Raw genomic sequence first — 144,179 nt, forward strand, 5'->3', positions numbered from 1 at the left:
ATTACAAATTTGGCTAAAAAAATGTAGTATGCCAACCAATAAAAATTATGGAGTCTTGCATTTATAACATTGATAAGCTAACTAGTGAATCTTCTTCAAGTTCAGAGAGAAAAAAAAATATATAGAAAGGATAATGTAAGAAATTTCAGACATTGTTGAAAATAAGAGTGTAAGTAAGAAAATAATGAGATGCTTTTTGAAATAAAATTTAATAATCCTCTCCATGGACTTTTTTTTCATAAAATAACAGTAATTTTAGTAGAGCATGAGACCAATCAAAGAGCAGACACCAATTTTAGAAAATCTATTTCATACGACTACCAATCATTTTCAAATATTTTCAAATATGTCTTTCAAATATGTCTACAATATTTTCAAAATATGTCTTAAAAATGTTCTAGTGGTGAGTTGTTTCATCATGATTGATTCATTTATTAGAAAGAATAGTGTATATTTTATTCTCCAGGTCTCCTTTTTAACAAAACAACTTCAAATGTTTTCAATTCAAAATAAATTTTCAAAGACTGGATGGAAATAACCAGAATTTGAAACCAACAAACAAAACAACAACAACAACAACAACAACAACAACAACAACAAAACAATTCTCATTATATTGCTCTTCTAAAGTGGGAATGTTCTTTTTTAAAATGTTTAAATATATATTAATATATGTTGTCTTGCACAAGATGATAACATAAGAGAAATAAAATGGCAGAATATCTTAAGAGTGAATTTAGGTGTTGCTGTACAAAACTATACAAAAAGTAATTTGCATCTTAGAAGATCAGAAGAATTTATTTAAGTCCAAATATTGGAAATTTCTAAATTTAGTGGAACTTATGGGCCATTATCATGTTGATATAGCTAATCATAATATATATATATATATATATATATATATATACTATTTATGTAAAAAATGAAAAAAAAAAAAAAAAAGAAGGATCTATAATGCTTGTAGAACATCATGCTGCTGCTGCTGCTGCTAAGTCGCTTCAGTCGTGTCCGACTCTGTGCGACCCCAAAGATGGCAGCCCACCAGGGTCCTCCGTCCCTGGGATTCTCCAGGCGAGAATACTGGAGTGGGTCACCTTTTCCTTCTCCAATGCATGCATGCATGCATGCATAAGTTGTTTCAGTCGTGTCCGACTCTGTTCGACCCCATGGACAGCAACCCACCAGGCTCTGTGGTCCACGTGATTCTCCAGGCAAGAACTCTGGAGTGGGTTACTATTTCCTTCTCCAGTAGAACATCATGTTAGAGATGAAATAATACTAAAATAATCAAAATAACTTTCTTCACTATTAAAAGTAAGGCAACACTGAGTTGATTAACTGAAATGTTACAGTTTATTTGGCCATATTTTTTAAATATTTAAATTGAAATAAATGGTACTATTTTATCATAAAGTTGGATTCAAATCATACTTACATGTTGTTCTGAGCGTATTAAGTTATACCCAATTATGCAAATGTATATGCATTTCCACAGTTTATCAGTGATGTTGGGCTGGATAACCTAGTCACCTGATACAATTCCACAATCCAGTGTCCTAAGGTAGCAAGTTTTATTTTCTGCTCAATTTACCTGTTCAATGCTTGCCAAAGGAAACAATTTCAAATGCTAAGGGAACAGATATAAGGAAACAAGGAAGTCCTAGAATCATGCAAAAGATAGAGCTATGGAAAACCACATAAACTGTTTAATGTTTCTAACTAGAATCAGTATGAATTCTTATTTTATTGATTAGAATAAATAGCCTAATATTACCTTATTCTAGAGTGATTATGGCAGTGAAATGAGACACTCCCTTATTTTCAGAAAAGAAGATTTTTATGCTAGGGAAAAGTTACAGTACTGTCCCAGTCCCAAGCAAACACACACACACAGTAGCAGTTGTTTTTCAGTCTATAGGTAGTTTCGGACTCTGTGATCCATGAACTTCAAGCACATTAGGTTCTTCTGTATTCCACTATCTCCTGGAGCATGTTCAAATTCATGTCCATTGAGTTGGTGATGTTATCTAACAGTTTCTTCCTCTGCTACCCCCTTCTCCTGGAGCCTCAGCTTCAGCATCAGAACTTCCAATGACTATTCAGGGTTGATTTCCTTTAGGATTGACTGATTTGGATTTCTTGCAGTCCAAAGGACTCTCAAGAGTCTTCTCCAGCATCACAGTTCAAAAGCATCCATTCTTTAGCGCTCAGTAATTTTTATGGTCCAGCTCTCACATCCGTACATGATTACGGGAAAAACCATAGCACTGACTGTATGGATATTTGTTGGCAAAGTGATGTCTCTGCTTTTTAGTATTCTGTCTAGATTTGTAATCGCTTTCCTTTCAAGAAACAAGTATCTTTTAATTTCATGACTACATATCCACAGTGATTTTGGAGCCCAAGAAAATAAAAAAAGCCCAAGAAAATAAAATCTGTCACTCCTTCCAGTTTTTTTTTTCTATTTTCCATGAAGTGATGAGACCAGATGCCGCGATCTCAGTTTTTTGAACGCTGAGTTTCAAGTCAGCTTTTTTACTCACCTCTTTCACTGAAATAAAGAGACTCTTTAATTCCTTTTCACTTTTTGCCATTAGGGTGGTATCATCTTCATATTTGAAGTTATTGATATTTCTCCTGGCAATCATGAGTCCAGCTTGTAGTTCCTCCAGACCCTGGCATTTTGCATGATGCACTCTGTGTATAAGTTAAATAGGCAGGGTGATAAAACACAGCCTTGACATACTCCTTTCCCAATTTTGAACCAGTCCGTTATTCCATGTCCAGTTCTAACTATTGCTTCCTGACCTTCAAACACGTTTCTCAAGAGACAATGAAGAAGGTTTGGTGCTCCCATCTCTTTAAGAATTTTCCACAGTCTGTTGTGAGCCACACAGTCAAAAGCTTTAGCGTAGTCAATGTAGTAAAAGTAAATGTTTTACTGAAACTCCCTTTCTTTCTTCATGATTCAACAAATATTGGCAATTTGATATCTGGTTTCTCTGCCTTTTCCAATCCTAGCTTGTATATTGGGAAGTTCTCAGTTCATGTACTGCTGAAGCCTAGTTTGAAGGATTTTGAGCATAACCTTGCTAGAATGTGAAATGAGCACAGTTGTTTGGTGGTTTGAATATTCTTCAACATTGCCTTTCTTTGGGATTGGAATGAAAACTGACTTTTTCCAGTTCTGTAGCTACTGCTGAGTTTTCCAAATTTGCTGACATATTTAGTATAACACTTTAACAGCATTAACTTTTAAGATTTTGAATAGCTCAGCCGCAATTCTGTCATTTCCTCTAGCTTAGTTCCTAGTAATACTTCCTAAGGCCCACTTGACTTCACACTCCAGAATGTCTGGCTCTAGGTGAGTGACCATATCATCATGGTTATCTGTGTCATTAAGACTTTTTTGGTATAATTATTCTGTGTATTCCTTAAATGTATGTATATGTATTTACATATCTATATATCTCTATGTCTTTACTTTATCTTCTCTATGAGATAATTTAAGAACTTCTTCTAAATATGTATTTCATGTATTATTTCAGTGATTAACATTAACTGAAAAAATACATGTCAGTCATATTCAAATATTTATAACCTAGTGGCTCAAACTGTAAAGGATCTGCCTGCAGTGCAGGAGACCCAGGTTTGATCCTTGGGTTAGGCAGATCTGCTGGAGAAGAGAATGGCAACCCACTCCAGTATTCATGCCTGGAGATCCCATCCCAGTCCATGGGGTTGCAAAGAGTCAGGCACGACTGAATGACTAGCACATACAAGACACACACTAGTGTTATAATGCAAGTTTCAGGTTTTGCATCTTCTATTCTTTCTTGCATAGAAAGTTTACAATATAACTTTAATAAAGTCAGAAATATTATTTCAGATATCTACTCATAACACTGAACCAAATAACTGACAATCTCAAATGTATCTAGGAATAGAGAAATAAAAGCAAGAGCTTCTACCTTAATTGAAAATTAGCAAAGCATACAATCTCCCATATTGTATTTTAGTGTCTGTATTTACATCATCTGGCTTTTACTACACAGTTATCTACCTGAAAAGCTTATTGCTTAATACAGTAATGATCTGATTCTTTCCTCCTCTTGATTCTGAGTTGGCCATATTGTTCATGTACTACTTTCTCAGGCTTCAATCATGTGATTGCATTTATCCAAATGATCAGCTGTCCAAGAGGGCCTCACTCCTGTCTGGTACATAGTGTTGGTTTTTAACTTGGTTACTTCACTTCTCCTTCACATTGCTTTCTTACTGTAGAGAGTAGCAATATGAGACTCTTCAAACTGCAGTGCAAAGCAACTTTCTAAGCAGTTGAAGATAGATGTATCAAAACTTCTTGTGGCCAAGACTCATAGCTCACTTATCACTTCTATCAAATTCCTTTGGTCAAAGCACAAGCAGAGCCCAAACTCAAGTGATCAGTATAGTCCCACTGTGAGTGAGCAAAGATACAGAAAAAAACAAACAAACAAAAAAATGGCCCTATTTATGACAGAGTAGAAGGATGTGTGCTCATCTTCTCCTGTGAGAACTCCAAAATTACAACTCGCTGCTGAACAATCATTGACAGGAGAATGTTGGATCCCACAAAAAAAGATATCCCATGTTTAAGGGCAAAGGAGAAGCCCCAGAAAGATGGTAGGAGGGGAGAAATCACACTTAGAATCAAACACCATACCTGCCAGAGATTCTCAGAGTGCTCAAACAAAACCTTACATGCATCAGGGGGCCCTGCAGAGACTGAACCAGACCTGTGTTGGAGTGCCTCCCGCAGAGCTAAGGGTCAGCAGTGGCCTGTCAGAGGGGCAGGGGCTCTGGGTGCAGCAGTTCATGCATGGGACCTTTTGAAGGATGATGTCATTATCTTCATTACCTCCACCATAGTTTGATGTCAGGTCAAACAACAGGGAGGGAACACAGCCCTGCCCATCAATAGAAAATTGGATTAAAGATTTACTGAGCATGGCCCTTCCCATAAAAACAAGACCCAGTTTCCTCCTCAGTCAGTCTCTCCCATCAGGAAGCTTCCATAAGCCTCTTATCCTTATCCATCAGAGGTCAGACAGAATGAAAACCACAGTCACAGAAAGCTAACCAATCTGATCACATGGACCACAGCCTTGTCTAACTCAATGAAAACATGAACCATGCAGTGTAGGGCCACCCATGATGAATGGGTCATGGTGGAGAGTTCTGGCAAAACGTGGTGCACTGGAGAAGGGAGTGGTAAAACACTTCAGCATTCTTGCCTTGAGGACCCCATGAACAGTATGAAAGGGCAAAAATATAGGACACTGAAAGATGAACTCCCCAGGTTGGTAGGTGCCCGATAAGCTACTGGAGAAGAGTGGAGAAATAACTCCAGAGAGAATGAAGAGATGGAGTCAAAGCAAAAACATTACCAAATTGTGGATATGACTAATGATGGAAGTAAAGTCTGATGCTTTAAAAAACTATATTGCATAGGACCTGGAATGTTAGGTCTATGAATCAAAGTAAACTGGAAGTGGGCAAACAGGAGATGGCAAGAGTGAAGATCAACATTTTATGAATCAGTGGACTAAAATGGACCAAAATGGGTGAATCGAATTAAGATGACCATTATATCTACTACTGTGGGCAAGAATCCCTTAGAAGAAATGGAGTAGCCCTCATAGTCAACAAAAGAGTCTGAAATGTACTATTTGGGTGCAATCTCAAAAAATGGCAGAATAATCTCTGTTTGTTTCCAAGGCAAACCATTCAATATCACAGTATTCCAAGTCTATGTCCCAACCAGTAATGCTGAAGAAGCCGATGTTGAACGGTAGAAATAACACCCCCAAAAAGTTGTCCTTTTCATTGTAGGGAACTGGAATGCAAAGTAGGAAGTCAAGAGATAACTGAAGTAACAGGCAAACTTGGCCTTGGTGTACAAAATGAAGCAGGTCAAAGGCAAACAAAGTTTTGCCAAGAGAACGCACTGGTCATAATAAACACCTTCTACCAACAACACAAGAGAAGACTCTACACATGGACATCAACAGATGGTCAATACCAAAATCAGACTGATTATGTTCATTGCAGCCAAAGATGGAAAAGCTTTATAAAGTCATCAAAAGCAAAATCAGGAGCTGACTGTGGATCAGATCATGAACTCCTTATTGTCAAATTCAGACATAAATTGAAGAAAGTAGGGAAAACCACTAGACCATTCAGGTATGACCTAAATCAGATCGCTTATGATTATACAGAGAAGACAAATAGATTCAAGGGATTAGATCTGATAGACAGAGTTCCTGAAGAACTATGGATGGAGCTTCATGTATTGTATAAGAGGCAGTATTCAAGACCATGCCTAAGAAAAACAAATGCAAAAAGGGAAAATATTTGTCTAAGGAGGCCTTATAAATAGTTGAGAAAAGTAGGAAGGCTAAAGGCAAATGAGAAAAGGGAAGATATACCTATTTGAATTCAGAGTTCCAAAGAATAGAAAGGAGAGATAAGAAAGCCTTCCTCAGTGGTCAATACAATGAAATAGAAGAAAACAATAGAATGGGAAAGACTAGAGATCTCTTCAAGAAAATTAGAGATACCAAGGAAACATTTCATGCAAATATGAGCACGATAAAGGACAGATATAGTATGGACCTAACAAAAGCAGAAGATATTAAGGAGCGGTAGCAAGAATACACAGAAGAACTATACTAAAAAAAAAAAAAAAAAAAAAAAAAATCTTCATGACCCAGATATCCATGATGATGTGATCACTCACCTAGAGTCAGACAGACTGGAATGTGAAGTTAAGTGGGCCTTAGGATGCAACACTACAAACAACTAGTGGGGGTGATGGAATTGCAGTTGAGCTATTTCAAATCCTAAAAGATGATGCTGTGACAGCGATGCACTCAATATGCCAGCAAATTTGGAAAAGTCAGCAGTGGCTACAGGACTGGAAAATGTCAGTTTTCATTCCATTCCCAAGGAAAAGCAATGCCAAGGAAAGTTCAAACTACTGCATAATTGCACTTATCTCACATGTTAGCAAAGTAATGCTCAAAATTCTCCCAGCCAGGCTTCAACAGTATGTGAACCATGAACTTCCAGATGTTCAAGCTGGCTTTCTGAAATTCAGTGGAACCAGAGATCAACTTGCAAACATCCTCTGGATCATCAACAAAGCAAAAGATTTCCAGAAAAAAAAAAAAAAAAAACCTACTTTTCTTTATTGACTACACCAAAGCCTTTGACTGTGTGGACCACAACAAACTGCGGAAAATTCTTAAAGAGAATGGAATACCAGGCCATCTTACCTGCCTCCTGAGAAATCTGTATGCAGGTGAAGCAGCAACATTTAGAACTGGACATGGAACAACAGATGGGTTCCAAATTGTGAAAGGAGTACATCAAGGCTGTATATTTTTACTTTCTTATTTAACTTATATGCACTGTACATCATGAGAAATGCCGGGCTGATTGAAGCACAAACTGGAATGAAGATTGCCGGGAGAGATATCAGTCACTTCAGATGTGCAGATGACACCATTGCAAAGAAAACTAAAGAGCCCCTTGATGAAAGTGAAAGGAGAGCATGATAAAGTAGGCTTAAAACTCAGCATTCAGAAAACTAAGATCATGGCATCCTGTCTCATCACTTCATGGCAGATAGATGGGGAAACAATGGAAACAGTGATAGACTTTATACTTTTTGGCTCCAAAATAACTGTAGATGGTGACTGCAGCCATGAAATTAAAATACGCTTGCTCTTTGGATGAAAAGCTATGATGAATCTAGACATCATATTAAAAAACAGAGACATTACTCTGCCAACAAAGGTCCGTATAAACAAGATATGGTTTTCCAGTAGTCGTGTATGAATGTGAGCGTTGGACCATAAAGAAAACTGAACGCTGAAGAATTCATGCTTTTGAACTGTGGTGTTGGAGAAGACTCTTGAGAGTCCCTTGGACTTCAAGGAGATCAAACGAGTCCATCCTAAAGGAAATCAGTCCTGAATATTCATTTGAAGGACTGATGCTGAAGCTGAAACTCCAATAATTTGGCCACCTGATGTGAAGAAGTGACTCATTTGAAAAGACCCTGATGTTGGGAAAGATTGAAGGCAGAAGGTGAGGGGGATGACAGAGGACGACATGTTTGGATGACATCACCAACTCAATGGACATGAATTTTAGCAGTTCTGGGAGTTGGTGATGGACAGGGAATCCTGGCATGTTGCAGTCTATGAGGTGGTAAAGAGTCAGACTCGACTGAGTGACTGAACTGAACTGAAACTGCTGGAGAATTTTTTATTCTGATTTTTAGAGATATATAACTAGATGAGCTATCTAGACTAATACATATAGCAAACATTTTTAAACATTGGTAAGTAAAGCACATTAAAAGAACATACAAATTATAAAGCGTGAGGCTAGAAAAATGCTAGGGTTTAATGTCTCTGTGTGTGTACGTGTGTATGCGTGCATGTATGTGTGAAAGTGAGAGAGAGGAGATTCCCTGATGTTTCAGGTCATTTCTTCATTCTTTTTTTTTTTTTTTTTTTTTTTTAAATAAGTGTAGATCAATAAAATATATTTTGAAATCGAATGTCCTTTCATGATTACAATATTTGGAGTGAGGGAGGGAGTACTTGCTTGCAATTGGATCATTTAACAGAGCCACACAATGGTTATTTGAGTATACTATTGTCTTTCCTGAAATTCAGAAAGTTCCCTACACATGAACCTTTAAGTTGTAAACTTTCAAACGTGTGATTGCTCATTTACATATCTAGTCATGGAACTTAATTCATGTCTCTGGCATATGTGGCCACGTGTGTGCTTCCTCTGCAAGGGGTTGGCTTTTGTGTACTTTGCAATACAATATTGTACAGAGTACAGTAATACAGTATAGCGGTCATTTTTTTCAAGAGGGTAGATAGAATTCAATCTGTCAAGGAACAAGAGCCTTTGCCATCAATGTCAGGCATGAGCTTGACCTCTGACTCCTGTTGCTGACAATCCTTCAGCTCTACCGTCTCCCACCACTCTCCCTCCTCCAGTCAGTAACACTTCTTGCCTGGTCACTTGATGCCAGCCCCTGCATAACAGCTACTGTACTATATTACTGTACTGCCCCAGGTACTGTACTGTAAGATTAATGTTTTCTTTATTTCTTGTGCTTGTTTTTATGTATTATTTGTGTGGAGGTATTATAAACCTATTACAGTACAGTATTAGGTAGTCAAATGCATTAGTTGAGTAGCCAGGTTTACTTTGTTGGGCTTAGGAACAAATTGGATTCATAAATGGGCTCTCAGAATGGAACTCATATGTATGTAGGGAACTTATTGTATAAGATTTTAAGGCCAAATGATATGTATAGCTATAAAGCTTGCAAGTGTCAGTGCATTTAGGATGCATTTAAGCTGAATGATCTTAAATATATTAGGGGTCTTTCAGAAAGCATCGATATTTAATTTTTAGGACAATGGCCACAGGTAAAGGAATTTACAATAAGGGACAGACAAAATGAATGAATATGAGTAGATAAGAATCACAAATTGCTTGCATTCGAGTGTCCTAGCAGATGATTTTGACTGACAGGTATCTTGCAGAGTTGCTAAGATGGAACCATATGTCTGATAATTTCAGGATGTGACAGTTGAGAGAAGTGAGCCTTGCCTTGACTGGGTTATACAACTTGTGAATATCAGAATCTCTGTCAGAAACTTGAGAGGCACAGACACATACTCCTCCACACCAGCCAGAGGCAGAACACAACACTCAGCCGAGCAGCTCACATGAAAACTCCGTGACACCCTCAGCCTTTCTCATGGCTTTTTGTTTTTTGACTAGACAGAATCACCCACGCCACCATCTGATCATGAGGAATGAAATGTTCCTTTCTTATCACTTTGGATTGACATGCCTAAAATCAGAATTTTAAAAATGCAATTGGAAAATAGGGGAAGCAATTTTGCAATTTTTTCAAAGCTCTAAGTTCTATTTACTGCCAAATAGCTCTAACTAAGACATGGTTATAAAAATAATTTCAATGAATATTTTTAAAAGTTTATGAAATATTACAAATGTGGGAAAACAAACTAAAGATGTCAGATCCCTTATCAGCTTGCTATACATTAATAGAAACAAACCTAAAAAGTTAAATCTCAAACTAAATTTATCTCCAATAAAGTTTTAATTACTTATAAATAAATCTTTAATGCAATATTCTTATGAACAACATATTAGAAATAATTAAGTAGACATTTTCTACTTAGTCAGTGTAAAGAGAGTTCATTTTCTCCTGTTAGTTAAACCTAGGAGCTACTAAAGTTTTGAATCTTGCCTCAAGAAAAATGTTAATAATATTATCCTCAATAAGTAGCATAAGATGAAGATCACGTTTGAAGTCAGATGAGATTTATTTAGACATACTTAAGCTATCTGTATGGTCTTTAAAAAAAAAGTGAAAACATGAACTTAGGCTAAAATGCAGAATGAAAAACAGTTTGGTAGAGAGAAAGAGAGAGACTTCTAGAGCAGAGATACATCTCTCACACTTGCCCATCTGTAAAGAGGAGCCTCTGTCCCTGGATGTTAACAGAGGCCAACTGAGGAATTTGGACATCTACTCTCATGTGTAGTCATGTATGGGTGAGAGAGCTGGACTATAAAGAAAGTTGAGCACCGAAGAATTGATGCTTTTGAACTGTGGTGTTGGAGAAGAGTCTTGAGAGTCCCTTGGACTGCAAGGAGATCCAACTAGTCCATCCTAAAGGAAATCAGTCCTGAATATTCATTGGAAGGACTGATGCTAAAGCTGAAACTTGACCACCTGATGCAAAGAGCTGACTCATTGGAAAAATCCCTATGCTGGGAAAGATTGAAGGCAGGAGGAGAAGGGGATGACAGTGGATGAGATGGTTGGATCGCATCAGTGATGCGAAAGACTTGAGTTTAAGAAGGCTCCAGGAGTTGATGATGGACAGGGAAGCCTGGTGTGCTGCAGACCATGGGGTCACAAAGAGTCAGACATGACTGAGCAACTGAACTGAACTGAACTCTCACATGGCAATAAATAAGTGTCCCAACACCCTTCCCTGCTGCCATACCACAATGAAATTCAACTGAAACAGAACTTTTAATAAATATTCAGTCTCATACCATAGTGTCCAAAACATACACACTTCAATTAAAACTCATTCTTTATACAAAGAATCAGGAAAACAACACTTTTGAAGTGGTAAAATTAAGGAAATGGAGAACAAATTAGTGGCTTCTTAAAGTGAGGGATGGAGAGATGGGTGAGTCTATAAAAGGGCCATATGAGGCATTCTTGAAATGACAGGTATGGTCTTGATGTATCATTTTCAACATATTGGTTTTGATATTAAACTGTATTCCTGCTAGATTTCCCACTGGAGGAAAGTAGGTAAAGTGTACAAAGTTCTCTATAATTTCTTACAAATGCATATACATGTATAATTGACCTCAAAATAAAAAGATAAATGAAAATATGTAATGGTAACAAATTAATATGAAAGAAAACTCTTATCAGCAAATTTTTAATTTGTTGATAAGAGGCCCTCTCCATAAGAAATTGAGAAGATATTTTTTCAATTATTCAAACATGCACTCCAATCTAAACACATCAAGGCCACATTTGCATTGTCACACACACGGACACAGGTGAAGATTTTCAAGCTCTTACTTGCTACACGGCAGTCTAGGGTTCTCGATGAACTGCTGGGCAGCCAGCCTCACATGGAAAGGTAAAGCCACGTAAGACAGAGGAAGAAGCAAAGTGAAACAAGGTAGTTCTCAATGCTTTTGTGACTGGATAACCTAACCAAAATGAGAGGACTCATTATTTACATAAATACTCTTCTCATCCTACAATCCATAAAGTGTTTTTTTTAAATATATTTACTGTTACTATTTATAGAAGTGATTAATTGCAACTGTGCACTATGTAGGTGGGCCATGGGGCTTTATTTTTTTATTTGAGTTTTATCATCTGAAATAGAGAAACTATATAAACTATCTCAGTATTTTATTTTGAAAACAGAAAAATATTAAATATGTTTAATAACATAAATAATATATATGTGTACATGTATATTATACATATAAAAACATTTCTGAAATGTCAAAGTTCTAGAAATGGGGGACACCTGAATGGTTACCAGTGGTTATGAATGGATGATGGCAGTATGAGGTTTTCATTTTACATATGTATTTACATTTACATATACATTACTTTGCATATTTGTGTGTACACACATACACATCAAAGGACTTAGCCTAGCTTCTGACATGCATTAGCTGGTTAATATGTAGCAATCATTATTTTCAATAACTATTACTATTCCCAATAACATTATCTTTTAAATGAATGATGTTAATATTACTTAGACTAACACTAAGAGATTAAAAAGTAGTAATAGAAAGTAACTGTAACACAGACATGCCTTGAAGAATAAGCATCATTTTCTGAAGCAGAGGAAAGAGCGAAAAATAATTTCAATCCAGAACAATTTATTGTCATTGAGTGTAGATCTATAAACATTAGCAATATCCAAGAAACAGAACAAAGGGATCAGTGATCTTACAGAGGCACCCAGAGTACTGCTACCTCACAGTTGCAGCATGACACCAACGCATAGCTCTATTTTACCAAGTATTGAATTTGCTTCATATTGAAAAAGTCATCCATGACATCCTCAATCACATTGATTCAAAAATGATAGTAAACAGGCTTTTAACTAAGATAACTTATTATCCTAAATTGTCAGCCTTGAAAATCACTAGAACAGAGAGAAACAGAAAGGAAATGAGATGTGTTAAGAGATATGAGCAAATAATATAGTGTGAATCATTTTTAAAATAAAGAGGCTATTAAGCACAGTGACAGAATATCTATGACAGATATATTTAATATACGGGAGAGTCTTCAAAGCAAAGCCTAAAAACATGCTGAAACTCCAAAGTTCTACAAATCAGATTTAAAGTTATCGTTCAGTAATGAAAGGTTAAAGGGTCAGCACAATATCAGTGTGAAAATCCAAAATCACATATTGAGAGAGCCAGGCAATATTTTTTCTGGTGCAATTGAGCCTAAACAGGAAGTGTTCATATTCCAAAAAGAGATGTCATTGTGCTCCAAATCTTTAATTAATTGAAGAAAAAGATTTTTATTATAAGCTAGTATTTATTTTACTGTGTAATATCTACTCTTTATTATATAATCCATGCATTCTATATCTACATTATGTCTGTATAAAGTCCAAAATGTTATACCTATTACAATCCACTGTACCTCACCTGTCTCTAAGGCATTATTTTGGGTTTTTTTACATTTATAAAACAGTCTCATCTCAACCTTCCACTTTCTGTATTCCCATCTCCATTTCTAAACAGGAAGGTCTGTAAGAGGGGCTAATTCTCCTGCCCTGAGTTGAGGTAGCTGCTTTTTTTTCCCCAATAGGAGGAGATTGATTAATTTAAAAAGCATGTTATATACTTTAAGGAGATAAATGTGTAGCAATGCAAGTTTAAGCAAGTTTATCCTTAAAATGCAAATTTCTTTATATCCATACATCATTCTTCCATAAAATCATCTTCTGAATAATTGTCATTTGCCAGATAGCATACTGATAGCCAGGTACACATACTCTGGATACAAAAGAGTTTTCCTAAGATTAACGTTATTAACTACTTTGTGTTTCATTTATTGATTAAATAGAGGCAGCAATAGAAATCAATATAAATATTGCTTTGGTTATCAGAAAGATAATGTGAGAAAAGTACCTAGCACATTAAATACTTAGCAAATACATGTCTACTTTGTAAAATATCATTATAATAGAAAATGCATGTAAGAATTTCAAGCCTGAAAATCCTTGAATGATATTAAAGGAAAATATTAGTCTCTTTTCCCATCCTGTATACTATTTCCATTTCTCAAGGGTAGCTTTTCTTATTGCATCAGTGCTTAGTTCTTAGTATATTGTAACACTGCCCTTTTCAACACAGTAGCCACTAGCTACATATGGATATTTAAATTCACATTAATGAAAATAAAATATATTTCATTAAAAGACAGCTTCTCAGTAATGAAATTTCAAGTGCTCAGTAGTCATGTGTGGAGTCATATGTCTATTCAATTGGTCAGTCAAAAATAAAACATTTCCATCACTGAAGAGCGCCTTAAGCAATATGCTTAGACATTGGTATTGTTATCTTTAAGAAGGTGTCAAAGTATCTTGATAAAATGTTCATATGGCCACAATTATTCTTGCAAAATTCTAGAGTAATTAACATCTAGGAGGCCATAGTTAAAATTCTTAGATGTTTCATAATGGCTTTTGTGTCCCCCTATGCTTTGGAAAAGACTGGCTTCCATGCTTCAAACTCTACAAAGTAGGTGTCTTGGGTCTGAATTCCATTTATTTTAACTAAAACTGCATCCTCTATGAACACTGGACCCACAAACGGAAGAAAAATACTCTCAGAAAGTCACAAGGAAATTGACACTGGTTGAAAAAAGAGAAGCAGTTTCTGTCTTCCTTAGAATTTTCACATGGGCAAATGCCCAGTGCATTATGCACTATTTATGGATTTATAGTAAATTATCTCAACCCTTTCCTTCTTGTCCTTCTCCCTCTCTCTTTCTTCTAATGACTTAAACTAAATTCCATTAAGTTAAATGCATTTCTGTGGTGATTCCACCTCTAATTCTTGATTTTGACATTATAGATAAACTCTCTAGAAAAGAGATTTGGAAGCTTTGACTATAACTCACTGACAGACATTCCTGCTGGTTTCTTAGCCCCACCATCTTTTCAGACTCAGCCATTCTAAGACAAATTATTCCATCTATTCAGATTTTTTTTTCCCTTTTCATTTCTCCTTTCCTCCCTTTCCCTTCCTTTCTTTCTTTTCTGTTCTTTTTTTTTTTTTCCCATTTTACCTAAATTCAAATAGCCTTGCCTTTTCCTGAGGGCAGGGGAACCAACTGGGCTTGAGGCTAATTTTAATCACATTTCTCAGTAAGTGTCCTTCATGAATGATTCCTTTAAAACTTGCTTACGAAATCTAAGCTTAAAGAATTCCCACACTTTTACCTGGCAGAATAAATCACACATTTTTGTTGTCTTCTTCAGTACACGTTTGAAGTTCAGCTCAGCTGTATACTTCATAACATATGTATCAGCTTGCTATATTTCAAAAAATTATAAAAAAAATTTACTTAATTGATGAACCTTCCTCTTAACCTTCATGCCATTGTTTTAGGTTGTAGGCATTCATTTATGGTCATACCAATAGAATTTTAATAGGGAAAATATAAATATGTATAGTCAGTCTGCTAATGGCTGAATGTGGAAGCTGAATGCAAATCTGGAATATTTTTTATATGGAGTCATATTATATAAAATGACACCTGGGGCAGCAGTTTGTATGCAGCGCTAGGTTGCCATTTAATCTCAGAATAAGAAGTAAAAGTGCTAGGAGGAGATTAACCTCCTCCACTGGACAGCAAAGTACAAAGTCCAGCTTTTGTCTGGATGTAAGAAGTGAAATTTATTCTCCAGGACTCACTGCAGAATCGGGGCGAGTTTGGTACCCAGCTGAAATTACAGTCTTGTTTAGCTCTCTTTCTTTCCCTCTTCTGGTTCCTCCAGCCTCCAGTGATTTCTCCTGGGAAATTTCCTTACTGTGGCATTTGCTCCTGAATCTTGGCTCAGTGTCTGCTCTACGAGAGCCAAGACTAGGAGGTTCTGATGCTCTGAAATGGTGGGTGGTGGTTGTATCACTTGTCGATCACTTGCTGTTCAGATCACCAGGCATTGTCATGAGGATCCATCTCTGGTACTAGGTGAAGTGATAAAAATCCTGGTGTGTTATAGAATTGCAATTGCTGAGAATTTTACTGATGTTAAACTTCTATTGTTGTTTAGTCAATAAGTCATGTCCTCTTTTGCAAACCCATGGACTGTAGCCCACCAGGCTCCTCTGTCCATCAGATTTGGAGGAATATGGAAGTGGGTAGTCATTTCCTTCTCCAGGGGATCTTCCCGACCCAGGGATAAAACCCACATTTCCTGCATTGCAGGCATATTCTTTACTATTGAGCCACCAGGGAAGTCCATGTTAAACTAACAAGATAATAATAGGAAGGATGCATTTTGAATGAATTATATACATATATATGACATTTGAGGAGTGGGCTGGGAATAGTGATTACAGGAACTTTGGATGTGAGTGTTTATTTCTGAATGACATTGATGCATTGAAAAGAGAAAATAACCACTTAGGTAAGTCAATTGCCAACTTAAGGAAACTGTTAGAGTGTGTATCTGAGTCGTGTATTAATAAAAAGAAGAATTTTCAGGCTTCTGATGAAGAACCTAATACTGATTAAATGCAAGGATACTGCCTGTGATATACACATACTACAGTTTGTAATAGATTGCTCTGAACCTTCTGGGAGTGGATTTTGGGAAAGGGAAGTGAAAATATAAACAAAGCTGGATAATGGAAAAGTTTTTGATTTGGAAATGCTCTCCTATGCCTTAAGATTTTGTATCCTGGCAAGAACTCTTGATGCTAAGTATGATGTACTAGAGGATGCCTTTTGGGAATTCAGGAAAAAGCACATTAAATGAAATCCAGATGCCAAAACTGCTGTGAAAGAGTGTGAGTTTGGGAGAGATGAAGTGAGCAGGGGTATGATGGTTTTTTACTCAAACATAGGTTGATTTCTCCTTTCCCCCTTGAAATCAAATGGGACTCAGGTATTTAAGTATTTATATGAAAATAAGGACCCTAATGTTTGTTGTGCTGTGCTAAGTCACTTCCATCACATGCAAATCTTTGTGATCCCTGCCAGGCTCCTCTGTCCATGGGATTCTCCAGGCAAGAATACTGAAGTGGGTTGCCTCTTCCAGGGGATCTTCCTGATCCAGAGATTGAATCTGTGTCTCTTACATCTCCTGCATTGGTAGATGGGTTCCTTAAGATAAATGTAATCTAGTATTCTATCTTGTGATGGTCCATCATGTCCAAAGACATCTTCTCAAATTTGTCCTATAGAAAAAAAATTCAGTATTCAGAACAGCTTGTTACTAATTCAGGCTGTGTCCTGAAGTTGAGGTTGCTGTAAATTCTTTGGGAGAAGATATGAGTGTATTTTTAGTTTGTTTTATTAATGAGTCAAAAAAATTGTCTCTCTCATTCAAATAATTTTAATTTTCAAATCAATGCAGGCTACTATGCAACTTTTCCAAAATACTTTAAATGGATGGATTTTTTCTTATATTGTAAACCATATGGTCAGATACAGTGTATTATACAATTTTCTTATTATACATTCACTTCTGAAAGATACTCCCACTATGTAATCTCAATTAATATAGATTAAGATATAATATGTATATGTATACATATGTAATACATAATAATATGTAATATGCAATACATATATGCAATGCATAATGTAGTATATGTAATACATAATAACAATATGCTTGGTTGAAAAAATTATGAAATTCAACATATATTCCCATTTGCAGGACAAATATTTTTCTTGAAAAAGGAAAATTTTGTAAGGAATTATCCAGCTTAACTTTACTCTTGACATAATCTTTACCTTACTGTTTCTTTCTGTTTGTAAAAAAAATAAATAAATAAACTGATCCATTAGCCATAATTCTTCAGATATAAAGAGAGAGAGGAATAAATATCATAAAGTCTAAAAATAAATGCTATTGGACAAATTCCACACATGTGCCCACTTCTGCCTGCCTTCAGTCCAAGGTGGCTTTGAGGGGATTTTTCACTGTAGTTACCATTTTAGTTATACATCATCACACTAATAAATATTAAAATTCACTTTCTTCTTACTCTCATTTCTTTCTTAACTCTATTTTTCTTAAACTACTGACCATTAAAGAGTCTTCAGTCGTGAGACACAACTGAGTAAATGGAAGTTTTGCTATACTTTTTATGATTTAAAAAAAATATAAAGAATTAGGATTCCTGATATGTAAACATATGTCTCTTCACTTACCATATGTCTCTTATTTTAATGTTAAATGAATTATCCTTCCTTTTTATCCAGAGAAGTACACATGTCATTCTAGTCTACTGGTCTGATATTAACAATCTTCAAAATGTCATCTCTATGCATTTCTGAGAGCTATCTGTAGAATCATCTCAAGTGAGTTTAAGAATAGTTTTCCTCTGGTCTGTCTTCTCAAGGTTTCTCCCTCTCCTCAATAATATAATGCAATTCCTGAAACTGAAGACCTCATGGATTAGCTGTTCACTGGACACAGGTTTTATTTTCACTGAGAAGATTACAGAACGACTCAACCTTGTTTCAAAATTGAGAAAATCGCTCTCACTAATTCCACAACACATTTAACTAATCCACTAAAATACAGCAATTAGCTGGCAATTAACCTTCTTCAAAGAGATTTTCTTTTCTTTCTTTCTTTTTTTTTTTTTTTTCTGTTATCTCTAGTTCTTTAAATACAGGCCACAACTAAAGCTTTCTTCACAATGAAGAAATCCTTTGCCCCGCTAATTTCCTTTTTTTCTTAAAAGAGAGCAGTTAAGAGAGGGGCAGGTAAGAACATTCCTCTTTTCTTTTGCTAGTCTTTTGCTCTCTGATGAACAACTATTTATGAAAGAACACACCTACATCTGCCAAATATCTGTATCTATCTATCTATCCATCTATCTATACACATATATACGTACGTGCATGGTCATTTGCTTAGTCACGTGTCTGACTCCGCTACCCCATGGACTGCAGACTGCCAGGCTACTCTGTCTGTTGGATTATCCCCGCAAGAATATTGGAGTGGGGTGTCATTTCCTCCTCCTGCAGAATCAGGGTTTTCTCCAATGAGTCGGATCTTTACATCAGGTGGCCAAAGTATTGGAGCTTCATCTTCAGCATCAGTCTTTCCAATGAATATTCAGGATGGATTTCCTTTAGGATTGACTGGTTTCATCTCCTCAAAGTCCAAGGGAATCTCAAGTGTCTTCTCCAGCACCACAATTTAAGAGCATCAGTTCTTCAGCCCTCGGACTTCTTTACAGTACCTTTCTCACATCCATACATGACTACTGGAAAAACCAGAGCTCTGACTACATGGACCTTTGTCCGCAAAACGATGTCTCTGCTTTTTAATATGCTGTCTAGGTTGATCATAGCTTTTCTTCTAAGGAGCAAGTGTCTTTTAATTTCATGGCTGCAGTCACTGTCAGCAGTGATTTTGGAGCCCAAGAAAATAAAATCTGTTTCCATTTTCTTCCCATTTATTTGCCATGAAGGGATCGGACCAAATGGCATGATCTTATTTTTTTGAAAGTTGAGTTTTAAGCCAGTTTTTTCACTCTCCTCTTCATCTTTATCAAGAGGCTCTTTAGCTCCTCTTCACTTTCTGCCATGAGTGGTGCCATCTGCATATCTGAAGTTACTGATATTTCTCCCAGCAATCTTAATTTCAGCTTATTATTCATCCAGTCAAGCATTTCACATGATGTACTCTGCATATAAGTTAAATAAGCAAGGTGACAATACACAACCTTGATGTACTCCTTTCCTAATTTTTAACCAGTCCTTTGTTCCATGTTCAGCGATAACTGTTGTTTCTTGACCTGCATACTGGTTTCTCAGAAGGCAGGGAAGGTGGTCTGGTATTCCCATCTCATGAAGAATTTTCCACAATTTGTGTGATCCACACCATCAAAGGCTTTAAATAGTCAATGAAGTAGATGATTTACTGGTTCCCTTGCTTTTTCTTTGATCCAACAAATGTTGGATTTGATCTCTGGTTCAAATTGGTTCAAGCCTTTTCTAAATCCAGTTCATACATCTGGAATTTCTTGGTTCACCTACTGTTGAAACTTAGCTGGAAGACTTTTGAGCAATACCTTGCTAGCATGTGATGTGAGTGGAATTGTACAGTAATTTGAACATTCTTTGGCATTGCCCTTCTTTGGGATTGGAATGAAAACTGAACTTTCCTAGTCCTGTGGCCACTGCTGAGTCTTCCAAATCTGCTTACATATTGTATTTACCAGCAACATCTTGTATGATTTGAAATAGCTCAGCTGGATTTCCATCATTTCCACTAGCTTTGTTACAGTAATGCTTTCTAAGACCCACTTGACATCATACTCCAGAATGTCTGGCTCTAGGTGAGTGATCGCACCCTAGTTGCTGTCCAGGTCATTAAGACATTTTTTGTAGAGTTCTTCTGTGTATTATTGCCACCTCTTTTTAAATATCTTCTACTTCTGTTAGGTCTATATCTTTTTGTCCTTAATTGTGCCCATGTTTACATGAAATGTTCTCTTGGTATCTAATTTTCTTGAAGAGATCTCTAGTGTTTCCCATTCTATTGTTTTCCTGGATTTCTTTGCATTGCTCACTTTCCTATCTCTCCTTGCTATTCTTTGGAACTTTGTATTCAGACGGATATATCTTTCCTTTTCTCCTTTGCCTTTAGCTTCTCTTCTTTTCTCAGCTATTTGTAAAGCCTCCCCAGGCAATCATTTTGCCATGTTGCATTTTTTTTTTTCCCCTTAGGGATGGTTTTCATCTCTGCCTTGTGTGCAGTGTTATGAACCTCCATCCATTGTTCTTTGGGCACTCTGTCTAACAGATCTAATCTGTTGAGACTATTTGCCACTTCCACTGTATACTAATAAGAGATTCAATTTGGGTTATGCCTGAATGGCCTGGTGGTTTTCCCTACTTTCTTCAATATAAGTCTGAATTTTGCAGTAAGGAATTTATGATCTGAGCCACAATCAACTCCCAGACTTGTTTTTGCTGATTGTATAGAGCTTCTCCATCTTTGGCTGCAAATAATATAATCAATCTGATTTTGGTGTTGACTATCTGGTGATGTCCATGTGTGTAGTCTTCTCTTGTGCTGTTGCAAGAGGGTGTTTGCCATGACCCATGTGTTCTCTTGACAAATCTCTGTTAGCCTTTCCCAGCTTCATTTTGTATTCCTAGGCTAAGTGAAAGTGAAAGTGTTAGTTGTTCAGTTGTGTCAGATTCTTTGCAACCGCAGGAACTGTAGCCCACAAGACTCCTGCGACCATGAAAACCTCCAGGCAAGAATCCTGGAGTGGGTAGACTTTTCCTTCTCCAACAGATCTTCCCTACCCAGGGTTATAACACTGTTCTTCTAAACTGTAGGAAGATTCTTTACCATCTGAGTCACCAGGGAAGGCAAACTTGTCTGTTACTCTAGGTATTTCTTGACTTCCTATTTTTGCATTCTGGTCTGCTGTGATGAAAAGGACATCTTTTTTTGTTTGTTTTTGATGTTAGTTCTAGAAGGTCTTGTATGTCATCATAGAACCATTCAGTTTCTTCAGCATTAGTGATCGGGGCATAGAGTAGGATTGCTGTGATAATGGATAGTTTGCTTTCGAAGTATGTATATGTATATGTATGTGTATATATATATATATATATATATATATATACACACACACACACACACATAGAGATATGCATATAATATTATGTAACATTATATATATATATGTATATATATATTAATATAAGATGAATCCAGATTTCAGTGATGAAAACCTCTAGATCTGCATGAATGTATCCAATTTGAAAGATAAAATGTTATTTGACATTTAATCTGAAATACTGGCTAGCTATTTTTCTTTTTTCTGTTGACTAAAAAGCTCACTATTCAAATCTCTCCCAGAACAATGAACAATATAGTTTGGGAACTAATTATGTTTTCCAGTACAGAACATGGAAACTCATCTCATGTCACATTGGCAGAACACCAACTTCAAAAAAGCATGAGATCATACCACCACCAAGCACTTTAATGTGATTTTCTTCCTGATTCCTTTGGTATGACACTTCTGTATCTGGAATGCCATCACCTATGACCTTTTCAGCTTGCAAAAATCTTTTAAAGACAATCATCAATGCCATAGAGACAATGCATGTCTTTAATCTTTTTTACCAAAAAAAAGCTCCCATTTTCTACATACAGTTTTACTGAAAATTCATACTAGAAAGTGCCAAAATCACTTGATCTATCATATCCTGAATAAACAAAATACTACCTATTTCTCCAACCTCCTCTCAAGACAGTCTTCGTTTTTGGATATCCCAACCTCATTGGCCTGCTTTCAGGTTCTTCAATTCCTCTAGCCTGCTTCCTCTCTACTCATCCTCTTTCTTTACTGAGTTAATTCTGGAAACTGGTTTGGGGCTCTGAGACGCCCTTCATTGTTCTTCAGATTACACAAAGTTGCTCTAGTTATACAACCTTGTATTAGGTTCTATTACACTATTTAACATCACTACAATTTAATATTTTTGCATCTGTTTAATAAAAAGAGAAACAGAAGCATCTGTTATAAGCACTGTTGCCATCTGAAAACATAATCTAGTTATTGTGCTATCATATATATTCAATATTTATGGAATAAATGAGGGAATAAATAAATACTTCCTCCAATTTAACATATGCTCTTTTATTGGCATTATAATTGTAATATATCTGTGTGTATTGTGAAACTGAAATGTTTAAATCCTAGGGTAGAAATCTTTTCAAAGTAAAGTTTAATGTTTCAAAATATTCAGCATAGTTAAACCTGTTCAGAACCAAAAGATCCACAATACAGTCTCAAAAATGCCTATGCTGTTGATGACGGTGGTTGGAGAAGAATAGGCTGGGGGGAGAGGTAGAAGGCTCACTGAAATGAGTTGAGGAGTAAATGAGAGGTCAAAGGGAGGATGGAAGCGATTCACTGGGGATGTTACTGAAATCGTGAGGCGCTCTGTGTTACATGTGTTGTTGTTGCTGTTGGGGGTATCCATTTTCACTAGTACAGATGTAAGTGTGTTTCATGTTAGAGAACTAAAACAGTAGGGATTTTTGAGCTAAGAAGGATATGCAAATAATAGATACAAATGTCCTTGAAAGAGAAAAAATCCAGAATCATTTTATTTCTGAGAGGATTAGCCTTCGTTGGTGATAGATTGAACTCCCTTGCTTTCTTCCTGATCCAATAAATGTTGGCCATGATCTTTCTTTCTTCTTCTTCTTTTTCTTTTAATAGTGAGTTTCAAGTCATCTTTCTTACTCTCTTTCACTCTCTTTAAGAGGCTCTTTAGTACCTTTTCACTTTCTGCCATAGAGTGGTATCATCTGCATTTGTGAGGTTGTTTATATTTCGCCCTGAAACCTAGATTCTGGCTTATGGTTCATCCAGCATGGCATGGCATGTGATGTATTCTGAATACAAGTTAAATAAACAGGGTGACGATTTACAGCCTTGTCATACTCCTTCCCAAATTTTGAACCAGTCCATCATTCCAAGTCTAGTTCTAAGTGTTTCTTCCTGACCTCCCTATATGCTTCAGAGGAGACAGATAAGGTGGTCTGGTACTCCCATATCTTTAAGAATTTTTCACAGTTTGTTGTGATCCATGTAATAAAAAATATTAACGTAGTCAATGAAGCAGGTATTTTTCTGGAACTCTCTTGCTTTCTTCCTGATCCAATAAATGTTGTCAATTTGATATCTGCTTCCTTGGACTTTTCTAAACCCAGTTTGTTCACCTGAAAGTTTTCATTTCACTTACTGCTACTGCCTAGTTTGAGGGATTTTGATAATAACCTTGTTAGCATGTGAAATGAGCACTGTTCTATGGTAGTCTGAACATTCTCTGACACTGCCCCTCTTTGGGATTGGACTGAAAGCTGACCTTTTCCAGTCATCACTGGAAACAGTGTGACCACTGCTGAGTTTTCTAACTTTGCTGACATACTGAGTATATCATTTTGAAAGGCAGGAGGGGGGATCAGGATGGGAAACACATGTAAATCCATGGCTGATTCATGTCAATGTATGGCAAAAACCACTACAATATTGTAAAGTAATTAGCCTCCAACTAATAAAAATAAATGAAAAAAAAAAAACAAAAAACAGTATCATCTATTAAGATTTTTAATAGCTCAACTGAAATTCCATCACCTCCACTAGCTTTATTCATACTAATGCCTCCTATGGCCCACTTGACTTTGCACTCCAGGATGTCTGGCTCTGTGTGAGTGATCACACTATCATGGTTATCCTGGTCATTAAAATCTATCTTACATAGTTCTTCTGTTCATTCTTGCCACCTGTTCTTAATCTCTTCTTCTACGTCTGTATTGTTTCTGGCCTATATTGTGTTAATCCTTGCATACAATGTTCTCGTTATCTCCAATTTCTTGAAGACATCTCTATTCCTTCCCATTGTATTGTTTTCCCATTTTTCTTTGCATTGGTAATTTAAGGAGACCTTACTCTCTCTCCTCACTATTCTCTGGAACTCTGCATTCAGTTGGGTATATCTTTCCCTTTCTCCCTTGCTTTTCAGTTTTCTTCTGTCCTCAGCCTCCTCAGATAACCATTTTGTTTTCTAGGATTTTTTATTCTTTGGGATGATTTTGGTAATTGCCCCCTGCCCTATACAATTAATACCCTCCATACATAGCTCTTGAAGTACTCCATCTACAAGCTCTAAACCCTTGAATCTAGTCCTCACTTCCACTGTATAATCATAAGGGATTTGATTTTGGCCATGTGTGAATGGCCTAGTGGGTTTTCCTACTTTCTTTCAATTTAAGCCTGAGTTTTGCAATAAGGAGCTTATGATCCGAGCCCCAGTCAGTTCCAGGTCTTGTTTTTGCTGACTGTATATTGCTTATCCATCTTCTGTTGCAATAAACATAGTCTCATTTCAATAGTGACCATATGTCAATGTCCATTTGCAGATCTGTCTCTTGTGTTGTTTGAAAACAGTGTTGCAGAGACCAACATATTCTCTTGACAAAACTCTGTTAGTCCTGCTTCATTTTATAATCTAAGGTTAAACTTGCCTGTTATTCTGGGTATCTCTTATGTTCCTACTTTGGCATTCCAGTTCCCCATGATGAAAAGGACATCATTTGAATGTTAGTTCTAGAAGGTGTTCTAAGTCTTCATAGAACCAGTCAACTTCAGCTTCTTCAGCATCGGTGATTGGGACATAGACTTGGTGTGATATTGAATAGTTTACTTTGGAAATGAATTGACACCATTCTGTCTTTTGTGAGGCTGTACTCAAGTACTGCATCTCAGACTCTTGTTTTGATCATGAAGGCTACTCTAATTTTTTAAGGCATTCTTGCTCACAGTAGTAGACACAATAGTCATCTTAATTAAATTCACCCATTCCTGTACATTTTTGTTCACTGATTCCTAAGAAGTCAATGTTTAATCTTGCCCTCTCACATTCAATTTACCTTGGTTCATGGACCTAACATTCCAGGTTCATATACATTATTGTTCTTTGCATCACTGGACTTTATTTCCACCATCAGACACATCCACAACTGAGCATCATTTCTGCTTTGGCCCAGATGCTTCATTCTTTCTTCAGCTATTAGTAACGAATGCCTTCTACTCTTCCATGGTAGCCTGTGAAACATCTTCAAGCTCCAATATGACTGGGGGAGGTCATCTTCTGATGTCACATCCTTTGGTCTTTTCATACTGTTCATGGTGTTCTCCTAGAAAGAATAGTGGAGTGGGTTGCTATTTCCTTCTCCAGTGGACTGCATTTTATCAGAACACCTTGCTATGATCCAGCCATCTTGGGTGGGCCTTCAGGGCATGGCTCACAGCTCCTTTGAGTTATACAAGGCCCTTCACCATGACAAGCCTGTGATCCATGAAGGAAATTAGTACAAGATACTGAAGGGTTTTCTTTATGATTTTTTTGTCATAGATAAGGAATCAAGATAGAGGTAGTGAAGAAGAGATGAAGGATATTAGAGAAATACTGAAACCTCTGTTGCACCAAGTCAAAGCATGGACTATGGATGGGCATATAGAATTTCTAGGTAATTTTGATGGCACAGTTATGTTAACAGATCAAAGTTTCTAATGTTTCAACCCCCCATGCTATCTTTTTCTAAATAGTGTTTAGGAGTTCAAGGATATGTTCAGTCAAAATAAGGCAAGAACTTGATACTGAGAAGTGATTAAAGTTGTAAACCATGTAGATGGGATAAAGAAGGACATAAATAATTGGATATTTTAGAATAAGAGAGAAAAATGGGGTAAATGAGTGTTATTGTGTCAGAGTTTCAGTGCTTTCACTAAAATCTCTGAGTGAGTTTAGATCTTAGAGTGGTATTTGTTATGATTTCTCAAGCTGATGTCCATCATTTTGATTGCTGAATAGTTACCTATGTAAGGAATTGATTTTTTATTGTTAATCTTTAGAGATGAAAAATTGAAGTGTGTCAGGAGGATAATTTTTATTTTAATTTTCAAATATTTATGCAAATAGGAAAGGGAAGAGGTAAGTTTCCATTCCATGTAATCAATTTCATCAAATTTTATGTCTGAATTTATCATGGAGGTTACAAGAAGAAATTCTGTGGTAAGACAATTTATTGGCTTGTTTGTTTCTATTTATCTGATGCTATGTGTGCATCAGTGAGTTAAGTTCCTTAAATTGTGTTTCCATCTTGCTGCTGAAGACTGGAAAGGGTCTTTCTGAGGGCAGAGTAATAAAAGAAAGCAGGAATTACCCCTATGGAAATAGGACATTGTCTGGAGAATTCTGAGTAGTGTGTTTACTTTTCTTATTTTGTAGCCCAGATATTTGGATTGTTGCATTCTCAGGTCATGATTAATAATAAAGTTGCTATTAATAATGAAGTAACTAGTATTTACACATAATCCTAATTGTATCTTGGCCATTGTGCTAAGAGTTTCATGGAGATGATCTCAATCGTAACCATAGATTTAGTTGTAAGAAATATATTTATCCAAGATGCTATAGATTAATTCAGAAAATGCTCGAGAACCTAAGTAACTTTCCCAGTGTTACAGTTAGAACAAATCAGAGAGGAATTCCATTTGGGGAAGTTATCTACTCTGCTCTTTACAATATGCTTTCTGAAGTCTCTTAGCAATCACGTCTCTTTTGTACTCGGCCTGACAACTTTGCCAGATGAAGCAAACGTATTTGCTGGTTCCTCTGTGTGAGTGAGAAATGGCTCTCTAAGTGTAGTTTCTAGACTGGTGGCAGTGGCATGAATTTACTAGGGATGCACGTTCTCAAGCTACCACCCCAGACCAACCAGTCAGAAGTACAGATTGTTAATTGGGGCAATCTATCATGATTATGAAACATACCACAGTCTGAGAACAACAGCAGTGGGGTGTAAGGTCATATCTCCTGACGTTATTTGATTTGCTCCACTTAATTGTGCCTGGGAGGCTCCGACATTTGAATGCTGGATCCCGTGCTCAGGCGTTTTTACTTTCCAAGCAGCAACCTCCTATTTCTGTATTATTACACGTGGAGATCAATACTTATCTAGTCCCATTCTCCCCAAACTCTTTAGACATTCTTCAAGTTTTCTGAACTATAGATAACACCATTATTACCGTTATTATCTGTTAGAGGTGGTAAAACTTGCCTGGCTTTTAAAAAAAAAAAAAATGTCTTTTGTCATTTCAAAGGAAGGAGATGTTAAGTGATCATTTTTTTTTCCTTTGGTAACTCAAACGCTCTCTGTTTCTCTCCCTTTTTCATGACACCATAATCATTCTGCAACTTTCCACTGGTGCTCCTCATCTGACCTCTCTTTATAACTAGGATCTTCTATAGAATTTTCTACTCGGTTTTCTCTATACAGAATTTATAGATTGGACTGTACTCTAAGCTTTGTGAACAACTCAAGTCAATATCTAATATGCCAGGATTACTATTTTAAGAGAGTTATGAGAAAGTTTGAATTCTATTAATTTGTGTTTTTCACATTCCTATGGGCTAGTCAAACTGGGTCACTTTGAAGATGTGCTCAGATTTTTAAAGGCTCAGGATTATCTGTGTTTTTGAAGGCTACTAGCTTTAAAGACTAGCAGGTTAAACATTATTTCCTCACTCAGGACCTATTTTTTTCTTAAACATATATTTATTATTTATAAAAAATTATTATTTATAATCAGTTAAAAGAAATTAGAAAGAAATACAATTAAAATACTATTCATGTAATAATGTGTCTATTCTTCTTGTGCTTTTATTCTCATTTTACATGTCCTTTCTTTTCTATTGTTTTCATTCTTTTGTTTAAAAATAAATTGGCAGGCCACATTAGGAAATATGAGCTAATTAAAAATGTTTCAAAACAGTTTCTTCTGGGCTTGATCATGAGTTTATTGTTGCATTTTTATTTGCTTTTTTTCTAAGATGTATATCAGTTACCTTAGGTAGACTGCCATATCTTAATTGGCAAACTGATAGACACCAAATTCATATCTCTGTTCTGCTAACATTATGTCTCAGTACATTTTGCATTGCTCTTGTCCATATTACTTGTCTTTTAAAGCGTTTGAAAGCAATTAGAAGACTATATAATGAATGGTACCTGCATCCTGGTGTCTAAAAATGTTTATAAAAGTGGATATAATGATTCTGGGTGGGGAAATCTTCACTTACTGAGTAAATCACAGACATTAATATCAGACAGTCTCAGCTTTGACGTGCTGAAAAATCTATTCTCAAAACATTCCTCATACTATAAATAACTCACTAATGAATCATTTCAAATAAGTCAGTACTTTCTTCCTTAGTAACATAATTTTTAAGTTAAATGCAGTGTGTACGTTTTTGCTACCACTATGGCTGATGCAGAAGGAATCTGTGTCTTAAGCTTTGATTTCCATAATATTACACAACAACTGAAGGTTTTCACTAGGTATTAATTAAAACTTTGTGTATTGATTGAATAGCATACACCAACTAAGTATTAACTATGTTAGACTGTGATCATTTACTGCAGGTCATTTTCAGTGATCAGGACATGCCTCCTGTTTGAAGTTAGTATCCCATTAAATACATCTTTTGTTCAATATGTTAAAAAACCTGAAGGCTTTCATACAGTTATATTTTCTTCATTTTTATAAATAAAAACAATCAGTTTACTTTATGTTGTTCTGGTCATACACAAAGCTATCTAAATTTAAGCATTTCCATTTATGAATTATTGCAATAAACTGAACTAAGATATAAGAGATACAAGATATAACTGGATATAAGAGATCACAGGAAGACAATCTGGGGCCCAGAAGGCTTAGGATGAGACACAGGTCTGTAACTTGTATGTCATAGACTTTCAGAGAGTCTGTCTACAATCAGCTCTTCCAGCCAGCACCCAGGAGACTTAGAGTAGACCCAGTATAAACACCAATCCATGGTTTCACATATCCCCTCCATGTTCATGTAAAGAATATAGTACCAATGATATTTCTCAACTAGCCCTATTGAATTTAAATCAGCAGAAAAATCCTCATATGAATACAAGCGGTAATTCATGAAAAAAAATACTCCAAAGGTATATTATACTTTTCTATTCTCATTTCTCATTTTTAATTGTATAAATCTATTGCTTGAGATTTTTCGGAGATCTCATTTTGATGTGCAGCGCTTTACCTCTCAATATTTTGAGAGGCATTGTGATGTTTATATAGTGAATTATATTTAGTGTTAGAAATGAAAGCATTTCTAACCAATATTGTAGTCTATAGTCCCCCTTTCTTTATCATTATATAGTTTTCTCCCAAAGCTCTACCACCTGGAGCAAATGTTACTTTTTGATAGCTACATTTACAATTTGACTCAAAGAAATTTTCCTTTTCCTTCAGGTTGGGACATTATGCAATTTTGACAGATGAATAACATGACATAATGCTTTTACATTCATAGTTTCCTAAACTAACATTCTATTCTTCCTCATTTTAAAACTCTATTTGTTAAAAAAAATATTGTAATATTATTTTTGAGAAATTGTTTCTTTGTGGAAAGGAACAGTTCTTGTTCTCCTTTGCTTTTCTACAGTCCACGATAGGCTTGTTCTAACTTTGCAGCAAGATTTTACACACCAGAAATCAGTGAACTACCATCGAGTCAAATGAGAAAGACAGGTGAATGATAAATGGGAAAAGAAAGCTTCAATGTAGCACTCCAGTTACGTACTCATTACTCATTACTTAAAATGTCTTTAAGAAAACCAACATTCCCTTAGTAACCTGGATAAATGTAACATTTACTCACTCCTTGAATCAATTTCATTTCAAAGCGATGATAGATCAAAACCACTTTTCATTGTAATGAAATCATTATGTAGCAAATAGCATATGAAAAACTAGGTTACTAAAATATTTTCTCTACTTTTTTCCCATCCAAACACAAAGAAATCCCCATAGAAAGTGCATAACTGCAGTTTTTGCTTCTCTAATAATGAAGCTTCCTATTTCAAAAATACATAGGCTCATAGATAGTAAGTGATTCATTCAATATTGCTCTTTGTCGGTTTCCAAAAGCAATACAACATCTATCTAATAGCTCAGGATTGGGTCTGATTCCCCTGAGGATTGTTCCTCGCCTTTCTCTGCTTGCTCTGGAACACCAGAGGGCTGATCACTACAGGCAAATTGTCAAGCCCTCCAAGCCAGTTAAGTATTTGGCCAAATAAAGAGGGGCATCGTAAAACCTGGAGGGCAGGAGAGAGAAGGGCGAAGCTTAGTTTTTCATTCTCTCTCTCTCCCTTTCCCTCTCTCTCCTCCCACTTCTTCTGTTTCTCTATTGGGCACATATCCAGCAGTAAATTGAATTTTCTGCCTTAGCCCTTTTTTCTCTGGTCTCAGATAACACTGCTTCCTCCAACCCTAAGAATTTTTTGTTTCTTTTCACTGATATTTTCTAGGCTAATTCATCACATCCAGTTTGAATTTTCAGGTCCTTGATCAATTATGTAACTGATTCCCTGCATGAAATTCTTGAGGCTTAAATGCTTAAGTGTATTTCCTATTTCTTGGTTGTTCCCTGACTGATAGATACAGTACTTAAAAATAAGCTGTTATAAGGAAGATCGCTATTATACCCCATATAGTATTCAGTCAATACATACTTTTTTCATAAAACCTCAAAATCTCAGAGTTGCAATGAGTCTTAAAACTCAGACATTATGCCAGTAATCCTAAATATAGTTCCTAACAAGTTTCTCCAGTCATTTTCAGATATAGACAGGCATTTCACCTATTATCTTAAAAAAAAAAAAAAAAAGAAACAACTTTCTTCGTGTCAAATTGAAATCTGACCTATTTGGCTTGTATACATTACTCTGTGTGGTTAAGAGCCTACATACTGCATTATATAAACCTATTTTCCTTATCTGAAAAACAGAAAATATTGCTTCAGAGTTTTTGCTAAAAAACTTAAGGGAGATGAAGAGTGTTAAAATACCTGATGACTCAGGGAAATATTAATTCTCTTCCTCATTTCTTTCTCTATTTCACATGCTCTACCTTTTAACACCATAGATTATTGGATATTTGAAAGATATCCCTCAAATTTCTATTATCAAGTTTAAGCACCCTAGACTATTCAAACATTCCCCATAGAATGCACAGTCTTTTTCTTACAGATCAATGTTCATTAATTTCTTATATAGCAATTCCTGTTTGCTGCAATAACTCTCACATGGAAACACCTGGAGTTCAGGTAATTTTGTTTATAACGAGAAGAGTCCCCATGGACATGTTGCAGTCCATGGGCTGCAAAGAATTGGACACAACTGAGTGTCTGAACTGAACTGAACTGACCTGACCTGAACCATAATTGAACTGAACATAACCATAACAGAGCAAAGTAAAATGTGCTTATCAATTCACTCATTTCTAGAAATAAATACAACGTACAGTAGCATGCAGGACAATGTGAAGAAAAAATACGTTGTCCTTAACTCGGAGATATCACTGATTATTAGGCATACTTGATTACAGCTGTGCTAAAATGTAAAAAAAAAAAACCAATATTGTTGTAGGATATCATCAAATTTAAGATTCAATCTGACTTCATAGATGGCAAAATATGAAAACAGGACTAATTCTGTCATGACACAGGGTATTTCAAAGTTTAAAACCTATGTTCAAGTAAAGAAAGTATTTAACAGTTATTAATACTTCTCTGCTAACCTAGGTAAAATCACATGGCAGATCTATACCTACATATTTCATATTTTTAGTGTTACTACACATGATATTTTTGAAATTTATATTTCCTGATATTGAAAATATAAAGAAATACTAGACACAAGAGTCGGACATGACTGAACGACTTCACTCTCACTTTTCTTTCTTTTTTTTTTAATTAGTTGGAGGTTAATTACTTTACAATATTGTAATGGTTTTTGCCATAAATTGACATGAATCAGCCATGTATTTACATGTGTTCCCCATCCCAATTCCCCCCCCCGCCTGCCTCCCCATCCCATCCCTCTGGGTCTTCCCAGTGAACCAGCCCTGAGCATTTGTCTCATGCATCCAACCTGGGCTGATGATCTGTTTCACCCTTGATAGTATACTTGTTTCAATGCTATTCTCTCAGAACATCCCACCCTCGCCTTCTCCCTCAGAGTCCAGAAGTCTGTTCTGTACATCTATGTCTCTTTTTTTGTTTTGCATACAGGATTATCGTTACCATTGTTTTAAATTCCATATATATGCATTAGTATACTGTATTGGTGTTTATCTTTCTGGCCTACTTCACTCTGTATAATGGGTTCCAGTTTCATCCATCTCATTAGAACTGATTCAAATGAATTCTTTTTAATGGCTGAGTAATATTCCATGGTGTATATGTACCATAGCTTCCTTATCCATTCGTCTGCTGCCTGGCATCTAGGTTGCTTCCATGTCCTGGCTATTATAAACAGTGCTGCAATGAACAATGAGGTGCATGTGTCTCTTTTAGATCTGGTTTCCTCCGTGTGTATACCCAGGAGTGGGATTGCTGGGTCATATGGCAGTTCTATTTCCAGTTTTTAAAGAAATCTCCACACTGCTCTACATAGCGGCTGTACTAGTTTGCATTCCCACCAACACTGTAAGAGGGTTCCGTTTTCTCCACACCCTCTCCAGCATTTATTGCTTGTAGACTTTTGGATAGCAGCCATCCTGACTGGCGTGTAATGGTACCTCATTGTGGTTTTGATTTGCATTTCTCTGATAATGAGTGATGTTGAGCATCTTTTCATGTGTTTGTTAGCCATCTGTATGTCTTCTTTGCAGAAATGTCTGTTTAGTTCTTTGGCCCATTTTTTGGTTGGGTCATTTATTTTTTCTGGAATTGAGCTGCAGGAGTTGCTTGTATATTTTTGAGATTAATCCTTTGTCTGTTGCTTCGTTTGCTATTATTTTCCTTTCATGCATTAGAGAAGGAAATGGCCACCCACTCCAGTGTTCTTGCCTGGAGAATTTCCAGGATGGGGGAGCCTGGTGGGCTGCCGTCTATGGGGTCGCACAGAGTTGGACACGACTGAAGCAACTTAGCAGCAGCATCAGCAGCAGCAGACACATGTTCACTCTGCTGGATCAGCACAATATCATGGATAGAAAGGATAGTGTTTTGATCAGCATAATAATGTGATAGTGTGGATCACTTCTGACTGTGTTATGACAAAGATTACAGAATTAAAATCTTTTGGGAAATTTTATAAAAAAAAATTTTGACAGCTCAAGTGAACTCAAACTGTATCCAGTCATATTTTTACTGATAAGAATGAAATAAGAATTCTCTCTACCTTCATGGTTTATATCTGAAGCCTTAGTAGTAGTGTTAGTCGCTCAGCTGTTTCTGACCCTTTGTACCCCATGGACTGTAGCCCACCAGGCTCCTCTGTTCATGGGATCCTTCAGGCAAGAATAGTGGAGTGGATGGTCATTCCCTTCTCCAGAGGATCTTCCTGACCCAGGGATCGAACCCAGGTCTCCTGCACTGCAGGCAGATTCTTTACCACTTGAGCTGCAGGAAGACAATCTGAAGCCTTATGCTCTAGTAATGCTATGATCTCTGGTGTCTGCAGGGGCCAGATTAGATATTTATGTATTTATTAGGTTGTGCTGCGTGGCTTATGGAATCATAAATCCCCAACCAGGGACTGAACTTATGCCCTCAGCAGTGAAATCTAGGGGTCCTAACCACCAGACAGGCAGGGAATTCCCCAGAATAGCAATTTAAATTGAGTAATATGGATTACCACCAAGATTTCTTTCCTTCTGATGGTAGAAGTGTCTTGTGTGCAAAACCTTTTAAAGACAGTCATATACTTGTGGATGAAACATGTCACCTGCCATATCACTAAACAACGGGTGTCCTGACCATCGAGCTGTCAGCATCGACAGCCATCCTTGGCAGTGCACCCTCAGAGGATTCAGGATAAAGAAAAACAGCACACTGGTCCTTAGTGATTAAGGCACATATCAAAGGAATAATGTTAATGCATTCAGCTTCTTGTATTTTCAAATACATAGAAAAGTGCTATATTCATTATCTTGAGATATTTGATTTTTGTAATTAGCAGTAATTTGTTAATGGTTGACACCGATTTTTTTTGTTTGTCCATTTGTTTGAACTCGTATATCCTGGCTCCTCCTTACTTCTTTAGATTAGTCCTCAGAGATACTCCCAGATTTAAGTTCTCAGGAAATCCACTGAGTATAATATAATTCTCAACTTTTGAGTCATGTGTTTCTTTTCAGTAGACACTTTGTACATAGGTCTGGCCTTTATTGCATATACATATCAATGATCCTAAATAATGTAAAGACAGAATACCCCTCTTAACTGAGGCAGACCTCTGCCTCACCACTCCCTCCCATTAGAATTCTACTGCTCCGTAGAATACTTTTTAATTTCTATTTTCTAAATTTGTTACTTTTGTGAACTGCCAGGACACAAAAAGTTGGAGATAAGATATCTACTTTACTTGATGACACTTCTTGAGAGAATGATCCCAACTTGTTGCAAAGAACTAATACAGTATTCTTCACACACACACACACACACACACACACACACACACACCATTTGGAATTCTCATGGTATCTATTATCATAGAATTTGCTCTATATTAGAACATATTCTGTGAATGTATTCTTCACTATAAATGTTGAACACCTATTTATGGCTTTGAAATTGCTATTTTTCTCTCACATCCATCTCTTACTCTATCTTTTTGGGAACTAAATATCTGCAACAGGGGCCTTCCTGATGGCTCAGTGGTAAATAATCCACTTGCAATGCAAGGGGCATGGGTTCGATCCCTGGGTCAGGAAGACACCTTGGAGGAGGAAATGGTAACCTATTCCAGTATTCTTGCCTGGAAAATCCCATGGGCAGAAGAGCCTTGTTGGCTATGGGGTCACAAATATCAGACATGACTGAGCACACACACACTGCACTGCTCACTGCTGTCTGCAACAGCTTCAAAGGACACACACCATATATTTATAAGTTACATATTTATTAAAATATACTTTGAAACATTTAAAACTAGAGGAAATAGAAAATTCCCTTGAGGACATAAATATACTTACTGAATCTAGAATGAAAATGTATATTTTGCTACAAAATGCACAATTTTTATAGTTGTGAATTTAAGAAATAGTTGAATATATATTTTGGGTTTAGACTTAATATTAAGCTACTATATATAAGGAAAAATATCTAGCTATTCCATGAATAATTTAAATAACTCATTTAAAATATTTAAAATTTTACAACATTATAATAACTAAAAAGCAAATTTAAATTATTGTTATTACAAGAAAGATAGTGATGCAAGGGATTCTATGAGTGCACACGGAGCCACATTCTACTTTGGTTAAAGGAGACTAGTATCCTTGGTAAGAAAAGAAACAACATCCTATTTATTTATTTAGACTCCATCTCTAGTGTTAAAACATTAGGCAATTATTGTAGGTTAAATAATCCAATATGATATACCAAAGTAACACAAGCAAATATATTACAGCTAAGTAAACACACATTTTCTACATCCAGTGCAATTTTTTGCTTGTGAAATTGCTTACTTATGTAACTTTATTTTTTCAATTTAGAGAGATTAGGAAGACACCATACTGGAAATAAGGTGATTTCATGAGATAATTTGGCCAGAAACCTTGTGACGTTATGTTATATTTAGTTGCTGGTTTATGCTTAACTTTTTGAGTAGGGCTGTCTCTCTTTCTATCTCTGTTTATGTACTTGTTTAGAGGAATCATGCTTCTTAGGGTGTGGGAGCATGGTCTATCAATATATTACAAAGTACAAAAAAGACAGCACAGGGGTTCTAAAGAGACTTTAATCATAAGAAACATATATGAGGCTAGAAAAGTAGTTTAGACCTCACATCAAAGAGCCCTCCTACCTGTGTGTGCTTCCAGTCACTTCAGTCATGTCTGACTCTTTGCAACCCTATGGGCTGTGGACCACCAGGCTCCTCTGTCCATGGAATTCTCTAGGCAAGAATACAGAAATGGGTTGCCATTTCTTTCTCTAGGGACTCCTTCCACCCCAGGGATTGAACCCATATCTCTTGCATTGTCAGGTGGGTTCTTTAGTACCAACTGGGAAACCCCAAAGAGCCCTTGCAACAAAGAAAACCATTCACACTCTAGTAGTTGTAATTTTATGTTTCTCAGGAACCTCCATACTATTTTCCATAGTGGCTCCACCAACTTGTATTCCCAAGAACATTGTGCAAGGGTTATCTATTCTTCACATCATCAACAACTTTTGATATTTGTGGACTTTTTGGTGACAGTCATTCTGACAGGTGTGAGGTTAGATCTCATTGTTGTTTTGATTTTCATTTCTCTGATGATTAATAATGTTGAATATATTTTTATGTGACTGTTGACCATCTTTTTTGAAAAAGTTTCAGGTCTCCTGTCCCTTTTTTAATAGGAGACCGTAGTGAAAGAGGAGAGTGACAAAGTTGGCTTAAAGCTCAACACTCAGAAAACTAAGATCATGGCATCTGGTCTCATCACTTCATGGGAAATAGATGGGGAATCAGTGGAAACAGTGGCTGACTTTATTTTTGGGGGCTCCATAATCACTGCAGATAGTGATTGCAGTCATGAAATTAAAAGACTCTTACTCCTTGGAAGGAAAGTTATGACCAACCTAGATAGCATATGAAAAAGCAGAGACATTACTTTGCCAACAGATGTCCATCAAGTCAAGGCTATGGTTCTTCCAGTGGTCATGTATGGATGTGAGAGTTGGACTGTGAAGAAAGCTGAGTGCTGAAAAATTGATGCTTTTGAACTGTGGTGTTGGAGAAGACTCTAAGAGTTCCTTGGACTGCAAGGAGATTCAACCAGTCCATCCTAAAGGAGATCAGTCCTGGATGTTCATTGGAGGGACTGATGCTGAAGCTGAAACTCCAATACTTTGGCCACCTCATGCGAAGAGTTGACTCATTGGAAAAGACACTGATGCTGGGAGGGATTGGGGGCAGGAGGAGAAGGGAACGACAGAGGATGAGATGGCTGGATGGCATCACCAACTCCATGGACCTGAGTTTGAGTAAACTCTGGAAGTTAGTGATGGACAGGGAGGCCTGGCATGCTGCGATTCATGGGGTCACAAAGAGTCGGACATAACTGAGCGACTGAACTGAACTGAACTGAAATATATATATATATATATATATATATATATATATATATATATATATATATATTTGTTGTTGGTATTGACTTTCATGCCCTGTTTATATATTTGAAATACTAACCTTTTATCCATCCTATAATTTATAAATATTTTCTCCATTTCAGTTGTTTATATTTCCATTTTATCCATGGCATCCTTAGCTGTGCAAAATCTTTCAAGCTCAATTAGATCCAACTTGTTTCTTTTCTCTTTTCTTTCTTTTGCCTAAGGCGGCTGATCTGAAAAGCCATTCCTATAATTTATGTCAAAGAGTGTTCTGCCTATTTCTTTTCTACTTTTATGATTTCAGGTCTTACATTTATATCTGTAATGCATTTTTAGTTTATTTTTGTAGGTTGTGTGAGAAAATATTCTAATCCCATTCTTCAACATGAAGCTGTCCAGAGTTCTCACCAGCACTTATTTAAAAATAATTGGCTTTCATCTACTGTATATTTTTGCCTCCTTAGTTATAGATCAATAGATCATAAGTGTGTTTTATTTCCAAGCTATATTCCATTAATTGATGTGTCTGTTTTCCTGCTGGTGTTACAGTGGATATACATTTGAAGAAATTGAAAACACTAATTTGAAAGATTCATGTACCCCCACGTTCATAGAAGCATTATTTACAGTAGCCGATATATAGAAGCAACCTAAGTGACCATCAATAGATGAATGGATACAGAAGGTGTGTTATATATATTCAATGGAATATTACTTAGCCATAAATAGGAATGGAAACTGCCATTTGCAATAATATGGATGGACCTAGAGAGTACAAAATAGTGAAATAAGACCAAGAGAAAGACAAATACTCTATACTACCACTTTTATGTGGAACCTAAAAAAAAGAAAAACAAAACAAAACAAAAACAATATAAATGAATGCATATTACAAAATGGAAAATGACCTACACAGATATAGAGAACAAACTAGGATTATTGGTTGGGAGAAAGAAAGGAAAAGGGATGAGGTAGGGATGGATATAGGATTAACAGATACAAACTACTATGTGTAAAATAAATAAACAACACAGATATATAGCATAGGATGTAATAGCTACAAATGGAGAATGATGTATAAAAATATTAAATCACTATGCTGTACATGCGAAACTAGTATAATATTACAAATCAACTACATTTAAATTTTGAAAAAATAAATCCACATTATACTATTTGTATATGGAGTTTTCCAAAAGCGCTCACTGAGATAGACTTTATGTTGCCAGGTATTTGTTAGAGAATGTGGTCTATGAAGGGAAAGAGAAAGAGGTAAATTAGACAAGTCGAGAAACTGAACTGATATTCCATGGAACAAAACTTCAGTTGTCCCAGTAAGAAATTTTGGAGGAAATACTTTCCATCAGAATTATACCACATTGAGAAGAAATGAATCTGCTTTTATACCTACCTTGTTCAATCATAGGACATGGGTTCCATCTGGAAGGGTATGACAGGGCATTTGAGGCAAATCCTGAAGCAACATGCAGATGGAGGCTGTCTGCTTGATGGTGCTCCCTGGAAGAGAATGTCAAGTCTTTGCTTGAAGGAGGGTCATGGAAGTTCATCTCTTTTTCTGCCACAATTTGGGACATTTTTTGAGCTTCACTGTTTTTCATTTGAGTTACTTCTTAGCAAGAGATTGACAAAGACTGTATATACCCTAGCATAAACTAAGTAAAATAAAGAAAAAACAAATGTGGTAACCATATTTGTCTTAGAAACCACAAGTAAGGGAAGATTTCACTTTAATATAGCTTTTCTAATGTAGAGTGAAAATATAGGCATGGCTTATTTCCTTGCTGCCATTTATTTATGTTTGTTTGTTTAGAAACTAATGGCATGCACTTAAATTTTATCTTAGGAGATGAGTGAGCTTCATTTATTTTTGCTTGTTAGTTTTGTGTTGTTTTGTTTTTAATTTATTTAAAAAAAACAAGCATCTGTTAATTTCATGCTGCAGTCACCATCTTCAGTAATTTTGGACCTCAAGAAATAAAGTTTATCACTGTTTCCACTTTTCCCCATTTATTTGCCATGAAGTGATGGGACTAGATGCCATATTAGTTTATTGAATGTTGAGTTTTAAGCCAGCTTTTTCACTTTTCCCTTTCACCTTCATCAAGAGGCACTTCAATACATAAGTAAACATGTATCTTATACTACAATTTAAAACATATATTTTTTGCAAAAGAGGTAGATGTATGTACTCTAATAAACAATTTGTTAATTTCTTTTATGTTTTAGTTTTTTACTTAGATTTAAAATATAATGCTTTCTTTGGGTTGTAGAATTCTTTACTATAAAATAGGTATAAAATATCCAATAAGCTTTTTAAAATTATTTCTTTGTTTTGATTTAAATTTTTTTTTTATTTTTTTAAATTGAAGGATAATTGAATTACAGAATTTTGCTGTTTTTTTCATTAAACCTCAACATGATTCAGCCATAGGTATACATATATCCTCTCCCTTTTGAACATCCCTTCCATCTCCCTCCCCATCCCACCTCTCTATGGTGATACAGAGCCCCTGTTTGAGTTCCCTGAGACATACATACAGCAAATTCCCATTGGCTATCTGTGTTACATATGGTAGTGTGAGTTTCCATATTACTCTCACCATACATCTCACCTCTCCTCCCCTCTCCCTGTGTCCATAAGTCTATTCTCTATGTCTGTTCCACCATTGCTGCCCTGCAAATAAATTATTCAGTACCATCTTTCTAGATTCTATATACATGCATTAGTATATGATATTTATCTTTCTCTTTCTGACTTACTTCACTCTGTATAATAGGCTATTGGTTCATCCACCTCATTAGAATTGATTCAAATGCATTCCTTTTTATGGCTGAATAATATCCCATTGCTCATATGTGCCACAACTTCTTTATCCATTCATCTGTCAATGGGCATCTAGGTTGCTTCCATGTTCTTGCTATTATAAGAACAATTGTTATTGCAATGAGCACTGGGGTACATGTGTCGTTTTAAATTTGGTTTCCTTAAGGTATATGCCTAGAAGTGGGATGGCTGGGTCATACAGTGGTTTTATAGCTAGTTTTTTTTTTAAGGAATCTCCATACCATCTTCCATAGTGGCTGTATCAGTTTACATTCCCAAAAACAATGCAAAAGTGTTCTCTTTTCTCCACGCCCTCTCCAGCATTTATTACTTGTAGACTTTTTGATGATGATCATTCTGACCAGCATGAGGTGATATCTCATAATTTTGAATTTGCATTTCTCTAATAATGTGTGATGTTGAGCATCTTTTCATGTGTTTGTTAGCCATCTGTATGTCTTCTTTGGAGAAATGTCTGTTTAGGTCTTTTTCCCACTTTGTGTTTGGGTTGTTTGTTTTTCTGGTATTGAGTTGTATGCATTGCTGGTATATTTTGGAAAATAATACTTTGTCAGGTGTTTCATTTGCTACTATGTTCTCCCACTCTGAGGGTTGTATTTTCACCTTCCCTATAGTTTCCTTTGCTGTGCAAAAGCTTTTAAGTTTAATCAGGTCCCACTTGTTTACTTTTGTTTTTATGTCCATTACTCTAGGAGGTGGGTCATAGAGGATCTTACTTTGATTTGTGGCATCAAGTGTTCTGCCTATGTTTTCCTCTAAGAGCTTTATAGTTTCTGGTCTTACTTTTAGGTCTTTAATCCATTTTGAGTTCATCTTTGTGTATGGTGTTTGGTAATGTTCTAATTTCATTCTCTTACATGAAGCTGTCCAGTTTTCCCAGCACCATTTATTGAAGAGGGTGTCTTTGCCCCATTGTATATTCTTATCTCCTTGGTCAGAAATAAGGTACCCACAAGTGAGTGGGTTTATTTCTGAGCTTTTTATCTTGTTCCATTGGTCTATATTTCTGTTTTTGTGCCAATACCATATTGTCTTGACGATTGTAGCTTTGTAGTATAACCTGAAGTCAAGAAAATTTTTCCTCCAGTTCCATTCTGCTTTCTCAAGACTGCTTTGACTATTCTGGATCTTTGGTGTTTCCATATGAATTGTGAATTTTTTTTTGTTCTAGTTTTGTGAAAAATGCCAATGGCAATTTGATAGAGACTGCATTAAATCTGTAGATTGCATTGGGTAGCATAGTCATTTTCATAATATTGAATCTTCCAACCAGGAACATGGAATATCTCACCATATGTTCATGGCATCTTTAATTTATTTCATCAATGTCTTATAATTTTCTGTGTACAGTTCTTTTTTTCTCCTTAGGTAAGTTTATCCCTAGATATTTTATTCTTTTTGTTGCAATGGTGATAGGATTTGTTCCTTAATTTCTCTTTCTGATTTTTCATTGTTGCTATATATGAATACAAATGACTTCTCTGTGTTGATTTTGTATCCTGTAGCTTTAGCAGGTTCACTCATTAGCTCTAGTAATTTTCTGATAGTATCTTTATGGTTTTCTAAGTATAGTGTCTTGTCATCTGCAAACAGTGAGAGCTTTACTTCTTTTCTGATCAGGATTCCTTTTATTTAGTTTTCTTCTCTAAGCTGTAGATAGAACTTCTAAAACTATGTTGAATAATAGTGGTGAGAGAGGACACCCTTTTCTTATTCCTGATCTTAAAGGGACTTCTTTCAGTTTTTCACCACTGAGAATACTTGCTATGGGCTTATTATATATGGCCTTTACTACATTGAGACAGATTCCTTCTATGCCCATTTTTTGAAGAGTTTTAATCACATATGGTTGCTGAATTTTGTCAAAGGCTTTTTCTGCATCTATTGAGATTACATAATGGTTTTCACCTTTCAGTTTGTTAATATAGTGTATCACTTTGATTGACTTGCCTATATTGAAGAGTCCTTGCATCCCTGAAATAAACCCAACTTGATCATGGTGTATGAGCTTTTCAATGTGCTGTTGAATTCTGTTTGCTAAAATTTTGCTGAGGGTTTTGCATCTATGTTCATCAGTGATATTGGCCTGTAGTTTTCTTTTTTGTATGTTGTTTTTGTCTGGTTTTGGTATTAAGGTGATGGTGGCCTCGAAGAAAGAGTTTGGAAGTGTTCCTTCCTCTGCAATTTTTTAAAAATAATTTTAGAAGGATAGCTAATAGCTCTTCTCTAAATATTTGATAGAATTCACCTGTGAAGCCATCTGGCCCTGGGCTTTTGTTTTATGGGAGATTTTTTAATCACAGTTTCAATTTCAGTGCTTGTAATTGGGTTGCTCATAATTTCTATTTCTTCCTGGCTCAGGTTTGGAAGTTTGAACATTTTTAAGAATCTGATCATTTCTTCCAGATTATCCATTTTATTGCCATATAGTTACTCACAATAGCCTTATAATCCTTTGTATTTCTGCATTGTCTGTTGTAACCTTTCCTTTTTCATTTCTAATTTTATTGATTTGATTCTTCTCTCTTTTGTTCTTGCTGAGTTTGGCTAAAGGTTTGTCAGTTTTGTTTATCTTGTCAAAGAACCAGCTTTTAGTTTTATTAATCATTACTATTGTTTCTTTCATTTCTTTTTAATTTATTTCTTTCTAATCTTTATGATTTCTTTCCTTCTGCTAATTTGTTGTTGCTGTTCTTTTTCCAGTTGTTTTAGGTGTAAAGCTAGGTTGCTTATTTGATTTTTTTTCCCCCTTCTTGAAGTAGGATTGTATTGCTATAAAATTCCTTCTTAGAACTGCTTTTGCTGTGTCGCATAGGTTTTGATTGACATGTTTTCATTGTCATTTGTTTCTAGGATTTTTTTTTATTTCCCTTTTGATTTCTTCAGTAAGTTTTTAATTATTTGGAAAAATATTGTTTAGTCTCCATGTATTTGTTTTTTACAGTTTTTTTTCTTGTAACTGATATTTAGTCTCAATAGTGTTGTCTTCAGAAAATATGCTTGATATGATTTCAGTTTTCTTAAATTTATTGACTTTTAATTTGTAATCCAAGATGTAGTCTATCCTGGAGAATGTTCCATGTTCACTTGAGAAGAAGGTGTATTCTTCTGCATTTGGATGGACTGTCCTCTATCATTTAAGGCTTGTGTTTCTTTATTAATTTTCTGTTTTGATGATCTGTCTGTTGGTGTAAGTGGGGTATTAAAATCTCTTATTATCATTGTGCTGCTGTCAATTTCTCCTTTTATGTTTGTTAGTATTTGTCTTATGTGTTGAGGTGCTCCTTTGATGGGTGCATAGATATTTACAATTGCTATGTGTTCCTTTTGACTTGATCCCTTGATCTTTATGTAGTGTTCTTCCTTACCTCTTGTAATATTCTTTATTTTAAGGTGTATTTAGTCTGATATAAGGATTGCTCCCCAGCTTTTGAATTGATGCTTTTGCACTGTGGTGATGGAGAAAACTCTTGAGAATCCTTTGGACAGCACAAAGATCAAACCAGTCAATGATAAAGAAAATCAACTCTGAATAATAATTGAAAGGACTGATACTCAAGCCAAAGCTCCAATAATTTAGCCATCTGATTTGAAGAGCCAACTCATTGGAAAAGATCATGAAGGAGGGAAAGATTGAGGGTAGGAGGAGAAGGTGGCAACAGAGGATGAGATAGTTGGATGGCATCATTGACTCTCTAGACATGAGTCTGAGCAAACTCTGGGAAGTGTTGATGGACAGGGACACCTGGAGTACTCCATCTGTCAGGTCGCAATGAGTCAGACACGACTGAGTGACTAAACAACATCATCAACACATGATCAGTAGAACTTGGGATCAACTACAAGTTCAGATAGGAATATTTTACTTTAAACAACAGATTTCTCCCCTTTGATCATCTCCAAATACACTATATTCTGATTATTTTATTCAAAAAAAGTATGAGAAGTGTTGTAATCCTCTGTGTTCCTTCTCATCAAGTTCTGATCAGCTGCCCAATACATTTGGCATATTGCTTTAGGGGTTTTTAAGAAGATCTTGATTTAACTCATTTTATTCTTTCAAATAGATTTTTAAATTGACTTCTCTCAATAATGATGCATTATTGTATCATAGCTGAAAATGTATAGTGAATGAAAAAACCAATCAAAACACATTAAATATTAGTTGAATGAGGGAAAGAGGAGACACAGAAGAAAAGATAAACAACAAACATTAAAACAACAGCAATTAAGTTTACTCAATTCTAAGAATAATGCTTATCTTGTTTAGAGAGAAGATAAATTTAGCCATTCCAATAAATAATACATGAAAACATGATAAATAATACACAACTATTATAAGACTAGTGGTCTACATGTTCCTTTCAGATAAAGCACATATTATAAGATATCTTATATTTCTAGATAGTTCTTATATATTCTTTATTGATATTTTTGCGTTCAAATGGATCACTACCTTATGTCTAAGATCACTTTCTTTTCCTCCAGTTGAAATGTGAAAACTGTCACTTTATTACACTCTCTCCCAATAATATTCATATGTCTCTTTGACTTTGTTCTTGATCAGTGACTAGTGGTTGCTACTCTGGGAATACGCCAATAAAGGGAAACTTAGTATTTTGCAGTGAGCAATTCCCCTCAGGAAACATTACTTGTCATCTTGTAAATACAGCTCACCAACTTCATCCTAGCTCCCAGAATATTTTTTTTTAACCTCATAGCAGTTCACATTTTTACTGTGATGTCTGATAGCATTTCCAGAAATTAGTGTGGCTGAAGTTTTGAGTATGGGTTTGTTAATGTGTGCATGTGTAAATTTTGACAGCATACAAATTTTAATGACTTATGAGGTATAAATTTTTAATTACATTTAAATATCCACCAATAATTTATAATCTGTGGAATGGATTGTGATTGTTCTCTGACATTCTTTGTAATACATGATTTTTCTACTTTATCTAGGAACAAATGAGATTTTCTCAAATTTTTTTTCTGCAAGTGACAACCTGTCTGGTTTCTATGTATGTCTATTGATATTTGCTAAAAACATTTTAATTCTTACTATTAAACATACTGGAGCTTCCCAGGTGGTTCTGTGGTAAATAATTCACCTGCCAATACAGAAGGTGCAAGAGACTCAGGTTTGATCCCTTGGTCAGAAATATCCCCTGGATAAAGAAATGGCAACTCATTTCAGTATTCTTTCCTGAGAAATCCCATGGACAGAGGAGCCTCGCAGGCTACAGCCCATGGGGTCACAAGAGTTGGACATCCCTTGCCAACTAAATAACAACAATTAAACACACTTTGGTCATGTATGGATGTAAGAGTTGGGTTGTGAAGAAAGCTGAGCCCCGAAAAATTGATGCTTTTGAACTGTGAGTTGGAGAAGACTCTTGAGAGTCCCTTGGACTGCAAGGAGATCCAACCAGTCCATCCTAAAGGAGATCAGTCCTGGGAGTTCATTGGAAGGACTGATGCTGAAGCTAAAACTCCAATACTTTGGCCACCTCATGCGAAGAGTTGACTCATTGGAAAAGACCCTGATGCTGCGAGGGATTGTGGGCAGGTGAGAAGGCGATGACAGAGGATGAGATGGCTGGATGGCATCAACCGACTCTATGGGCATGAGTTTGAGTAAACTCCAGGAGTTGGTGATGGACAGGGAGGCCTGGCATGCTGCGATTCATGGGGTCACAAAGAGTTGGACACGAATGAGCGACTGAACTGAACTGCACTGAGACATAGAAAGACTTGTTAGACATTTTCTATTTTTTTTTTTTAATTATTGTTCATGTTTCACTCTACTTAAGAAAATAAATTCTGAATTTGCGATCCAGGTTTAACTACTATTATACCATGGATAATGCACTCATCTAGTTCCCCAGTATCCTCCATGTTCTTAAATGCATGGTCAATTTGCAGTCTTTACCTTCCTTGATCTTTTAGCAGCATTTGGCATAGTTGACAATTCCTCCTTTCAGTATATTGTCTACAATGGGTATCTTTTTCTAGTTTTATTTTTATCTCATAGTACCTTCCTCTCAGGACCTGTGACAAGTTCTTTTTCTTATAAATTTATTAATGTAAAAGCAGCTTTAGGGCTTCAACCTTTTTAATGCTTTATTCTCTGTCTTTACTCACTGCTTTGTAATGTTTTCTGGACTATGGCTTTAAATAGAATTTATATACCCATTTCTCTCCTTTGACATCTGTGCAATATGGTATAATGGTATACATGGAGGCAGAAATAAATTTGCCTATATTGTTACAATGTTATAAATTTATTAAGGCTATAAACTGCTGAATAGAATATGCTATAATGGCATAGTTTGATGTATATACCAAAACTGCGGATGACTGAACTTAAGTTTAGAAATTTTATAGTGATTTATTGTAGCAAACCAGAGACTTGGGGCACAGCCCCTAGCTTATAACACACCACCTGTTTTCCCATGACAAGCTCCTTCCCTGCTACACACTCAGTCATGTCTGACTCATTGCAACCCCATGGCCCCCATGAACTTAGCCCTCCAGGCTCCTCTGTCCATAGAATTCTCCAAGCAAGAATACTGGAGTAGGTAGCCATTGCCTTCTCCAGGGGATCTTCCCAACCCAGGGATTGAACCTAAGGCTCCTGCATTGCAGACAAATTCTTTACAATCTGAGTCACCAAGGAAGCCCAAAAAAGGCCTTACAAACATGTATTAGGATATCCCTGAATGAAAGAACAGTCTCTGTCTGTATTTCTTGCAACGAATCTTCACTTAGTTATACCCTGAAGATTGGGCTCAGGAAAAAACCCATACAGGTCTTTGGGACACTTTCACAGAGTATTGTGGCATCCTAGATACTTGAACTGGGGTTTAGAGTGAATGGTCTGTAAGGATTCCAGATGTTCATATGCCATTGACTCCACAAACTGCATGCACTAAGGGTAGCTGAATAGTCAGACAAGGAAAATTAGGGCCTTCTAAATCTTCAAATGAGTTTGAGTAGACTCCAGGAGTTGGTGATGGACAGGGAGGCCTGGCGTGCTGCGATTCATGGGGTCGCAAAGAGTCAGACACGACTGAGCGACTGAAATGAACTGAACTGAACTGAAATCTTCAAACCCAAGACAGAGGCCACTTTTGTATTACCTAAGAACGCTATTGGCTTAAATCCAAATCTTCATATCAGGCCTCTTGCCCACACTTTTGGCTTGCATATTTAACAAATTGCTTTGTGTTTTTACCTGGGTGCCCAACACTCAGCTCAAACCCCGAAGTCTCCAAAGTCTCCCCTCATTTCTGGGATAGGAAGTCAGAGTCCTAAAATGGCCTGCAAAACACTAAATGACCTGGTCCCCATAAATCTCTCTGGTTTATATGGCTTTCCTCTCTCCTAACTTATTCACTTCTGTGCAGACAGTATGTTTTTGTCATCGTGTTCTTGCTCTACATGCTAACTATGCCTGAATATTTTAGTATTCCTTTAAAAAATATGATAAACACACAAAATAAGAAGGAAAAAAAACTCAAAATACTAAAAAGCTGAAAGTAACGAGCAGAATCATATTTTTTAAAAAAATGACCCAAAAGTTGGATTTATCTTATAGGAACTTTAATTCTGATTAGTATATTTAAGGAACTTGTGGACAAGGTAGATAAAATTCAAGAAAATTCCAGCTATTTTAGTAAAATGAAGGGCATATTTTAAACAATCAAGAGTTAGAATTAAAAGAAAAACATAGTATTGAATATTTTAAATAATTTTGGTATAATATAAGAATGGATACAGCTGAGAAAAAAACAATCATTGAACTGAAAGGACCAGAAGAATTGTTCAAACCAAAATGCAGCAGTGAAAAGAGAATGAAAAAACCCTGATGCACACTATACGAGTTGGGCTTCCCAGGTGGCTCAGTGGGTAAAGAATCCACCTGCAGTGCAGGAAACACAGGTGATATGGCTTGGATCCCTGGGTTGGGAAGATACCTTGAAGGAGAGTGTGGTAATCCATTTCAATATTCTTCCTGGGAAATCCAATGGAGAAGAGACTGGCAAGCTAGGCTTGCACTCATGCACACATATTCAAGAGTTATTGTGTGTGTACTAAATCACTTCAGTCATATCTAACTCTGTGACCCCATAGCCTGCAGTCTTCCAGGATTCCCTGTTCATGGGGATTCTCCAGGAAAGAACACTGGAGTGTGTTGTCAGGCCCTCCTCCAGAAAAGAGTTATTGGGTAATGCTAAGTGATCCAGAACATATGTAATTTAAAGTTTGAGAAGGATAAGAGATAGAGAGGATGGGACAAAATTTTATTTTTAAAAATAGAGAAGCATGTTTCAGAATTACTGAAAGAAGAAAAAAGTGCTCACTTCGGCAGCACATATACTGAAAGAAGAAAAAGACGTAGTCAAAAGTTCTGAGATCCCCAAATACAATAAAACATATACTCAGGCATATCCTAATCAAAATTAAGTTTGAAACTCTCAATTATTATTTTAAAGTTTCTCATTTGACTTTGGACTTTCATGAATTAGTTATTTTGAATATCAGAATGTTTTTATTGACCAAGAAAGGTAAAATGAACATGCACATTAAAATTACAACCATTATCTTTCAATTTAATACTAGGCAAAATTTGAATGCAAATTACCAGTGCAATACTTTTGCACACATTCATCTAATAAATTATTTTTTATTATTCATAATTTTAAGAGAATATAAATAAGTTCACAAGAAAGACACAGTCACATTTGTCAAGATATTATTTTTTAGTTATGAAAAAAATTTTGAACCATTTATATGTAGTCCAATTATTTGATGAGAACTTTGGGATGCAATTCTTACAGCCTGTTCTATAAATCTCAGTTATTTTCTGCTATCTTATCAACTACAAAAAAAGAAAACCGCATGCCAGATAAAGTTACTATCAAAACAGAATCTCTGTATTGAATATCTTTCAGAAGAGTATATGTCATTAATTTTGCTTTCAATATGCAGTTATTGGTAGGTGACATAACATTGACACTGAGTGCTTTCGAATTATCTACCATATTTAGGTCTTCTATACCAACACGTGGAGAAGGCAATGGCACCCCACTCCAGTACTCTTGCCTGGAAAATCCCATGGACGGAGGAACCTGGTAGACTGCAGTTCACGGGGTCGCTAAGAGTTGGACATGACTGAGTGACTTCACTTTCACTTTTCACTTTCATGCATTGGAGAAGGAAATGGCAACCCACTCCAGTGCTCTTGCCTGGAGAATCCCAGGGAAGGCAGAGCCTGGTGGGCTGCCATTTATGGGGTCGCACAGAGTTGGACACAACTGATGCGACTTAGCAGCAGCAGCATACTAACATGATGGACAGTAAAATATTAAACACTTTTTCAAAACAAAATTAAACACCAAAGTAGCAGTTTTATGTCAATGCACACTTCTAAATATGACAGTTTTAATCTTTTCAGTGTCTACTGATAATGAATGTTCACAGATCCTGTCACAGAAAATGACCTCCACACCTCAGTTTTTCATAGCAGTAAAGACATTAAAGCAAGAAGTGTGTATCAGGACTAGATAATAAGGAAAATTAAATCATTAGGTCAATCAACTTTATAGTAGAGATATTTTTTCCTCCAGCACTTTCAGTAAAATTATGTCTTGAGAGTGATTATTAATGATGTTTAAATGTTAATTAAAAATATTAAGCTTATCAAATTAAATGTCAATAATTGTAGGCAAGTTTTGAGTAATTTTATTTAAATATTAAACATTTTGAAACAAATAACTTTATATAAAATGGATATACTTAAAATTTCTGATAAAATATTGGTGTTAATTATATAAGTGGATTGCTTATGACAATATTTTAAGCATCCAGATATAAAAGACATATTTGTTTAGTGCTCAAGCCAGATTCTATGTAGTTTTAATTTAGCATTTTATAAAATCTTTATTACTATTTCAATCAAACTTAGTGTTGGTCACTCAGTCATGCCCAACACTTTTTGACCTCACGCACTGTAGCCCACCAGGCTATTCTGTCCATGGAATTCTCCAGGCAAGAATACTGGAGTAGGTTGCCATTTCCTTCCCCAGTTTCCTTCTCAAACTTGATAAGTGATTAAATACTCCTGAACTAGCAAAAAAGTAACTCCTCTGACTAGAGTGTTTAATTTACAATTAAAGGACAGCTTAACTTTATGGAATCATAAAAATCATAGTTTTATTTATAGTTCACATTTTACTCTCAAAGAAATTTTTTTGACAATGAAGAAAGCACATATTAAAAACTACATAATGGACTCATCTGAGGAACATAATTATCACTGAATCCATCTTATTTACTATCTTCATAAGAAAAACAAGAAATGCTCCAGTTTTCATTCAGGATGTTGATATTAATATCAATGTGTACATAAGCCAAATATTCCTCAAGTAATAACATATTTTGCATTTTTAGCACATTCTTTTCTGCTAAAAGGAGCAATATATATCAAAGATATCATGGCTGACATATAGAATTAGATTAATATGAACAGCAAGGCTATGGTTAATTGATAGAGAATCTAGGTATTCAAATTGAAATTATCACACTCAGTTGAATTACTTGTGATATTTTGATCAGAGACATAGTTTTATTATTTGAGTGAGTATATTTCATTTTTGTCCTTGGTCTTAAGGCATGACCCTAATCCTAGAGTGTGTCTGTTATTTTTAAAGTATAAAATATCATCAGACTCAATAGAGTGTTTGAAATGCTCATCAGGGTCTCTAAGCTGGCTGAGCTGAAACACAATGTCTCCCAGGATAGCATATCTCTGGTGTTTCTTTCCACTCTCGGCTCCTTTCCTCAGGAGTCTCAAAGTGGATCTCAGGCTTTAGACGATGATATATTGACATATGGAAAGCTTCACTCACATTTCTGAGCCTCCTTTCTCCTACACAGCCACCCTAATTCCCTGCCCAGAAAATACTAGTCAAGTAAACAGCCTTGAGTACAACCTTGGCCCTCTCACTTAGTGAGAATAACTTCTGCCTCATTCCTGTATTGTCAATGAAAAGTACTCCAGGATTAAAGCTGAGTAAACTGTAAAGGTTAATTAAAGTGCTTTATCTTCTCAAAAACACTTAACCTAATATATATATTTTTTATGCTATAAGGTAAGTGCCAACTTTAATTTATGTGGCAGAAGAGGAATCAAAATTATCTTATCTTCTATATTGGTTTTGAGCAATATCTACTATGTTAGTTTTGCTAAAAATATTAAAATATGTATGATGATTTTTATATGAAGCGTATTGGGTATTTAATATCATCATTAATATGAATATACTCTACAAGGGTTCTTAAGGCAAGTATACTGAAGGGGTTAGTGGTCAAACAGGGGATGGCAAGATTGAACATCCACATTTTGGGAATCAGCAAACTAAAATGGACTGGAATGGGTGAATTTAGCTCAGATGACCATTATAACGATGACTGTGAGCAAGAATCCCTTAGAAGAAATGGTGTAGCCATCATAGGCAACAAAAGAGTCCAAAATGCAGTACTTGAAGGCAATCTCAAAAATGACAGAACGATCTTTGTTTGTTTCCAAGGAAAACCATTCAATATTACAGTAATCCAACTCTATTCCCCTACCAGTAACAGTGAAGAAGTTGAAGTTGAACAGTTCTAGGAATACCTGCAAGACCTTCTAGAACTAATACCTGAAAAAGATGTCCTTTTCATCACAGGGGGCAGGAATGCAAAAGTAGGAAGTCAAGAAACACCTAGAGTAACAGGTGAATTTGGCCTTGGAGTGCTGAATGAATCAGGGCAAAGGCTAATAGAGTTTTGCCAAGAGAACACACTGATCATAGCAAACACCCTCTTCCAACAACACAAGAGAAGACTCTACACATAGACATCACCATATGGTCAATACAGAAATCAGATTGATTATATTCTTTGCAGCCAAACATGGAGAAGCTCTATATGGTCAGCAAAAACAAGACTGGGAGCTAACTGTGGCTCAGATCATGAACTCCTTATTGCCAAATTCAGACTTAAATTGAAGAAAGTAGGGAAAACCACTAGATTGTTCAGGTATGACCTAAATCAAATCCTTTACAATTACACAGTGGAAGTGACAAATAGTTTCAAGGGATTAGATCTGACAGACAGTGCCTGAAGAACTATGGACAGAGGTTCGTAACATTGTACAGGAGGCAATGATCAAGATCATCCCCAAGAAAAAGAAATCCTAAAAGGCAAAATGTTTGTCTGAACAGGCTTTACAAATAGCTGAGGAAAAAAAAAAAAAAAAAGGAAGGTAAAGGCAAAGGACAAAAGGAAAGATATACCCATTTGAATGCAGAGTTCCAAAGAATAACAAGGAGAGATAAGAAAGCCTTCCTCAGTGATCAATACAAAGAAATATAGGAAAACAATAGAATGGGAAAGACTACAGATTTCTTCAAGAAAATTAGAGATACCAAGTGAATATTTCATACAAATTGGGCTCAATAAAGGACAGAAACGGTATGAAACTAACAGAAACAAAAAATATTAAGAAAGGGTGGCAAGAATACACAGAAAAGCTACACAAAAAAGCTCTTTATGACCCAGAAAGTCACGATGGTATGATCACTCACCTAGAGCCAGAGATCCTAGAATGCAAAGTCAAGTGGGCCTTAGGAAGAATTACTATGAACAAAGCTAATAGAGGTGATATAATTCAAGTTGAACTATTTCAAATTCCAAAAGAGTATGCTGTGAAAGTGCTGCTTTCAATATGCCAGCAAATTTGGAAAACTCAGCAGTGGTCACAGGACTGGAGAAGGTCAGTTTTCATTCCAATCCCAAAGAAGGGCAATGCCAAAGACTGCTCAAACTACCACACAATTGCACTCATCTCACATGCTAGTAAAATAATGCTCAAAAATCTCCAAACCAGGTTTCAACAGTATATGAATGGTGAACTTCCAGATGTTGAAGCTGGGTTTAGACAAGGCAGAGAAACCAGAGATCAAATTGCTAACATCTGTTGGATTATCAAAAAAGCAAGAGAGTTCCAGAAAAATATCTATTTGTGTTTTATTGACAATGCCAAAGCCTTTGACTCAGTGGATCACAACAAACTGTACAAAATTCTTAAAGTGTTGGGAATACCAGACCACCTGACCTGCCTCTTGAGAAATCTGTATGCAGGTCAGAAAGCAACAGTGGACCTGGAACAACACTGGTTTCAGATCTGGAAAGGAGTGCATAAAGGCTGTATATTGTCACCTTGCTTATTAAATTTTTATTCAGAGTACATCATCAAAAACGTTGGGCTGAAAGAAGCACAAGCTGGAATCAAGATTGTTGGGAGAAATATCAATAACCTCAGATACACAGATGACACCACTTTTGTGGCAGAAAGTGAAGAAGAACTTTCATCAAAGGATGAAAGTGAAAAAAGAGAGTGAAAAAGTTGGCTTAGAATTTAACATTCAGAAAACGAAGGTCATGGCATCTGGTCCCATCATCTCATGACAAATAGATGGGGAAACAGTGGAAACAGTGACAGACTTTACTGTTTTGGGCTTCAAAATCACTGCAGATGGTGACTGCAGGCTTGAAATTAAAAGACACTTGCTTCTTAGCAGAAAAGTCATGATCAACCTAGACAACATTATTAAAAAGCAAGACATTACTTTGCCAACAAAGGTTCATCTAGATAAGGCTACGGTTTTTCAAGTAGTCTTATATGGAGGTGAGAATTGGACTTTAAAGAAAGCTGGGTGCAGAAGAATTGATGCTTTTGAACTGTGGTGTTGGAGAAGACTCCTTGGACTGCAAGGAGATTCCACCAGTCCATCCTAAGGGAAATCAGTTCTGAATATTCATTGGAAGGACTGATGATAAAGCTGAAACTCCAATATTTGTCCACCTGATGCGAAAAGCTGACTCATTTGAAAAACCTTGATGCTTGGAAAGACGAAGGCGGGAGGAGAAGGGGATAACAGAAGATGAGATGGTTGGATGGCATCACCGACTGAATGGACATGAGTTTGAGTGAACTCTGGGATTTGGTGATGGACAGGGAAGCCTGGTATGCTGCAGTCCATGGGTTCTCAAAGAGTCAGACACGACTGAGCTACTGAAGTGAACTGAACTGAACTGAATATAAATACAGACAACTATATATTTTTGAGTTTGTATGATAGTAAAATTGAACATTTGTCCAAATTATTAAATTAATTCCTTTGAATTTTGAGATAAAATATACTTCCTGTGGTTTGTATTAATATTAAGAACACCAAAATAATTTTAATATGAATACAACTCTGTCAATCTTTGTGTAGGTTTTACAACAAAATAATTTCTCTAAGGGATACCCAAACTTCACTGTTAAATTTCATTACTCTGAACAACTGTTTTAATTATTTGACTTTTAGTTATGTCATGTTTCAATAGAAATTATATAATTTTCTTTTGATCATTTAGAAATTTACTGAAGAAAACAATATCTTTTAGAGAATTTGAGTGCCTGGTTATCAAAACAGTGCTTACACACCACTCTTTTCAAAATGCAAACTTAAAATTTGAACAAACGGAATGAAAGGGAGGTTCAAGAAACAGAGAATATATATATATTTCTGGCTGAGCATATTGCTGAATGGCAGAAACCAATACAACTTTGTAAGCAGTTACTCTCCAGTTAAAAAAATAATAATAATAACGAAAAATTTTAAATTCAGATCATGTAATTGTATCTGAAAGAACCCATATATACAAAAGTAGATATGTGTTGATTTGTAAATATAACAATAAAATGTTTATCTATTCATTTAACTGTGCCAAGAAATTAAATACATGCCAAAAAGTCACTGACTTAAGAAAAATTTCCTAAGGATAAGTAAAACTTTCTGGTGATAACCTGGCTTGAGAAAATATATAAATATGTAATGAAATATTTATATTAAGATGCATTTATATTGCATTAAATATTTTAAAAATTTTGAATATTAGTCACCTAGAAATTTCTTAAGATTTTGTTAAGCTTTCTATATGATTTTGAGATTTTTTTAAATTGAAGGATAATTGCTTTACAGAATTGTGCTTTGTTGTTTGTTTGTTTTTTTCTCTCAAACCTCAACATGAATCAGCCATTGGTATACATATATCTCATGACTTTTGAACCTCCCTCCTATCTCCCTTCCCATCCCACCTCTCTAGGTTGATACAGAGGCCCTGGTTGAGATATTTGAAACATACAGCAAATTCCCATTCACTATCTATTTTATATATGAAAATGTAAGTTTCCATGTTACCCTCTCCATACATCTTGCCCTCCTCCCCTTTCCCCATGTCCATATGTCTAGTCTATCTGTTTCTCCACTGCTGCCCTGTAAATCAATTCTGCAGAACCATTTTTCTAGATTCCTTATATATGCGTTAAAAAGAAAGAAAGAAGGTGAAGTTGCTCAGTTGTGTCTGACTCTTTGTGACCCCATGGACTGTAAACTACCAGGGTCCTCTGTCAGTGGGGATTTTCCAGGCAAGAGTACTGGAGTGGGTTGGCATTTCCTTCTTCAATGTATGTGTTAGTATATGATATTTATCTTTCTCTTTCTGACTTACTTTGCTCTGTATAATATGTTCTAGGCTCATCCACCTCATTAGAACTGATTTAAATGCATTCCTTTTTATGGCTGAGTAATATTCCACTGTGTGTCTGTACCACAGCTTGTTCATCCATTCATCTGTCGATGGACATCTAGGTTGCTTCCATGATCTAGCTATTGCAAAAGTGCTGCAACGAACAATGGGATACATGTGTCTTTTTCAATTTTGGATTTCTCGGGGTATAAACCTAGGAATGGGATTGCTGGGTCATATGGTGGTTTTATTTCTAGTAAACAAAACTTTTTTTTAAAGCATTTCCATACCATCTTCCACAGTGGCTGTATCAATTTACATTCCCAACAACAGTGCAAGAGTGTTCTCTCATCTCCACACATTCTCCATCATTTATTGTTCACAGACTTTTTAATGATGGCCATTCTGACTGGTGTAAGGTGATATCTCATTTTAGTTTTGAATTGCATTTCTTTAAAAATGAGTGATGTTGTGTATCTTTTCGTGTATTCGTTAGCCATCTGTATGTCTTCTTTGAAAAAAATGTCTGTTTAGGTCTTTTTCCCACTTTTTGATTGGGTTGTTTGTTTATCTGGTATTGAGTAGTATGAGCTGTTTGTATATTTTGGAAACTAATCTTTTGTCAGTTGTTTCATTTGAATTATTTTCTCCCGTTCCTGAGGGTTGTCTTTTCACCTTGTTTTTAGTTTCCTTTGCTGTGCAAAAACTTTTAAGTTTAATCAAGTCCCGATTGCTTACTTTTGTTTTTATTTCTATTACTCTATGAAAGTTGAAAGTTAAGTCACTCAGTCGTGTCTGACTCTTTGCGACCCCATGGACTGTAGCCCACCAGGCTCCTCTGTCCATGGGATTCTCCAGGCAAGAGTACTAGGGTGCATTGCCATTTCCTTCCCCAGGGGATCTTCCAGACCTAGAGATTGAACCCTGGTCTCCTGCATTGAAGACTGACGCTTTAACCTCTGAGCCACCAGGGAAAACTATGAGGTGGGTCATAAAGGATCTTGTTTTGATTTATGTCATCGAGTGTTCTGCCTATATTTTCATCTAAGAGGTTTCCAGTTTTTGGTTTTATATTTAGGTAGTTAATCCATTTTGAATTTATCTTTGTGTATGGTGTTAGGAAGTATGCTAATTTCATTCTTTAACATGAAGCTGTCCAGTTTTCCCAGCACCATTATTAAAGAAGCTGTCTTTGCCTCATTGTATATTCCTGTCTCCTTTGTCAAAATAAGATACCCATAGGTGCATGGGATTATTTCCAGGCTTTCTATCTTGTTCCATTGGTCTATATTTCTCTTTTTGTGCCATTACCATAGTATCTTGATGACTGTAGCTTTGTACTATAATTTGAGGTCATATACATGGTTGACTCCTCCAGTTCCATTTTTCTTTCTGAAGACTGCTTTGGCTATTTGGGGTCTTTTTTGGTTCCACATGAATAGTTAATTTTTTTGTTTTAGTTCTGTGAAAAATGCCATTGGTAATTTGATAGGGACCACATTGAATCTGTAGATTGCATTTGGTAGTATAGACATTTTCACCATTTTGATTCTATCTACCCAGGAAGATGGAATGTCTTTTCATCTTATGTCATGTTTATGTCATCTTTGATTTCTTTCACCAGTTCAATTCAGGCCCTCAGTCGTGTCCAACTCTTTGAGACCCCATGGACTGCAGCACAACAGGATTCCCTGTTCAATACCAACTCCCGAAATTTACTCAAACTCATGTCCATCGAGTCAGTGATGCCATCAAACTATTGGATTCTGTGTCTTCTTTTCTCCTGCTGAATTCTATCTTTCCCAGTGTAGCAGTCTTTTCCAATGAGTCAGTTGTTCGCATCAGGTGGCCAGAGTATTGGAGTTTCAGTTTCAGAATTGGTGCTTCCAATGAATATTCAGGATTGATTTCCTTTTTGATTGACTAATTGGATCTCCTTGCCAGCCAAGGGACTCTCAAGAGTTTTCTCCAACACCACAATTCAAAAATATGAATACTAAGGCACTCAGCATTCTTTATTGTCCAAATCTCGTATCCATACACGCCTACTAGAAAAAAACATAGCTTTGACTAGACGGACCTTCGTTGGCAAAGTAATGTCCCTGCTTTTTAATATGCTGTCTAGGTTGATCATAGGTTTTCTTCCAAGAAGCAAGGTTTTTTGTTTTTTTTTTTTTTAATTTCATGAAACAGTCACCATCTGCAGTGATTTTGGAGCCCCCCAAAAAACTCTATCACTGTTTCCATTGTCTCCCTATCTAATTGCCCTGAAGTGATGGGACCAGATGCCTTGATCTTAGTTTTCTGAATGTTGAGTTTTAAACCAGCTTTTTCACTCTCTTCTTTCACTTTCACCAAGAGACTCTTTAGATCTTTTTCACTTTCTGACACAAGCATGTCATCTGCATAACTGAGGTTATTGATATTTCTCCAAGCACTCTTGATTACAGCTTGTGCTTCATCCAGCCCAGTGTTTCACATGATGTATTCTGCCTATAAGTTAAATAAACAGGGAGACTACGCAGACTTGATGCATGCCTTTCCTGATTTGGAACCAGTCTGTTGTTCCATGTCCAGTTCTAACTGTTGCTTTGTGACCTACATACAGATTTCTCAAGAGGTAGGTCAGGTGGTCTGGCATTCCATCTCTTGAAGACTTTTCCACAGTTTGTTGTCATCCACACAGTCAAAGGGTTTGTTATAGTCAATAAAGGAGAATTAGATCGTTTACCAGAACTCTCTTGCTTTTTTGATGATCCAACAGATGTTGGCAATTTGATCTCTGGTTTCTCTGCCTTTTCTAAATCCAGTTTCAACATCTGGAAGCTCACTGTTCATGCACTGTTGAAGCCTGGCTTGGGGAATTTTGAGTATTACTTTGCTAGTGTGTGAGATGAGTGCAGTTGTGCAGTAGTTTGAACATTCTTTGACATTGCCATTTTGGGGATTGTAATGAAAACTGACCTATTCCAGTGCTGTGGCCACTGCTGAGTTTTCTAAATTTTCTGGCATATTCAGTGCATCATTTTTTAGGATTTTAAATAGCTCAAATAGAATTCCACTATCTTTGTTCATACTGATGCTTCCTAAGGACCACTTGACTTTTCATTCCAAGATATCTCAATCTAAATGAGTAATCACACCATCTTAGTTATCTGGGTTATGAATATCTTTGTGGTATGCTTCTTCTGTGTATTCTTGCCACCTTTTCTTAATATTTTCTGCTTCTGTTAGGTCCATATTATTTCTGTCCTTTATTGTGCCCATCTTGGCATGAAATGTTCCCTGCTGTCTCTAATTTTTTTGAAGAGATCTCTAGTTTTGCCCTTTCAATTGTTTTCTTCTATTTCTTTGCATTGATTGCGAGGAAGGCTTTCTTATCTCTCCTTGCAATTGTTTGGAACCTTGCATTCAAATGGGTATATCTTTCCCTTTACTTGGCCTTTAAGCTTTTCTCCTTTTCTCAGCTATTTGTAAAGACCCATCAGACAAACATTTTGCCTTTTTGCAAAATTTTTCCTGGGGATGGTCTTGATCACTGCCTCCTGTACAGTGTTACGAACCTCTGTAATAGTTCTTCAGGCACTCTGTCTATCAGATCTAATCCTTTGAATCTAATTGTCATTTCCACTGTATAATTGTAAGGGATTTGATTTAGGTCATACCCTAATGGTCTAGTGGTTTTCCCTACTTTCTTCAATTTAAACCTAAATTTAGCAATAAGCAGTTCATGATTTGATCTACAGTCAACTCCTTTTTTTTGTGTTTGTGTTTGTTTCTGTTTTTTTTTTGTTTGTTTGTTTGTTTTTGTTTTTGCTGACTATATAGAGCTTCTCCATCTTTGGCTGCAAAGAATATAATCAATCTGCTTTTGGTATTGACCATCTGTTGATGTCCATGTGTGGAGTCTTCTCTTGTGTTATTGGAAGAGGGTATTTGCTCAAGTGCATTCTCTTCACAATAAACTGGAAAATTCTTAAAGAGATGTGAATACCAGACCACCTGACCTGCCTCTTGAGAAATCTGTATGCAAGTCTGGAAGCAATAGTTAGCACAGGACATGGAACAACAAACTGGTTCCAAATAAGAAAAGGAATACATGAAGGCTGTATAGTGTCACCTGATTATTTACCTTATATGTAAAGTACATCATGAGAAACGCTGGGCTGGATGAAGCACAAGCTGTAATCGAGATATCTGGGAGAAATATCAATAACTTCAGATAAAAAGATGACACCACCCTTGTGACAGAAAGCAAAGAACTAAAGAGTCTCTTGATGAAAGTGAAAGAGGAGAGTGAAAAAGTTGGCTTAAAGTTCAACATTCAGAAAACTAAGATCATGGCATCTGGCCCCATCACTTCATGGCAAATAAATAGAGAAACAGTGGAAATAGCGCTCACTTTATTTTTTGGGATTCCAAAATCTCTTCAGATGATGAATGCAGCCGTGAAATTAAAAGGTGGTTACTCCTTGGAAGGAATGTTATGACCAATCTAAATAGCATATTAAAGAGCAGAGATATTAATTTGCCAACATAAGTCTGTCTAGTTAAGGCTGTGGTTTTTCCAGTAGTCACGTATGGATGTGAGTTGGACTATAAAGAAAGCTGAGTGCCAAAGAATTGATGTTTTTGAACTGTGGTGTTGGAGAAGACTTTTGAGAATCCCTTGGACTGCAAGGGAATCCAACCAGCCCATCCTAAAGGAAATCAGTTCTAATATTCATTGGAAGGACTGATATTGAAACTGAAGCTCCAATATTTTGGCCACCTGATGCAAAGAGCTGACTCATTTGAAAAGACCCTTCTGCTGGGAAAGATTGAAGGTGAGAGAAGAAGGGGACAACAGAGGATGAGATGGTTGGATGGCATCACTGACTCAATGGACAGAAGTTTGAGTAAACTCTGGGATTTGGTGATGGACAGGGAAGCCTGGTGTTCTGCAGTCCATGGGGTCTCAAGGAGTCGGACATGACTGAGCTACTGAACTGAACTGAACTGAACTGGGCATTCTCCTGGCAAAACTCTGTTAGCCTTTGACTTGCTTCGTTTTGTACTCCAAGGCCAAGGTTGCATGTTACTCCAGGTATCTCTTGACTTCCTACTTTTGCATTCTAGTCCCCTACAATGAAAAAGACGTCTTTTTTTTTGGGGGGGGGGGAGGTGTTAGTTCTAGAAGGTCTTGTAGAACTTTAGAACTTGTAGAACTTGTAGAACACTTCCTAGAAGTGTTCAACTTCAGCTTCTTCAGCATTTCTGATTGGTTCATAGACTTGGATTACTGTGATATTGAAAGTTTTTCCTTTGGAAATAAGCAGAGATTATTCTGTTGTATTTGAGTTTGCATACAAGTACTGCATTTCATACTCTTGTTTATCATGATCTCAACTCCATTTCTTCTAAGGGATTCTTGCCCACAGTAGTAGATATAAATGTTATCTGATTTAAATTCACCCATTGCAGCCCATTTTATTCCACTGATTCCTAAAATGTCAATGTTCACTCTTGTCATCTCCTTTTTGTCCACTTCCAATTTGCCTTGATTCATGGACCTAACATTCCAGTTTCCTATGCAATATTGCTCTTTAAACCACTGGACTTTACTCCCATCATCAGCACATCCACGACTGTGTTTGTTTTTGCTTTGGTTCCCTCTCTTCATTCTTTCTGTATTTATTTTTCCATTGATCTCCCATAGCAAATTGGGCACCTACCGATCTGAGGAGTTCATCTTTCAGGGTCCTATCTTTTCACCTTTTCATACTATTCATGGGGTTCTCAAGGAAAGAATGCTGAAATGTTTTTTCTTTCCCTTCTCCATTGGACTACGTTTTACTAGAACACTTCACAGTGACCTGTCCACCCTGAGTGGGCCTACACAGCATGGCTCATAGTTTCATTGAGTTAGACAAGGTTGTGGTCCATGTTAGTTTGGTTAGTTTTCTGTGATCGTGGTTTTCATTCTGTCTGCCTTCTGATGGATGAAGATTAGAGGCTTATGGAAGCTTCCTGATGGGAGACACTGACTGAGGGGAAACTGGGTCTTGTCCTGATGGGTGGGGCATGTTCAGTAAATCTTTAATTCATTTTTCTCTTGATGGGCAGCGCTGTGTTCCCTCCCTGTTGTTTGACCTGAGATCAAACTGTGGTGGAGGTAATGAAGATACTGGCCACCTCCTTCAAATGCCCCCGACCCTGCACAGGCCACGGTCGACCCACGCCTCCACTGGAGACTCTTGGACCCTCATGGGCAATTCTGGGTCAGCCCCTTGTGGAGTCAGTACTCCTTTCTCCTGGGTCCTGGTGCACACAAGTTTCTGTTTGTGCCCTCCAAGCGTCTGTTTCCCCAGTCCTGTGTAAGTTCTGACAGCTCTATGGTGGGGTTAATGGTGACCTCCTCCAAGAGGGCTTATGTTGTACACAGGTCTGCTGCACTCAGAGCTCCTGACCCTGTGGCAGGTCACTGCTGACCTGTACCTTCTTTCATCAGTATCTTATAATTTTCTCTGTACAGTTCTTTTGTCTCAGGTAAGTTTATTCCTAGATATTTTATTGGTTTTGTTGCAATGGTGAATGGGAATGATTCCTTAATTTCTCTTTCTGATTTTTCATTGCTAGTATACAGAAACGCAAGTGATTTCTGTGTATTGATTTCATATCCTGAAATTTTGCTAAATGCACTGATTACCTCTAGGAATTTTCTGATACTGTCTTTAGGGTTTCCTATGTACAGTATTATGTTATCTGCAAACAGTGAGAGCTTTTCTTCTTCTTTTCTGATATGGATCCATTTTATTTATTTTTCTTCTCTGATTGCTGTAGCTAGGACTTCCATAACTATGCTGAATAATAGTGATGAAAGTGTACACCCTTGTTTTACTCCTGATCTTAGAGGGAATGCTTTAAATTTCTCACCATTGAGAATAATGTTTGCTGTAGGTTTATCATATGTGGCCTTTACTATGCTGAGGTAGCTTTCTTCTATGCTCATTTTTTTGAAGAGTTTTAATCACAAATTGTTGCTGAATTTTGTCAAAGGCTTTTTCTGCACCTGTTGGGATTACATTATGGCTTTTATCTTTCAATTTGTTAGTATAGTGTATCACATTGATTAATTTGAAAATATTGCAGAATCCTTGCATCCCTGGAATAAACCTAACTTGATCATGGGGTATGAGCTTTTTGATGCATTGCAGAAATCTGTTTGCTAAAATTTTGTTGAGGTTTTGCATATATATATTCATCAGTGATATTGACCTGAAATTTTCTTTTTTGTTGTTTTTGTCTTTTTCTGGTTTTGATATCAGGGTCATGGTGGCTTTGTAGAATGAGTTTGGAAGAGCTCCTTCTTGGGCAATTTTTGAGACAGTCTTAGAAGGATAGGCACTAGCTCTTGTCTAAATGTTTGATAGAATTCTGTGAAGCCATCTGGCCCTGGGTTTTTGTTTTATTAGAGATTTTTCATTACATTTTCAACTTCAGTGCTTGTAATTGGACTGTTCATAGTTTCTATTTCTTCCTGGTTCAGTCTAGGAAGATTGAATTTTTCTAAGAATCTCTCTATTTCTTCCAGGTTATCCATTTTATTGTCATATCACTGTTCATAATAGTCTCTTATAATCCTTTGTATTTCTACATTGTCTGTTGAAACCTCTACTTTTTCATTTCTAATTTTGTTGATTTGATTCTTTTGTCTTATTTTCTTGATGAATCTGGCTAAAGGTTTGTCAGTTTGGTTTATCTTCTCAAAGAACCAGCTTTTAGTTTTATTAATCTTGACTATTGTTTCTTTCATTTCATTTTCAATTATTTCTGTCTGATATTTATGATTTCTTTCCTTCTGCTAATTTTTGTTGTTGTTGTTGTTATTGTTCTTCTTTTTCCAGTTGTTTCAGTTGTAAAGTTAGGTTTTCTATTTGATGTTTTTATTACTTCTTGAGGTAGGATTTTATTACCATAAACTTCCCTGTTAGAACTACTTTTGCTGCATCCCATAGATTTTGAGTTGTTGTGTTTTTTTTTTTTTTTTTGAATTGTCATGTTTTCATTGACCTTTTTTTTCTAGAATTATTATTTTTTTTATTTCCATTTTGATTTCTTCAGTAAACTGTTGGCTATATAGAAATGTATTGTTTAATCTCCAGGTGTTTGTGGTCTTTACACTTCCCCCCCCCCTTGTAATTGATATCTAGTCTCATAATGTTATGGTTGGAGAAGATGTTTGATAAAATTTCATTTTCTTAAATTTATTGAGGTTTGATTTGTGACCCAAGTTGTGGTCTAGCCTGGAGCATGTTTCAAGTACACTTGAGAAGAACGTCTATTCTTCTTCATTTGGATGGAATGTCCTGAAGACATCAATGGGATCCATCTTGTCTAATGTATATTTAAGACTTATGTTTCTTTATTAACTTTCTATTTTGATGATCTGTCCATTGGTGTGAGTGTGGTGTTAAAGCCTCCTACCATGATTGTGTTAGTATCAATTTCTCCTTTTATGTCTGTTAGTTCTTGTCTTATGTATTGAAGTGTTTCTTTGTTAGGTGCATAGATATGTACAACTATGTCTTCCTCTTGGATTGATCATTTGATCATTACATAGTGTCTTTCCTTATCTCTTATAATATTCTTTATTTTAAGGTCTATTTTGTCAGATATGAGGATTGCTAATCCAGCTTCCTTTTGCTTCCCATTTGCATGGGTTATATTTTTCCATCCTCTCATTTTCAGTCTATATGTGTCTTTAGGTATGAACTGTGTTTCTTGCAAACAGCAAAAAATTTATAGGTCTTGTTTTTGTATCCATTAAGACAGTGTGTGTCTTTTGATTAGCACATTTAATCTGTTTGCATTTAAAGTGTTTATTGATATATATGTTCCTGTTGCCATTTTCTTAATTTTGGAGGGTTGATTTTGTAGATCATTTTCTTCTCTTGTATTTTTTTGACTATATACATTCCCTTAGTATTTGTTGTAAAGCTAGTTTGGTGGTACTGAATTCTCTTACTTCTGCTTGTCTGAAAAGCTTTTGTTTTCCCCATCATCTTGTAGTCAGTGCTCCAACTCCAAAGACTCAGAGCTTAATCTCTGGTCAGGAATGGAGACTCCACAAGAGATTTGTTATGGCATTAAGTGAGATTAAAATAAATACCCCAAAATGAGAAACCAAAGATGAGTCCCAGACAAGTGACAGTTGAAAATCAGGCAAATAACAATAAAACAATGGAATGTGCACATAAACATATACAACCATAAGCAAAACCAAAACAGTCCAACAACAATAAAATACAATAGATTGGCTGGCAAACAAAGGAAATCAAATATTATATCTACCAGTTATAAATAAAAGTAAATAAAGAGCAAACTGAAAAACAAGACTAAATCAAAACGTCAAGAGGGAAATAAAGCAATGAAAACAAAACTAACAAATATGTTGAGAGTAAAAGAAAGAATAGGAATGCAAAGTTAGAGGTAGATGAACATTTATATACATTAAAAATTAACTGCAAGATGAAAAGAGCAGAGGAAAAGCAAAGGAGTAAATGCAGAAAAAATAATAATAGGTTTAAAAAATTTTTTTAAAAAGGGGGAAAAAAAAAAGGAACAATAGAAAAAGAAAAACTCCACAGAACTGCAAAAGCCCAACATAGAGGCAGAGGTTTATAACAACAATGAAAAGTTGACTAAAAAAAATAATTCAAAAGCCTAATTAGATTTCATAGTTTCAATAAAATCAACAACTACAGTGTTGGTGGGCAGGGGGGGAGAAAAAGAAAAAAAAAATAGAAAAGAATCCACAGAACAAGTCTAAACATAAGAATAATCAATGGTTTTTGTGTTTTTTTTTTTTTTTTAAAGTGTCTGCTGTCAGAATCCGTTCCCTCACTGGGAGCCACAGTCCACCTCACCTCCCTAAGGTGCCCTCCAACACTGCGCTGATCTCTGGACCTGCTGAGTGGGCAGCTCAGATTCTAACCTGGTCCTACTCCTGTGTGTTCTTGCCTCCAATGTCCACAGCTATTAGCACTAGTATGTTTTCTTCTGTGGGAGCTCTCAGTGTCCTTTTATATATTTCATAGACGCAGAGTCTGCCTAGTCAATCGTGTGGCTTTAATCTGCAGGTTGTACAGCTGATGGGAAGGTTTTAGGTCTTGCATAGCCACCCTGTCCCTGGGTTTCAGCTGTGGTTTTATTTCCCCCTCTGCATGCTGGTCGTCCACTGGGGCCTGTTCCCGAGTCTGCCCTGCAGTGGTGGTGCAACTGCTTGCATTGCAGGAGTTCTGGCAGCACCAGGTACTCAGGGGAGTTGGCAGCTAGGGCAGCAGGAAATACAATGCTGTAGAAGGGTATGGCACCAGTACTGTCCAATACACTCCAGTATTCTTGCCTGGAGAACCCCCAGGAGAAGCCTGGCAGGCCACGGTCCAGAGGGTCACAAAGAGTTGGACACAACTGAAGCGACCCTGTGTGCCTAGACACAAGGCTTCTGTTTGCCTGTTGCAGCTCTGCCAGTGTGAGATTTGAGCATGAAGGTAGCACAGCTGCTTGGGTTGTGGGGACCCTGGTGGTGCCAAGCGTGCAGGGACATGGACTGCCTCTGCCGCAAGAGTTATGGCCCTATCAGAGTCTTTTTTGTGAGTCTCTTGTAGCAGGTGATCAGAAGGCCTCTTTGACCAGTCTTTCTCCATAGCTCCACCATTCCACACACATAGAGGGCTCCGCTGCCTGGGGCCCTTCTCTGTTGTTCAGCATGTCAGGCACATAGAGGTGCCACCCTGGCTGGGGACCTACTCTGTAGATTGGCACATCAGTCACTTAAAGTGGCACCCTGCGTGGGGTCCTGCTCTGCAGTTCAGTCTGTGAGGCCTTTAATGGGCCAGCCTCTCTATTGTTCTGCTGCCGATGCTGGCGTGTGGAGAGAGAGAGGCTATGGTGAAGGCTCCACCCTCTAAGTGTGACTCAGCAGTATCTCTTGCTTCCATGGCTGCCTGGCTTTCCTCCACCAGCATTTCCCACCACGATCGCCTCCCTCACATTCCCTCGATCCATCTCTCTGCAGTCAACAGCAACCCTCACGCTGGGATTGCTCCACAATCCCTAAACTCCAGCTCCCAGCCACTGCACCTTCTAGGGGACCTGCGTCCCTCTCCAGCATATGTATGGCTGTGGCAAGGACTGTCTGATTCTCATTGCATTTAGGCTGCCACAGATCAGCTGTTTCACTCTCAGCCTTAATTGTTTCTCCTCTGACTCACACAATTGCCCCAATATGGGGATCGGACCCCTGCTTCAGTTCCCCCACCTGCCAGGGGCAGGCCCGGTCCTATTAACACTCCTGTTTCCCCCCCTAGCTCCTTTCTCCTAATGAGGTCTATATATTCTTTTTGTTGGCTAGGTACGCCTGTTCACTCTCAGCTGGTGTTCTGCATGCACTTCTGTGTCTGAAGGTGTATTCCTGATGTATCCATGAAGAGATATGTACCCCTGTTTGAGATTTTTTAAAAGTCAACTTCAAGTTTGCTTCTATATTTCCAGAAAAGTTGCTTCCATATTTAACATTAAAAAAAGATTGGGTGGTGGTGGTTTTAAAAAATCTATTCTATGCATATAAACACAAATGCAATAAAGATGTGGAAAATTTCCATCAGATCAAAAGTTTGAGGTTTTTTTAAAAATCAACTTCGTTCAAGTTTGCTTCCATATTTCCATAAAGTTTGCTTCCATATTTCCATATTTTTTAAAACATAATTTGGGTGGTGATGGTTTTTAAAAATCTATTCTACTCATATAAACACAAATACAACAAAGATGTGGAAAATTTTCATCAGATCAAAAGTTCTTTTGTCCTATTCCTGGCCCTTGGCAATCACTATTTTCCTTTCAGTCATTATATGTGTGTGTGTGTGTGTGTGTGTGTGTGTGTGTGTATAAGCAATTATATATATATATATATATATATATATATATATATATATAATTGATAATTCTCCCAGCAATCTTGATTCCAATTTGTAATTCATCCAGCCTGGCATCTCACATGATTTGTTCTCTGTAAAAGTCCAATAAACAGAGTGACAATAAATAGCCTTATCCTCCTTTCTCAATCCTGAACAACTCAGTTGTTCCATACAGGTTTCTAACTGTTGCTTCTTGAATCGCATGCAGGTTTCTCAGGAGAGAGTTAAGATGGTCTATTATCCTCATCTCTTTATAAGCTTTCCACAGTTTGTTGATTCACATAGTCAAAAGTTTTAGCATAGTAAATGAAACAGAGATAGATATTTTTCCTGGAATTTTCTTGCTTTCTCTATGACCCAGTAAATACTGGAAATTTGATCTCTGGTTTTCTGCCTTTTCTAAACTCAGCTTGGACATCTGGGAGTTCCCGGTTCATGTAATGATGAAGTCTAGCTTGAAGGATTTTGAGCATAGCCTAACTAGTATGGGAGATGAGTGCAATCATCTGGTGGTTTAATATTCTTGAGTACTACCCTTCTTGGGGGTTGGGGTGAGGATTGACCTTCACCAGCCCTGTGGCCACTGCTGGGTTTTCCAAATATGCTGACATATTGAGTGCTGCACTTTAACAGCATCATCTTTTATGATTTCAAATAGTTCAGTTGGGATTAAATCATATCCACTAACTTTTTTTTGTAGTAATGCTTGTTAAGGTTCACTTGACTTCATGCTCAGGAATGTCTGGATCTGAGTGAGAGAAAACACCATCATGATTATCTGGATCATTAAGATCTTTTTTGTACAGTTCTTCTATGCATTCCCACCACCTCTTCTTAATCTCTTCTCTCCTATTAAAGTGAAAGTGAAAGTTGCTTAGTCACATTCGACTCTTTGTGATCCCATGGACCATACAGTCCATGGAATTCTCCAAGCCAGAATACTGGTGCATTTAGCCTTTTCCTTCTCCAGGGAATCTTCCCAACCCAGGGGCTGAACCCAGGTCTCCTGCATTGCAGGCAGATTCTTTATTAGCTGAGCCCCAAAGTAAGCCCTGTTTCTATTAGGTCTTTACCATTTCTGTCCTCTATTGTGTCCATCTTTGGATGAAATGTTCCTTTGATATTTCCAGTTTTCTTGAAGAGATATATTCTTACCCTTTCTGTTGTTTTTCTCTATTTCTTTGCATTGTTCATTGAAGGCCTTCTTAACTCACCTTGGTATTTATTCTCTGGAACTCTGCATTTAACTGTGTGTATCTTTCCCTTTTTCTCTTGCTTTTCACTTCTCTTCTTTCCTCAGCTGTTTGTATAACATCCTCAGACAACCACTTTGCCTTCTTGCATTTCTTTTTTTTTTTTTTTTTTCCTTTTGGGATGGTTTTGTTTGCTGCTTCCTGTACACTATTACAGGCCTCTGTCCATAATTCTTCAGGCAGTCTCTATACTAGATCTAATCCCTTGAACCTATTCATCACCTCCACTGAGTATCCACAGTGGATTTGATTAAAGTCATACCTGACTGGCCTGATTGTTTCTGCTACTTTCTTTAGTTTATGCCTGAATTTTGTTACTCCAAGGCCAAATTTACCTGTTACTCCAGGTATCTCATCTTCCTAATTTTGCATTCAGATACCCTACGGTGAATAGGACATCATTTTTTTTTTTTTTCTTTTGATGTTCATTCTAGGAGGTCTTCCTTGTCTTTGTAGAACTAACTTCAGCTTCTTCAGCATCAGTGTTTGGGACATATACTTGAATTGCAGTGTTGTTGAATGGCTTGCCTTGGAAATGAACCAAGATCGTTCTGTCATTTTTGAGGTTGCATCCAAAAGCCGCATTTTGGACTCTTTTGTTGACTATGAGGGCAACTCCTCATAAGGGATTCTTGCCCACAGTAGTAGACAAAATGGTCATCTGAATTAAAGTCATCAATTCCCATCCATTTTAGTCCACTGATTCCTAAAATGTTGATGTTCACTCTTGCCATTTCCTGTTTGACCACATACAATTTACCTTGATTCATGGACCTAACATTCCAGGTTCATATGCAATACTGTTCTTTACAGTACTGAGTTTTACTTTCATCGCCAGACACATCCACAACTGAGCATCGTTTCTGCTTTGGCCCAACCATTTCATTCTTTCTAGAGCTCTTAGTAGTTGCTCTCTGCTCTTCCTCAGAAGCATACTGCACACCTACTGACCTGGAGGGCTCATCTTTTAGTGTCATACCTTTTTGCCTTTTTATACAGTTCATGGGGTTGTCACAACTAGTATACTGGAGTGGCTTGCCATTTCCTCCTCCAGGGGACCACATTTTGTCAGAACTCTTCACTATGACCTGTCCATTTTGGGTGGCCCTAATGGCCACACATATATTCTTCTATATTCTTGACTGTATAAGTATTCAGTAATTTTTTAATGAGTGATATTACACTATCCAACATATATGGTTTATACAATATAAATGGCAATGACTCCAGTACTCTTGCCTGGAAAATCCATGGACAGAGGAGTCTGGCAGGCTACAGTCTATGGGGTCACAAAGAGTTGGACATGACTGAGTGATGACCAGTGATACATTGGGGGATAAACCGCAAATTGCTTATCCAGTTCACTCACAGGTTTTGAGATCTCATCCAAACTCATGTCTTAAAATGTCATCAACTCCCAGTCCAGATCTAGCTTCCTGAAACCAGAGTTACACATTGAACTATCTATTTTATAACAGAACTTGGATATCTAACAGAAATCTCAGACTCAGTTGAAAATTGTACTCATATTCCTACCTCTTTCTCCAGCCAGAGCTGTACTTTTAACTGTATTTTTTCTATCACTCAATTTAAAATATTTTCCTCAACGTTGCCCCCTAACTTTCCCCTCTTATTCTATGTAAAATCCTTCAGGAAATCCGTCTTTAATTATGAAAGTATATCTAGAGGCACAGCACTTACCACCATTTCTCCAGTTATCAGACTGCCTTTGCTTTCATCATCTCTCTTCCAGATTATTGTATTAGCCCCCAAATTAGTTATTCAAATTCCAGCACTTCTTCCACTGACATGCTCTATACAACAGCTAGACTGATCCTTTTAAAACCTAAGTCCATCTACATTCCTCTTATAAGCAAACTCTTTCAGAGGCTCATCATTTCACTCTGAGCATAAGCCAAGTCTTCAAAGTAGTCTACAAGTCTATGTATGATCTGGAACCTGTCCCCTCCACAGCTCACTGTCATTTCTTTAATCCCATTTTTTCCCCCCTGTTTTACACTAACCGTCTTGACTGGTATACAATTCCTGGAAAATATTAGATGAATTTTCATCTTAGGCCCTTCATACAAGTCTCTCCTCTGCTTGGAATACTCTTTAGTTACATGACTAATATCCTTATTTCCTTTTCTCAAACATTAGCTTTTTAGATGGCTTACCTTGATGGTTGCTTTAAGTTACATCAGTCTCCAATGCATTCCATTTCCTCTTAGAGTATTCTAAGTTTTTCATTGCATTTATCACCTGCAATATAATACAAACTGTACTATTAATTTTGCTGAAATTTGTTGAAAACTAGAGCACAAGTACCATGAAGGCAAAGCTCATTGTTTGTTTTGATTTCCAATGTATTCCAGATGCCAATATTAGTGTCTAGCACAGTATTCAAAACATAATATTCAAATTGATTGAATAAACATAAATGCACAAAGTTCTGATCTGTGGCTATTTTAATTGAATATAATTTATGTAAATATATTTCAACATTATATTTGCATTTTTATTTAATGTGATTTGTGTTTTAGGCTTAATAAATATAGTTTACCAAAAAAAAAAGTATATATAAAAACAATTATTGCCTCTAACAACATGCTCTTTTAAATGTACAGTTAAAAGTTAACACCACTTTAAAAATGTCTTTACCAGCCAAGCTACCAGGTAAGCCCAAGATAATAAAATTAAATTTTACACAAAGAAACATATCTAAAAACATTTGTTGCTTCTAATGGCATCCTCTTTTAAATGTATAGATAAAAGTTAACATAACTTTAAAAATAGTTTAGAAATAAATATTTAGTAAGACTTCAATATGCTTTTGGAGAAGGAACTGGCAACCCACTCCAGTACTCTTGCCTGGAAAATCCCACGGACAGAGGAGCCTAATGGGCTGCCATGGGGTCACAAAGAGTCGGACACGACTGAACAACTTCACTCACTCACTCAATATGCTTTATGTGTTAGAATCTTTATTAGGCAGTTTGACATATGTATATCTTAAATAAAATGTTTTTAATGTATATAATAAAAGCATTATGTATATTATAAACAATATATCATTGAATTACTTGAATCTCAATTCACTTATTATGAGAATTCAAACACAGATTTGCCTGATTTAGTGGTCCACTCTGCAGTCTGTGAATAGAATATATTTATATGTTTACAAGCATAAGTCTATTATTTTATAGCATAATATATGTAAATGAAAATAAATACACATTAAAATAAACTGTGGAAAATTCTGAAAGAGATGGGAATACCAGACTACCTGACCTGCCTCTTGAGAAACCTATATACAGGTCAGGAAGCAACAGTTAGAACTGGACATGGAACAAGAAACTGATTCCAAATAGGAAAAGGAGTAAGTCAAGGCTGTATATTGTCACCCTGCTTATTTAACTTATATGCAGAGTACATCATGAGAAACGCTGGACTGGAAGAAGCACAAGCTGGAATCAAGATTGCTGGGAGAAATACATGCAGATGACATCACCCTATGGCAGAAAGTGAAGAACTAAAAAAGCCTCTTGATGAAAGTGAAAGAGGAGAGTGAAAAAGTTGGCTTAAAACTCAACAATCAGAAAACTAAGATCATGGCATCCGGTCCTATCACTTCATGGAAATAGATGGGAAAACAGTGGAAACAGTGTCAGACTTTATTTTTGGGGGCTCCAAAATCACTGCAAGTGGTGATTGCAGCCATGAAATTCAAAGACACCTACTCCTTGGAAGGAAAGTTATGACCAACCTAGATAGCATATTAAAAAGCAGAGACATTACTTTGCCAAAAAGGTCCGTCTAGTCAAGGCTATGGTTTTTCCAGTGGTCATGTATGGATGTGAGAGTTGGACTGTGAAGAAAGCTGAGCGCCGAAGAACTGATGCTTTTGAACTGTCAAGGAGATCCAACCAGTCCATCCTAAAGGAGATCAATCATAGGTGTTCACTGGAAGGACTGATGCTGAAGCTGAAACTCCAGTACTTTGGCCACCTCATGCAGAGTTGACTCATTGGAAAAGACCCTGATGCTGGGAGGGATTGGGGCAGGAGAAGAAATGGATGACAGACGATGAGATGGTTGGATGGCATTCCTAACTTGATGGACATGAGTCTAAGTAAACCCAGGGAGGCCTGGGGTGCTGTGATTCATAGGGTTGCAAAGAGTCGGACACGACTGAGCAACTGAACTGAACTGAAATTGTATTTTCAATGGAAATGAAGTATAATAGATTAAAAATAACAACATAAGAAAAAATGTTACATTGTGCATGTTCATGTAAAATAATAGAACTGGATTTAAATAAATGCAGTATTTTTATTAGAGCATTCAAATGGTTTCTGTGGTAGGTATTTTATATGTGCAATAATGTACTTTAAAATATGTTACTTTTTACACTTATGCAGGTACTATATACATTTTAACATTGAAATACTTATGGTAATTAAATTAATTGATTCACAGTTCATAATAAAACTGAAAATGAAAGTTACTCAGTCGTATCTGACTCTTTGTGACCTTGTGGACTATACAGTCCATGGAATTCTCCAGGCCAGAATACTGGTGTGGGTATCCTTTCCCTTCTCCAGGGGATCTTCCCAACCCAGGGACTGAACCTAGGTCTTCCGCATTGCAGATGGATTCTATACTAACTGAGTTATCGGGGAAGTCCTTCATAATAAAAGTATTAATATAAACCAAATGTATATATTATATTATTACTTGTTTAGGCTTTTTGATAGCAATGAATATGCATTAGTTTGTGATTATAATGTTACTGCCTAGTTCACTTTGACCTACTATAAATAATTTTCAGAAAATTTTTTTTACTGTGGTCTTCTTAATCAATCCACAGATAAAATTTAGTTTACCAGAATTCAAGTGACAGCATGAAAACAAGTCAGTCAGAGGTCAATCTTCCTTTTATGGAAGACTGCTATATCTTTTGAAACTTACCACATGTATTACTTACTTCCTCTTTGGACTCTATCTTGAATACCTAAATATTCAATCAATGAGCTTATGATACATTTTAATCCATATTCAAAACAGTTGTCTCATAGAACTTATCACATTACCTTGTAAACATTGTTAGGTAGGAAATTACGTATAAGCAGCATGGGGTGGCGGAGGCAAAAAGATTCAAGCTAATCTCTGAACTCCACCCCAGACCGGCTCTGGTGGGACCCAGCAGAGCTCACAGATATGATGCAAAATAGCCACAGAGACTTCTAATTCTGGCACCTGAACCCTTGATGCACAGCTGTGTCCTCAGGTTACATTAGGTAGCTGGGAGCCCACTCAGTCAGTCAGTCAGTTCAGTCGCTCAGTCGTGTCCGACTCTCTGCGACCCCATGAATCGCAGCACGCCAGGCCTCCCTGTCCAGCCCATAAAGGTTCATAAATACTCTGTACATACATCTGATTATAACAGACTGAACTGTGGGAAAGACACACACAGCAGAGCCTGCACCACGTGCTCAGTCATATCCAACTCTTTGCCACCCCCTGGACTGTAGCCTGCCAAGATCCTCTGCCCATGGAATTTTCTAGGCAAGAATATTGGAGAGGGTTGCCCTTTCTTTCTTCAGGGAATTTTCTTGAACCATGGATTGAACCCGCATCTCCTGTGTCTCCTGCATTACTGATGGATTCTTTTACCCACTGAGCTGTCAGGGAAGCCCACTAACTTGCAACTGTCAATCAAAACTGTCAGTCCAGGTCTGCCGAGATGAATATGTAAAATTCTGTCTTGAAAACCCTGTACCTCATCATTCCAGTGTCCTTGCCTCTCTTGGTTTGGCCCACCTCTCTCTTAAGGTGTTCTTTCCATTCTTTCTTCAATAAGCTTGTTTTTATCACAGTTAAGACCTCAGATTCTGCTTTGGGTCCTTACCAAGAACTGAGCCCTACAAGGAAGGGTCCTCTCAACTCTCTCTAATTGGTAACAGCATTAAAGAAACGGTTTGCAAGCCTCATCCCCTCCTAGATGCTGAACATCATGACGACTATCCAGTCAAGCTTTTGTATTTTTAGAAGCATATGTAGACTCATATAGAAAGGGTGTGAAAGATGTTTTTAGAACAAATGCCATGAAAGAAGGTTTATGCAGAAATGTTGTGAATCCTGTTTGTTGGTCGTATAGAGTTGAAGTCAATATCAACATATTAAGAAATTTGTAAGTCCCAGTGTCATGAACACAGGCAAAGAAGATCTGCAACAAGTAGGTTAAAGTCCAACAGAGATAAAATGCAGGCGTTTCTGGTTAATTTTAGCAACTTTAACCTGCTCTTTGAGGCAAACAAATCACTGCTTGATTTTAGGAATCTAATCACAATATTGAGATTACAAAATACATAAGAGATCATGTATCTGGAAAATTCCATTACTTTTAAACAAATTCCTATAGTGAAACCTAAAATATGAAACAATCCTACAAGACCCTTGGACTTTAAGACAGATGAGGAAATTGTAGCATAGGTTGTTTGATGTCTGATATCTCTCTTCACCTCCAAGGAAACTGAGTATCCTAGGGAAAAGAGTTTGAAAATCAGTGAAAGTCCAGGATCTCAATATTAAAGATTACATAGGAGAAACTAAGATACTTATAATTTAAGTGACTACCTATTTTAAGCTCAAATCATTGCTATTTGAAAATGAAAGATTGAACCATATCCAAAAAACTAGTGCTTTATATTATAGCTACTTAAATATTTTTTCTATAGAATTAACAGTACACATAGCAGTAGAAATTATACAAAATAAAACATAGAAACAAGAATAAAAATAATAATCATCACAGTTATTAAAATCATAAAATAAATTGTATATTATTAATATTAAATTAGTTATTAATACATTAATTGCAGGAGAATTTGAAGTGGTTTCATACACAGTCAAATGAAATCCTAAAAGTAGAAAATGATCATGTAAGATATTTCAATTAGATATCTAAAAAATTTCCAAGCAATGAAAATTATGTACTCATACATCCAAGAAGTTCAGTGAAAACTTAGGACAACAAATGTGAAGAAAACTACACAAAGGCACAGAATAATCAAATTGCTTAAGGCTAATGATAAAGATGAAAAAGGCAATGGCAACCCACTCCAATGTTCTTGCCTGGAGAATCCCAGGGATGGGGGAGCCTGGTGGGCTGCTGTCTCTGGGGTCACACAGAGTCAGACACAACTGAAGTGACTTAGCAACAGCAACAACAGCAGTGATAAAGAAAAAAATTGTGAAAACAACCAGTGCTGGGTGGATGAATGGGCAGTACATTATTCATAGGAAAAAAAAAAAAAAGAAAGAAAGAGAGACAACAAAATCCTGTCAGAAACAAGGAACAAAAGAAGATAGTGTGTTTAAAGTAATGAAAAGAGAACAATATAAAACAACATAAAGCAAAAAGAAAAGAACAAAAAACACTGCAACTCAAACTTCTATCCCAGGCACAACTATCTTTCAAATATGTGGTCAAGTGTTCAAAAACAAAGCAAAACAAAACAACCACATCATCATCAAATAATAACACAAAAAATGAGGTGAAATATAAGCATTTTTTCAGACATACAAAGACTGAAGTAATTCATCACTGGCAGGCACACTACATGAAATGTTAAAGGAACATTTGTGCAGAAAGATATAATTCCAGAAACACATATAAATCTACACAGAAGGATGAACATCAGAAGATATGCAGCTGATTGTTACTGATAGTAATATATGAGATATGAAAGATATCTTTGAATAAATGAAGCAATTTCAGTATTTCTTATGAAAGAATGCAATACTATGTATAGCTGAGTTCTTAGTTGTAGAGCAGAAATTAAACATAAGATTGTAAATCAACTATGTCTCTCTCTCTCTCTCTCTTTTTTTTTTTTTTCCTTTTTTAAATAAAGCACTTTTACAGAATTCAGTAGTAAAGAAAGTGAGGAAAAGTGAAGTCGCTCAGTCATGTCTGACTCTTTGTGACCCTGTGGACTGTAGCCTACCACGCTCCTCCATCCATGGGATTTTCCAGACAAGAGTACTGGAGTGGGTTGCCATTTCCTTCTCCATTCAATAGTAAATGCAACCGTAAAAGGCAGAAATTTCACTTGCTGATTTACATAATTCTTCAAAATACACATATAAAAAACATATACTATAAAGAGATCAGGGTGAAATATAAGAATAGTCCTAAATAGTTGTATGCATATTTGTGATGTCCTTTATTTAAAAGAGATCTCTCATTTGTAAGAGGTCTTATGATTACAAGTAGTCTAGTTCTTCATATATCTGCCAGTAGAAATACATACTCATTTTAATAATGCAAATAAAATTGTCCTGGAAGTTTCAATAATTTGTAAATTATCTAATGTTCTAATCTATTATTATCTATTTACCTGTGAAATGTCAAATATAGTGGAGAAAATTTCACAGTTTTCATGGAAAAATCATTACATTTTAATCATCAGGATTCACATATTTGATTAATAGCTAAATTTATGAAAGTACAATTAAATCATAGTTTTGAAGTGTATAACCTTAAAATGATTTATTAAATTTTTTGTAATGTAGAACTTTCTGATGGTGAAAAAATTAGCATATGTGGAGTTTTGAACATTTTCCAAATTATATATATTTTCTGACTTAACTGTACTAATTATCTTTCCCCACTATCTTGGTGAAAATATAGAAATTAAATTAGCTTCCTAGTGTTTACTATTGAGTTAATGCTGCCAAAAGTACAGAATGGAACAAAACAAAATTTAGAACCAAGAGATTTTTTTTTTCTCATAAAGTTAAGGAAACTCATGAACTTCTCAGTTAGCTGGTTCAGGGGTAGCAAATAAAGCATTGTGCTTTGTCTGCAGCATAAAATAAGACCATACTTCCCATCTTCCCTTTCATTTAGGTTATGTCCATTTTTCTGTGTTTGAGTCAGTGGAAGGTAAAATAAAGAGGTATATACCCCTTCCTAAAACATAATTTACCAGGACTAATCCTCTTTCTTCCAGTATTGGTCCGTTAGCTACTGATAGCAGAACTGACACTGAATCTGTATTTAAAACATCTACACCACACCATCAAGTAAGTGAGAATTAAGTTAACACCCAGGGTCTTAGATTTCATGGTTGATCTTCTGTTCTAGTTGGAATGACTTTCATATACACAGATATTGTTCTTTGAAGTGAAGCACTTCCAAAAAGTAACTTGAAATGTGCGATGTCAATTTAGGAATTTTACAATAAGAATTTTGATAGGAGATCCTGCTTAAGCACCACAAAACATTTGGGAAAAAGGATTTCTGTGATAATTTGAAAGTCAGGCAACGTGTCTATCTATCCTCTGACTTTCTGGAAAGTGACTGGAAAACAGATTGTTGGGCCTGGTTGTGATATGTTAACAGGTAGTTTAGGACATGATTAAATTAAAGAGATAATTTCAGGCAAGAAATTGTTGGGTTTGAAGCAGAAATAAAAAGGAATAAAATCTAGTCTTTAATGGGTTAGAAAAGCCCCTTGCAAAAGTACAAAATACACATGGAAAGACTTAGCTTTGCAGAAAACGTTTAAATTAAAGGTGAATTCTTAAAACTCAGCCCAGGCAGGAGCCTGCTACGTCCCCATTTGCCTGCAAAGTAATAAGCTATCCTTTTTTACTCTCCCTTCCCCACAAAAAGCAAAACTAACCTTAATGGCTTCAAGACAATTTTTTCAATTTGAGACAAAGAGGCATTTTAATAAATACTCAAAAATGTAAGTTAGACTTAAGATGTATATTTGGGGGAGAACTTTGATTGTAACTATTGATGCAAAGAAATGATTGGAAGTAACAAGACCTGATGCTTAAGGTATCAGATTGTGTTAGAGTTTATGCCATGTATTTCTCATCTGTGAAAACATATTAAGCATTCTGAGTGACTACCCTGTGAATTTCAGTGTGCTCTATGCATTGTGCATACTTCCTTTCTCCAATAACGTTGAGTTTGCTTGCCCAGTGGAATATGAATGGGCCTGAATATGCCATATAGAAACAAAAACTTTAAAAGTCATTGTACAGTCCAATCAACTTTCTTGTTGTTCTGAGAATGCATTGTCTAAAATTGAAACTGCTCCAAAAGGCTTGATCCAGAATGAAGAAAAGTGAACCATGAATGAAGAAAAGTGAAGCTGACCTAAAGCTTATTCACAGCCTGGAGCTTTTAAACAGAGATGTTGCTGACTTATGTTCAAAATGTAATGTGATCAAAAATAAACATTTGTTGACATTAAAAGTTATTGATATTTTAAAGGCTGTTTTGTATCACAGAAAAATCAAGAAAAAACAAATAACATAAATTCTAAATTTCAGTAGATTTTACTTTCAAAGAGATAATCTTTTTTTTTTTCTTTCTTTCCGAGCTCTAAAATAAAACACTACCCTTAAACTAGCATCATAACAAGTGTATAGCCCTTAATGACACCAAGTCTCTATCACTTTCATCAATTGTAACAATTGTATTAGATTTCTTTTGAGAAACAAAGAATATATCATAAGATTTATTTACTTAAGGAGATTCATTGTAAGAATAATTTTATTTGATAATGAAGATTAAGAAGCCCACAATTTACCTCTAGCAAGCCCTTTGCCTGCCCGTACATAATGATGTAATTAAATAGTGCTATAATTCAATCCTAATTTAAAGCCTGGAGAACTAGGGGAATTATTGGTGAGTTAAGTTCCAGTTCAAGTCCAAAGGCTTGAGAACTGGGTATGTTGGTATTTGGGGGTGGGGGTTAATATTGCAAGTCCTGGTCAGAGTTTGAAGGCCCAAGAACAAGGAAAGCTGATATCAGATAGCAGAAGATGAATGTTAAAACATAGTGCAAATTTACTCTTCCTCTGCCTTTTTGTTGTATTCAGACCTAAAAATGGATTAGATGATTCCATCCACATCGATGAGGCTCTTTCTACTCAGTCTACACATTTAAATGCTAGTCTCTTTTGGAAAATCTTAAGATATATACAGAAATAATGTTTCACCAGGTATCTGAGCACTTCCTGACTCAATAAAGTTGATACTGAAAATTAACTCTCAGACCCAAGTAGCCTAATAAGCAAGGAAGACTCATCTAGAATGCAGGCAGAATAAGTGAACATTCTTTCAAAGAACAAACTCAAAATTAGATTCAGGGTTCCTGCTATTTTCAAAGCAAATGATTGCTAAAATTCCTGTCAGTGACAAATCAAATATCCCATTCTGTGTTTCTAATATAATTTTTTTGAGGAGGACTATGGTAAAAAGGGAGCTTCTCTGGTGGCTCATTGGAAAAGAATATTCTTGCAATGCAGGAGCCACAGGAGACAGAGGTTCATTCCCTGGGTAGGGAAGATCTCCTGGAGAAGAGCATGGCAACCCACTCTAGTATTCTTGTCTGGAGAATCCCATGGACAGAGCAGCCTGGCAGGCTACAGTCCATAGGGTTGCAAAGAGTTGGACACAACTGAAACAACTTAGCATGCATGCACATGGTAAAATGGTTATTTTACCTCTTCTCTACCATTGCCTATTGAGTAGCAACATACTTTATTCTTTAAAGTAGGCAATGATAAACTTTTTCGTACAAGGCTAAATATTAAATATTTTAGGTTTGGAGGCCATAAAATCTCTGTCAGAACTATTCCATCCTACTCACATCTGTTATTGTAGCCTTGAAAGTAATCATAGTCAACATGTAAACAAATGAGTATAGCTGGGTTCCAATAAAACTTTATTTAAAAAAATAAAATAAATAAAGCAGTCAGCTGGACCAGAGGCCATATTTTGAAGACCTTTGTTTTGCAATAGTGGGTTATGAAAGTCATGTATAAGACTGATGGAAAGGACTGCACTTAATGTGCAAATACTGGACAAGCAGTGGGTGATGGCACTTTTAGTATTGCTATTGGATGATGGGTGGGGAGTGCTTTCCTTGTGGCTCAGTGGTAAAGAACCTGTCTACCAACGTGGGAGATGTGGGGTCAGTCCCTGATCTGAAAATATCCCCTGGAGAAGGAAATGGCAACCCACTTCTGTTATTGTGTCTGGGAAATTCCATGGACAGAGGAACCTAGCAGGTTACAGTCCACAGGGTGGTAAAGAGTCAAACTCAACTTCGTGGCTGAAGAACAAGGAGGGTGAACTGTGTTGTTTTGTTTTGAGTGGAGAGTGACCAGAACAACAAAATATGGCAAAGATTGCCCCCATATCTATAATCTCGCTTCTTGCATCTATGTGAGGGCATACAGTGGAGTTTCTTATTCTTTGATATGGTCAAGAAATAAGTTACACAGCTTATTGTGATTTGAGAGTTATCTGTTTAGAAGTGAATGTTATCTTAGATAATTTAAAATTTCTATCACTTATGTCTTGAACTGAATATTGTCCAGGTCAATATAATAGTATCGTATCAGTCTTGTTGAAGTATTTGAGTATGCATTTTGTTGTCAAATATGTTCTTCAGATAATCTTTTGTGAACATTCTAGGTAACAGAAGTACACTGAGTGGGGAGATGAGGGTAATTGTGTAAAGTCCAGAAAACACTTTTCCTCTGTATCCATGTTTATTTTGAGCCAAAGAGTGATATTTGAATGTAATGAAGTACACAGTGGTTCTATTCTTAGGTGAATTGCTTTTAGAATTGTATATTGCACAAAGATACAATAAGGTTTAGAAGATTAATACGTTTCCAAATTCAGAGAAACAACTCTTGTCTCTAAGATAAATCTGATTCTGTATGGTTCTAAAATCCTTTTGGCTAAATAGTTGCCTAATAACATCATCATGAGATATTATGACTAGATTTTATATAAGAAAAAGTAAATAACACATAGTACATGGCAATCTATGAAGAACTTGGGTAATTAAAAAAAAAAAAAAAAAAACTGAACTTCAAACTGTAGCACTTTCCTCATGATCCTGTTTTTTGAATGAGTAATCTCAGCATTTTGACTTAAGATTTGGGAAATTCCAAAATTGTCTTGAATAAAGTCAAGAGAATGAGTTATATACTTGATATTCTGATTAAAAACATGTTTGACCAAAAGGAATAGACTCCAGAACACAGAGATTTATGTACTTGTTTACTTGCTAAAATGTGGATTTTTCCAAATAAATCTTTTTATATTTCAACCAAGCTTGTATAATGCAGTTGATCTGAGACTTACCTCATTTTGCCTGTATCAATGTAACCTGAGCTTTTTAGAATAATACAACTTGGTAGAGGGCAACATCTCCAGAACTGGGCTTCAAGTTCAGATGTGTTTATAATTACATCTTTTTTACATAATTTCAAGTAGAATGTAATTGTAAATAAAATACCTTAAAAGGACTTTAAAGATAAAATAACAGTTTAGTGTTTCTAAAATGTAAAATGTTTGAAAATTGATGACAATTAATTATGCGAAATAACAAATTATTATTTAAATTGACTATATTCTTTGGCATCGGCTTGTTCAGAATAGGAAAGTTAAACAACTTTTGTCAATTTCATATTTGATTTGACAACATTTTGCATTGTAACCATTAACTCCTAAAACACATTAAGCATTTGGATAAGACATAATTTGGTGAAAGATATGGAAATTTTCCTTTCTGAATTTTTGGTAAATTTTATCTGTAACTTGTCATTACAATCTTCATAGTCTTTTGAACAGTCCAATACTTTTAATAACTATATTTTCAAATAAATAATATTTCTGATTCTGTTTGTAACTTTTATAGTTCAGCAGCAGAAAATAGTTCTTGTTCTAAAACCAAAACATTTTAAAGCTTTAGCTCTGTAATAATTTTAAAAATTTGTTCTATTTTCATTTCTTCCTTTTTTCCTCCCTTCAATCTTTTACTTTACTTTTCCTTCCTCCTTTTAAAAAATTTTCTTGCTTTTCCTTTTTTCAAAAAATAATCTCTTTTCCAAAAAGTATCAGCCTTGCTTTTATCAGTTGGCTATATTCTTTGGTCTTCTAGCAGGCAAGAACATTTCTTGTACAGTTTCTTATATAGTCATTATGAGATTAAGCTCTTTCACATCATCATATGACTACACCCTGTGCATGTCTCAGCCTGGATGGGATCTGATCTTTTGGCAACTTATTGTCCTAAGGAAGGCATATCTGCCAGAAAGTCAAGATACTTATCAAACACTTACCTTAAAATAACTCAAGACAGCCTGTCTACTTATTGAACGCTTACACTATGACAACTTGTAAGTCCTTAAAGACAATCTGTCCTACTTATATCAGAATCAACAATAATTCCCACCAAGTTGAACTTACTTATAAAACAAAAAGGGACTCAAAGACTTAGAGAACAAATTTATGATTGCCAAGGGAAAGACTGGGAGGTAGGGGGGATGGACAGCTAGACTTTGGGATTGACCTGTACACACTGCTGTATTTAAAATGGATAACCAACAGTGAACTACCATATAGCACATGGAACTTGGCTCAAAGTAGTGTGGCAGCCTGGATGGGGTTGGGGGGAGAATGGATATGTATATATATATATATATATATATATATATATATATATATATATATGTATATGGCTGAGTCCCTTCTCTATTCACCTGAAACTATCACAACATTTTTTATTGATCAGATATACCCCAATACAATATAAAAATTAAAAGAAAAAACAATCCCCACCAGGCAACTTAAAAGCATTATGGCTTCTTGCCATTATAAGACCTATTGAATATTCTTTCAATTTTACCAGAATTTGTCTCTAGAATTACTTAATTCTTAAGATCATTCAAGCAAGCTATTTTTTATTTGCAGAATGAATCTACACACATGCGTGCACACACACACACAGTCGCATAGAGAGAGAGATATATGTTTAGAAAAAATTAATTCATTATAGGTGCCACTATTACAATTGATTAAATCTTTAAATTTACTTTTTAATTGCATTTAGTATTTTTGGAAGAAGCATGTTTAGCACATATTCACTGAATTTTTTGTGATTAAGTAGCAATTTAAAAATCAAAAACATCTAAAAAGTGTTTAAATCTACAATGTTTCCAATATGGTTTCAATTTTCATGGATATATGAAACCTAGTAGATTTCCTATCTGCCTACATTTCCAGCATCTATGGGTTTCTAAGGACAAAAATTATAAGTAATTTTGTTCAATTTTATATTCAGAGAGATTAGTATAGTACTGGTTACATAATATGCAGCCTATAACTAAATAATAATTATCTATAAAATTAATAGATTATTAAAATAACTACTTTGACTTTTAGAGAGTCTTTGAACTTTATATAACATATTGAATGTAGATAATTTATTTAGGTATATGTCATTTTAATATGGATAATAAATGCATTAGAATGCATTACCTAAAATAAATATCTACTTGTATACAGCAAACACAGTTTTCATTTTTTTTTTTTTTGCTCTAAGTTTATTTATTTATTTATTTATTTTTAAATATTATTTTATTAGTTGGAGGCCAATCACTTCACAACATTTCAGTGGGTTTTGTCATACATTGACATGAATCAGCCATATAGTTACACGTATTCCCCATCCCGATCCCCCCTCCCACCTCCCTCTCCACCCGACTCCTCAGGGTCCTCCCAGTGCACCAGGCCCGAGCACTTGACTCATGCATCCCACCTGGGCTGGTGGTCTGTTTCACCATAGATAATATACATGCTGTTCTTTCAAAACATCCCACCCTCACATTCTCCCCCAGAGTTCAAAAGTCTGTTCTGTACTTCTGTGTCTCTTTTTCTGTTTTGCATATAGGGCTATAACTACCATCTATCTAAATTCCGTATATATGTGTTAGTATACTGTAATGTTCTTTATCTTTCTGGCTTACTTCACTCTGTATAATGGGCTCCAGTTTCATCCATCTCATTAGAACTGATTCAAATGACTTCTTTTTAATGGCTGAGTAATATTCCATGGTGTATATGTACCACAGCTTCCTTATCCATTCATCTGCTGATGGGCATTTGGGTTGCTTCCATGTCCTGGCTATTATAAACAGTGCTGCGATGAACATTGGGGTGCACGTGTCTCTTTCAGATCTGGATTCCTCAGTGTGTATGCCCAGAAGTGGGATTGCTGGGTCATATGGCAGTTCTATTTCCAGTTTTTTAAGAAATCTCCACACTGTTTTCCATAGTGGCTGTACTAGTTTGCATTCCCATCAACAGTGTAAGAGGGTTCCCTTTTCTCCACACCCTCTCCAGCATTTATTGCTTGTAGACTTTTGGATAGCAGCCATCCTGACTGGTGTGTAATGGTACCTCATTGTGGTTTTGATTTGCATTTCTCTGATAATGAGTGATGTTGAGCATCTTTTCATGTGTTTGTTAGCCATCTGTATGTCTTCTTTGGAGAAATGTCTGTTTAGTTCTTTGGCCCATTTTTTGATTGGGTCGTTTATTTTTCTGGAATTGAGCTTCAGGAGTTGCTTGTATATTTTTGAGATTAATCCTTTGTCTGTTTCCTCATTTGTTATTATTTTCTCCCAATCTGAGGGCTGTCTTTTCACCTTACTTATAGTTTCCTTTGTTGTGCAAAAGCTTTTAATTTTCATTAGGTCCCATTTGTTTAGTTTTGCTTTTATTTCCAATATTCTGGGAGGTGGGTCATAGAAGACCTTGCTGTGATTTATGTCGGAGAGTGTTTTGCCTATGTTCTCCTCTAGGAATTTTATAGTTTCTGGTCTTACATTTAGATCTTTAATCCATTTTGAGTTTATTTTTGTGTATGGTGTTAGGAAGTGTTCTAGTTTCATTCTTTTACAAGTGGTTGACCAGTTTTACAAGTGGTTGACCAGTTTTCCCAGCACCACTTGTTAAAGAGATTGTCTTTTTTCCATTGTATAACCTTGCCTCCTTTGTCAAAGATGAGGTGTCCATAGGTTCGTGGATTTATCTCTGGGCTTTCTATTCTGTTCCATTGATCTATATTTCTGATCTATATTTCTGTCTTTGTGCCAGTACCATACTGTCTTGATGACTGTGGCTTTGTAGTAGAGTCTGAAGTCAGGCAGGTTGATTCCTCCAGTTCCATTCTTCTTTCTCAAGATTACTTTGGCTATTCGAGGTTTTTTGTATTTCCATAAATAAATATTTCCATAAAATAAATATCTACTTGTATACAGCAAACACAGTTTTCATTATTTTTTTTTCAACTTTGCTATGATAAAGATAAATATAATCTTATACTTATTCTTATAATTTACATAATATTGCTGATATTTTGCAATGAACCAGAAGGAGTTTCCATTAAAAAATGTGTTTTTTTTTTTTTTTTTTTAAGAACTTATTTCAGCTACAGCTTTTGATTTCTGTTGTGCTGTGCTTAGTTGCTCAGCTATGTCTGACTCTTTGCGACCCCATGGACTGTAGCCCACCAATGTCCTCTCTCAAGGATTCGCTAGGAAAGAATGGAGTGAGTAACCATGCCCTCCTCCGGGGGGTCTTTCCAACCCACAGATCAAATCCAGGTCTCCCTCATAACACGAGGATTCTTTACCATATGAAACACCAAGGAAGCCCAAGAATACTGGAGAGGGTAGCCTATCCCTTCTCCAGGGGATCTTCCCTGCCCAGGAATCAAACTGGGGTCGCCTACATTGCAGGTGGATTCTTTACCAGCTAAGCTACTGATAGAGTCAATTCCTAGGCAGGTTGATAAGAAGGCTGGGGTGCCTGGGGAAGAGAAAGGGGTCTGGGGCTCTCAAAGAGGAGATAGGGGTCTGGAAACTCAAGAAAGAAAAAAGGACAAACTTTATCTTCCTCAGTTTAACTAAACAACTCAGTTTAAACTAAATGCTAAAGACTATTTCATTCAATTCCTAAGAAAGGCAATGCCAAAGAATGCTCAAGCTACCACATAATTGAACTCATCTCACAAGATTGCAAAGTAATGCTCAAAATTCTGCAAGCCAGGCTTCAACAATATGTGAACTGTGAACTTCCAGTTGTTCAGCTGGTTTTAGAAAAGGCAGAGGAACCAGAGGTCAAATTGCCAACATCTGCTGGATCATCAGAAAAGCAAGAGAGTTCCAGAAAAACATCTACTTCTGCTTTACTGACCATGGCAAAGCATTTGATTGTGTGAATCACAATAAACTGTGAAAAATTCTTCAAGAGATGGGAATACCAGAATATCTGCCCCACCTGTTGAGAAATGTGGATACAGGTCAGGAAGCAACAGTTAGAACTGGATATGGAACAATAGGCTGGTTCCAAATAGGAAAAAGCTGTATATTGTCACCCTCTTATTTAACTTATATGCAGAGTACATCATGAGAAACGCTGGGCTGGATGAAGCACAAGGTGGAATCAAGATTGCCAGGAGAAATAACCTCAGATATGCAGATGACACCACCCTTATGGCAGAACTTAAGAATTAAAGAGCCTCTTGATGAAAGTGAAAGTGAAAGAAGAGAGTGAACCTAAGTTGCTTTAAAGCCTAACATTCAGAAAACTGAGATCAGCGGAGGAGTCAAGATGGCAGAGGAGTAGGACGGGAAGACCACTTTCTCTCCTAGAAATTCATCAAAAGAATAATTGAACACAGAGCAAACTTCACAAAACAACTTCTGATCACTAGCTGAGGTCACCAGGCACCCAGAAAAGCAGCCCATTGTCTTCGAAAGGAGGTAGGACAAAATATAAAAGATAAAAAGTGAGACAAAAGAGCTAAGGATGGAGATCCGTCCCGGGAAGGGTCTTAATAGAGGACGTTCCCAGACACCGGAAACCCTCGCACTGGCGGGCCTGGGGGAAGTGTTTGAATCTCAGAGGGCAACCTGACTGGGAGAGAAACAATAAATAAAACCCACAGATTAGGAGCCTAAAAGCAACTCCCAGCAGAAAAGTACCCCAGACGCCCGCATCCGCCACCAGCAAGAGGGGGTGGAACGGAGAGGAGCGGGCGGCATTGCTTGGGGTAGGGTCTGGACCTGAGTGCCCTGAGGACAATCGGAGGGAGCTTTTGTGAGTTCCCAGCTTGAACTGTGGGAGAGCAAAAGAGAGAAAATTAACCGGCCCGAACACACTGCCGGCTGTTCGCAGAACAAAGGGACCGAGATTCTGGATGGTCGACATCCGCCGGGAGGGTCGCGGTGAGACACAGGGCGCAGGCACCCGACCGGCGTGGGCGGGGACTGGGGCTGGGGACATGGAGGGCAGAGGGTGCACGCACCGGACTGGCGCCGGCGGAAACTGAGACTGGGACCGCGGAAGGGAATGGGCGCGCGCACCCGGGGAGAGTGGGCCCATCAAGCCCCTGGCTGCCCGGACCGCTCGGACGGGGAAGGCACAAAGAGCAGGCGCAGCTTTCTGTTCCGACCTTTGGCGGAACACCCGAGGGCTGGAACCGCGTGCAGCGCCGGGTGCACTCCATAAAGAGCAGCCGGAACCTGAGCAGCGCCGGCCACGCCCTGCAACTCCAGCCCCTCCCCGCAGCGCGACGGAACTAGCTACCTGAATGAGAGTCCACCTCCGCCCGCCTATGTCAGGGCGGAAATGAGGCCCTGAAGAGACCGGCAAACAGAAGCCAATTAAACAAAGGGAACCGCTTCAGAAGGAACTGGTGCAACAGATTAAAATCCCTGTAGGAAACACTGACCACACCGCAAGGGGCCTGTAGATATCGAGAAGTGTAAGCTGGAACGAGGAGCTATCTAAAACCAAGCCGAACCCACACTGACCGCAACAGCTCCAGAGAAATTCCTAGATATATTTTTACTTTTTTTTTTTTTTTAAGTAAGAGAAAAAAAAAAAAAAGATTTTTTTAAATTTTCTTTTTTCTTTTTTCTCTTTTATTTTCCTTTAAAATTCCCTATTACTCCCCCATTACTCCTTAACTTTCATTTTTATAAATTCTTATGATTTTTTTAGTTAGGGAAAATTATTTTTTTTCCTCTTTTTTTTTCTCTTCTTCTTTTTTTTTTTTCCTTCTTCTCTTCTATTTTCTATTTTTCTTTTTCTCTTATTTCTTTTAAAGTCCTCTAGTACTCCTCTACTACTCCTTAATTATTCATTTTCAATACACTATAACCTTACAAAGAGGAAAGGAAAACAAAGAAGAGAAGCCCTATTTTTAAACCGAACCTCATATATATTTCTAAAATTTTTGGGGGGGTGTTTTTGTTTTTGTTTTTAATACACTATTTTTAAGAGTCTAACCTCTACTCTAGATTTTTAATTTTTGTTCTTCAGTATATGATATAAACTGTGAACATTTAAGAATCCAATATTCAGTTTCCATTTTTATTCAGGAGTGTGTTGATTATTCTCCCCCAATCTTGACTCTCTGTTTTCTACCTCAGAACACCTCTATCTTCTCCTTTCCCCTTCTCTTCCCAATCCAATTCTGTGAAACTTTGTGGGTGTCTGGGCTACGGAGAACACTCTAGGAACAGATGACTGCGTAGATCTGTCTCTCTCCTCTTAAGTTCCCGTTTTTCTCCTCCTGCTCATCTCTATTTCCCTCCTCCCTGTCCTCTTCTTCATGCAACTCTGTGAACATCTCTGGGAATCCCTAATGGGGGAGAATCTTTTTGCCATTAACCTAGAAGTTTTATTATCAGTTCTGTATAGTTGGAGAAGTCCTGAGACTACAGGAAGAATAAAACTGAAATCCAGAGGCAGGAGATTTAAGGCCAAAACCTGAGAACACCAGAAAACTCCTGACTACGTGGAACTTTAAGTAATAAGAGACCGTCCAAAAGCCTCCATACCTACACTGAAACCAACCACCACCCAAGAGCCAACAAGTTTTAGAGCAAGACATACCACGCAAATTCCCCAGCAATGCAGGAACATAGCCCTGAAAGTCAACATACAGACTGCCCAAAGTCACACCTAACACATAGACCCATCTCAAGACTCATTACAGGGCACTCCATTGCTCTTCAAAGAGAAGAAATCAAGTTCCACGCTCCAGAACACTGACACAAGCTTCCCTAACCAGGAAACCTTGACAAGCCAGCCGTCAACCCACCCACCGGGTAAAAACTCCACAATAAAAAGGAACCACAGACCTCCAGAATACAGAAAGCCCATTCCAGACACAGCAATCTAAACAAGATGAAAAGGCAGAGAAATACCCAACAGGTAAAGGAACATGACAAGTGCCCACCAAGTCAAACAAAAGAGGAGGAGATAGGGAATCTATCTGAAAAAGAATTTAGAATAATGATAATAAAAATGATCCAAAATCTTGAAAACAAAATGGAGTTACAGATAAATAGCCTGGAGACAAAGATTGAAAAGATGCAAGAAATGTTTAATAAAGACCTAGAAGAAATAAAAAAGAGTCAATTAAAAATGAATAATGCAATGAATGAGATCAAAAACACTTTGGAGGGAACCAAGAGTAGAATAACGGAGACAGAAGATAGGATAAGTGAGGTAGAAGATAGAATGGTGGAAATAAATGAAGCAGAGAGGAAAAAAGAAAAAAGGATCAAAAGAAATGAGGACAACCTCAGGGACCTCTGGGACAATGTGAAACGCCCCAACATTCGAATCATAGGAGTCCCAGAAGAAGAAGACAAAAAGAAAGGCCACGAGAAAATACTCGAGGAGATAATAGATGAAAACTTCCCTAAAATGGGGAAGGAAATAGCCACCCAAGTCCAAGAAACCCAGAGAGTCCCAAACAGGATAAACCCAAGGCGAAACACTCCAAGACACATAGTAATCAAATTAACAAAGATCAAACACAAAAAACAAATACTAAAAGCAGCAAGGGAGAAACAACAAATAACTCACAAAGAGATTCCCATAAGGATAACAGCTGATCTTTCAATAGAAACCCTCCAGGCCAGAAGGGAATGGCAGGACATACTTAAAGTAATGAAAGAGAATAATCTACAACCTAGATTACTGTACCCAGCAAGGATCTCATTCAGATATGAAGGAGAATTCAAAAGCTTTACAGACAAGCAAAAGCTGACAGAATTCAGCACCACCAAACCAGCTCTTCAACAAATGCTAAAGGATCTTCTCTAGACAGGAAATGCAGAAAGGTTGTATAAATGTGAACCCAAAACAACAAAGTAAATGGCAACGGGACCACACCTATCAATAATTACCTTAAATGTAAATGGGTTGAATGCCCCAACCAAAAGACAAAGATTGGCTGAATGGATACAAAAACAAGACCCCTATATATGCTGTCTACAAGAGACCCACCTCAAAACCAGAGACACATACAGACTAAAAGTGAAGGGCTGGAAAAAAATATTTCACGCAAGTGGAGACCAAAAGAAAGCAGGAGTCGCAATACTCATATCAGATAAAATAGACTTTCAAATAAAGGATGTGAAAAGAGACAAAGAAGGACACTACATAATGATCAAAGGATCAATCCAAGAAGAAGATATAACAATTATAAATATATATGCACCCAACATAGGATCACCGCAATATGTATGGCAAACGCTAATGACTATGAAAGAGGAAATTAATAGTAACACAATAATAGTGGGAGACTTTAATACCCCACTCACAACTATGGATAGATCAACTAAACAGAAAATCAACAAGGAAACACAAACCTTAAATGATACAATGGACCAGCTAGACCTAATTGATATCTATAGGACATTTCACCCCAAAACAATGAATTTCACCTTTTTCTCAAGTGCACACGGAACCTTCTCCAGAATAGATCACATCCTGGGCCATAAATCTGGTCTGGGAAAATTCAGAAAAATTGAAATCATTCTAGTCATCTTTTCTGACCACAGTGCAATAAGATTAGATATCAATTACAGGAAAAAAATTGTTAAAAATTCAAACATATGGAGGCTAAATAACACGATTCTGAATAACCAACAAATCATAGAAGAAATCAAAAAGGAAATCAAAATATGTATAGAAATGAATGAAAATGAAAACACAACAATCCAAAACCTATGGGACACTGTAAAAGCAGTGCTAAGGGGAAGGTTCATAGCATTAGAGGCTTACATCAAGAAACAAGAAAAAAGCCAAATAAATAACCTAACTCTACACCTAAAGCAATTAGAGAAGGAAGAAATGAAGAACCCCAGTGTTAGCAGAAGAAAAGAAATCTTAAAAATTAGGGCAGAAATAAATGCAAAAGAAACTAAAGAGACCATAGCAAAAATCAACAAAGCTAAAAGCTGGTTTTTTGAAAAAAAAAAAAAAAAAAAAAAAATTGACAAACCACTAGCAAGACTCATTAAGAAACAAAGAGAGAAGTACGAAATTAACAAAATAAGAAATGAAAAGGGTGAGATCACAACAGACAACACTGAAATACAAAGGATCATAAGAGACTACTACCAGCAGCTCTATGCCAATAAAATGGACAACTTGGATGAAATGGACAAATTCTTAGAAAAGTATAACTTTCCAAAACTGAACCAGGAAGAAATAGAACATCTCAACAGAACCATCACAAGCAAGGAAATCGAAACTGTAATCAAAAATTTTCCAGGAAACAAAAGCCCAGGACCAGATGGCTTCACAGCTGAATTCTACCAAAAATTTAGAGAAGAGCTATCACCTATCTTACTCAAACTCTTCCAGAAAATTGCAGATGAAGGTAAACTTCCAAACTCATTCTATGAGGCCACCATCACCCTAATTCCAAAACCAGACAAAGATGCCACAAAAAAAGAGAACTACAGGCCAATATCACTGATGAACATAGATGCAAAAATCCTTAACAAAATTCTAGCAAACAGAATCCAACAACATATTAAAAAAATCATACACCATGACCAAGTGGGCTTTATCCCAGGAATGCAAGGATTCTTCAATATCCGCAAGTCAATCAATGTAATAAACCACATTAACAAATTGAAAGATAAAAACCATATGATTATCTCAATAGATGCAGAAAAAGCCTTTGACAAAATTCAGTACTCATTTATGATTAAAACTCTCCAGAAAGCAGGAATAGAGGGAACATACCTCAACATAATAAAAGCTATATATGACAAACCCACAGCAAGCATCACCCTCAATGGTGAAAAATTGAAAGCATTTCCCCTGAAATCAGGAACAAGACAAGGATGCCCACTCTCACCACTACTATTCAACACAGTCTTGGAAGTTTTGGCCACAGCAATCAGAGCAGAAAAAGAAGTAAAAGGAATCCAGATTGGAAAAGAAGAACTGAAACTCTCGCTGTTTGCAGATGACATGATCCTCTACATAGAAAATCCTAAAGACTCTTCCAGAAAATTACTAGAGCTAACCAATGAATATAGTAAAGTTGCAGGATATAAAATTAACACACAGAAATCCCTTGCATTCCTATATACTAACAATGAAAAAACAGAAAGAGAAATTAAGGAAACAATACCATTCACCATTGCAAAAAAAAGAATAAAATACTTAGGAGTATATCTACCTAAAGAAACAAAAGACCTGTACATAGAAAACTATAAAACACTGATGAAAGAAATCAAAGAGGACACAAACAGGTGGAGAAACATACCGTGTTCATGGATTGGAAGAAGCAATACTGTCAAAATGGTTATTCTACCCAAAGCAATCTATAGATTCAATGCAATCCCTATCAAGCTACCAACGGTATTTTTCACAGAACTAGAAGAAATAATCTCACAATTTGTATGGAAAAACAAAAAACCTCGAATAGCCAAAGTAATCTTGAGAAAGAAGAATGGAACTGGAGGAATCAACCTGCCTGACTTCAGACTCTACTACAAAGCCACAGTCATCAAGACAGTATGGTACTGGCACAAAGACAGAAATATAGATCAATGGAACAGAATAGAAAGCCCAGAGATAAATCCACCAACCTATGGACACCTTATCTTTGACAAAGGAGGCAAGGATATACAATGGAAAAGAGACAATCTCTTTAACAAGTGGTGCTGGGAAAACTGGTCAACCACTTGTAAAAGAATGAAACTAGACCACTTTTAACACCATACACAAAAATAAACTCAAAATGGATTAAAGATCTAAATATAAGACCAGAAACTATAAAACTCCTAGAGGAGAACATAGGCAAAACACTCTCCGACATAAATCTCAGCAGGGTCCTCTATGACCCACCTCCAAGAATATTGGAAATAAAAGCAAAACTAAACAAATGGGACCTAATGAAACTTAAAAAGCTTCTGCACTACAAAGGAAACTATAAGTAAGGTGAAAAGACAGCCCTCAGATTGGGAGAAAATAATAGCAATTGAAGAAATAGACAAAGGATTAATCTCAAAAATATACAAGCAACTCCTGAAGCTCAATTCCAGAAAAATAAATGACCCAATCAAAAAATGGGCCAAAGAACTAAACAGACATTTTTCCAAAGAAGACATGCAGATGGCTAACAAACACATGAAAAGATGCTCAACATCACTCATTATTAGAGAAATGCACATCAAAACCACAATGAGGTACCATTACACGCCAGTCAGAATGGCTGCTATCCAAAAGTCTACAAGCAATAAATGCTGGAGAGGGTGTGGAGAAAAGGGAACCCTCTTACACTGTTGGTGGAAATGCAAACTAGTACAGCCACTATGGAAAACAGTGTGGAGATTTCTTAAAAAACTGGAAATAAATCTGCCATATGACCCAGCAATACCACTTCTTGGCATACACACCGAGGAAACCAGATCTGAAAGAGACACGTGCACCCCAATGTTCATCACAGCACTGTTTATAATAGCCAGGACATGGAAGCAGCCTAGATGCCCATCAGCAGATGAATGGATAAGGAAGCTGTGGTACATATACACCATGGAATATTACTCAGCTGTTAAAAATAATGCATTTGAATCAGTTCTAATGAGATGGATGAAACTGGAGCCCGTTATACAGAGTGAAGTAAGTCAGAAAGATAAAGAACATTATAGCATACTAACACATATATATGGAATTTAGAAAGATGTTAATGATAACCCTATATGCAAAACAGAAAAAGAGACACAGAAGTACAGAACAGACTTTTGAACTCTGTGGGAGAAGGTGTGGGTGGGATGTTTCAAAAGAACAGCATGTATATTATCTATGGTGAAACAGATCACTAGCCCAGGTGAGATGCATGAGACGAGTGCTCAGGCCTGGTGCACTGGGAGGACCCAGAGGAGTCGGGTGGAGAGGGAGGTGGGAGGGGGGATCGGGATGGGGAATACGTGTAATGCTATGGCTGATTCGTGTCAATGTATGACAAAACCCACTGAAATGTTGTCAAGTAATTGGCCTCCAACTAATAAAATAAAATTCAATTAAAAAAAAAAAAAAGAAAAAAGAAAACTGAGATCAGGGCATCTGATCCCATCACTTCATGGCAAATAGACGGGGAAGAAGTGGAAACAGTGGCAGACTTAACTTTTGGCGTTCCAAAATCATTGCAAATGGGGACTCCAGCCATGAAATTAAAAGATGCTTGTTCTCTGGAAGGAAAGTTATGACCAACCTAGACAGCATATTAAAAAGCAGAGACATTACTTTGCCAACAAAGATCCCTCTAGTCAAGGCTATGGTCTTTCCAGTGGTCATGTATGGATGTGAGAATTGCACTATGAAGAAAACTGAGCACCAAAGAATTGATGCTTTTGAACTGTAGTGTTGGGGAAGACTCTTGAGAGTCCCTTGGACTGCAAGAATATCCAACCAGTCCACCCTAAAGGAAATCAGTCCTGAGTGTTCATTAGAAAGACTGATGCTGAAGCTGAAACTCCAGTACTTTGGCCACATGATGTGAAGATCTGACTCATTTGAAAAGCCTCTGATGCTGGGAAAGGTTGAAGGCAGGAGGAGAAGGGGACAAAAGAGGATGAGATGGTAGGATGTTATCACTGATTCAGTGGACATGAGTTTGAGCAAGCTCTGGGAGTTTATGATGGAGAGGGATATCTGGTGTGCTGCAGTCCATGGGGTGGCAAAGAGTTGGACACGACTGAGTGACTGAACTGAACTGAACTGAAGTACTATGCAACAACAATGTGTCCAACTTGAGGACAGTTTCTCCTTCCGGAAAATCTTCTGACTAATCCTATCATCTTAAAATGTAAATTGTGGGAATGTTTCTAGTAGGATCTTTACAACACTGAGACATTCTTTTGACTTACTGTGATAACCAATTTTGGGGGGCTCCAAAATCATTGCAGATAGTGACTGCAGCCATGAAATTAAGACACTCCTTGGAAGGAAAGTTATGACCAAACTAGATAGCATGTTAAAAAGCAGAGACATTACTTTGCCAACAAAGGTCCATCTGGTCAAGGCTATGGTTTTTCCAGTGGTCATGTATGGATGTGAGAGTTGGTCTGTGAAGAAAGTTGAGCACTGAAAAATTGATGCTTTTGAACTGTGGTGTTGGAGAAACTCTTGAGAGTCTCTTGGACTGCAAGGAGATCCAACCAGTCCATCCTGAAGGAGATCAGTCCTGGGTGTTCATTGGAAGGACTGATGTTGAAGCTGAAACTCCAATATTTTGGCCACCTCATGTGAAGAGTTGGCTCGTTGGAAAAGACCCTGATGCTGGGAGGGATTGGGGGCAAGAGGAGAAGGGGACGACAGAGGATGAGATGGATGGATGGCATCATCGACTCGATGGGCATGAGTTTGAGTAAACTCCGGGAGTTGATGATGGACAGGGAGGCCTAGTGTGCTGGGATTCATGGGGTCGCAAAGAGTCATATGACTGAGTGACTGAACTGAACTGAATAACCAATTAAAATGATATAATGCTCTTGCTAAAACTGGAGAGTGGGGCCCTCTCAGTCCTCCTTCTGATGTTTGTGTTAGAAGCTTTCTCTGTCCCTTTCCATACAAACAACAATGGAAAGATACAAAAACAAACAAACAAAAAAAAAAAACCTCTGATGCACAGAAGCTATCACCGTGTTCTTTGTTCCCATCTATTTGCCATGAAGTGATGGGACCGGATGCCACTGAGGTTATTGATATTTCTCCCAGCAATCTTTATTCCATCTTGGGCTTCCTCCAGCCCAGGCTTTCTCATGATGTACTCTGCATATAAATTAAATAAGCAGGGTGACAGTATACAGCCTTGTCGGGCTCCTTTTCCTATTTGGAATCAGTCTATTGTTCCATGTCTAGTTCTAACTGATGCTTCCTGACCTGCATACAGATTTCTCAAGAAGCAGGTCAGGTGGTCTGGTATTCCCATCTCTTTCAGATTTTCCACAGTTTATTGTGATCCACATAAAGGCTTTGGCATAGTCAATAAAGCAGAAATAGATGTTTTTCTGGACCTCTCTTGCTTTTTGATGATACAGCAGATGTTGACAATTTGATCTGTGGTTCCTCTGCCTTTTCTAAATCCAGCTTCAACATCTGGGGGTTCACTGTTCTCACACTGTTGAAGGCTGGCTTGGAGAATTTTGAACATTATTTTACTAGTGTGTGAGATGAATGCAGTTTGCACTAGTTTGAGCATTTTTAGGCCTTCTTCTTTGGGATTGGAATGAAAACTGAACTTTACCAGTCCTGTGACCACTGCTGAGTTTTCCAAATATACTGTCATATTGAGTGCAGTACTTTCACAGCATCATCTTTTAGGATTGAAATAGCTGCACTGGAATTCCATCACTTCCATTAGCTTTGTTCATAGTGATGCTTCTTAAGGACCACTTGACTTCACATTTCAGGATGTCTTGCTCTAAGTAAGTGATCACACCATCGTGATTATACGGGTCATGAAGGTCTTTTTTGTACAGTTCTTCTGTGTGTTCTTGCCACCTCTTCTTAATATCTTCTGCTTCTGTTAGGTCCATACCATTTATGTTCTTTATTGTGCCTATCTTTGCATGAAATGTTCCCTTGGTATCTCTAATTTGCTTGAAAAGATCTCTAGTATTTCCCATTCTATTGATTGCCTGTATTTCTTTGCATTGATCACTGAGGAAGGGTTTCTTATCTCTCCTTGCTATTCTTTGGAACTCTGCACTCAAGTAGGCACATCTTTCCTTTTCTCCTTTGCTTTTCACTTCCCTTCTTTTCACAGCTATTTGTAAGGCCTCCTTAGATAGCCATTTTTCTTTTTTGAACTTCTTTTTCTTGAAGATGGTCTTGACCCCTGTCTCCTGTACAATGTCACGAACCTCCAACCATAGTTCATCAGGCACTCTGTCTATCAGATCTAGTCCCTTCAATCTATTTCTCACTTCTACTGTATAATCGAAAGGGATTTGATTTAAGTCATACCTGAATGGTCCAGTGGTTTTCCTTACTTTCTTCAATTTAAGTCGGAATTTGGCAATAAGGAGTTCAAGGTCTTAGCAAAAGTCAGCTCCTGGTCTTGTTTTTGCTGACTGTATACAGCTTCTCCATCTTTGGCTGCAAGGAATATAATCAATCCGACTTATGTGTTGACCATCTGGTGATGTCCAAGTGTAGAGTCTTCTCCTGTGTTGTTGTAAGTGGGTTTTTGCTATGACCAGTGCGTTTTCTTGGCAGAACTCTATTAGGCTTTGCTTTGCTTCATTCCGTACTCCAAGGCAGAATTTGCCTGTTACTCCAGGTGTTTCTTGACTTCCTACTTTTGCATTCCAGTCCACTATAATGAAAAGGACATCTTTTTCGGGTATTAGTTCTAGAAGGTCTTGTATGTCTTCCTAGAACCGTTCAACTTCAGATTCTTCAGCATTACTGGTCGGGGCGTAGACTAGGATTACCGTGATATTGAATGGTTTTCCTTGGAAACAAAGATCATTCTGTCATTTTTGAGATTGCATCCAAGTACTGCATTTCAGACTCTTTTGTTGACTATGATGACTACTCTGTTTCTTCTAAGGGGTTCTTGCTCACAGTAGTAGATATAATGGTCATTTGAGTTAAATTCACCCATTCCCATTCATTTCAGTTCACTGATTTCTAAAATGTCGATGTTCACTCTTGCCATCTCCTGTTTGACCACTTCCAATTTGCCTTGATTCATAGACCTAGCATTCCAGGTTCCTATGCAATATTGCTCTTTACAGCATCAGACCTTGCTTCCATCACCAGTCACATCCACAACTGGGTGTTGTTTTTGCTTTGACTGAATCTCTTCATTCTATCTGGAGTTATTTCTCCACTGTTCTGCAGTAGTGTATTGGGCACCTACCAATGTGGGGAGTTCATCTTCCAGTGTCCTATCTTTTTGTCTTTTCATATTATTCATGGCATTCTCAAGGCAATAATACTGAAGTGGTTTGCCATTCCCTTCTCCAGTGGACCACATTTTGTCAGAACTGTCCACCATGACCCATTCATCATGGGTGGCCCTATAGGGCAGGGTTCATAATTTCATTGAATTAGACAAGGCTGTGGTCCATGTGATTAGGTTGGTTAGTTTCCTGTGATCATGGTTTTCAGTCTGTCTGCCCTCTGATGGAGAAGGATAAGAGGCTTATGGAAGCTTCCTGATGGGAGAAACTGTCTGAGGGGGAAACTGGGTCTTGTTCTGATGAGTAGGGCCATGCTCAGTCAAACTTTAATGCAATTTTCTGCTGATGGGTGGAGCTGTGTTCCCTCCCTGCTATTTGCCTGGGGCCAAACCATGATGGAGGTAATGGAGATAATGGTGACCTCCTTCAAAAGATCCCATACATGCACTGCTACATTCAGTGCCCCCAACCATGTAGAAGGCCATCGCCGACCCACGCTTCCACTAGAGAATCCTGAATACTGACAGGCAAGTCCGTGTCAGTCTCTTGTGGGGTCACTGCTCCTTTCTCTTGGGTTCCGGTGCACAAGATTTTGTTTGTGTCCTCCAAGAATCTATTTCCCAATCCTGTATAAGTTCTGATGGCTCTATGGTGGGATTAATGGCGACCTCCTCCAAGAGAGCTGCCATACCCAAGTCTGCTTCACCCAGAGCCCCTGACCCTGCCACAGACCACTGCTGATCCAACCTCCACAGGAGACACTTACAGTTCTGTCTCAGTCTTTGTGGGGTCCCTGGGTCCTGGTGCACAAGATTTGTTTGAGCCCTCTGAGTGTCTCTGACAGGAATGGGGTTTGATTCTAAATGTGAATTTGGCTCTCCTACCGTCTTGCTGGGGCTTCTCCTTTGCCCTTGGAAGTGCGGTATCTCCTCATGGCCACTCCAGCACCTACCATCTTGTTGGGGTTTCTCTGACCTTGGACATGGGTTATCTCTTCATGGCCACTCCAGCGCCACACAGTCGCTTGAATATTTTAAATTGAGAATTTAGCTCAAAGTTACATGATTCCTCCACGGTTTCCTGGAAGGTGATGGGCCTGGCAGCGGAGCCCATGCCTCCTGACCCTAGTTGGTGCCCAGTGGTGCATCCTTCTTCACCTTCCTCACCTTCCTCCTGCTCTTCTTCCCTGTTGTGTTAAGTAACATTGTAGTTAACACAATGTAAATCATGATGCACTCTGAAAGTCTGGTTTCTCAAAAGTGCAAATTGAGGGAAAAAAATTTAGTTAGTGTGGAATTGATTCATGTATACATTATGAAATGTTTTAATCAAATAATTAAATTTAGAATAGTGTTAAGCCACCTGAATAATCAGTAGTCAGTCAGATATTTACACAGCAATACTAATTTTAAATAGGTGAACAATTTTTAAAATGATATAAAAGGCATGTACTAGTTTTATAGCAGCAACTACTGTATGTTATCATAACTGACACACATGAATGTGTGCACACACATGTACATATATGCCTATGTTGAAATGTTCTTGTCTAAGATAACCTTTACATCATCTGAAAATATCCTTCTCTTTTTCTACCTCATATTTCATATTTAATGTAAGTTATATATTCTTGACTCAACATTATTCTATTAGTTCTCAACTTTTTATCACCTCTCATATTCTCACTTTTCTTCTCAATCTCTTTTCTTTTCTTCTCAAAGAATTCAATTTTTTTAACTCTTCTCTGGCTAATTTCCCCTTAGTTGTGTCCTATACTGCTTTCTATGATTACCTCAATTTTCTAAACTATAACTTCCATGCCTCTCACCCTTTTCTTAAAAGTTTACTCCAAATTAATATTACTTTAGAAAGCCCAAGTAGATGGGAGGGGGGAAAATGTTGGTCAAATACAGGTTTTATGAATTACAAAATGTCTTTGAGTTAATGAAAGAAAATGAACTAAATACATAGCAAAAAAAGAGATGCAGAGAAAGACTTCTGATTAAAAGTTGCTTTTTTTTTTTTTTTTTTTGGCAATAAGGAAACTGTGATATCTACTTCCCAGAAGGATTTTAAGAATTGAAGAGACTCATTTCTCTGATAGATTAGGTGCAATTTTGCCTGGAGGTAGGTGACAGAACAGATAGCCAGTGTATTGTGATATGAAATAACGAATAATAGGTTTTGAGTACCTTATAGCACCAGTTCATCTCGTTTTTCTTTCCCTGAAGTTTTGTAAGTTGTCTAGAGTTTGGATATAGGATTGTGTCATCTAGCAACTTTTGGATTAGCTACAATTTCTACAAATGTGGCCTTATCAGAATTTGTGAAATATTACACCATCCAATGTAGGTGCTGAAAGCAATTTCCCACTTTGTTTAAAGTAACTGCTTCTTCCTTCCCCCCCTCCACCCCTTTTGGGTAATGAACATCTAACTGTTGCAAAAGAAGAGAACAATGTATTTTTACAATAAAATATTCTGAGTAAAAAAATAAGCAAATCAATTATTTCATAAGAACAATTTATATTTGATATTGTTTAATGTGGTAAGCAAATGCCAAAAAATGCTCAAACTACCACACAATTGTATTCATCTGATTTGCTAGCAAAGTAATACTCAAAATTCTCCAAGAAATGCTTCAAGAATACATGAACTTAGAACTTCCAGATGTTCAAACTGGACTTAGAAAAGGCAGAGGAACCAGAAATCAAATTTGCTAGCATCCAGTGGATCATCCAAAAAAAAAAAAAAAGAGAGAGAGAGAGTTCCAGAAAAACATCTATTTCTGCTTTATTGACTACACCAAAGCCTTTGACTGTGTCAACCACAACAAACTATGGAAAATTCTGAAAGAGATGGGGATACCAGACCACCTTACTTGTCTCCTGAGAAATCCACATGCAGGTCAAGAAGCAATAGTCAGAACAGGACGTGAAACAGCAGACTGGTTCCAAATTGGGAAAAGAGTGCATATATTGTCCCCATGCTTATTTAACATATATATATATATATATATATATATATATATATATATATATATATATATATATATATATATATACTTCAGGCTAAATGCTGGGCTGGATAAAGCACAAGTGGAAATCAGGATTGCCAGGAGAAATATTAATAACCTCAGATATGCAGCTGACACTACCCTTATGGTAGAAAGCAAGGAGGAATTGAAGAGCTCTTGATGAAAGTGAAAGAGGAGAGTGAAGAAGCTGGTTTAAAACTCAATGTTCTAACAACTAAGATCATGGCATCTGGCTCCATCACTTCATGGCAAATAGATGGAGAAACAATGAAAACAGTGACAGACTTTATTTTCTTGGGCTCCAAAATCACTCTAAATGATGACTGCAGTCATGAAATTAAAAAAATGCTTGCTCCTTGAAAGAAAAGCTATGAACAACCTAGAAAAAATATTAAAAAGCAGAGATGTTACTTTGCTGACAAAATTCCATCTAGCCAAAGCTATGGTTTTTCCAGTAGTTATGTATGGCTGTAAGAGTTGGACCATAAAGAAGGCTGAGTGACAAAGAATCGATTCTTTTGAAATGTGGTGTTGGAGAAGACTCTTGAGATTCCCTTGCACTGCAAGGATATCCAACCAGTCCATCCTAAAGGAGATCAGCCCTGAATATTAATTGAAATAATAGATGCTGAAGCTGAAACTCCAATCCTTTGGCCACCTGATGCAAAGAACTGACTCATTTGAAATACACTGATACTGTATTTCCATACAAATTGTGAAATTATTTGTTCTAGCTCTGTGAAAAATACCGTTGGTAGCTTGATAGGAATTGCATTGAATCTATAGATTGCTTTGGGTAGAATAGCCATTTTGACAATATTGATTCTTCCAATCCATGAACACGGTATGTTTCTCCATCTGTTTGTGTCCTCTTTGATTTCTTTCATCAGTGTTTTATAGTTTTCTATGTATAGGTTTTTTGTTTCTTTAGGTAGATGTACTCCTAAGTATTTTATTCTTTTTGTTGCAATGGTGAATGGTATTGTTTCCTTGATTTCTCTTTCTGTTTTTTTCATTGTTAGTATATAGGAATGCAAGGGATTTCTCTGTGTTAATTTTATATCCTTCTACTTTACTATATTCATTGATTAGCTCTAGTAATTTTCTGGAAGAGTCTTTAGGGTTTTCTGTGTAGAGGATCATATCATCTGCAAACAGCTAGAGTTTCAGTTCTTCTTTTCCAATCTGGATTCCTTTTACTTCTTTTTCTGCTCTGATTGCTGTGGCCAAAACTTCCAACACTGTGTTGAATAGTAGTGGTGAGAGTGGGCATCCTTGTCTTGTTCCTGATTTCAGGGGAAATGCTTTCAATTTTTCACCATTGAGGGTGATGCTTGCTGTGGGTTTGTCATATATAGCTTTTATTATGTTGAGGTATGTTCCTTCTATTCCTGCTTTCTGGAGAGTTTTAATCATAAATGAGTGCTGAATTTTGTCAAAGGCTTTCTCTGCATCTATTGAGATAATCATATGGTTTTTATCTTTCAATTTGTTAATGTGGTGTATTACATTGATTGACTTGCGGATATTGAAGAATCCTAGCATTCCTGGGATAAAGCCCACTTGGTCATGGTGTATGATTTTTTTAATATGTTGTTGGATTCTGTTTGCTAGAATTTTGTTAAGGATTTTTGCATCTATGTTCATCAGTGATATTGGCCTGTAGTTCTCTTTTTTTGTGGCATCTTTGTCTGGTTTTGGAATTAGGGTGATGGTGGCCTCATAGAATGAGTTTGGAAGTTTACCTTCATCTGCAATTTTCTGGAAGAGTTTGAGTAAGATAGGTGTTAGCTCTTCTCTAAATTTTTGGTAGAATTCAGCTGTGAAGAATGGAACTGGAGGAATCAACCTGCCTGACTTCAGACTCTACTACAAAGCCACAGTCATCAAGACAGTATGGTACTGCCACAAAGACAGAAATATAGATCAGTGGAACAGAATAGAAAGCCCAGAGATAAATCCACAAACCTATGGACACCTTATCTTTGACAAAGGAGGCAAGGATATACGATGGAAAAAAGACAACCTCTTTAACAAGTGGTGCTGGGAAAACTGGTCAACCACTTGCAAAAGAATGAAACTAGAACACTTTGTAATACCATACACAAAAATAAACTCAAAATGGATTAAAGATCTAAATGTAAGACCAGAAACTATAAAACTCCTAGAGGAGAACATAAGCAAAACACTCTCCGACATAAATCTCAGCAAGATCCTCTATGACCCACCTCCCAGAATATTGGAAATAAAAGCAAAAATAAACAAATGGGACCTAATGAAACTTAAAAGCTTCTGCACTACAAAGGAAACTATAAGTAAGGTGAAAAGACAGCCCTCAGATTGGGAGAAAATAATAGCAAATAAAGAAACAGATAAAGGATTAATCTCAAAAATATACAAGCCACTCCTGAAGCTCAATTCCAGAAAAATAAATGACCCAATCAAAACATGGGCCAAAGAACTAAACAGACAGTTCTCCAAAGAAGACATACAGATGGCTAACAAACACATGAAAACATGTTCAATATCACTCATTATCAGAGAAATGCAAATCAAAACCACAGTGAGGTACCATTACACGCCATCAGGATGGCTGATATCCAAAAGTCTACAAGCAATAAATGCTGGAGAGGGTGTGGAGAAAAGGGAACCCTCTTACACTGTTGGTGGAAATGCAAACTAGTACAGCCACTATGGAAAACAGTGTGGAGACTTCTTAAAAAACTGGAATAGAACTGCCATATGACCCAGCAATACCACTTCTGGGCATACACACTAAGGAAACCAGATCTGAAAGAGACACGTGCACCCCAATGTTCATCGCAGCACTGTTTATAATAGCCAGGACATGGAAGCAACCTAGATGCCCATCAGCAGATGAATGGATCAGGAAGCTGTGGTACATATACACCATGGAATATTACGCAGCTGTTAAAAAGAATTCATTTGAATCAGTTCTAATGAGATGGATGAAACTGGAGATGGATGAAATACAGAGTGAAGTAAGTCAGAAAGATAAAGAACATTACAGCATACTAACACATATTTATGGAATTTAGAAAGATGTTAATGATAACCCTATATGCAAAACAGAAAAAGAGACACAGAAGTACAGAACAGACTTTTGAACTCTGTGGGAGAAGGCGAGGGTGGGATATTTTGAAAGAACAGCATGTATATTATCTATGGTGAAACATATCACCAGCCCAGGTGGAATGCATGAGACGAGTGCTCAGGCCTGGTGCACTGGGAGGATCCAGAGGAGTCGGGTGGAGAGGGAGGTGGGAGGGGGGATCGGGATGGGGAATACGTGTAACCCTAAGGCTAATTCATGTCAATGTATGACAAAACCCATTGAAATGCTGTGAAGTAATTAGCCTCCAATAATAAAAAAAAAAAATTAAAAAAAAAAAAGAAAAACACTGATGCTGGGCAAGATTGAAGGCAGGAGGAAAAGGGGACAACAAAGGATGAGATGGTTGCATGGCATTGCTGACTAGATGGATGTGAGTTTTAGCAAGCTCAGGGAGTTGGTGATGGACAGAGAAACCTGGCATGTTGCAGCCCACGGGGTCATAAGAGTCAGATACAACTGAGTGACTGAAGTGAACTGAACTGAAAGTAATAAGGTTTCAAAAAGCTATGACTTTTTCTTATTTTATTTCTTATTATCAATCATATGCATATTTAGTATCTCTTTAAATATACATGTACCTCAATTACATTTCCTGTTACAATAGCTGATAAAATCTTTAAATTTAAAAATTATAAAAAAAATTTAAAAAATAGAAATTATTAATCTACTTTTGGAGAAAAAGAAGTCCAATCACAAAATCTCAAAATTTTCATGCCTACAGTAATATAAATAAGTGACTATGTAAAAGTCAAGCATAATTATCATAAGCTGCTGAAGAAAGCATCAAATATACCTGTTATCATCAGGAATTTTAGAAAAGTGTATCCAGAAAAAGTAATAGAAGATAACATAAGATCCCCATGAGGTTACCTTTCTCCCCCACCAGTTATACCTCCAAAAAGTAATAAGTGGAGATAAAATAAACTACAGAATCATGAGACTTTTTACTAATGATTTCCAAATGGATGGTACTGGGCTCAGAAGCAAGTATATTGGCAACTGAATGGAATACTGGAAAAAAGTCAGAGAAGAAATAGAAATACCTACTACTTCACTTCTAGGCACAAATGAAAATATGTGAATACTAATAGTTTGTTTTCTCTGGAACAAAAATACAGTGAAAGATAAAGAAAGAACAACTATAATGACTATTATTATCTGCAGTTTTGTACAGAGATCACTAATGGACATTATTGTTATGACTGAAGAAATTTGTGCATGTATAAGTGCTATATTAGATTTTAGTTTTTATCAAGTTTAAATCAACAGTTTACTTTCTAATGTGACTATTACATTGGATTTATGTGCGAGAATGCTTATGTTTTCAAGAAATAAATGAAATTTTTTGGGATAAAATGTCATGTAATCCATAATTTTGGAAAGTTTCCCCCCCCCCAAAAAAAAAATGTGTGTGTGTGTGTGTAGAGACAGAGAGAAAGAGAGAGAAGCAAATTTTGGTAATTTTCTGAATTTAGGTGAATGACATATAAGAGCTCATTTTTCTAGTCTTGCCATACTTTGATAGGGTTATGTTTTCTTTCAAAATATGAAATCAGGAGAATATGGCACAGAAAGAATATCTAGGCAGGATATATATTGTGGACACACACAGAGTTTGATTTTAGCACAGTTACCTTGAGTGTTCTGGAAGGTGTTAAAAAAAAGAGTGAGATAGTCTGATTTTAAAAGATCCCTCAACACTGTGAAAAATGGATTATGTGATGAATAATATGTCAAAAGACCAAGTACAGGACCAGTGCAGTAGAACCAGGTAAAGTCAGTAAACAGGCATGCAGAGGATAAGGCAAAACATGTTTTTTAAAGGTGGGTAATGTATTTTAAAGGTAAACCCAGAAAAAATTGCTCATAAAATCCTGATGCCAGGGTTGGTAGCATAAGCTAGGGTGAGAAAAATGTTGCAAGAAAACCCAAACAAAACCAAAAGCATGCAGAGTAGTGGAGTTTGAGTGTCCATAACGACGGATTATCTGAGAGGCTTGTGTCTCAGGTGACAGGGTAAGCATGCACATGAGACGTGGTGCAATTAGTACTGGAAGTTTCCTCAAAAGGAGGGACTCAATTAACACTATATGGAGTCCAGATAATTGCTGGATAATACGAGGATACAAGAAAACCACTGGTACTTCAAAGAGTGTGGTGTGCCAGTCAGAATTTGTATGCTTAGAGAGTTCATTTATGAAGACCCCTGAGCTCTACAGGCTGAAGGAGGTACCATCTTACCTCACAGGCTGGCACTCTGTTCTCTTCCTTAGATGCTTTTGTAGGTGGGAGAAGAAAATAAAATAAATATAAATGTATTAAGTAGCTTAACTGAGAAGGCAGAAAATAAAATCAATTCATGGAAACAGAATAATGATTAAGAAAATATAAATTAGTAAATTAGAAAACATAAATATAGAATTACAAAAGAAATTCAAGAATTGATTCTTTATAAAACCAACAGAGTAAATAAACCCAGGGGATCCCAATAAAGAAAAAATAATGGAAAACAATAGAAAGCAAATGAAATGTGTTACAATGCAAATTAGGAAATTACCATGGAGTATGAAAATAATTCTAACTATATTTCCCCACAATCAATGCAAATAAGATGAATGAGTTTGGGGAAAATTATGAATTATTAAAATTGTACCCAGATCTAAGCAGATGAATAATCAAGAAGGAAACTGGAGAAAATATTGAGTTATTTGCAAATAAACTCTGTGCTAAAATGGTTTTACAGGTGAATTTATTTGCAATAGTCATGAATGGTGCACATTAGAATCAACTGGAAGGAGGAAAAAATTTGGAAAAAAAAAAAAAATGATGACTGAGACTAACCCCAAGTGTTCCTGATTTAATTAAGCTCTGTGCTGCTAAATCTTAATATTTAAAAATACACTTAATATTTCTTATAAGCAGAACCATTTACTTAAGTTATCACCAACACTAATAAATTTTAATTATTAATCAAGTGAAACATGTTTCATAACTTGTTGGGCTTTTCCACTAATTGCTTGTATTTTTCAAATGTTTTATTTTTACATGGTTAAATATTCAATAATCACTTCTCAAATAATGGTTTTATCAATCTGTAAAACCTTCTGCTATTTTAACTTCAAGTCTGAATATTATAGATAGTGAGTGAGAATTGAACACTTTCATAAATGGTGCTTTTTTAAAATTTAACATTCGTTTTAAGGCTCTCAATAGAATTTTTATAGTGTTTATGCCTAGCTTTTAAGAACTCTGTTTTTTTTTTTTTTTTTCTTTTGAAAAAGAATGAATGTCTCTTTTTAAAAGAGACATTTTTGTATATAGAATAGCATTTGTTTTGGTATGTTACTTTTATGATCAGCTAATCTATTGGATTATTTTATTGTTTCTAATAGGTTTCCTGATGCTGGGAGGGATTGGGAGCAGGAAGAGAAGGGGACGGCAGAGGATGAGATGGCTGGATGGCATCACTGACTTGATGGGCATGGGTTTGGGTAGACTCCAGGAATTGGTGATTGACAGGGAGGCCCGGCTTACTACGATTCATGGGGTCGCAAAGAGTCAGACACGACTGAGCGACTGAACTGAACTGAACTGAACTGAATAGGTTTTTAGTTAATATACTACACAAACAAGTTTACCATCTGCAAATAATGAATGGACATTTAAAGAGGAGTGAATTCAGAACTCTATCCATGGATGTAAGAAATTACAGTTTAGCTAAATCACAACTTCACAAATACTATGGGTCAAATGGAAGCCCATAAAAAAAATATTTAAAGGATTTTCTGATGAACTTCTCATTTTAATTTTATTCACTTTCAGTGATAAAAGAGAACTACGGTGTTTTGCATTTATCCGATGCAAAAATGAAAGAACATCAATGGCTCAGTATTCCTCACATTTCTACAGACTTAATCCTCTAAAATCTTAGTGATATTTATAAGAAACATAAACATATATAAAAATTAGGGGGCACTTTATATCAAAGATATCAATAGTTTCTGAGTTTAGGGGAAAAAAATGCTTTCATCCCTTTTATCTTGCAAAGGAATCCCTGAGTTTTCATTTTAGTTTCATATCATCATATAAGACTGGTAGTTCAATTAAATAATTCTGTTTTATTCTTTGCTCTTTCAGTCTCAGACTATGAACTAGAAAACCCCTAAATTTGACAGAATAAAAATAAATGAAATATAATGGGAAGTGTATCATTATCTTATGTTAGAAAACTCACTGGTTGAATGCAAAAAACAAAATAATATACTTTGATATTTTATATCTGTGACATTGAGGTTATTTGGAATACCATAATCATAGGTTCTATATCTGTAGGTGGAATAGTAATGTTCCCTTAATGCTTTATTTTGAGCTTTAAATGAATCAATATATATGAAAATGTGTCAATTGTAAAACTATTTTTCTAATTCAATATGGCAGGAAACTCAGAATGTGTGGTATTAGACTTTTTCCTGGAGATACTATTTTTTAGATTTTCAGTTCTTTTGCATTGCTTTTGTGACTTGTTTAAAGATAGCCATCTGTGTTATACGCTTTAAAGCTAATTGCAATGATGTTGTATGTTATCATATAATAAAGTTCAAGGTATTTAAAACATAAATTTTGTAAACTCTTAGATGTTTAGAACGTTCAGTTCATTTTCAATCTTTGAGTTGCAAGAAATAAGAGACATAATTTGGGCTACTTCCGTTGAGCGTGATTTCATTAGTTATTTTTTTTTTACACTAGTTTTCTTTTTTTGCTGTTGTTGATGTTGTTTATATGTATAGCAGATGGCCACAATCATAGAATTCAGCACAGCAATCAAAGGATCAGTGGTGTGATCCAATTTTGTCAAGGTCACAGGACACACCCATTGAGAAAATAGTGGCAACATCTGAAAAGCAAGTGCTGAGCACTGTAGCTGCTTAGTAATCAGACAAGATCAGGACCAAGGGTGACCTAGAACTGCTGAATGAAATAAGAGAAGATAAAAAAAGGAGACCAGAAACTTATTTACAGCAAGGAGACTATATAGGCAAAAGCACCCTTTTTGCTACTTCCAGTAGTTTAATGGCCATTGCACTCTTGATAACTGCCTGTTCGTTGGGATAATATGGTTAATTGCATGAGCCAAAGTGAAGATAGGCACGGATTTGCATAAGAATATTCTCAGCTCTTTTTTGAGTACACAAGAACACATGCTGAAATCTGAGCATTTCTGAGAAATGCTCATCAAAATTCATATTCTCATCTGAGTTCAAATGATGTGGGTAATTTTAATGATTTTGTGCAAACTCAACATGGACACATTAATGAAAATTATGTTATAAATGTCTGTAGAACTTTTTAAAAAATGTTCAAAGGATTTTAATTTTTATTTTCTTAACCACTCTTCCTTTCTCTTATTGATTTCATTGTCCTAATATCCTCTGAAGGTGAAGGTTTTCTAATTTCAGATAACCAATCTTTTCTTCACCTCAGGTTCTCAATTTAGGGGAAAACATTCATTTTTGTTTTCTTATCTGGATGAATACAACTTTATGATTTTTTTTTAAGTTGCATTTTTGTGACTGTACTGGGTCTTCATTGTTATGTCAGTTTTTCTCTAGTTCCTGCAAGCAGGGACTTCTAATTGCGATGGTTCTCCTGCTGGAATCACAGGCCCTAATGCACAGGGGCTTCAGCAGCTGTGGTGCACGGGTTAGTTGCTCTATGACATGTGGGATCTTCCTGGATTGGGGGTCTAGCTAGTGTCTCCTGCATTGACAGGTGGAGTCATTACCACTCAGCCCCAGGGGAGAGCCTATGATGGTTAATTGTATGTGTTAGCATGACTGTGCCATGGGGTGCCCAGATTAAAGATTATTTCTGGGTGTGTCTGTGAAAGCATTTTCAGGTGAGATCATTAGTTGAACTGGTGGACTCAATAAAGCAGATTTAGATTCCCCATCCCAATGTGGGTGAACATTTGCAGACCCAAATCCAACCAAAAGCAGAACAAAGGGGAGTGTACTCTTTTTGCATTCCTCATTGCTTTAGTTTTTCATCAGAAATCTAATCAACAATTAAGATGAGATGAAAAGAGGGGAATTTGATTAAGCTAAACTGAATATCATAACCCAGGAGACAGGCTCTCAAAAACTCTGAAGGCTGTTACACTGGTCATGAGTTAGAGATGCAAGTTTATATATGTTGAAACAAAGAAGTATGTGTCATATTGATAGGTTAACATTAAATATAACTTCTATCATAGATGTTTTGTTCAAATGTACACCTTCAGAGCAGGGTTTTAGGTCAACATAGCACCCTGTACAAAATGAGAAAGAAATATTAATCTTAAAATTATAACGCTTGACTCAAAAGAAAGGGACTGTTTTTCTCCTGCCTTGACAGGGTTAATATATAATGCAGATGCACACTGCACATTGGAGGAAGCCCATCACAAATGGGAACATGTTATGTGTGTTCCAATTCTGATTTACTTTGTCTTGCCATAGACAAATCTATGATTTTTCCTCACCGGCGGGACACTGCTCTTCTTTTGCCCTTACAGTGCCTTCAATGTCTCTCCTGAACTTCCCGTTCTGTAGACTAATATTGGTATTGCACCACCCGCTTTCCTGGGTCTCCAGCTTGCATATGAGCCAGTTATATATATATATACACACACTTTTTGGTTCTCTTTCTCTGGCAAAACTTGTCTTTACAAAGTCTCAACTGTCTGATTACTCTCTGCTCCATGATATGAAAAGATATTCAAATTTAACTTAACACTTGACATCATTTACACAAGAAAACATTCTTTCTAATTTTCATATCAGTGTTAATACAATTTTACAGGAAGAATACTGACCTCAAATCTTGAAGCATAGTATCTACGTGTCTTTTCTTGTAATTCCAATTAGTTATTATTTCTTCATGTATAAAATTTTTCTACTCACTCTTTTTTTTTTCCTAGTGTCAATGTTCTAATGAAATATTTTTCATTTTACTACAAACCATTAAAAAGTCAAATTACATGATGGATGTCTTGTGAGAAATGTCTTTAAACATTGCATCTGGAGTACTATTTGAACCTTGTAAACAGTTCCTATAGCTCAAGGGACAAGAGCTATAATTAGTCTAAAGGGAGAAGCATCTATTAATGTATATATGCATGCATGTATTTAGGTAAGAATATATACATGAATATATCTGTTTATTTTTAAAATTTTGATGGGTCTTTCAGTTGTCTTGTCAAGTACATGAATAAAAGCATTTTTTTGGTATTTTGATAAAACTTACTGCAGTTATTAGTCAATCTGTGTTAATGAAGAGATTTGATTTAGAAATGTTGTTCCTTTGTTCATTTTTCTCTAAATCTATATTTTAGATTTTCAGTGCCTCCAAATAATTTCATTGTCTTAGAAACTTTGCATTTTTTTCCCCAGAAAGTCAGGAGACTAACTGTGCAATGTAATATTTGTAATTGTGAGCTAATCTCAAACTTAGCGTTGAGGGAAGAGTATGAAAGGAACTGTACTTAGAAAAATATTCTAGAATAATTTTTTCCATATATTTTATTTGACTAACCAAGCCAAGTTTTGATAACAATTAGGCATATGGATACTTTGGATACATTATGATCTGTATAGAAATTTCCTTTGGAAAAAAAAAAAAAATGTTTTCTCCAGGATAATTTCATACCAAGAGTAGCATACAAACATATTGTAGTGATTGTTTTATAAACTCAGTGTAAAACAAAAAGCAGCAGCATATGATAGGCCAATTGGTTATTATATAAAGATTATTTAAACAAACCATAAAACTATGAAAAACCAAATCTTCTCTGGAATTTCATTTCCAGAATGTTTAATGTAATTTCCCCTCAATTTATTTTATTTGAAGAACATAGTGTAAATTTGATTGCATTGTATGCCACAAAGCAATATTGAATAGTAAGTAAATAAACAAGTAGTAAGGCAGTTGTGTTTTGATTCATACCACAGTCATGAGTTTAAAACTCTACTTTTCAATAGCTAATATTACACTGGCAATTCATTTTATATCTGTAAAACGAGTTCAATTTTTATGTAGTGATATATTTGATAAATAGAACAGCAGCAAATGTGGAGCAGAAAGTGCAGATATTATCATTATTGCAACTGTATTTATTCTCAATATGGAGTTATGTTTTGCTAAATAAAATTTTAAAAAATGAGGTATGTGTGCCTTTAAGTAGCATAAGCTGTACAGGTTGAATTGATCTCTACTTATTAACTTTTGATTATGAAACAAAATATCATAGAATACATTGAAGTGTAAATATAGAAGCAGGAAATTGCAATGAGAGATCTGATATGATATTTTTAGATAAGTGTCTAGAAAACACCCTATTAAAAAAATTCAATGATATATTCCATAAAAAGAGATACATTAATCTAAGGAAGAGACAAGTTAAGCCGCTATATATGTGCAATTAGAAAGATTCCAGTATGATAGCCTTGCATCAAGTCTAGAAATCAGTGTCATGAAATGAAGAGAAAGATAGGAGACATTTGGAAATGTGTAGAAAATTATTATTTGAGACTTAGGGTGATATAAATAGAGTCTTAGACATGAACATTTTCAGAATGCTTGCAATCCACAGACTTTTTTTTTAAGTTGAGTGTGTTGGTTTCTGCCATACAACAATGTGAATCAGCCATAAGTATGATATCTCCCCTCCCTCTGAGCCTCCCCCATCCCATCCCTCTAGGTCATCACAGAGCCTGGGCTCAGCTCCCTGTATCATGCAGCACCTTCCCACTTGCTATCTATTTTACCCATGGGAGTGCATTTATGTCAGTTCTACTGGCTCAGTTCTCCCCACCCTCTCCTTCCCCCACTGGGTCCACAAGTCCATTCTCTCTTCCTACCCTGCAAATATGTTCATTAGCACCATTCTTCTAGATTCCATAAATATACATTCATATATAATATTTGTTTTTTTCTCTTTCTGACCTTCTTCACACTGTACAGCAAGCTCTAGGTTCTAGATCAGACAAACGAGAACTGAAATCAGAAAGGAAGGGTGGAATGTAAGAAGCAATAATAAGCAAAATATTCATTAATTTAAAAAAAAAACTGAAATATTGACTATAAAATAATTGTAGCAAATATTTCCACCCATTACTTCTAAAATTAATGCTTAGCTCTATAATAATTCTGTTTTCTGACTTATTTTAACTCTAGAAAGAATATACCTTCTATTTTCTTACCAGTAGATAATGAGGAATTTATGCACAGGTGATTCACAAGATCTGTGAATACTGATACCAAAAGATTCAGACACCGATGTGTAAATTTATTTAATAGTATAACAAAATGGGAACTTCTCAGGTGGCCCTAGTAGTAAAGAATCTGCATGCCAGTGTAGGAGATGCAAGAGATGAGGGTTCGGGTACCCACGGTTCTTGGGTAGGGAAGATCTTTTGGAGTAGGAAGTGGCAACTCACTAAAGTATTCCTGTCTGAAAAATTCCATGGACAGAGGAACCTGGTGGGTTAAAGTACATGGAGCTGCAGAGGAAAATGACTAAATATCTATACGCACATGTACATGCACACACACACACACACACACACACACACATGCACACAGTGACATAAACAGTGTGAGATTCAAATTGAGGAGTAATGGGAATATCTGTTTTGGGATTCTAGCTGCACTAATTAAAATCCTAGAAGATGATGCTGTTAAAGTGTTGCACTCAATATATCAGCAAATTTGGAAAACTCAGCAGTGGCCACAGGACTGGAAAATGTCAATTTTCATTCCAATCTCAAAGAAGGGCAATGCCAAAGAATATTCAAGCTACTGTGCATTGTACTCATTTCACATGCTAACAAGGTTATGCTCAAAATCCTTCAAGCTTGGCTTCAGCAGGACATGAACTGAGAACTTCCAGATGTGCAATCTGGGTTTAGAAAAGGCAGAGGAACCAACATTTGTTGGGTCATAGAGAAAGCAAGGGAATTTCAGAAAAAATCATCTACTTCTGCTTTATTGACTGTACTAAAGCTTTTGACTGTGTGGATCACAACAAACTGTGGAAAATTTTAAAGAGAGAGGTGTACAAGACTACCTTACTTGTCTCTTGAAAAGCCTACATATGAGGGTAAAGAAGTAACATTTAGATCTAGATAGGGAAAGACTGATGGATTCAAAATTGGTAATGGAGTAATACAAGACTGCATATTGTCACTCTTATCATTTAATTATTTTGCAGAATACATCACATGAAATGCCAGGCTGGATGAATCACAAGGTGGAATCAAGATTGCTGGGGGAAATATCAAGAACCTCAGATATGCAGATAATATCACTCTAATGGCACAAAGTGAAGAGGAACTAAAGAGCTCTTGATGAGAATGAAAGAGGAGAGTGAAAAAGCTGACTTGAAACTCGACATTCAAAAAACTATGATCATGGCATCTGGTCCTATCACTTAATCGTGACTAGAAGGGGAAAAATGTAGAAGCAGTAATAGATTTTCTTTGCTTGGGCTCCACAATCACTGTGAACCGTGACTGCAGCCATGAATTTAAAAGATGCTTGCTTCTTGGAAGGAAAGCTATGAAAAACGTAGAACTTATATTAAAAAGCAGATGTGGCACCTTCCTGACAAAGGTCCGTATAGTTCATCTATGGATTTTCCAGTAGTCATGTATGGATGTGAGAGCTGGACCATAAAGAAGGCTGAGCACCAAAGAACTGTTGCTTCCAAACTGTGTTTGCAGAAGACTCTTGAAACTCTCTTGAACTGCAAGGAGATCAAACCAGTCCATCCTGAAGGAAATCAGCCCTGAATATTAATTGGAAGGACTGATGTTGAAACTGAAGCTCCAATACTTTGACCACCTGATGTGAAGAGTTGACTCTGGAAAAGACCCTGATGCTGAGAAAGATTGAAGGCAAAAGGAGAATTGGGTTTCAGAGGATCAAATGGTGAGATAACATCACTAACTCGATGGACATGAATCTGAGGAAATTCTGGGTGATAGCAAAAGAAAGAGAAGCCTGGCATGATGCCGTCCATGGGGTTGCAAATAATTAGACATGATTTAGAGAATGAACAACAACATCAAAATGTGAGCATCATATCACACTAAACAACAAAGAACTGAGAAAGCTAAACCCTCGGGGGAAAAATGTTTCTTCCCTGGACATTTCTTGTCTCAAAAATGGTAGAGCAAATATAAATAAAAAGTACTTGTACTGCACAAAGTTATACAGCATACTATCATATTTTTAAATTAAGAGCTGACCTGGGAATGCACACACACACAACACACACAGATACATATATACTTAGTATTTGCCCCAACACACAAAATTAGGAAATTAGAATGCTGAAATCATGCAAATACATTATGGTTACTATGGATCTTTTAAAGCTAATGAACTTTAACATTTAGAGAAATCTTAGGTTCATGGAAAACTTGGGTACTTCTAGTAAAACCCTGTCCTCGCACATGTATAACCCTCTCTCTACTAGCATCCTGCACCAGAGGGTACACTTATTGCAGTCAGTGAACTGACACCGATACGTCATTATTATCCAAAGAATATAGTTTCCATAGGAGCTCACTCTTGGTGTTGTGCATTGTACACGTTTGAGTGAATATATAATAACATCTATCCATCACTGTAGAATCATACAGAATAGTTTCACTGCGCTAAGATTCTTTTCATTATGTATTAATACATCATGGCATATATTTTCCTTTTGTAATACATTAAAAGGCACCAGGAAGGATTTTAAAAGTTGATGTACATTGTCTGTTAGTCAAGGGGCCTTGAATTATAGAGACCCATGTGGGTGTTCATTTGGCAGATAGAAGCTCCTTTTAGGAGCTGTTTGAGGAGACAATTGTGTCTTTCAATTAAACCAGCTACCTGGGACTTATTGGGGTGTCGAAAATTTTATGCAATGTCACTTCCAAGACCCCAGCATTGTATATTCTGAGATTGAAATGAGCACTTTAGTTGTTCTCAATAAAGTCTAGAACACTGAAAGAAAGCTCTAGTGAGGCTTTAAATTGTGGCTTTATTATATGCAGAAGCATGTGCAACTTTGGCATATCGGGTATCAATGAAACGAAGCAATTCCGAGAGATTTTCTAGGACAACTAGAAACTTTTAGGACAACTTTTAGGCAATGACCCAACAGTTTGTAAAATGTGTAGGTGGAGCACATTCTTTTTTTTCTAAACAAAGACATCCATGTTAAAATTACTGCCTAAAATTTGGCAACTAACCCATCTATCAGTTAAGCGATGGAAAACAGCTTCGTTATAGTGAGCTCCACCATTTATGATGATGGCACTGACGTTCTTATTGTCCATGAATCCCCACTGCTATTCACTCAATTAATCCCAAGGGTCTCTCCGGGTAGCAAAGGGATTTGGGGAAGGGGTGTCTTCCTAGGACCATGGCATCTTGCAAAGGACTGCAGATAGGAAGGTCACTCCTTCCTGCTGGTGGAATATACCAGAGGACCCATTTTGTACTGAGAATGTCTCCATTCTGTACTGAGAATGTCTTAGTAGTCATGCCAAGCTTGTAGAGTACTGTTTTCAAGATCCAAGACTTAGGGGAAGGTGAGCGCGAAAGGTCAAAAGCCCAGAATTAGCGAAAGTCTCCATTTCCAGAAAAATCCAGTATGTGGCCAGTAATTATCATTCTAATGGTGTAGAGTCAAGAAGAGTAGCTATTTGCATCAGAAACCCATGAGCAAGTTATGACTATTATAGGTGGTCCAAGAGATACCAGGGTCAGGAAGGCTGTTACAAAAGCATCTACTGAAGGAGTCTTGAAGGCACTAATGGAAATGCCCATTGATTACAATTTGTATATATTCTACAATCTTTTATCAAGAGGATCCCTTTTAACATGGGCAGATTTGAAGGTAGTAGCATAATGAAATTAAGTAAAGAATACACTGCATTCAGAGTTCAAAAAGGAACAAAAGCTGTTAGACTTGTGTATCTTTAATGACGGTATTAAATGAATCTTCTCTTATCCATTCCTCTGCTGATGGGCATCTAGGTTGCTTCCATGTCCTGGCTATTATAAACAGTGCTGTGATGAACACTGGGGTGCACGTGTCTCTTTCAGGTCTGGTTTCCTCAGTGTGTATGCCCAGAAGTGGGATTGCTGGGTCATATGGCAGTTCTATTTCCATTTTTTTAAGGAATCTACACACTGTTCTCCATAGCGGCTGTACTAGCTTGCATTCCCATCAACAGAGTGAGAGGGCTTTTCTTCACACCCTTTCCAGCATTTATTGCTTGTAGGCTTTTGGATAGCAGCCATCCTGACTGGCATGTAATGGTACCTCATTGTGGTTTTGATTTGCATTTCTCTGATAATGAGTGATGTTGAGCATCTTTTCATGTGTTTGTTAGCCATCTGTATGTCTTCTTTGGAGAAATGCCTGTTTAGTTCTTTGGCCCACTTTTTGAATGGGTCATTTATTTTTCTGAAGTTGAAATGGTACATATATACCATGGAATATTAGTCAGCCATTAAAAAGACTTCATTTGAATCAGTTCTGATGAGATGGATGAAACTGGAGCCCATTATACAGAGTGAAGCAAGCCAGAAAGATAAAGACCAATACAGTATACTAACACATATATATGGCATTTAGAAAGATGGTAATGATAACCCTATATGCAAAACAGAAAAAGAGACACAGATGTACACAACAGACATTTGGACTCTATGGGAGAAGGCGAGGGTGGGATGTTTTGAGAGAACAGCATCAAAACATGTACATTATCAAGGGTGAAACAGATCACCAGCCCATGTTGGATGCACGAGACAAATGCTCGGGGCTGGTGCACTGGGAAGACCCAGAGGGATGGGGTGGGGAGGGAGGTGGGAGGGGGAATCGGGATGGGGAATACATTTAAATCCACACTGATTTATGTCAATGTATGGCAAAAACCCCTACAATATTGTAAAGTAATTAGCCTCCAACTAATACAAATAAATGGAATACAGAAAGAAATAAAGAAAATAAATAAATAAATGCTACAGCACTGTTTAAAAAAATGAATCTTCTCATAAAAAGATATTGTCAACATAACATCATATCTGTGTTCCTGGATAAAAGTAGAGGTAGTTAAGCTCTTGTGCAGAGACAGTGTGTAACTGCCAAGTGGCTGATATATTCCAAGGGTAGTCTGATAAAAGTGTATAGCGTCCTGATAGAGGCTAAGGCAATCTAGTTGAAAAACTATTGAAATAGGTACTGAATAGAATATATGAGTCAAATCTATAAGAGTAGAATAATTTACATGATGCTAATTGGAAGGAGTTAATTATTTTAATAATATCAGATATTGGGTATGGGGGGATTAATTGAAAAATAACAACTTTAAAGCCATAATAATTCACTGTGAGACATAATTTTTTTCCAGACTGAAGAACAGGCAAAATTGGGTTGTCAAGTGGAAAAGCAATGGGGATCAGCACCTCTTTAATATTCGTTTCTTGCATAAGAAATTTTAGTCCTTGATGACCCTGGTTTCAGTTACATTGGGCCTTATTAACTATTTTAATTGGGGATCAATGGGGCCCCCTTTTATTATGCCACTTTGTAAGTGCAAAATAAGTTAATATTAATTTGCTATTCCTTGTGTCAGAATGCCTATGCCCACTCTGGGATATTCTAAGCCAGTGGGTATGAACTATGGGAAATTTAGGCAATGCTATAAAATGAGGTGTAACAACTTTTCCTCTATTTTATATTTAGTTACAGTCTCAAAATTATAGCGATTTCATGTTCAAATTATGCAATGCTATAATTTGAGCATCACTATTAATAATAAATCAATTAAAATCTGCCAGTGGATGCATTTAGCAAATGTTGAAGCTAATTTAGGGGCTTCTCAGGTAGCTCCGGAGTAGGCAATGGTGATCCACTCCAGTACTCTTGCCTGGAACATCCCATGGACGGAGAAGCCTGGTGGGCTACCGTCTGTGGGGTCGCACAGAGTCGGACACGACTGAATTGACTTAGCAGCAGCAGGTAGTTCAGTGGTAAAGAATCTGCCTGCTAATGCAGGAGATTCAAATTTGATCCGTGGGTCAGGAAGACTCCCTAGAGAAAGAAATGGCAACCTACTGCAGTATTCTTGACTGAAAAATTCCATTGACAGGGGAGCATGAAGTTGCAAAGAGTCAGAAACGACTGAGCGACAGCACACACCAAGTTAATTTAGAACCTGTTGTTGGAGCACAGAAGTCAAAAATGCCCTTTTACTGTTTTTGTATATAAATTATTTTAGTAAATTTTGGATTTTCAATTGGGTCAAATTATGGAAACTTGTTTTAATATAATTATATATATATATATATATGTATATGCATGTATATATGTATATATGTGTGTGTATATATGTATATATGTGTGTGTGTGTACATATATATATATATATATATATATATTTCCTCTTTACTTCCTTCCTCCATATCCAGGTTTCTTCCATTCAACCTCTCGTCCTTCCTTGATTCTGTTCGTCCTTCCTTTTATTGTGTCTTCACTAGGTATACTTTAAGAAAGTTCTCTTTATGTTGATCATACTTATATGCAGGCTTCCCAGATGGCCCAGGGGTAAAGAATCCAATTGCCAATGTAGGAGACATGGCTTTGATCCCTAGGTTGGGAAGATCCCCTGGAGAAGGAAAGGGCAACTTACTCCAGTATTCTTGCCTGGAAAATCCCATAGACAGAAGAACTTGGCAGGTTAACAGTTCAAGGGGTCACAAAGTCAGACACAACTGAACAACTGAACTCATATTTAAACACACACATTTTTCCTCTCCAGAGCTTCAAATCAGTGAGTGTTAGGAACACCTCTCACCCTAGAAGCAATTATCCTACACCATAAGACCTCTAGTCTTGGCTGAGATCTGACTTAACCCTTTTTCCCTGCATCACAGGGCTGTCATGGGTGTCCTCCCCTTGCACCTAGAGGGTTAAACTTCTACTGCAATGCAGGCACAGACTGCAGCGTGGGGCAGTGAAAAAGTACTCATCAAACCAACCTTTACCACTCCACCTTGTCCCTCTTCATGGATTTATAGACCTCCTAACACCTCATCTTCCATTTCTATCTTTGTGTTACTCATAGTGCAAACCTTTAGGTGATTATAAGTGTTAAAATCTAACACAGGGATCAGACATACAAATTCCCTGAGCAGATGAAACCAGTTAGTCATACGCACTAAGCTTAATTTAGCTTATTTTTCAGACAAGCTAGGTTAACCTGACCTGGGTCACTTCTTGCTTATGCTTCTGAAAATTGTAAGTGAAACTCAAATAGTTCCTGAAAATTGATATGGGGAAACTACTAACCTTTTCCTTTCACTTAAGAGAATTCTGTTAAGGATAAACACTTACTGCCTTCACTCTATAGAGCTGCATTTTTTTTTCCATTCATCATGTTTTGTTGATTTATTTATTTTAAATTGGAGGATAATTGCTTTGCAATATTGCGTTGGAAATTAGAACACTTCCTAACAGCATACACAAGGATAGACTCAAAATACATTAAAGAGCTAAATGTAAGAGCATACACTATAAAAATTTTAGAGGAAAACATAGGTTTGAATACTCTTTGACATAAATCTCAGCAAGGGCCTCTATGACCCAACTCCTACAGTAATGAAAATAAAACCAAAAATAAGAGAAAGGAACCTAATTAAGCTTAAAAACTTTTACACAGCAAAGGAAATGATAAAGAAGGTGAGCTCAGTTCAGTTCAGTCACTCAGTTGTGTCCGACTCTTTGTGACCCCATGAACTGTAGCCCTCCAGGGTCTTCTGGAGTGGGTTGCCATTTCCTTTTCCAGGGGATCTTCCTGACCTAGGGATCAAACTGCATGTCCTACATCGGCAGGAGGATTCTTTACCAATGAGCCATGTGGGAAGCCCTCCTTTAGGTTACTCATTTTCAATGCTGCTACCAATAAAACGGCATTCTGTTTCTCATCTTCTTGCTTCTGTGGTTGTTCCTTGTTGTTGAATACTTAAAAGAAAAGAATAATGTACTAACTGAGAAAGATTCATTTCAAAGACATCATTTAATTTATATATAGAAATTATAATTTATATATATATATATTTGTAATCTCTGGGGCACTTTGCTGATGAAGGTGATTCTTATCATCCTCCCCAAAACATACACAGTTGCTTTATAACAATATAACTCTGAGCCTAGTGTTTTGGTCTGACTGCTCCCAGTTCTGACACACTAAATTATTACTCACAACTACTTAAGTATTTTGTTAGTTTGACATTTTTAAATGAACTTCTGGGTTGGGGGGGAGTGAAGGGCAGGGTGGCTAATCTCATAGGCAGCCATCTAGCTCCAAGAGCACCAAGCTCACCTTTGAGGGACTGATTTGCACCTAAGAAAGCAACAACAAGCTTTTGGGGGCGGCAAAGTTAGTTCCCCTATTCTAAATATCAGTCCCTTTCTATGAGGATATGTGGACGCACTTACTCTAGGCCCAAACATATTAACCAGGAGTCTGCATTGATTTAAACAGGTGGGTAACTTGGACAGCTGTTCTTGTGGCAGGGTGAGGGAAGGGCACGCAAAGATGAACTATTCATTTCATTGCCCCAGAATTCCCCTTTGGCTTAAATAATGAACTACTGGTCTCCAAAGTTGTAACCCACACATACTGTTGAGGGTCTGGAAAACTTGAAGCTGGCTGGTGATAGCAGCTACTTCTGCAACATCAAGAAGACAGGTAAGCTGCTTTCCAAAACTGAGTAATTTGGACAATGGAAAAGAGTAATACTTCTTTACAGTGGTATAATTTCAACCAACACTTCTTCCACAAAGGTTTCCCCAAACATAGGGACAAGCCAGAGCTCTGCCCTGAATAATAAGAAAGACATTTTAACACTGAAGCAGTGATGGACCTCTGGATTTGGTATTCACGAGATACAAGCCATGACAGGTAAGACACCTGAACACCTGACCCAGGAAATTGCATCTTACATTACTCCTGCTGCCCTAGATACACCACTACCTGGGTTAGAATCGTACCCTCCCCCCTGTCGCTCCCCTGAGAATTTAAAGTTGGGTAAAACAACCACTTGCAGGCACACCAGCAAGCAACAAAGTTAGTAAGTACTTTACCACAGGCAGTAGTTCTGATCCAATCCACTCTTCAGTGGCTCTGGAACCAACTGATAATGCAAGGGCATCCTTTTCCCCCAAAAAACCTGTCCAAGAGTCAGTGGCAATACTCACATTATTGTGCTTTTAAAGACAATTGCTTTATAAGATGCAAAGATTCCTGTGAGGGGGAGCCAAGCACAGAGGGAATTGGATACATGAAAAGCAGAGATTGTGTTGTTATTGCTGTTGCTCACAGCTCCAAATGAGGAAGGAATCCAGGCAAGGCCACAGAGAAGTTTGCATGTGAAAACAGGAAAAGAGTAAGATGAAGCCATAGTGGGTAGCCTACTTATGGCAAGTAGGTTGACATGAGTAACTCAGGGGATTCCTGTGGATTGGCTGTTATGAATAATTTCACAGGTTTCTAGACAAAGAGCCTGCCCCTTGTTGTCTAGGACCTGGCCCTGGAGCAATTAGGATGGGGATATAATGACCTGGAGTGTGAGGGGCCACTAAAGGAAACAGTCGGTGTATGGCCTTTATCATTTGCTAAAAAATAGAAACTGGCCTCTAGCCAAGGTCTCCAAACTGAATCTAGATAGAATGTAACTACAACCACAGCAATTATATTAGAGTGGCAAGAGAAAAAACATTTTATATAGTCTAAAGAATTTATATCTACAAGTCTAACCTCACGTGCATTTCAGATAGAATTTATATAATCTGTTTGGCCTGTGAACTCTATGCATAAGGAAAAACCATAAATAGTCTGGTGTTGAGAATATTCAAGAAGTGAGGAAGAAATTAATACAAATTTCATATCAATAAGAAATTCAACTTTGGTCTTCCAGAATTCTAAAATGAAATCCTTCAAAATATTCTCAAAATTCAAATTTATAATAAAAAGACAAAAGAAAAAACTACAAAAACAGCAAAAATAATTAAAAAGAATAGAAAAGAGAAAGAAAGATTATCATGAGTAAAGTAGAACAAGAAATAATAAACAGTAACATTGGATGCTAGAAAAGTCTAAGAAAATGCATTGACTGGAAGAAAGATACTAGAAACATGCATATGTACTTAAAATATTTCTAAATAACTTAGAAAAATTAAAGATGCAACAATTGAAGTGGTTAAAATGTCCTTGTTCAACAGATTAAAATTCATATTAGACACAATGTAAATTTATAAATCAGAACACAGATTTGAGAAATAAATGTATTCTGCAGTGATTGAAATATAGGGAAAGATTAAGAGATATGAAAAATAGAAAGAAAAAGCCTAATATTAAACTGCAGGAATTTATAACCAACAGAATAACAGCAAATACAGCTTCAAATACATAAATCAAAATGTCACAGACTATTAAAAAAAAAAAAAAGAAACACTCTATAACAGGAAACCATTCACATATCTCTTGCAGGAATTGTCGCATCAGTGATTTAGAATTAGCAAGAATTCAAAGGATTGGAATGGCATATTTCATAGTCTTTATTTTTATAACAGATTATATTAAACTACCCTGGTAACTGATCATACTTTAGATTATAAAAATAGGCTTTAACAAATTCCAAAGAATTTTTATCATACAAGATACATTCTTTGGGCAAAATTAATTAAATTAAAAATTAAAATCACAATATTACTAAAACACCTCATAGAAATGGAAAGCAATCCTAAATATATAAAACAATATATTGAAAGAAATGAAAGAAAATAAAAATAAAGTTGACATACATATTTATGATGTTTATAATTCACAGAATAATGATATAATGCATTAAAACTTACAGCATGCAGATTAGATAATTGATGGATATTTAGAGTCAATTTCTTTTAAAATAAAATGATCTTCCAAAGGAGAAAAAATGAAATGTTATCAAGGAAAATTTTTTAATAAAGTATAAAATAAAGACGTAGAATAACAAAATAAAAGAAAAAGACAATGAAGAGGATTCAAAAGAAATAAGACCGAAGTCTTTATATATATACATATATATATATATATACACACATATATATATATATATATATAATTTGTTAATCTGTGCCAAATCTTAGTTGCAGCATGCAGGGTCTTTAGTTGAAGCATGTGAACTCTAAGTTGTATCATGGACATTTGGATCTAGTTCCCTGACCAGGGATTAACTGGACCATCAGGAGAAATTCCCGAAGACTTTCTAAGAAGCTAAACTTTGGTCTCATTGATGAAGACAGGAATTTGAAGTGGAAAAATAGTATAAGTGAGTATAATATTTAGAGTATATAATCATATATAATATATACTAACTATATGTATAATATATATATAGTATTATAACTATATATATATATATATATATACACCATATAATAGTAAATAATATATACTAACTTACATATATACTAGGTTATATACTAACTTATAACCTAGTGTAAGTTAAAAGGGGTACATACATGCAAAGCAGCAGTAATTTTTAAAGGAAAAATTTTATAAACAGTTATTTTTATAGTCATGAAATATTAAAGAGAACATACATTTTCATAGAAAATGTATTATTTCTAAGAGGTATCTCAGGGAGAAAGAGGAAATCTAAACAGAACTCTAAACCTTAAAAAATTATATTAGAAATTAAGTACTTAGACACATAATCAATATGATATCAAATTGTTTTATAATCAAATTTGTCATATTCTAAAGGAAAAGACAATTTTAAAAATATGTTAATATCACTACATAGAATTTGGATGGTTTTATTTCTAAAACACCTTCTAATGTATTCAAACAAATCTATAAGTTTGTTGCCATATCCTAATTTACATATATATATATAAATACATGAACATTCTAATAAAAATATTGACAACTAGTTCACATTCAAATTCAAAATGTTTATGCACATATAAGTATACAGGAAACTTCAGTTATAATCTAATTTTCATTATGAAAGAATTGGCAGTTCTGAGTCTTTTGTATTTCCATATAGATAGGCTATCCACTCCAATACTCTTGGGCTTCCCTTGTGGTTCAGCTGGTAAAGAAGCCACCTGCACTGTGGGAAACCTGGATTCAATCCCTTGATTGGGAAGATCCTCCGGAGAAAGGAAAGGCTACCCATCCCAGTATTCTGGCCTGGAGAATTCCATAGACTCTATAGTCCATGGCGTTGCAAAGAGTGGGACATGACTGAATGATTTTCATTCACTCACTCATAGAATTTAAAATTATTTGATCGAGTTTTGTGAAAAAATCTTGACTGTTTTGATAGTTATTGCATTGAATCTGTAGATTGTATCATGTATTATGGTTGTTTTACAATGTTTATTCTTCCATTTCAAGAGCTCAGTATATCTTTCAATCTGTTTGTGCTGCCTTTGATTTCCTTTATCAACATCTTAGTTTCTAAATACAGATCTTCTACCTCCTTAGATCAATTTATTCCTAAGTATCTTATTCTTTTTCATGCAATAGTGAATCAGACTATTTCCTTAATTTCTCTTTCTGATAGTTTGTTGTTAATGTATAAAAATGCAATAAATTACTGTGTATTTATTCTGTACCCTTCAACTTTATCAAGTTCATTTATGAGCTCTAGTAGCTTTCTGATAGAGTCTTTAGGATTTTTTTTTTTTTTTTTTTTTACAAAATTTTTATTTTTTTTATTTATTTATTTTTTTAAATATTATTTTATTAGTTGGAGGCCAATCACTTTACAACATTTCAGTGGGTTTTGTCATACATTGACATGAATCAGCCATACAGTTACACGTATTCCCCATCCCGATCCCCCCTCCCACCTCCCTCTCCACCCGACTCCTCAGGGTCCTCCCAGTATCATATCACCTTTGAACAGTGACAGTGACAGTTTTACTTCTCCTTTATGATTTTGGTTCCTATTTATTTATTTTTCTTTTCTAATTGCTATAGCTAAGACTTTCAAACTTTGACTTCAGATCATACTGCAAAACTACAGTTATCAAAACAGTATGACATTTGCACAAAAACAGACATATAAATGAATAGAACAGAATAGAGAGTTCAGAAATAAACCTGTGTATTTATGGTCAAATCAATATGTGACAAAAGAGGCAAGAATATATGAAGAAAAGACAGTCTTTCAATTAGTGGGACTGGGAAACCTTGAAAGTTATATGCAAAACTATAAAATTAGAATACTCCCTAACATCATATACAAAAGTAAACTCAAAATGGATTAAAGGCCTAAATGTAAAGCTTTATACTATAAAACTCATAGAGGAAAACAGGAAGAATAATCTTTGAAACAAATTGCAACAATATTTATTTCCATCTGTCTCCTAAAAGGAAAGGAAATAAAGGAAACAATAAATGAATATGACTTGGTTAAACTTAAAAGCTTTTGCAGAACACAGGAAAACATCAACAATATGAAAAGACAGTTACTGAATGTAAAAAATATATATATTTGTAAATTATATGACTGATAAAGGGTTACTTTCAAAAATATGTAAACAACACACACAATGAAACATTAAAACAAATAATACATAACCAGAAGATGTTCAATTTGTATGATGTGCAATTTGTATGATCGGTGAACTCTGTGCTTCAAGATAAATATGAAATGCTCTTGTGCTGAAAACACTGAAGAAACTTGTCTGAATAGACATTTTTCCAAAGAGGACAATGAATCAACAATAGGCACATAAAAAGATATTCAACATCACTAGCCATCAGGAAAATGCAAATCAAAACCGCAGTGAGATGTCACCTCACACCTGTCAGAATCATTTCAGTCAGTTCAGTTGCTCTGTCATGTCTGACTCTTTGTGACCTCATGGACTGCAACATGCCAGGTTTCCCTGTCCATCACCAACTCCCGGAGCTTGTTCAAACTCATGTCCGTTGTTGTTGGTGATGCTATCCAACCATCTCAGCCTCTGTCGTCCCCTTCTCCCCATCCTGTCAGAATGGATATTATCAAAAAAGACCCCAAATAACAAACTTTGGTAAGGATGTGGAGATAGGGTACCTTCATACACTATTGGTGGGAATGAAAACTGGTGAAGCCACTGTGGAAAATGGTATGGAGTTTTCTCATAAAACTCAAAATAAACCACCTCATGATACAGCAATTCCATTCCTGGGTATATATCTGAAAAAAGCCAAAAACACTAATTCCAGAAGATACACATACACAATGTTTGTAGCATGTTATTTACATTTGCCAAAATAGAGAAGCTATCTGTGTCCATCAACAAAAAAAAATAGACCAAGAAGAAAAAGAGGAAATGGGCTCAAGTTAATGAAATGAGAAATGAAAAAGGAGAAGTTACAAATTGATACCATAGAAATACAAAGGATCATAAGACACTACACCAATAAGTGGACAACCTAGAAGAAATGAACAAATTCTTAGAAAGGTACAGTCTCCCAAGAAAGAACCAGGAAGAAATAGAAACTGTGATTTAAAAACTTGCAAGACAGAAAAAGAGACACAGATGTATAGAACAGACTTTTGGACTCTATGGGAGAAGGCGAGGATGGGACGATCTGAGAGAACAGCATCAAAACATGTATATTATCAAGTGTGAAACAGATCACCAGTCCAGGTTGGATGCATGAGACAAGTGCTCAGGGCTTGTGCACTGGGATGACCCAGAGGGATGGGATGCGGAGGGAGTTGAGAGGGGGTTTCAGGATGGGGAACACATGTAAATCTATGGCTGATTCATGTCAATGTATGGCAAAAACCACAACAATATTGTAAGGTAATTAGCTTCCAACTAATAAAAATAACTGGAAAAAATAAAATAAAAACTTCTAGCAAACAAAAGTCAGATGGCTTCATAGGGTTGCCTAGTGGCTCAGTGGTCAAGAATCCACCTGCAATGGAGGAGCCACAGGAGGCAAGGATTCAATCCTTGCATCAGGAAGATCCCCTGGAGGAGAAAATGGCAACCCACTCCAGTATTCTTGCCTGAAAAATCTTATGGAGAGAGAAGCATGGTCTGCTACAGGCCATGGGGTTGCAGAGAGTCAGGAACAACTAAAGTGTAAGTGTAGCAGCTGCATCAGCTTCTGAAACTTCCAAAACACTGCAGAGAGAGTGATATACCCAAACTCATTCTGTGAGGCCACCATCACCCTGATATCTATTCATTTAGTTTTAATTTGAATTACAAGACATTTTCGAAGGGCTTTATTGTTTAGAATCCCAAAAGGTCAATGTTAGGATTTCTGATAGGTAGATAATTAGTGTTAATTGTTTCCAAGCTTCTTCAGTATTTTCAACACTAGAACATTACAAGTTTCTTCTTAAACATAGAATTCATTGATCATAGAAACTGTGCAGATTCAGTACATGTAGAGTTGATATTAATATGGTGTTGTCTCTCTATATCTAAAAATACATCATTATAATTTTATTATAGAGGATTTTAACACATCCTGCTCCCTTAATTCTCTTCTATGCTTTAGTGTAGACTGATCTTTTGAAATTAGTGACAAATAAAAATAATTAAATTCAAAATGTGTACTATTATATACCCACCTAACAAGTGGACTTTTATAGAATTGTTATAATATTTTTAGTATGCCTGGACTGCTAAAAGACACTGTTGCAACTATCAGTCTTTTCCTTGATGTTGTCTCTCTATGAACATGAAAAATTTCCCTTCATTTGGGGATTCTTTAATGTCTCTCAATAATGTTTTATAGTTCTCTATTTAGAGATATTGGGCATCTTCTATAGAATGTGTAACTAGTTATTTGATACTTTTTGGTGCTACATATGACTAAACCATAGTTTAAAATTTATTTTCTTATGTTTTCATATTGGCTATATAAAAATAACTTCTTTGATGTCAACACTTTACCCACTCATTTTACAAGGATTTTGATTAATCTTCTGACATACTGAAATATTAAGGATCATGTTCTAAACTTTTAAATGAAATAATAATGGCATGCTCAAGACATAGAAAAACAGAATACCATGTCAATATCAATATTACACAAATTAATATGCAACTTTAACTCAACTCCAAACAAAAGTAACAGATTTTTTAAAACTTGGCAGCTCGAATTTTTTGTTAAAGAGTTTATGTAACTATGGAGATAATCATATAAGTCTCTGCTATTTTTGCATTATCTTCAACAGGTGTATATACTAATACAGTATTCGTTTTATAAAATTGAATTCATTGTAACTTTATAAAAGCTTAATGTGCCAAATGCCTAAACCAAAGGACATGATAAAAAGACTAGAGTTTTAAAGCCAAATGAAAGGCTGAGTCCTCAGTTCTTCCATGAGACTCTTTCCCAATTATCTGTTGTAATTCATAAGTTTAAAAAAAAAAAAAAGATACATGAGAAAGGGTACCTGCCACCTACCATTTTCTCCCTTTCAAGGACAAATAATTATTTTGTGTTTACATTTAGTAAGTGTTCTGTAAGTTCCCACAAAATTATTCCAATTTTAGAAATCCAACTATTAATAAGAATCATCTTCTTGGTTTTGAGTTTTCAGTAAATTTAAAAAAGTTTCTATTATACATGTGCAGTTTAATGGTTCCAGACAGGAACGTATTCATTTCAAAATTTTGAATATATACCATACACTAGACTCTGATATAAAATAATGAGCAACTGTTCTTTCAGAAATAGAGATTGAAATCCAGAAGGTAGATTGACTTGGTCACAGTTACATGAGCAGGGAACAACATGTGTTTATCTTGATCATTAGTCTACTATGAGTTCTGTAAGATACTGCAGTATTGCAACTTATATCTTATTGATGTTTATTTTATTGCATTTTGTTTATTTTGACTCTATTATTGGGTTAGTTTAATGGAACTGCCAACTCTTCATTTTGGTCAAGTTGATCACATGGGAGGAACTGTTAAATGGTGAATTGATGGATCATTTTCAACAATTAAAATTTTTGAGAAAACAAATAAATAGCAGCATGGTAAACCAGGAACCGGTATGTATAAGATAAGAAACTTATACAAATGCATTAGTTGGATTTGGACTTTCAAATACTTTCAGATCTACTTAGTTCTTAGAAAGCATTAATTATGAATGGTGATTTGCACCATCCCTCTTTTAATTATTTTATTTGCAGTGTCAAGGTTTGCTGATTCATGAAACAGTAAATTTGCCAGTCTATTTGGAGAATGAAAATTGTTTTAGCTGAAGGACACTAATAATCTTTATAAGATATTTTAATGCTATAGAGAATTTAATGCCTATTAATAGTAATTAGCAAAACAAAATCAACTTTGTGATAATCACTGATAAATGGAAAATAAAATGTTATATACCATTCCTCCAGTGTTTCAAATGTAATCTAGAATTAAAAATATTGTGTTATCTATGAAACTTATAAAAGACCATATTTTCAAGAAAGATAAAGTGATAATACAGTTATGATTTTGTAAAATAAGTTCTAATAGCTCTGATAAATATAGAAAATACAATGTATTTGACTCCCTAACTCGCTATCTCATTGCTAAATCTTTCTTAAAATGGTTATACATGAACTTTCACAAGAATCATTGAATATATACAATGTTAGGGATATCAGAAAGGGTGACAATAGCTTAGAAAGGCTGAATAAGTTCTGCAAGCTATTTATCACAGCAGAAGCAGGTGAAAACCACGCCTCTAGTAACAAAAGACAATATTATGCAATTTATGACTCAGAACCCAGAATATGCTCAGAAAGGAACAAACTAAAAGCAGCGATTTGGTATAGCATTGAAAATGGAAATATTGGAGCAAAATCTGTAAACAAAAAATCTTAAATCCTATCAACCAAACTGCCATATAGTTACCCATCTGTAATGGATAGAATGAAAGTGAAAAGAAAATGAAGTTGCTCAGTCACGTCTGACTCTTTGTCACCCCATGGACTGTAGCCTACCAGGATCCTCTGTCCATGAGATTTTCCTGGCAAGAGTACTGGAGTGGATTGCCATTTCAGTGGCCCCTAAAATATATACACCAATCACTGGAACCTATGAATATGACTTTATTTGGAAAAGGGGTCTTTGAAAATCTAAGCTAAACATCTTGAGATTAGATCATTCTGGGTTACCAGAATGGTATTTAAACCAACAGGACAAGTATCCTTAAAAGAGAAAGGCAAATGGAGATAAGATAGAGAAAAAGAGAAGACATAGGCAAAAAGAGGCAAGGAACAGATTTTCTTCTAGAGCCTCTTCAGGCAACACAACTCTGCCTTCACACTGATCTCAAACTTCTGACCTTCTGAGCTATCAAAAATAAGTTTTGGTTAAGCAACAAAATTCGGGTAATTTGTTATAACAGTCACAGGAAACTAAAACACCAACCCTCCCCCTGATAAAGGAATGAAAGTTTATTCTCTCTGGGGAGGTTGGTTTAGAGTATCTTGGAATGTGAAGTATGAGTGAAGGCAAAGGAATATACAATTAAAAAAAAAAAAATAGTGAGGTAAATAAGGAAGTATGTATAGCGAACCGAGAAGTATTTACTACACATGCTGCATTTCTGATTATGAGGGAAGCCACATTGACCCAGTATACCAAAGTTTTTCTTTTTTTTCTTTTTTAAGAAATGTATCAGCCCCCAAAGTGAAAGTGAAAGTGTTGTGTCCATCTGTTTGCAACCCCATGGACTGTTGCCTGCCCAGCTCCTGGGTCCATAGAATTCTCCAGGCAAGAACGCTGGAGTGGGTTGCCATATCCTTCTGCAGCAGATCTTCCAGACAGGACAAATATTGATGGCAGTTAACTTTACTTAAATAAAATACACGGTGGCAATTTGAGTAATTGATGATGATACTCACGCTCTACTCACCAAAGACAAAACTTTCATTTAAGTCTTTGATGTAAGGAAACAATGCAGATCCAATATATTTGAGGAAAACCACTGGGGGGAAAAAATAAAGTAGGTAGAGATTAAAGTAAAAAGAAAATCTCACATACTGCATATGAAAATGTAAAAAAAAAATAAAAATAAAGAAAGAAATTAGGCAACTCAGATTGACAAAGAAGATATATTTTATTGATGTAAGAATGTATATGAGTAAACCTATGGCTGATTCATGTTGGTAGAATGTTTGGTAATGTTGGTAATATTTGGTAGAAACCAATGCAATACTGTAAAGCAATTATTCTTTAGTTGAAAATAAATAAATTTAAACAAAGAAGAAACAAAGAATGCATAGAGTGAACCTTTTACAAAACAAATAAGGACCTGTAGGGTTTAAAATGTTAGAAAAAAATTGAATAAGCATGAGAATTGTTGTATATAGAGCCAAGAAAATGTATCTTTAAACTGTACCCAGGGGAGGAGGGGGAGGGAAGGTTAGTGGAGGTGTTAGAATATCAAACAGGGAGTCCAAAAACTAAGAAATGGTAGTCAAAATTTTAAAATAAAATTGCAGAAAATAAAGTATCAGCTACAAACAATGTAATTTCTGCATGTTAGAGGACAGTCAGATTGAAAGGGTCTACTGAGTGTTCAACACAAAGAATTTTTTAAAACTCTATATCAAGACATATCATTGCAGAATTTTGCAATTTAAAGTACCAAAGATAGAAGAGAGTATTCTAAAAGCCTTTAGAAAAAGCACACAGACAGAAGTTTGAATGATTGAATATTACAGTTTCAGAAACCATAAAGCAATCCTGAAATTCATATTATAAAGAACAAAGAAATTAAAATTATCTGTGCAACCATTTTCTCTGTGAGAATTCTATGCTAATCATATAATTAGGCATGTGGGAATGTAAAATAGTCACATTCCTAGATATGCAAGTACTTTCACCATTCTCAGAAAGTTACTGAAATGTATCTTATACAATTTACTTAATAAAGCAAGAAATGGACTAGATCTGATAGACAGAGAGCCTGATGAACTATGGACAGAGGTTCGTGACATTGTACAGAAGACAGGGATCAAGACCATCCCCATGGAAAAAATGCAAAAAGGCAAAATGGTTGTCTAAGGAGGCCTTACAAATAGCTATGAAAAGAAGAGAAGCAAAAAGCAAAGGAGAAAAGGAAAGATATTCCCATTTGAATGCAGAGTTCCAAAGAATAGCCAGGAGAGATAAGAAAGCCTTCCTCAGTGATCAATGCAAAGAAATACAGGCAATCAGTAGAACGAGAAAGACTAGAGATCTCTTCAAGAAAATTAGAGACACCAAGGGAACATTTCATGCCAAGATGGGTTCGATAAAGCCCAGAAATGATATGGCCCTAACAGAAGCAGAAGATATTAAGAAGAGGTGGCAAGAGTACACAGAAGTACTGTACAAAAAAGATCTTCATGACCTAGAAATCACAATGGTGTGATCACTCATCTAGAGCCAGACATACTGGAATGTGAAGTCAGGTGGGCCATAGAAAGCATCACTATGAACAAAGCTAATGGATGTGATGGAATTCCAGTTGAGCTATTTCACATTATGAAGATGATCCTGTGAAAGTGCTGCACTCAATATGCCAGCAAATTTGGAAAACTCAGCAGTGGCCACAAGACTGGAAAAGGTCAGTTTTCATCCCAATCCCAAAGAAAGGCAATCCCAAAGAATGCTCAAACTACCGCACAATTGCATTCATCTCACATGCTAGTAAAGTAATGCTCAAAATTCTCCAAGACAGACTTCAACAATGCATGAACCATGAACTTTGAGATGTTCAAGCTGGTTTTAGAAAAGCCAGAGGAACCAGAGATCAAATTGCCAACATCCACAATGGATCATCAAAAAAGCAAGAGAGTTCCAGAAAAATATCTATTACTGCTTTATTGACAATGCCAAAGCCTTTGACTGTATGGATCGCAATAAACTGTGGAAAATTCTGAAAGAGATGGGAATACCAGACCACCTGACCTGACTCTTGGGAAACCTCTTTGCAGATCAGGAAGCAACAGTTAGAACTGGAGATGGAATAACAGACTGGTTCCAAATAGGAAAAGGAGTATGTCAAGGCTGTATATTGTCACCCTGATTATTTAACTTATATGTAGAGTACATCATGAGAAACACTGGGCTAGAAGAAGTACAAGCTGGAATCAAGATTGGTGGGAGAAATATCAATAACCTCAGATATGCAGATGATACCACCCTTATGGCAGAAAGTGAAGAGGAACTAAAAAGCCTCTTGATGAAAGGGAAAGAGGAGAGTGAAAAAGTTGGCTCAAAGCTCAACATTCAGAAAACTAAGATCATAGCATCTGGTCCCATCACCTCATGGAAAATAGATGGAGAGACAGTGGAAACAGTATCAGACTTTATTTTGGGGGGCTCCAAAATCACTGCAGATGGTGATTGCAGCCATGAAATTAAAAGATGCTTACTGCTTGGAAGGAAAGTTATGACCAACCTAGATAGCATATTAAAAAACAAGACATTACTTTGCCAACAAAGTTCCGTCTGGTCAAGGCTATGGTTTTTCCACTGGTCATGTATGGATGTGAGAGTTGGACTGTGAAGAAAGCTGAGCACCGAAGAATTGATGCTTTTGAGCTATGGTGTTGGAGAAGACTCTTGGGAGTCCCTTGGACTGCAAGGAGGTCCAACCAGTCCATCCTAAGGAGATCAGTCTTGGGTGTTCATTGGAAGGACTGATGCTGAAGCTTAAACTCCAATACTTTGGCCACCTCATGTGAAGAGTTGACTCATTGGAAAAGACCCTGATGCTGGGAGGGAATGTGGGCAGGAGGAGAAGGGGACGACAGAGGATGAGACGGCTGGATGGCTTCACCGACTCAATGGGCATGCGTTTGGGTAGACTCCGGGAGTTGGTGATGGACAGGGAGTCCTGGCGTGCTATGATTCATGGGGTCGCAAAGACATGACTGAGCGACTGAACTAAATTGAACTGAAATGAATGCAAGAAAGAGAAAATGGTAGGGTCCAGGGCCTGGGGTTCCGACAACAAAGGAAACGACAGAAGCTCCAAGAGGACCCCGAAAAGTAATCCTCAACCATATGCTATGCAGCACTCTGGAGGCACTCAGGTTCAGCTTGGATTGAAAAGCAAACCTTAGAATCATTATTGGGGCCTGCAACCTCTGAACAGAAAGTGTGTCGGTCATTCAGAAATAAGTAATAAAGTTAAACAATGAAAATTTTATGTATCTTAGAAAAAGAAAAAAATTCGAATACGTTGTAAAAGAAAACATTAATTCATCATATGTGATCTTAAAAAAAAAAAAAAAAAAAAAGATGTAAATGAACTAATTACAAAACATAAACAGGTTCATGGACTTTGAAAACCATTTTATGCTTACCAGACAGGAAATGTGAGGGAGAGGAATAAATTCAGATTTTGGGATTGACACACTCACACCTTTCTTGCTGTTTTTCGGTTGTTAAGTCGTGTCCGACTATTTGTGACTCCATGAACTGCAGCTCGCCAGGCTCCTCTGTCCTCCACTATCTCCCAGAGGTTGCTCAAAGTCATGTCCATTGAGCCTGTGATGCTCTCTAGCCATCTCATCCTTTGCTGCCCACTTCTCCTTTTGCTTTCAGTCTTTCCCAGCATCAGGGTCTTTTCCAGTGAACTCGCTGTTCACATCAGATGGCTGAAGTACTGGAGCTCCAACTGCAGCATCAGCCCCCCTGAAGAATATTCAGGGTTAGGGTTATATAAAATAGATAATCATCAAGGACCTACTGTATACCACAGGGAACTTCACTGAAAGTTCTGTAATAACCTACATGGAAAAATATGAAAAAGAATAGATATATGTATATGTGTAACTGAATTACTTTGTTGTACACCTGAAACTGTATCAACATTATAAAACAACCATCAGTTCAATCACTCAGTCATGTCCAACTCTTTCAGACCCCATGGACTCTAGCCTACCAGGCTCCTCGGTCCATGGGGTTTTCCAGGCAAGAGTACTGGAGTGGGTTGCCATTTCCTTCTCCAGGGGATCTTCCTGACCCAGGGACCAAACCCGGGTCTCCCGCGTTGTAGACAGATGCTTTACCATCTGAGCCACTAGGGAAGTCCTAGAAAAACAACCATACCTCAATATAAAAAAAAATCAGTCAAAAAGGTAACAAATAAATCACATCAAACAGATTATCAGCCTAGTTAGACTGACCTATTTGGTGTTATGACTTCAATAGTTTACATGTTTAACACAGGTATTCAGATTTCCCTTATGGAGGCTCTCTTCATTTAACAATTAAAAATTCTTATCCAGGAAAAAAATGAAAATACATCAGAAGATGGTTCATGTAGTCCATTGTGAAGAAATAACTATATAGTCATAAAGATGGAAATTATGAAAATTTGTATAACAAAAAAGTTGTTATAAATAAACAGGCAAGATTTGGCAGAAAAGGAGTTTCAAGCATACCTTCTGTATTACTTATATAAAAATGGATATTTCTATATACAATGAAAAAAAATGTCATTTTCAAATCTGGAGTTAAATACCAGTTACCATGAGAAATTGTTAAAAGCGTAGGAATGATTGCCTATGTGAAGAGTACTTTGAATTAGATAGATTTCAAGGTAGTTAGAAAACAGATTTTTTATTTTATCCTACTCAAAGCATTACTTCAAAGACATTTTCTAAGTTTATATACTTTAACTTCTCATTACTGGCTACCTCTCAAACAACAAATAAAGGTAGAGTTTATGAGGGATAGATGTAAAAATGCACTGACAGAAAGCTTTCAAAGTTCACTCTTTAGTCCTTTCCACACTTTCTTTTGAGGGATACTTTTTTACATTTTTTGCATAAGTGAAAGTTGCATCTGACTCTTTGCAACCCCATGGACTGTGGCCTGCCAGGCTCCTTTGTCCATAGAATTCTTCAGGCAAGAACACTGGAGTGTGTTGTCTACCCTCCTTCAGGCGATCTTCCCAATCCATGGATCAAACACAGTCTCCCATTCTTTACCATCTGAGCCACCAAGGAAGTCCAAGAATGTTGGAGTGGGTAGTCTATCCCTTCTCCAGGGGATATTCCTGACCCAGGAACTGAACCGGGTGTCTTGCATTGCAGGCAGATTGTTTACTAGTTGAGCTATTAGGGAAGCCCTTTTGTATAAAGGTATATGATTAGAATCACTGAACTTCACTGCTTCTGGCAGTGGGAATTTAGAGTATTTGGATCTCGAGGAATCTAAGACTCTACCTTAATGTGGGGAACAAAAATAGAAATGATCTACTTTTTACAGATAGGATGAATATCTGTCACCTTTTCAAATAGTTTTCTAAAACAAGGCTTGAAGTAGCACACACAAAAAAAAGTTATTGGTCATCTTCTCTTCCCTTTTTCCACTTCTGAAGAAAGTTACTATGGAAGATGAGTTCTTAAAAGAAACATACAGGTTAAGAAAATAAAATGAAAAATGAATGTGAATGAATACCTTTAGTCATGCCCTCCCACCCAATTTCTAGCTTCAGACTCAAGTTCTCTAACTAAAATTAAGAGTCTCTATATATGCATGTATATATATGAGGTGGGGAAGGGCTTTCCTGATAGTTGGTGAAGAATCCACCTGCCATGCAGGAGACCTGGGTTCAAACCCTGGGTTAGGAAGGTCCCCTGGGGAAGGGAAAGGCTACCTACTTCAGTTTTCTGGCCTGGGGAATTCCATGGACTATATTAGGTCACATTAGTCCATTAGGTCACAAAGAGTCAGGTACGACTGAGCAACTTACACTTCACATATAAGGAAGCTTGGTGTGCTGCAGTCTACGGGGTTAGAGTCAAACATGACTGAATGACTGAATGACTAAATATTAACTATATATATGTATGGAACAAGGGACTCTTGAGAATCTTTTGAACAGAAAGATCAAACCAGTCAATCTTAAAGGAAATCAGCCCTGAGTACTCATTGGAAGGACTGATGCTGAAGCTGAAGCTCCAGTATTTTGGCCACCTGATGAAAACAGCCGAATCATTGGAAAAGACTCTAATGCTGGGAAAGATTAAGGGCAGGAGGAGAAGGGAATGATAGAGGATGAGATGTTTGGATGGCATCACTGACTCAATGGACATGAACTTGGGCAAACTCTGGGGGGTGGTGAGCAGGCAAGCCTGGCATGCTGCAGTCCATGGAGTAGCAAAGAATTGGACACGACCTGGTGATTGAGAAACAACAAATGGAACAATATGCCCCATGAGCCTGAGTAGGTTTCATTTCTCAAATTATGAGGATCATGTTCAGTATAAAATCAAAATTCTTCAAAAGACACATTGAAACACAGACACAGATGCACACGCGCACACACACACACACACACACACACACACACATCCTGGTTTAATGGAAAATTCATGAATGAAAAATAAGCAAGCCTACCTATCATAGGAATGCAATTAATGCAATCAAAACTTCTAGAATACTTCTGAGATTTCCAATCAGTCTCCAATTATGTAGTAACAGCATGATATCTTCATTAGCAATAGAATGAGATAAGAAGTAACCAAAAGGAAAGCATGCGCTGATGTACTGCTATATGCTAGCCACTGTGTTATTTCCTTCTACTTTTCCACGGTAAAGCGTCTGCCTACAATGCGGGAGACCTGGCTTCGATCCCTGGGTCGGGAAGATCCCCTGGAGAAGGAAATGGCAACCCACTCCAGTACTCTTGCCTGGAAAACCCCATGGACCGAGGAACCTGGTAGGCTACAGTCCTTGGGGTCGCAGAGAGTCAGATACGACTGAGCGACTTCACTTTCACACTTTCACTTTTCACTTTTCCCATGTTAGACATACAAGCATAAAATATTTTCCATCCATAATGTGAAATTTTATTTTAGCTGTATTTTAGATTAGGTGTGTGTGCAGAGTTGCTCAGTCATGTCCAACTCTTTGGGACTCCATGGACTGTAGCCACCAGGTTCCTCTGTCCATGGGGTTTTCCAGGTGAGAATACTGGAGTGAGTGGTCATGCCCTCCTCCAGGGGATCTTTCCAACCCAGAGGTCGAACCCAGGTCTCCCACACTGCAGACGGATTCTTTACTGTCTGAGCCACCAGAGAAGCCCGTGAATACTGGAGGGGGCAACCTATCCCTTCTCCAGGGGATCTTCCCAACCCGGGAATCGAACTGGGATCTGCTGCGATGCAGGTGAATTCTTTACCAGCTGAACTACCAGGAGAGCCTGTATTTTAGGTTATTCAAGTACATATTTCACTTGTGGACACAATGTTCTATGTTCTACATATATATCGCTTAGACAGTCATTCCAGGCCACAGCCATACTGTGGTTTACACCTTGAATGATTATTGGCAGATTCAGGATGATTGATATATTTTCAAATTGTATATTACATAAAGACCTACTATCCAGAATACGCAAAGAACACTTGCAACTCAATAAAAAAGTACAAATCCAATTTAATCTTTACAATAAACCTCTGAAGTAGACAGAGAACTTATTTCATATTTGGGTACACTGAAGTTTCTAAAGAGGTTAAACTTGGAAATCTACCAAAGAACCTAATCTGCTATCATGCTTTTCCACATGACAAGTGACTTCCCCAATATGAGGGCAGTGTTTACATTCCAAAAGAGGAGTTCAGAAAACTTGTCTGGTGAGTTCTCAGGAGCAAAGGTCAGTGAGTTTCACAGAAGCAAAGAACAACTTTATAGCCCAGTGACACGAAATTTGACTTTTATTACAGTAATATATAATAATTATTATTATATTTTACTTTTTCTCCAATAACATTATTTCTGGTTCTTTTTTTTCCCCTCCATTGTTATAGACTATTTACATAAAGTCTGTATTGCTTCTTGTCTTGCAAAGGCTATTCACTCTTTGCCCATTACAGAAAACAAAACCAAAATACATGCTGATCCTTGTCTTCAAAATTATACTACACAAAGAAAAATTCACATATAGTAAATTTGTCAATACAGTTATCTTGTTAACTATATTTTATTTTGAAGCAGTATAAAGCTCACAGAAAGATTGAGAGGGAGGTCAAAGAACTTGTGTGTGCCTCCTGTTGCTACACATTAAGAGCTTCTTCCTTTATCAATTTACCCCACTATAGTTGTACATTTTTACAATGTAATAAACTATACTGACACATTAGAATCACCTGAAGTCAATAGTTTACATTATTGTTTATACTTGTTGTATATCCTATGAGTTTGGACATGTATCCATCATTATGGTATCATACAGAGAATGTTTACTGCCATAAAAATCATTTATCCTTTGCCTCTTGATCCAGTCCAACTCCATGACTTAGGCAATGCCTGATATTTTTACTGTATCCATTTTTTTTTCTGGATTTCATGTAGCTGGAATCATTATAATATGTAATCTTTTCTAATTAACTTTTTTCACTTAGGAACATGCATTTAAGTTTCCTCCATGCCTTTTTTTTTTCTTATTTGTGCTTTTATTCAGAATTATTCTATTAATCTTTAACCCTTGTATCAAGGATTGACTTACTTCAAAAAAATCAAAGAATTTCTCCTTCAAGTATTACTGAGATATAATTGTCACATAGCACTTTATGACTTTAAAGTATACAGTAAAGTTATTTGACTTACAAATATCATGAAACAATTATCACAATAAGTTTAGTGGGCATTCATCATCTTATAAAACATTCCCAGTAAAAATAAATGCAAAAAGGAAAAATGGCTGTCTGAGGAGGCCTTACAAATATCTGAGAAAAGAAGAAAAGTGAAAAGCAAAGGAGAAAATGAAAGATATTCCCATCTGAATGCAGAGTTCCAAAGAATAGCAAGGAGAGATGGGAAAGCCTTCCTCAGTGATCAGTGCAAAGAAACAGAGGAAAACAGTAGAATGGGGAAGACTAGAGATCTCTTCAAGAAAATTAGAGATACGAAGGGAATATTTCATGCAAAGATGGACTCAATAAGAGACAGAAATAGCATGGACCGAACAGAAGCAGAAGATATTAAGAAGTCGCAAGAATATACAGAAAAAACTATACAAAAAAAGATCTTAAGACCCAGATAACCATGATGCTGTGATCACGTACCTAGAGCCAGACATCCTGGAGTGTGAAGTAAGTAGGCTTTAGGAGGCATCAGTACAAAACAAAGCTAGTGGAGGTGATGGAATTCTAGCTGAACTATTTCAAATCCTAAAAGACAATGCTGTGAAACTGCTGTACTCAATATGCCAGCAAATTTGGAAAATGCAGCAGTGGCCACAGGACTGGAAAAGATCAGTTTTCATTCAAATCTCAAAGAAGGACAATGCCTAAGAATGTGCAGATTACCACCAATTAAACTTTCACCTGTTAGCAAAGTAATGCTCAAAATTCTCCAAGCCAGACTTTAACAGTATGCAAACCAATAACTTTCAGATGTTCAGGCTAGATTTAGGAAAAAAGGCACAGGAACAAGAGATCGAATTGCAACTTCCATTGGATCATAGAAAAAGTAAGAGAATCCCAGAAAAACATCTACTTCTGCTGCATTGACTATGCTTAAACCTTTGACAGTGTGAATCACAACAAACTGGAAAATTCTGAAAGAGATGAGAATAGCAGGCCTCCTGACCTGCCTCTTGAGAAGTCTGTGTGAGGGTCAGGAAGCGTTAGAATTGAACATGGAACAGCAGACTGGTTCAAAATTGGGAAAGGAGTATATCAAGTCTGTGTATTGTCACCCTGCTTATTTAACTTATATGCAGAGGACATCATGCAAAATGCTGGACTGAATGAAGCACAAGTTGGAATCAAGATTGCTGGGAGAAATATCAATAACCTCAAATATGCAGATGCCACCACTCTTATGATAGAAAGTGAAGAGAAACTAAAGAGCCTCTTGATGAAAGTGGAAGAAGAGAGTGAAAAAGCTGACTTAAAACTCAACATTAAAAAGTAAGATTATGGCATCTGGTCCCATTACTTCATGGCAGATAGATGGGGAAACAGTGACAGACTTTATTTTGGGGGGTTCCAAAATCACTGCAGATGGTGACTGCAGCCATGAAATTAAAAGACACTTGTTCCCTTAGAAGAAAACTCATTACCAACCTAGACAGCATATTAAAAAGCAGAGACATTACTTTGCCAACAAAGATCCATCTAGTCAAGGCTATGGTTTTTCCAGTAAGCATGTATGAATGTGAGAGTTGGACCATAAAGAAAAGTGAATAAAGAATTGATGCTTTGAACTGTGGTGTTGGAGAAGACTATTGAGAGTCCCTTGGACAGCAAGGAGATCCAACCAGTCCATCCTAAAAGAGATCAGTCCTGTGCATTCATTGGAAGGACTGATGTTGAAGCTGAAACTCCAATACTTTAGCCACCTCATGCAAAGAGCTGACTCATTTGTAAAGACCCTGATGCTGGGAAAGATTGAGGACAGGAGAAAGAGATGACAGAGGACGAGGTTGTTGGATGGCATCAGTGATCCAATGGACATGTG

The sequence above is a fragment of the Muntiacus reevesi genome, chromosome 11 (assembly GCF_963930625.1).
Source record: "Muntiacus reevesi chromosome 11, mMunRee1.1, whole genome shotgun sequence".
Classification (NCBI taxonomy): Eukaryota; Metazoa; Chordata; class Mammalia; order Artiodactyla; family Cervidae; genus Muntiacus; species Muntiacus reevesi.